We start from the raw sequence: 144,179 nt of genomic DNA, 5'->3' as shown, positions 1-144,179 counted from the left end.
GATTCAGCTTTGGTTAGCTAAAATAAAAAGATAAAAAGCCAACAGAGCGAAATAGCCAGTAACCAAGGGCGTAGCCAGCGAGGGGGTCCAAGGGGTTCGGACCCCCCAATTTTCAATTTGTTCAATTACCTTTTTTAGTAAACAATTATTATTATTTAAATAATTCAGTATTACTGATATGTACTGCTGAAAAATCGTTCTCAACAAAGAAACGGGTCAAGAACTTTTTAAGGAACAAAATGGGGTCTTATTCTCTTTCCATTACGGGAAAATATCAATTGTCTAGACCTCCCCCTCCACCCCAATTCTCTCCTGGCTACGTATTTTTCCAGTACAAACGTGTTCTCGTCTTTTATGCCAAACAAAAGGTATGACTACTATGATACCGAACTTCATCAGCTGTTTTATTTAATTTCAAAGTAGTATTTGGCATAGAACAGCTTTTCTTCGACCTAAAACCTGGCGTTGGTGATCAATTTTTTTGAGTTATATACTGTATAAATGTTTATGCACAATCTGCGTGCCGTGGTAATTATTAGTACTATGTTATAAAAACGGAAATGAAGTTAAATAAGTATTCTAATGAAAACTGCATCAGCACTATTGGCAATATTTTCAGTGTTTTTGACATGCATTTGATTATTTTACGTCTTATAAGCTAAATTGCTGATTGTATGTTTGTCCTGAATTTTCAAACAATGGAACCATTTCTTTGTTTAAAATTTGTTATCGACTATGGAAGGTTTGAAAGGATAACAGAATTTCGGACATTTACCATCGTTACAAAAGGTATAACACAACGTTTCGAGGATTGAAATCTATCCTCTTCGTCAGGTGGGGGAGGTATTTATACATACAAAAATAAAGAACAGAAAGAAGGGAAAGAAAAGGGTTCAAACACACCCAAAAGCTGCTTGGAGTCCAGTCCAGGCGTTGTCACTGCACAGGATGCAAGTCCCGAGCACAAATCACAAGTACGAGGATCACAATCACACATCATTACACCAGCACAGGCTATAGTGGGATACTAACAAGAATGTCGATGTCGGTTCTTTCATCGGCACTGCGTAGTGTCATCTGAAACAATGGGACAGAAAGGCGATGGTCAGGACGGGGAAGTGGTTAAGCCAAGCTGTTTCCGGTCCTAAGCTATGGTCGTAGGCCTTGGACCTCGTTTACTTCTTTCTATTCTTTATTTTTGTAAGTATTAATACATCCCCCAACTGACGAAGAGGGTAGATTTCAATCCTCACAACGTTGTGTTATACCTTTTGTAACCTATAACGATGGCAAATGTCCGAAATCCTGTCATCCTTTCAATGGAAACGTTTTTAGTATTTAGGCTATTATTCATTCGTATTCAAAAGATATTAAAAAGCATTTTGGAATATCGTGACCTTTTTACCTCCTATCTGATGTAGCTTATGTCATTCAATTGAAAAAATTATAAATTAATCGTTAATATTTTGAGCAAAACATAGACTAATGAAATAGTTTGTCATATTGTTTGGCATCTGATACAGTACATTATGTCAAATTAATCAACATTTCTAGACTAGAGTAGTTCGCACCAAAATAATCGGAGACAGTTGAGGCAGTGTTGCCAAATCTCCGCTGTATCAGTTGTTACCTGATGTTGAGATCGATCAGGGTGCCTTCATACACGTAAAACTGGCAACAATGTTGGGTGCGGGGTGCAGAGAGGGTATTAAATCGCAACAGCCAATGCTAAAATCAATTATTTACAAAAGTGCAATTTGTACACGAAATATATAAGAGGAGACAATTGTTCAAAGCAAAAACGCAACTTGATAATATTGAAATCTACCCAGGCAACTTTGATATTTGAAATCAGTTCGTATCTACAGCGCACGTGTGAGTGTAAACTACAGATACCTGACAATCGTGTAGATATCGTATCGTATTGACCTCCACCATAGTGAGATTTTAACTCTACATGACTTCAGAATGCTGTGTGTGCTCCCTATAAAATGTAAATAAGAAACTATAATTTTAATTTTACTGAGTTAAAGATTTTTTTCTTAATTACTTTCTACTTTACTCGCAACAAATATTTATATCAATACTAGCAGTTACCCGCAGCTTTCTTACCCAATCTGGTAGGCTTTGCGCGTGAATGAACACTTCTGGTTCGAGTGAATTATATTTCCGATGATAATGTTAACTTTGCCTTGTTGCCATGATCAAGAAAATATGGAAAAAAGTTTAGCTTTACTAACATTTAAATTTAATCTAGTCTTAGTATTCCTTCCATTGTTTATTTTGCCTTGTTGACCGATCAATAATATACATACACACAGATCTCAGTAGCCTACTTTTTCCGAAAAACAAATAAGATGGGTTTTATAACAATCTCTAATTTATACTCTGATTTAGATCGTAACTTTGTCTTTTATATTTAAGTATTTCGATATATTTACTAAAATTTACAATTAAAATACGTTTTTACTAACACTTTTAACCTTCTTATCTGGATTTTATTCTTACTCTGTGCTCAAACAGCATTGGAGAAACGGTTAAAATAAGAAGTGTTGTTACAATAAAGTGAACTGTCACACTAAAAATGTAACAAATATGAAACAGTTGTTAAATGTATTAAAAATATGGTTTCGTTGTCATAAAGCAATGTTTACACAGAACAGTTGATTTACATTTAACAGGTTCTTTCAATTAATACTTCGCAATTTTAGAGACGAAGTTGGGATTTTTCGCTACTTAAAGACTAGTGGGGCGTATCCCGGAGGGATTTTCGAAATAAGAATAGGCCCGTTTTCGGTTGAATAGTTTACGCGTGAAAGCAAAACAAACAAACAAAGGTACTTTTGCTTATATAACTCATAATATTATTAGGATTAAGAATTATTCTACAGAAACAAATTTAATCCATTGGATACACAACCAATTTCAAATGTACACTTTATGGTGTGGCGACGTAAAACGTTTTACAACTCACCATAACACTCGACAAGACTGTATTAGTTTTTTGCACCCGGCAAGATGATGGATAACGTACTAAATCATTCACTGTACATACAAGTAACCATAATAGGAATTACAGAACCATGCTGATCACATAATTTGTATAATTTATTCCGCGCTGCAAGGTTTTAATATAATATAGGCCTCGTTCTTGATCACAACAATTTTATCTGCTGTGAGTCACTGATGGCCATCTTCTCTCGGACATGCTGTAGTGTGCAGAGATCTCCTCCTGTAGACACGCTACAATCACTTGGCAAGCAGACCACCGCTCTATAGTTAGACGCACAAAACCGTGTTGGAATCCGCCTTCGAGGTGTTTTTGATGTCATTCGGTTTTATGTTTTGGGCACCGGGTTTTGTTGATGCAACCCGACCAGTCTCTTCTAAGTTCAGGACTTGTCACATGTTATATTTTGGCAAATGTGTTGTTTTCTATTGGCAGCCATACCCAAGTTTTAAGCAGTAAGAGTGTTTTGTTCAATTGGATAAGGAAGCTGAGGAAAATCCTTATTGCGCTTGATGCTAAAAGAACTTTTGCACTTGCTTCCGGAATGATAGGATTTTCAGGGTTACTCCTCCATGTTTTAGCTATCAACAGCCTTTAAAATCTACTCTAACAATCGTCCTCCGCAGTAAACTAGACCTTTTACCCCAATATCACGACATTTGCGGTTAGTGGTGTACCGCTCAAGGGACATCCATGGGTTATCCATGTGTAAGTGGCAAATCGGTTTTTGCTGTACCAAGTGTAGATCAGCTGGAAGGTACAAGTCAGCTAGAAGTGAACTCCTGAGGGAATGGTAAGAGTTAGGTTATCTCCGATGATAATATATTTATTGGTTTGTAAAGATCCAATGCAGTTTGAACACATAATATCAATGACAGAGTCATACTTCGATGAAATTAAATCTTAGACACAATTTTTTTTCTATCTGTTGTTTTTTTATTTTATTTTTTATAAAATTTGGATAAACCATATATTTTTTTATTATTAAAAACTCCCGTTTAGTCCAAACATATTTTAGTCCAAACAGATTGGATTTCAAAATTTGAATTTGCCAAGTTTTATAATTTCTTTACTGGAGAAACTTTTACTTTGGTGATTCAATTAATTCCATTTACTGGCTTGTTTATGCGGTTTGCTAGGTCCATTCTATTTGAAACTCAATGTTTAGTTTTCTACAATACATTCCACCAATATCGATATGTTGAAAGTAACTAGTATTATTAAGCGAAGTGCTGATCGACGTTATTTGATGCAATGCTCGATCAGCATTGTACTGTGTTGACTATTTGGCTGTTTAACTCATATTTTATATAATTACCAAGTACCTCGAATACATTGAAAGTTTTAGAATAGTCCAGAGCTTCAGGAAAAAAACTTGTATACAGATTAGAGATTTCCATTCTGTCCTGACCGAAGTCTTTTTCGACTTTCGACACTGTGGGCTACTTAACCTCACATATGTAACAGTCCATATTTTCAGTTACGTAATAATGTCTATTACAACACTGGTGTGGTCATGAATCCTTAAGTTGCGATTAGATAACACTTCGGCTAGCTGATAAATGTTTTAATGGCCAATACGAGGAGTTAAGAAGCGATAAGGTTATACAGTATTATAACCTGACTCTGATGGGGCCGGCCAATCTGGGATAACAAAGTCAATACAACACATAAGTTAAATACTTTCCTTCTTAACATAACGTAAACAGCTGTTTAATGGAGAAGCAAAACATACCATTCAGTTTTATAGCGTTCTGAAATGAGGTTAGCAAAATATTTTACCTAACACATTATATAAAATCTCTATACTATGGTCAGGTAGTTTATGCAACTTTCCTATCGTGTTTATAGAATCCATTACAAAACTTGTTTAGTAACTGTCTATTTTCGTCACACTACGTCAAACATCACCACCACAGGAATTTACAAAGCGTTTAAATTGCTTCTAAATCGAGATTCTTAGTAACTTGTATCAAACAAGGCAAGGGCCGATTAATAAAGGATGCAAGTTTAACCAGATATATATCACGCCTATGTGCTAGGAGTATTCGATTTTCCCTTGTTTGACAGATCGTAAAGAACTACTACTTTATCCAAAATATTGTTTTAAAATGCATCTAGCATTGTTTTCAATGCAAAAAATGTTTTATTAAACATGTATTCATTTTTGAAGGATGGTGCTCTGTAATTACGGAAAATTCCATCTTAAGAAAGCTTCGTACCCTACAATTAAAGAAGTTCTGTTTGCCTTTAAATTCAGTCAGTACTCCCTGGATCAATTTTGTGACCAATAGAAGCCTTTGGCGTTGTTCATAGTCCACTGTAATAAACTTAAAATACATAGTACGGTATGCCACGAAGATTTAGAGTAGTTAGAACCTTATTTAACAAATTGGTTACAGTACGATCAGTTGACCCATAAAGGAACGATCTTCAGGTCTAAGTTCCTAGGCTAACCGTTACTCCTTAAGGTTTTGATTTAGGTCTTTTATTATTTATATTGACGGTATGCCTAGATATAAGAATTCCTCACCTGATTCGCATAATGCTGATGGTACAAGCACAAATCATCATCTCTTTGGAAATGCTACAAGACGAAGGCTTTTGAAAAGACTCACGAGGAGGTTTCATACCAACCGGTTGTTTTCAAAAGATTCTAAAACAAACATTATTCAATTCAATGTAAATTTGACATACAGTGGTTAGTTTTAACTTTGCTGATTCTCAGGTAAAAACACGTGATTCTAAATGACAATGGTCTTGAGTTCGAAATCGAACTTGGAATACAGGTATGGTTCTCCTGTTTAATCGGTTCAATATATATTTGTCCACCGTTGCTTGTCATGATTTGTCTCCAGCAAAATTCCCAGGATTGTGTATTTCGGTTTCTTTTAGTCTTTTCTGACACGTGGAATAACTTTTGAGGGATTTTGTAGCCTCAAGCCGTCCAATGAGTATTCTTTCTACTGAAGATAACAGTTATAGGGACTGGGCGGAAAAGAAGAGTTTATGGAGCATTTTTTTGACCGGATGTCGTCCTAACACCAACTTATAAGGTTTAATCTTGCACTCTCCAATTCGTATGTTGAAGATAAAAAAAAATTCTGTGTATTCTAAACCATAGCTATAAACCATCTAATCAAGGGCTTTAAACTGGATGTTTTTAAATGCTTATTTAATTCTGTGGTCTTAAAATATTTAATTCTATTACAGATAACATTAGGATTCTATCACATTAACCCTGAAAAGATAATAGGATTTCGGACATTTGCCATCGCTATATGTTACAAAATGTATAACACAACGTTTCGACGATTGAAATCTAACCTCTTCATCAGGTGGAGAGGTAATTAATACATAAAAATAAAGAAAAGAAAGAAGAAAAGAAGGGAAATAAAAGGGTTCAAACATACCCAAAAGCTGCTTGGAGCTCAGTCCAGGTAGTTGTCATTGATTGCACAGGGAAATAAAAGAGGGCATTAACCGTTTTAAACTCTGAAACGCCAACTGATAAAGGTAAAACTTTGTCCTTGAAATAGCTCATTGGTATTGAATAGGAAATAAGTTATATTATTAAAAAAAGTATAAAAGAACTCTTAATGTATACCGTTCGAGAGGCTATTTTGCGGAATTAACCGTAAGAAGCTTTATTTTGTTTTAATGTTATTACTAGTATAGAAAACATGTCTGTTCAATTCTACTAATGATGATTGATACTTAATTATATTTAAATGGGTCCCTTTTCGTGTTTTGATCAAAAACAGTCTATTGGAAAGTCGATGATGGCCACGGGAGTATATACGGCGTCTCCATCCTTCTAATGACTATATTGACAGTTTCTGTATAAGCTACCTGCGGATTAGAACTATATCAAATTATTTGGCATTGTAGCGCTATCAACAGATCGACGCACAAAACTAGTTTTACCACACAAGATTTCTTATAATTTAGGATGCTAGTTCTATTCATGTAATGCTCAATTAGCATTGTACTGTATTCAAGATTAGGCTGTACAACCCATTTTTGATATGATTACCAAGCACCTCGAATACATTGAAAGTTTTAAAATAGACCAACCTGAAACTGTCAAAGTTAAAAACACAATCAATTTAATAGATATGCAGTAGTGTCTGTTAGAAATCCAAAGTCCAGCCCGATATCAATGTTTTTCACCGCGCTCTTTAAACTGATGTACCTGTGCTTCTATTCGTATTTTGCAGGAATCCTTGACGACCATAATTCAAAGGTATAATCTCCGAATACAGCAAATACGTAGCCAGGAAAAAGTGTTGGGGGGGGGGGGGGTTACAGACAACTGATATTTTTCCCGTAGTGGACTTTAAGTTAAGGCACCATTTTGTTCCTTAAAAAAGTTCTTGTCCCGTTTCTTTGTTGAGAACGACCTTTCAGCAGTAAATGTCAGTAATACTGAATTATTTACATAATAATAATAAATACATGTTTCCAAAATATTAATTGAAAAATTTGAAAATTTGGGGGGTGTTCGGACCCTTTGGACCCCCTCGCTGGCTACGTCCTTTGAATACAGTATAAAATAAATAGATGCAATAGTAAGCAAATACGTTCATCATACTAAACTTGGATATTCTAGTCCAAAGCGCTTTCTTATGGAATTTCATAAAAACATATAGCCGTGACTTTTCTTTCTTCCTAAATTCAGTAGTTTCGTTTACAATCAGCCAAGTATTATGTGATATAATATGAAATATCATATTATTCATTTGTCTGCAGTCATCATTGAATCAGCAACCCGCTTCCCATCTTTACTTTCCTTCCATGAGAGACAAACGTTCTGGCGATAACTTGATCAACCATGAAATGAAGGCTATTGCTATAAGATTGTTGCTAAAAACTTATAAACGTACTAGCAGTTACCCGCGGCTTTGCATTTTGTAAAACATGGACACCATGAGCACATTAAAAAAATGTAATTTCAAACAATTCTGAGATAATCGCTGGAAGACATTCCAATCTCTTGATCCATAATGATCACTTCGTTTTAAGTTTGAATGTGGGACCCTGAAGTTATAGAGTGAAACTGTTTTTTGTAAGTACTTTACCTCTGAAAGTTATCGAATTTCTATCCAATATTTCACAACACCTTATCGAATTTTGTGATACAACGATTTCAGTTGCAATTCAACTATTCAAGGTCAGTGTGGAAACATCCCAAGTCTAAAGTGAGATTAAAGTCTAAGTCCTTTAGCTTTTCATTTAACAAACTATGATGTAATAAATTATGGCAGTTTACTGCAGTTGACCCTAATAAAAACAAACCCAGATTTTTTTTAAAACTTCTGCACGTAAACGAAATTTTACAGTGTAACTGGTTTTGACAGATGAATAACAACGAACATTTATTATCACCTTTTTAAATGTATATAAATGATTACACTTTTATTCTTGACTGTAACGGTGGATTAAAACACGCTTACTATCTGCTGGTTAAGCCAAAACGGGAGTTTTCAAGACCATTGGGGTGTAGCCCAGAGGGGTTTTCGAAGTAGGAATAGGCCTATGTGTTAACCAGGGACCCTAAGAATGTCCATATGATCGGTCCAGTAGTTTATACGCGATTGAGTAACATAGAAACAAATATACAGACTGACATCATTGGATTGTTATAAAATAGTATAGATTTTGCACATTGACAGTTTTAGTTGTGTCTGATATAACTTCCAGTTTATAGGTATGTGCTCACAACCCATCGGTCCCTAACTTTACACCAGTGCAAATGCAGTGGAAGAGGATTTCCTTTGAATAAGCTATATTTTATTCCCTCTTTTCCTGACGCCTCGGCACGAAAAGTGTTTAATTTAAATATCCTCTGGCATATAAATCCATTTATCCATTAACGAATTGTTCAACCCCCAGTTCAAAGTCAGTATCAGTGCAAGGTACTCTAAGACTGATTAAGCTCTAAAAGCGCAATCAGTCCAAGGATCACGGTGAACGATCTTGTGACGATAGGCCTAGTTGTCCCGATCACAAAGACTGGGGATGGGGTGCCAAACCCGAGAGCCAAGTTATGTGCCTTGAGCTACTGAACTAATTATGGACCACGCACACAACACTGTGAGAACACTGTGTGTGAATGTAGGTGAGTGTGAAGGTGCACAAAGGTACACATACACTACTGATATATTATCGTTATCAGAATTGTTGTCGACACACAACGACAACGCTAGCCTGTGCTGCAGATAGACTGTGTGTGTGTGTGGAACTGTGTTGTGTGCGTGGTCCATATTTAGCGCACTAGCTGAAGGCACATAACTTGGCTATTCGGCCCGCATCTACCCCTCCTCTCCCTCCATCTTGGCTGTATGGACAGCGTGCACACAGACCACTGTTGCAAATAATTCCCACGCTTACCGCTGAATTGAATCTTATCTCTATCTGAAATCTGTGTTATTGCTACCCAAGTGAATGTTCTCTCAAATGGAAAAATATTGAACGATACGTAAGCGTTCCTTTTCCGTACCTATTATTTCACTGATAAAAAACTCTTTAGGGCCTACCACAGTTAAAAATGAAATTGCTTACAAATCGTTACCACAGCATGTGTGAGAATTTCCTTTATTCCCTAATCCTTATTGACAGATCCTTTACTTATATTTAAATACTTAGGATGGCTATACCGATTCTGTTCGTGGATCTTCGAAATCTCCATTTGGAGATTTTTAGTGACCAAGTCACAGACACGGGTTTTGTAAAGAGAGCAAAACGCTTGGCTCTATGCTTGGAAGTGTTAGTAAACAATATCAAATAAGAAAAACATAATGTTAATGATCACTCAATATAAATTATACATATAAATTCATAAAATTTAGGTTAGAATCAAGTCTGAGACAAATTCATGTGATTAAGGTAATCATTATCATTTAAATGTAATATGTCGAAAACATTAACATACCCAGTACATGGCAATGTTGATTTACTGTAGGAAAAAAACGTTTTACTTTATTTATTATTGCATTTTTACAATAGCGTATTATCATGGAAACGCTATGAAATTCTGAACATAGTATAGGCTCTATAACAAATAAACATAGGCTACATACATTATCTATCTGTTTCAACAAAAACGTAAGGATTAAAATATTGCACTATTATTGAAGTTAAATCAACCACACAATAAACGTCTTAAACGATTTAAAACAAAGTATTCACTTCAATACAATCCAATCAATCGGTTGTCGTTTTCATAAACAACGTTCGAACAAATAATTTTTGTTTTATTTCTAATTTTTAGGTTGCAACGAAAATATCTTTCGAAAATGTGTTTTTTATGCTTCATATTTTACATACTTATTTAAAAATCTCAGTAAGATTTAAATCCAGATTTTGAACGAGTGCGAAGGTTGTATGGAAATCAAAATGCGGCAATACATAAACGAAATCTTGTGTATACTGACCTAATTAGCTCGAGGAGGGGTAATCGCTTGATTTTGTGTTGGGAGGGGGGGTGGGAGGAGGAGTAAGCAGCAGAGTAGTATTAGCAAAAGGGTAGCGTAAAGAAATACTTTCACATAACATATAATATAGAATGTACGAACATTTTTGTAATAAAAATATATCTAAGAATATATTTAATGTTGTCGGGCGTGTAATAAAAATCAATAAATAGTGCTAAATGGGTTGGGGCGAGTATTTCTGAATGTGCGGGTGCTGGCCGCGGGGAGGGGGAGGGGGATAGCCTGGTAAGGTTGTGAAAGACGATATCGTGAAGGCCCCGAGTCAGCGCTCCTCCTAGCTTCAGTCTGCTACCGTCGCGCCCCCTGTACGCGAGTGTTTCAACTTCCTCCCGTACCGAATAAAGTGAGTACAAGTTCCAGCTCATTTTTAGGTTATGTTTGACGATAAAGCCATTTCTTCTTATTTACATTGTAAATACGAGAGTGTTAAAATCAATTACTCGTGCTTTAATACCATTTTAAAAAGCAGTATTAGACGACATAATAATACATTTACGATAGATAATATTAAAGTTAACAGTGTAAAAAATGGTTTTAAGCTAATTCGTTAACAAATACAAAAATCGCTTACAAATTCTGAAAATTTTACATTATTTCACAGTAGTGTTGGAATGCAAGTTGGAAGATTTAATATAGAGAATATGTTATAAACTAGTCTTTAAAATGTGCTTTATTAATAGAAATTTATGGATGAAGGAAACTAACTATATAGAATAAAGTGGCTATGAACAGTGTTAGGCAAGGTTTGACGTTTCAGATATACTGTAAAAATTAATATAGTCTAACAATACTTTCAAACACCAGGCTAGTAAAAAGTAAGAGATAATATTCTTTATAATATTAAATAATGTAGGCCTATCTTTAAAAAAATTAGCTTTAGTAATTAATTATAATTGCAAAGTGGTATTGGATAAAATAGCACAGGGTAATATTTTATGAATAAAATTACTATAAATAACAACTATTACTGTACATTTTTATATTATTAAATAGCGTACCGTGTGGATTATGTTCAACGAATAAAGTATTCCTGTAAGAACTCACATTAAAGTTGCGAGAATATTCTTATACATAAAAAGTACTCTATATTTTTTGAAAATGCCATATAATAAGTGTTGTTAATAAAGTGTTAACCGAGTTTTAAAATATTAGTCTACTGATATTTGACACCACAACGCCCAGCAAGTGGCGGTTTGCAAGAAGTAAACAAGGTTGTATCTGTATTGCCTACTGCGCCTTGCAGTTTTGCTGATTCGAGTGGATTGGAAAATCAAAGATTGGCAAAGACAAAAAGATAACACTAATAGTGGCAATTGACAATATTTCAGCCGTGGTTTAAAATCAGAATCGTACAGTTTATCTCGAGTACTTCTTATTATAAGTGTTTTAATCAAATGTGGATTCGTGATTGATATAAGACCTGTATTGAGAAACCAAATCTAATCGTGAAACTGTTTCACAGAATATTAAACTTATAAGACCATTATCTGGACAAAAGTGGCTTACTAGCGAACCTGGCGGAGCCTGGAAGCACTATGAGCTTCAGAAGTTCTAAAACAGAATGTCTGATTCAGAAATATAAATAGACGACTAAAACTATCGACTCAGACAATTGGGGCAGCTCTCGTCTCAAATTTTGTTTTACTGACAGTGCCAAAGAGAATTTAAATCAAGCAGTTATGTTCCACAGTATATCAGAAAAATTATATAAAATATTTGAAAGTATTAAAAACGGATTTAATTCTTTATTAAATATAAAACATAAACTGAATTTGATTGATGTAAACTATAAATTATCACCAAATAACGTCAACTAAACATTACACTTTTTAAATTATATGCATATACAACTTCAAATAAAATACAAAATTTAATGCGGAGTGTTAATACACTAAATACAACGGACCATAAGACCTGCATTTTGTTTGCTTTGAGTTTTATTTTACTTGTTTCAGAACATTAATATAGGACAAATAAATGCTGGATAGGACTTGTACCCTGTTGTCACTCCTATACAGAGTCAAATTCAAAAATATATCCAATAAAACAAATTTGCTAGTGGAAACTGGTTTGATTTTATCCAGATTTAAATCGTTTTTAAAGATTGTAACTGTCACTGCTGTCAATTATTGACACATTAAAAGAAACGTTCATTCTAACAAGATACCTAAACTACTTTTTATTCTGCTCTCGCTTACCTTTTAGTTCGGAGGTTTAAAAAAAAAAAATTTTCAGAGTCGTCAAACTAAAAAAACCCATTATTCCACTAGGGTGAGAGCGAAAAATTGAACTCATATTATATTTCCTAATTTTGAACGTTTGGTTCAGTTTAGATCAATATTCCAGTACATGCAATAACAATTAAGTTATAATTTCAAAATAAAACTTCAACAGAACAGAATATGTTTACAATTTGTCAAGTGCGGATATGACACTGGGCATGTCAGGAGTGATTGATCATGTTTATCTGAAATTGGAAAATATGAATTGTAATATTGTTTGGTTGATTACTCAGTAACACTTCTCATGCGAAAATATAACAGACGGTTTATATTTTCTAACAGACTTTGTGAATCATTTCTACTGTCAAACCCGAACATGGAAATTGTTTCTTTGTGTTATTAATACATCTCAAATATTGTTCTTAAGACTCAAATATTGTTTAAAAAATATGATTAAAATTTTTCTTTTGTCTCTCCTAATATCCTATTATAAATGAGAAAGTGTCTTTGTTTCTTTGTTTTTTTGTCACGCGTAAACTACTCAACCGATTGTACAAAAATTTTACATAGAAATTCTTGTTTTTCCTAGGATGAATATACCCAGCTAGTGGATGCTAGTGGGTTTTGCTAGCGGATATATTCTTATTTAGAGAATCCCACCTTGGCCTCTAAAGTTGTTTAATATTAATTGAATGAGCCTGTCAAATGTAATCAACTGTTCGGCGTAAACATTGTTTGATATTTTTATTTTATTTATATAAATAAACTATAAATAGTGAGTACATTTTCTAATAAGTAACCATACATTTTGACGCTGATATCAGCGATTAGGTACCTGGACTAATATGTGACCTCAAAAATGACTTAAACATAAGGACAATATTTGACTCAGAAGACTCCCATTGAAGCAGTCGACAAAAACTATGGTGGATGAAATTTTGCTGGACTGTTCTTTTCAACTAATGTACCAATTCCAGGTCTAAATGTTCTAAAATATTTTAAAACGTTTACTACAAATTTAAAGACTGATATAAAACCCTTAATTCTCTTATGACAGAAGTACATTTCTCTGATCTGTGTTATACATTTTATTGAGCGGGAAACAAAACTAAATCAACTATGGAACAAAACATACTAAGAACGTTTTCAATATCAAAGGTCATAATAATAAACTTTTTTACGTATTTTATTGATCGTGGCAACAAGTCAAACTCAAAATTGGCGTCGGAAATTCACTCGAACAGCAGTGGTCATAAACGTGCAAAGCCTACTAAATTGCGTGCAAAGTCGCGGGTAACTGCTAGCTAAAAAAAGCATTGTATTAGACGAAATTCCCCCATTGACTTTAATCCTGAAAAGTCTCCGCCACTTCTTGCAGCATGTTACGCGTCAGTAGAGAAGATTTTAGATTCTTATACAGGGGTACTTCAAGATCTAGAGACGGGTTTATATTTATATTATTAATTCGTCTATATATAGGATTCAAAACTTTTAAAATTTGAAATAGGTAGCTAAAGTAATTTTTTACGTTCACACCATTTTAAAAGGCTGATCATGCAAAGATGAATACCTCAGATTGCCCTTCAAAAGGATCGTTGTTCATTTAAAATTAGCTGTTACTCAAAGATTTTTAAAATAAGGCATCAAATTCAGCTGATAAAAATTAGGAAGATGCTGTAATTAGTTCAACTTCACTGCATTTAAACAGTTTCTGAGTGATTTGCACCCACATGATCATACAATCACTTACTCTGCCTGTTGTAGGAGGTGTTCGAATTGTTTTTTTCCCCACGACTTCTTAGCAATATACCAACCGATGATAAAACGCCGTTATTTATTGCGTATATTAAATCTGCACAGCTTCTTTCACAATACTCAGTATCTTCCTAACCTCGCGGCTTTGATATGTACACTTCATCGTTTGGATAACCTTAGAAATACCAGTCAAGTCGGTATAAATCCGGAGATCGTGCTGGTCATACTACCGTTGCTCTTCTACCGACCTATTTACCTGGGAACAAATAGTTTAAATATCATCTTATGTCTACACCGAAGTTAGGAGGTGCTCCATCTTGTTGGAACCAGCGGTTTCTGAAGTTATCACCAGCAATATTTTGCAAGGCAGGGATTGTTTGTTTCCTTACCATTAATTCAATGTTCTTTCTATAAAAGCTGGTCCTACAAATTTGATTCCAAAAATGCCCGCTCATACATTTCATTTCTGCGTTTCCGTCACTCCAATACAGGTTGTTGTGTCAATTGACAGTTCCATTCAACACGAAGGTTGCTTCATCAGTAAGTACGATGTTTGTTGGAAGATTCGGATCACTATTGATGCTGTTCATCGTAAGTTTACAAAATTCCAAAAGATTATCAAAATCGCCCTTACCTAATTCGTAAACTAGGCTAAGTAAATACAACAATTAAAATTATCTCCTATCAAAATTTTACCACATGAAAACAGCCGATTTTATGTTGAAATTTTCTAACGTAATGGAGTTATGTGTGCCTTCAGCAAATGAATGTAAGATGTCTGTGACCTTGCTCGATTTTAATGGTACTCTTCAAAACGCTCTATTGCTCTTCTACAATAGATTTTGCCAGTAAGAACTTTACAAAATTGACTTAGCTATTGAATTTGCAAGGCTTTATTCCTGCAGCCCAGTTAATAAAAATATTAAACTACCTCAGACTTGTCAGCACCCCTATGTATAAATTCTTTTGTTATCCACCTGTTAACTCTGTATACCGTATGTCAAAAAACTATAGATGTTGTGAGTAGCGAGTTAGAACACAACCGGAGTTGGGCTATAGCGGTGGAAAAGTCAACAATCAATAGCCATAATAGCACATTTCCCTTATTTGATGGAGTCTGTCTTAAGATAAATTATTGAACTATATACAGTCAATTGTTTAATTTTATTTGACAATTGTGGCGATGTGTATGTAAATACACAATATATGTTCTCAGGTTTAGGTTTAGATTTCACATCTAACATTTGTCAGTTCGTGTGGTGGTCGATTGAAAACTATAACTTTAGCTGTTTTGATGTTGTCGTCTTTCGGCTACATCTTTTGTCGAAATTGTCGGCCTACAAATTCAGTCTTTTGGTTATGCATGTAAATTATGCTTAAAAATCTATAACTGAATAGGCATATTTACAATGATTATTTTGCGAAAGACTTTTGGTAATTTTGAAATTTCGTATACCATCTGAATAGTGTGTGTATTGTACACTGATAAGACAAAACAATTGGTTCCTCTTCTGAATAAGCCAATTTATTGAGATGGTTAAAGTTCAGGCATATGGTAATTGAACAGCTCCGTCCCAAACAACTTGTATTACTATTTAAAATTCGGTTGAATGATAAGTGATTTTAAATCATAAATTACCAAACAATAATCAGCACAAAGTATAGTCAATAGTCAATTATTTATTGCGGAGGAAATATACATTGTCGAACAGGCGTCAATATTCTTCAATTTAGACACTCATACCCATCGAAGTGTTATTCAGACTTGAATTTTAACACTCTTTTTACACCAAAATAGTTTATTTCAACAACAGTGTTTTGTTCCATCAGTGATTTCTAAATTTCATGGATACGAAAAGTCATACCATCAGCACATTACACGATTCTCCGATGTGGTAATTGTGATTCAATAACATTGACATACATCAGGAAGAGAATAGGACTGAGAATGGATCCTTGAGGTATTCCATAACACGTTTAATTGAGTTGGATTTGTTATTTGGATAACTTAAGATTTGTGACACGAATAATCTAAGCCACAAGAGTGGCATATCTCTAACGCTATAGAGCTGCAACTTGTCAAGCATCGTGAAAAGGTTAACACAATCGAAGGCCTTAGATAAGTTGAGAAACACGCCGACCCTCCAACTGCTCACAATTGTATCCATAGTTCGTTCCCCCTTTTTGAGCCGAATCGGTCACTTGACAGATGATTCTATTTGCTCATAAACTGAAGAATTTACGTTAAAAAGAGTTTTTGAATATTTTGTTCAAAACTGGTAAAATGGAAATTGGTCGATAGTTATTAATGAGGTTGTGGACTCAAAGATTTAAAAAATGTGCTACGAGCATTTCTTTCTCCTCAGTTTTGACTGGAAGTATGGTTTTTTAATAGGTTTTCTCAAGTACGGGTGCCAGCACTATTGATGCTACTGGACTCTGCGTACTGGATTGCTGTTCTGAGCGTAGTTAGACCGGTATATTGCACTGGGTAGCCTTGTGCTGCGTATTGTCGTGTCGGCACGTACACATAATAACAAGCACACGCTCGTCATAAACCGACACTTTGTTTTGGTTAACCGAGCAGGCCCCAGAGCTGAAACAGCCCGCAAGAATGCAGTTAGTCACCTTAACGCAGAAGCTGTGTCAGCTCGTATAGCTTCCTCTTCCGGTGTAAATATTCAACACCTGACACAACGTCCACTTCCGCCAAACAAAGTTATTATTTAAACATGTCGCCCTATAGACCTTGTGGATTGTTATCAAATGATACGACTACACATTTGGTCAACATATTTGGAGTACTTCGACCCCAATAATTTCTGCCTGCAAATTTATACTTAAAACTACAAACATCCTTTTATAGGCTGTTTAGAATAAAAAAGTAGGCCTTATAAGTTTCGTGATTTTGTTTAGTTACTTATAATCAGACGTTCACAGATTTTTCATTTTAGAACATTTTGGTGGAAACCATAAAATACCACATTGTTGTATATTACGTTATCCCCTTTTTTGATGCGAACAATTAAAAAATGTCATTGATTGTACGGTTTAAATGAGCGGATAGGGTAAAAAACGAACGCCTGGACTAGCAGTTACCCGCGTCTTTGCACGCAATTTCGTAGGCTTTGCGCGTGTATGACACTGCAGGTTCGAGTGAATTATATTTCCGACGCCATTGCCGAGTTTGTCTACTAGTCACGATCAAGAAAATGCGTTAAAAGTGTATTTATGGGTATTGTAATTTGCTCCAGCCTTATTATTTTTGCCACATAGTAGATTTTCCCTTTTTCCCAACCAAGAAACTTTATATACAGATACATATCAGAGAAGATAGTAACTTTGTCTTTTATATCTAATTCTAAATATGTACATAAAATGTACAGTTTAAAAATACATTAACAATGACACTATTTTCGTGTTTTTTTCTACACACTGAAAAATATCTTCAATAATTTTGACCATTTAGAGATAGAATTGGTGTATTAGTTCAAAAAAGCAGACCAGCAAACTTACATCTAGTATAGTTCTTCCCGACTGCTTCAAAGGTAATCTTCGGAGTCAGATTCTAATCAACTTATACTTTAGGAAAGTTTCTTAGGTAGATAAGTACTTACCTAATCGCTGAAATCTAAAACAGGCGTCAAAACTTATGGTTACTCCGTAGAGACTTTGCATGCTATAAATGTAAAAGAAACTGAAAATAGTAGGTACATTAATTAAAGTCATGGTTGTACTGTCATTAACAATGTTTACACAACAGTTGATTACATTTGACAGGCTCTTTCAATTAATATTGAAACCAAGCTACTTTCGCATTTATAATATTATTAGGATTAGGATACGATATAAGGTCGTATCATTTGCAGTACTTAAAAACTCGAACCCTTTTTCTTTCTTCTTAAAGTTTTTTTCTAATAACGCTGGTGATGAATCTGTAACTCGAGAAAGCCGGCTGTTCAAGTCCTTATTTTTGGCCGTAGAGATGTAAGTTACGTCTCATTTTTAATATACTTATAATAATTATCTATCTAATCTCTTTTTAATTATGTTGATAATGTTGCCGACTATCCTGAAAAATCTCGAAGTTTCTTTTAATCTGTCGGTAAAATATTCAAAAACTTTACATGTAAAACTCAAAAGTATTTGGATGCCTACTAACCATGCTTTTTCATACTAACGGGACATCTTCCATAATTAATTCTACGAAAAAAACTATCAGCGTAAATTGTTTGTAAGTACTGTTTTTACAGGATAAGCCTGAAGGTCGACTCACTTAGGTTTATCCGGCTAATCATCCTTTCACTTCGTTAAGGATGTCGCGACTGTCCAAAAATATCCTAGCCAAACATGGATCTTTGCTAAGGGCCATCAGCTGTGCAAGACTGTGAATTATTTATTCCTCCCTATTCATTCTATAGCATCTAAATCGATAATAGTTAGGTGTTACATTTAGTTTCTAGTTCCAAGAGGGGTAAAATGTTTAATTCATACAAGCTTTCTGTGGGTGCTTCCAGGTTCTTTCTCAAAAACACACTTTAAATTCGTATTATTTTTTATTTAAACATTTCAAAACTTTAGCGTGGCTAGATTTGTTTTTTGTTGTCTTTTTTAATTACAAGTTGGTATATATAACATTTGTTCAGTACACTGTAATCACTATTCTGGCTTTTCCTACATATCGAAATCATATATTCATCGACAATTTAAAAAAATCAGAATAATTATTTATTACTGTGTTACCTTAACTAACTTAGAGCACAAGTTGCTAGATTGCAATTTTTGAATTTAGATGGAAAGTTGTGAAACATTCACGATGAGTAATTGGATGGTCACATGTGCTCATAGAAGAAAACAGAAAAATGTTTTAGTTACTCCATATCTTATCTGTGGAGAATTGCAATGCATCAATAAAATCTGTATACCAATATTACTCTATTCAGCTTTAATAAAAAAGACTCTTTGTTCTAGAGATAACCGAATACAAATAAAATTGAAAGAATGTAAAAAAACACTCTCAGTACAGTAAGCGGACTGGTAGTGAAACTGAAGCTCTTGGTTCAGAATAACCAGATGCTGATAAAAGCAAGAGAGTGAAGATCCAATATTGAAACAAGCATATAGTCGAAGGTAAAAGTAGATATTATTTCATGCCCAGTAGTGTGGACTGGTAGTGAAACTGAAGCTCTTGGACTTGGATTCTATATTCTGGTTAAAGCAATACAGTGAAGATCTGATATTCAGACAAGCCTATAGTCGAAGATACAATGTAGAGATAGTGTGAGTAGTGGACTGGTAGTGAAACTGAAGCTCTTGGTTGAGGATAATCATATTCTGGTTAAAGCAATACAGTGAAGATCTGATATTCAAAGGTAGAGAGCACCCTTTTGTAACCTATAACGATGGCAAATGTCCGAAATCCTGTCATCCTTTCAATGGAAACGTTTTTAGTATTTAGGCTATTATTCATTCGTATTCAAAAGATATTAAAAAGCATTTTGGAATATCGTGACGTTTTTACCTCCTATCTGATGTATGTCATTCAATTGAACAAAATTATAAATTAATCGTTAATATTTTGAGCAAAATATAGGCTATTGAAATAATTTTTTATATTGTTTGGCATCTGATACAGTGCATTATGTAAAATTAATCAACATTTCTAGACTAGAGTAGTTCGCACCAAAATAATCAGAAAACATTTGAGGCAGTGTTGCCATATCTCCGCTGTATCATCGCTGTTCTCTAATGTTGAGATTGAACAGGGTGCCTTCATACACGTAAAACTGGCAACAATGTTGGGTGCGGGGTGCAGAGAGGGTATTAAATCGCAACAGCCAGACTGCTAAATTCAATTATTTACAAAATTGCAATTTGTACACAAAATATATAAGAGGGGAAAATGTTTCAAAGCAAACCCGTAACTTGATAATATTGAAATCTACCCAGGCAACTTTGATATTTGAAATCAGTTCGTATCTACAGCGCACGTGTGAGTGTAAACTTCAGATACCTGCAATCGTGTAGATATCGTATCGTATTGACCTCCACCATAGTGAGATTTTAACTCTACATGACTTCAGAATGCTGTGTTCCCTATAAAACGTAAATAAGAAACTAAAATTTTAATTTTACTGTGTTAAAGAATTTTTAACGCAACAAATATTTATATCAATACTAGTATTTACCCGCAACTTTCTTACCCAATCTGGTAGGCTTTGCGCGTGAATGAACACTTCTGGTTCGAGTGAATTATATTTCCGACGACAATGTTAAGTTTACATTGCTGCCACAATCAAGAAAATATGACAAAAAGTTTACATTTACGGCCATTTAAATTTAATCTGGTTTCAGTATTTTTGTTCCATACTTGATTTTGTCTTGTTTCCCAATCAATAATGTATATATACACATCGATCTCAGAAGCCTACTTCTTCCAAAAGACAAATAAGATGGGTTTTACAGCAGTCTTTAAATTTATAGTCAGAGTTAGATAGTAACTTTGTCTTTTATATCAAGTATTTAATATTTACTTAAAATTTACAATTAAAAGTACGTTTTTACTAACACTTTTAACCTTCTTATCTGGATATTTTCTTACTCTGTGCTCAACAGCAGCTGGAGAAAAGATAAGATAAGAAGTGTTGTTACAATCAGTGATTTCGCATTATAAATACTAGCAAATATAAAGCAGTCGTTAAATGTATTAAAAATATGGTTCCATTGTCATAAAGCAATGTTTACACAGAACAGTTGATTACAATTAACAGGTTCTTTCAATTAATACTTCGCATCTTTAGAGACCAAGATGGGATTTTTCGCTACTTAAAGACTAGTGGGGAGTATCCCGGAGAGATTTTCGAAATAAGAATAGGCCCGTTTTCGGTTGAAAAGTTTACGCGTGAAAGCAAAACAAACAAACAAAGGTACTTTTGCTTATATAACTCATAATATTATTAGGATTAAGAATTATTCTACAGAAACAAATTTAATCCATTGGATACACAACCAATTTCAAATGTACACTTTATGGTGTGGCGACGTAAAACGTTTTACAACTCACCATAACACTCGACAAGACTGTATTAGTTTTTTGCACCCGGCAAGATGATGGATAACGTACTAAATCATTCACTGTACATACAAGTAACCATAATAGGAATTACAGAACCATGCTGATCACATAATTTGTATAATTTATTCCGCGCTGCAAGGTTTTAATATAATATAGGCCTCGTTCTTGATCACAACAATTTTATCTGCTGTGAGTCACTGATGGCCATCTTCTCTCGGACATGCTGTAGCGTGCAGAGATCTCCTCCTGTAGACACGCTACAATCACTTGGCAAGCAGACCACCGCTCTATAGTTAGACGCACAAAACCGTGTTGGAATCCGCCTTCGAGGTGTTTTTGATGTCATTCGGTTTTATGTTTTGGGCACCGGGTTTTGTTGATGCAACCCGACCAGTCTCTTCTAAGTTCAGGACTTGTCACATGTTATATTTTGGCAAATGTGTTGTTTTCTATTGGCAGCCATACCCAAGTTTTAAGCAGTAAGAGTGTTTTGTTCAATTGGATAAGGAAGCTGAGGAAAATCCTTATTGCGCTTGATGCTAAAAGAACTTTTGCACTTGCTTCCGGAATGATAGGATTTTCAGGGTTACTCATCCATGTTTTAGCTATCAACAGCCTTTAAAATCTACTCTAACAATCGTCCTCCGCAGTAAACTAGACCTTTTACCCCAATCACGACATTTGCGGTTAGTGGTGTACCGCTCAAGGGACATCCATGGATTATCCATGTGTAAGTGGCAAATCGGTTTTTGCTGTATCAAGTGTAGATCAGCTGGAAGGTACAAGTCAGCTAGAAGTGAACTCCTGAGGGAATGGTAAGAGTTAGGTTATCTCCGATGGTAATATATTTATTGGTTTGTAAAGATCCAATGCAGTTTGAACACATAATATCAATGACAGAGTCATATTTCGATGAAATTAAATCTTGGCCACAATTTTTTTTCTCTATCTGTTGTTTTTTATTTTATTTTTTTATAAAATTTGGATAAACCATATATTGTTTTATAATTAATAATTAGTCCAAACATATTTTACTCCAAATAGATTGAATTTCAAAATTTGAAATTGCCAAGTTTTATAATTTCTTTACTGGAGAAACTTTTACTTTGGTGATTCAATTAATTCTATTTACTGGTTGTTTATGCGGTTGCTAGGTCCATTCTGATTTAAAGTCAATGTTTAATTTTTTACAATACATTCCACCAATATCCTCTATCAGCATTGTATTGTGTTGACTATTTGGCTGTATTTGGCTCATATTTTATATAATTACCAAGTACCTCGAATACATTGAAAGTTTTAGAATAGACCAGAGCTTCAGGAAAAAACTTGTATACAGATTAGAGATTTCCATTCTGTCCTGACCGAAGTCTTTTTCGACTTTCGACACTGTGGGCTACTTAACCTCACATATGTAACAGTCCATATTTTCAGTTACGTAATAATGTCTATTACAACACTGGTGTGGTCATGAATCCTTAAGTTGCGATTAGATAACACTTCGGCTAGCTGATAAATGTTTTAATGGCCAATACGAGGAGTTAAGAAGCGATAAGGTTATACAGTATTATAACCTGACTCTGATGGGGCCGGCCAATCTGGGATAACAAAGTCAATACAACACATAAGTTTAAATACTTTCCTTCTTAACATAACGTAAACAGCTGTTTAATGGAGAAGCAAAACATACCATTCAGTTTTATAGCGTTCTGAAATGAGGTTAGCAAAATATTTTACTTAACACATTATATAAAATCTCTATACTATGGTCAGGTAGTTTATGCAACTTTCCTATCGTGTTTTATAGAATCCATTACAAAACTTGTTTAGTAACTGTCTATTTTCGTCACACTACGTCAAACATCACCACCACAGGAATTTACAAAGCGTTTAAATTGCTTCTAAATCGAGATTCTTAGTAACTTGTATCAAACAAGGCAAGGGCCGATTAATAAAGGATGCAAGTTTAACCAGATCTATATCACACCTATGTGCTAGGAGTATTCGATTTTCCCTTGTTTGACAGATCGTAAAGAACTACTACTTTATCCAAAATATTGTTTTAAAATGCATCTAGTCTTTTAATGCAAAAAATGTTTTATTAAACATGTATTCATTTTTGAAGGTTGGTGCTCTGTAATTACGGAAAATTCCATCTTAAGAAAGCTTCGTACCCTACAATTAAAGAAGTTCTGTTTGCCTTTAAATTCAGTCAGTACTCCCTGGATCAATTTTGTGACCAATAGAAGCCTTTGGCGTTGTTCATAGTCCACTGTAATAAACTTAAAATAAATAGTATGCCACGAAGATTTAGAGTAGTTAGAACCTTATTTAACAAATTGGTTACAGTACGATCAGTTGACCCATAAAGGAACGATCTTCAGGTCTAAGTTCCTATTAAGGCTAACCGTTACTCCTTAAGGTTTTGATTTAGGTCTTTTATTATTTATATTGACGGTATGCCTAGATATAAGAATTCCTCACCTGATTCGCATAATGCTGATGGTACAAGCACAAATCATCATCTCTTTGGAAATGCTACAAGACGAAGGCTTTTGAAAAGACTCACGAGGAGGTTTCATACCAACCGGTTGTTTCAAAAGATTCTAAAACAAACATTATTCAATTCAATGTAAATCTGACATACAGTGGTTAGTTTTAACTTTGCTGATTCTCAGGTAAAAACACGTGATTCTAAATGACAATGGTCTTGAGTTCGAAATCGAACTTGGAATACAGGTATGGTTCTCCTGTTTAATCGGTTCAATATATATTTGTCCACCGTTGCTTGTCATGATTTGTCTCCAGCAAAATTCCCAGGATTGTGTATTTCGGTTTCTTTTAGTCTTTTCTGACACGTGGAATAACTTTTGAGGGATTTTGTAGCCTCAAGCCGTCCAATGAGTATTCTTTCTACTGAAGATAACAGTTCTAGGGACTGGGCGGAAAAGAAGAGTTTATGGAGCATTTTTTTGACCGGATGTCGTCCTAACACCAACTTATAAGGTTTAATCTTGCACTCTCCAATTCGTATGTTGAAGATCAAAAAAAATTCTGTGTATTCTAAACCATAGCTATAAACCATCTAATCAAGGGCTTTAAACTGGATGTTTTTAAATGCTTATTTAATTCTGTGGTCTTAAAATATTTAATTCTATTACAGATAACATTAGGATTCTATCACATTAACCCTGAAAAGATAATAGGATTTCGGACATTTGCCATCGCTATATGTTACAAAATGTATAACACAACGTTTCGAGGATTGAAATCTAACCTCTTCATCAGGTGGAGAGGTAATTAATACATAAAAATAAAGAAAAGAAAGAAGAAAAGAAGGGAAATAAAAGGGTTCAAACATACCCAAAAGCTGCTTGGAGCTCAGTCCAGGTAGTTGTCATTGATTGCACAGGGAAAGAAAAGAGGGCATTAACCGTTTTAAACTCTGAAACGCCAACTGACAAAGGTAAAACTTTGTCCTTGAAATAGCTCATTGGTATTCAATAGGAAATAAGTTATATTATTAAAAAAAGTATAAAAGAACTCTTAATGTATACCGTTCGAGAGGCTATTTTGCGGAATTAACCGTAAGAAGCTTTATTTTGTTTTAATGTTATTACTAGTATAGAAAACATGTCTGTTCAATTCTACTAATGATGATTGATACTTAATTATATTTAAATGGGTCCCTTTTCGTGTTTTGATCAAAAACAGTCTATTGGAAAGTCGATGATGGCCACGGGAGTATATACGGCGTCTCCATCCTTCTAATGACTATATTGACAGTTTCTGTATAAGCTACCTGCGGATTAGAACTATATCAAATTATTTGGCATTGTAGCGCTATCAACAGATCGACGCACAAAACTAGTTTTACCACACAAGATTTCTTATAATTTAGGATGCTAGTTCTATTCATGTAATGCTCAATTAGCATTGTACTGTATTCAAGATTAGGCTGTACAACCCATTTTTGATATGATTACCAAGCACCTCGAATACATTGAAAGTTTTAAGATAGACCAACCTGAAACTGTCAAAGTTAAAAACACAATCAATTTAATAGATATGCAGTAGTGTCTGTTAGAAATCCAAAGTCCAGCCTGATATCAATGTTTTTCACTACGCTCTTTAAACTGATGTACCTGTGCTTCTATTCGTATTTTGCAGGAATCCTTGACGACCATAATTCAAAGGTATAATCTCCGAATACAGCAAATACGTAGCCAGGAAAAAGTGTTGGGGGGGGGGGGTTACAGACAACTGATTTTCCCGTAGTGGACTTTAAGTTAAGGCACCATTTTGTTCCTTAAACAAGTTCTTGTCCCGTTTCTTTGTTGAGAACGACCTTTCAGCAGTAAATGTCAGTAATACTGAATTATTTACATAATAATAATAAATACATGTTTCCAAAATATTAATTGAAAAATTTGAAAATTTGGGGGGTGTTCGGACCCTTTGGACCCCCTCGCTGGCTACGTCCTTTGAATACAGTATAAAATTAATAGATGCAATAGTAAGCAAATACGCGCATCATACTACATTTGGATATTCTAGTCCAAAGCGCTCTCTTATGGAATTTCATAAAAACATATAGCCGTGACTTTTCTTTCTTCCTAAATTCAGTAGTTTCGTTTACAATCAGCCAAGTATTATGTGATATAATATGAAATATCATATTATTCATTTGTCTGCAGTCATCATTGAATCAGCAACCCGCTTCTCATCTTTATTTTCCTTCCATGAGAGACAAACGTTCTGGCGATAACTTGATCAACCATGAAATGAATGCTATTGCTATAAGATTGTTGCTAAAAACTTATAAACGTACTAGCAGTTACCCGCGGCTTCGCATTTTGTAAAACATGGACACCATGAGCACATTAAAAAAATGTAATTTCAAACAATTCTGAGATAATCGCTGGAAGACATTCCAATCTCTTGATCCATAATGATCACTTCGTTTTAAGTTTGAATGTGGGACCCTGAAGTTATAGAGTGAAACTGTTTTTTGTAAGTACTTTACCTCTGAAAGTTATCGAATTTCTATCCAATATTTCACACTTTATCGAATTTTGTGATACAACGATTTCAGTTGCAATTCAACTATTCAAGGTCAGTGTGGAAACATCCCAAGTCTAAAGTGAGATTAAAGTCTAAGTCCTTTAGCTTTTCATTTAACAAACTATGATGTAATAAATTATGGCAGTTTACTGCAGTTGACCCTAATAAAAACAAACCCAGATTTTTTTTAAAACTTCTGCACGTAAACGAAATTTTACAGTGTAACTGGTTTTGACAGATGAATAACAACGAACATTTATTATCACCTTTTTAAATGTGTATAAATGATTACACTTTTATTCTTGACTGAAACAGTGGATTAAAACACGCTTACTATCTGCTGGTTAAGCCAAAACGGGAGTTTTCAAGACCATTGGGGTGTAGCCCAGAGGGGTTTTCGAAGTAGGAATAGGCCTATGTGTTAACCAGGGACCCTAAGAATGTCCATATGATCGGTCCAGTAGTTTATACGCGATTGAGTAACATAGAAACAAATATACAGACTGACATCATTGGATTGTTATAAAATAGTATAGATTTTGCACATTGACAGTTTTAGTTGTGTCTGATATAACTTCCAGTTTATAGGTATGTGCTCACAACCCATCGGTCCCTAACTTTACACCAGTGCAAATGTAGTGGAAGAGGATTTCCTTTGAATAAGCTATATTTTATTCCCTCTTTTCCTGACGCCCCGGCACGAAAAGTGTTTAATTTAAATATCCTCTGGCATATAAATCCATTTATCCATTAACGAATTGTTCAACCCCCAGTTCAAACTCAGTATCAGTGCAAGGTACTCTAGACTGATTAAGCTCTAAAAGCGCAATCAGTCCAAGGATCACGGTGAACGATCTTGTGACGATAGGCCTAGTTGTCCCGATCACAAAGACTGGGGATGGGGTGCCAAACCCGAGAGCCAAGTTATGTGCCTTGAGCTACTGAACTAATTATGGACCACGCACACAACACTGTGAGAACACTGTGTGTGAATGTAGGTGAGTGTGAAGGTGCACAAAGGTACACATACACTACTGATATATTATCGTTATCAGAATTGTTGTCGACACACAACGACAACGCTAGCCTGTGCTGCAGATAGACTGTGTGTGTGTGTGTGTGTGGAACTGTGTTGTGTGCGTGGTCCATATTTAGCGCACTAGCTGAAGGCACATAACTTGGCTATTCGGCCCGCATCTACCCCTCCTCTCCCTCCATCTAGGCTGTATGGACAGCTTGCACACAGACCACTCTTGCGATTAATTCCCACGCTTACCGTGAATTGAATCTTATCTCTATCTGCAATCTGTGTTATTGCTACCCAAAGTGAATGTTCTCCCAAATGGAAAAATATTCAACGATACGCAAGCGTTCCTTTTCCGTACCTATTATTTCACTGATAAAAAAACTCTTTAGGGCCTACCACAGTTAAAAATGAAATTGCTTACAAATCGTTACCACAGCATGTGTGAGAATTTCCTTTATTCCCTAATCCTTATTGACAGATCCTTTACTTATATTTAAATACTTAGGATGGCTATACCGATTCTGTTCGTGGATCTTCGAAATCTCCATTTGGAGATTTTTAGTGACCAAGTCACAGACACGGGTTTTGTAAAGAGAGCAAAACGCTTGGCTCTATGCTTGGAAGTGTTAGTAAACAATATCAAATAAGAAAAACATAATGTTAATGATCACTCAATATAAATTATACATATAAATTCATAAAATTTAGGTTAGAATCAAGTCTGAGACAAATTCATGTGATTAAGGTAATCATTATCATTTAAATGTAATATGTCGAAAACATTAACATCCCAGTACATGGCAATGTTGATTTACGTATGTTATTTGCTATAGGAAAAACGTTTTACTTTATTTATTATTGCATTTTTACAATAGCGAATTATCATGGAAACTCGCTGTTCTACATTAGACTTAAGTACAAACAATTCCTGAAATGCTGAACATAGTGTAGGCTCTATAACAAATAAACATAGGCTACATACATTATCTATCTGTTTCAACAAAAACGTAAGGATTAAAATATTGCACTATTATTGAAGTTAAATCAACCACACAATAAACGTCTTAAACGATTTAAAACAAAGTATTCACTTCAATACAATCCAATCAATCGGTTGTCGTTTTCATAAACAACGTTCGAACAAATAATTTTTGTTTTATTTCTAATTTTTAGGTTGCAACGAAAATATCTTTCGAAAATGTGTTTTTTATGCTTCATATTTTACATACTTATTTAAAAATCTCAGTAAGATTTAAATCCAGATTTTGAACGAGTGCGAAGGTTGTATGGAAATCAAAATGCGGCAATACATAAACGAAATCTTGTGTATACTGACCTAATTAGCTCGAGGAGGGGTAATCGCTTGATTTTGTGTATGGAGGGGGGTGGGAGGAGGAGTAACCAGCAGAGTAGTATTAGCAGAAGGGTAGCGTAAAGAAATACTTTCACATAACATATAATATAGAATGTACGAAAATTTTTGTAATAAAAATATATCTAAGAATATATTTAATGTTGTCGGGCGTGTAATAAAAATCAATAAATAGTGCTAAATGGGTTGGGGCGAGTATTTCTGAATGTGCGGGTGCTGGCCGCGGGGAGGGGGAGGGGGATAGCCTGGTAAGGTTGTGAAAGACGATATCGTGAAGGCCCCGAGTCAGCGCTCCTCCTAGCTTCAGTCTGCTACCGTCGCGCCCCCTGTACGCGAGTGTTTCAACTTCCTCCCGTACCGAATAAAGTGAGTACAAGTTCCAGCTCATTTTTAGGTTATGTTTGACGATAAAGCCATTTCTTCTTATTTACATTGTAAATACGAGAGTGTTAAAATCAATTACTCGTGCTTTAATACCATTTTAAAAAGCAGTATTAGACGACATAATAATACATTTACGATAGATAATATTAAAGTTAACAGTGTAAAAAATGGTTTTAAGCTAATTCGTTAACAAATACAAAAATCGCTTACAAATTCTGAAAATTTTACATTATTTCACAGTAGTGTTGGAATGCAAGTTGGAAGATTTAATATAGAGAATATATTATAAACTAGTCTTTAAAATGTGCTTTATTAATAGAAATTTATGGATGAAGGAAACTAACTATACAGAATAAAGTGGCTATGAACAGTGTAAGGCAAGGTTTGACGTTTCAGATATACTGTAAAATTAATATAACAATACTTTCAAACACCAGGCTAGTAAAAAGTAAGAGATAATATTCTTTATAATATTAAATAATGTAGGCCTATCTTTAAAAAAGTAGCTTTAGTAATTAATTATAATTGCAAAGTGGTATTGGATAAAATAGCACAGGGTAATATTTTATGAATAAAATTACTATAAATAACAACTATTACTGTACATTTTTATATTATTAAATAGCGTACCGTGTGGATTATGTTCAACGAATAAAGTATTCCTGTAAGAACTCACATTAAAGTTGCGAGAATATTCTTATACATAAAAAGTACTCTATGTTTTTGAAAATGCCATATAATAAGTGTTGTTAATAAAGTGTTAACCGAGTTTTAAAATATTAGTCTACTGATATTTGACACCACAACGCCCAGCAAGTGGCGGTTTGCAAGAAGTAAACAAGGTTGTATCTGTATTGCCTACTGCGCCTTGCAGTTTTGCTGATTCGAGTGGATTGGAAAATCAAAGATTGGCAAACACAAAAAGATAACACTAATAGTGGCAATTGACAATATTTCAGCCGTGGTTTAAAATCAGAATCGTACAGTTTATCTCGAGTACTTCTTATTATAAGTGTTTTAATCAAATGTGGATTCGTGATTGATATAAGACCTGTATTGAGAAACCAAATCTAATCGTGAAACTGTTTCACAGAATATTAAACTTATAAGACCATTATCTGGACAAAAGTGGCTTACTAGCGAACCTGGCGGAGCCTGGAAGCACTATGAGCTTCAGAAGTTCTAAAACAGAATGTCTGATTCAGAAATATAAATAGACGACTAAAACTATCGACTCAGACAATTGGGGCAGCTCTCGTCTCAAATGTTGTTTTACTGACAGTGCCAAACAGAATTTAAATCAAGCACTTATGTTCCACAGTATATCAGAAAAATTATATAAAATATTTGAAAGTATTAAAAACGGATTCAATTCTTTATTAAATATAAAACACAAACTGAATTTGATTGATGTAAACTATAAATTATCACCAAATAACGTCAACTAAACATTACACTTTTTAAATTATATGCATATACAACTACAAATAAAATACAAAATTTAATGCGGAGTGTTAATACAGTAAATACAACGGACCATAAGACCTGCATTTTGTTTGCTTTGAGTTTTATTTTACTTGTTTCAGAACATTTAGATAGGACAAATAAATGCTGGATCAGGACTTGTACCCTGTTGTCACTCCAATACAGAGTCAAATTCAAAAATATATCCAATAAAACAAATTTGCTCGTGGAAACGGGTTTGATTTTATCCAGATTTAAATCGTTTTTAAAGATTCTAACTGTCACTGCTGTCAGTCATTGACACATTAAAAGAAACGTTCATTCTAACAAGATACCTAAACTACTTTTTATTCTGCTCTCGCTTACCTTTTAGTTCGGAGGTTTAAAAAAAAAACAGAGTCGTCAAACTTAAAAAAACCATTATTCCACTAGAGTGAGAGCGAAAAATTGAACTCATATTTTATTTCCTAATTTTGAACGTTTGGTTCAGTTTAGATCAATATTCCAGTACATGATGCAATAACAATTAAGTTATAATTTCAAAATAAAACTTCAACAGAACAGAATATGTTTACAATTTGTCAAGTGCGGATATGACACTGGGCATGTCAGGAGTGATTGATCATGTTTATCTGAAATTGGAAAATATGAATTGTAATATTGTTTGGTTGATTACTCAGTAACACTTCTCATGCGAAAATATAACAGACGGTTTATATTTTCTAACAGACTTTGTGAATCATTTCTACTGTCAAACCCGAACATGGAAATTGTTTCTTTGTGTTATTAATACATCTCAAATATTGTTCTTAAGACTCGAATATTGTTTAAAAAATATGATTAAAATTGTTGTTTTATCTCTCCTAATATCCTATTATAAATGAGAAAGTGTCTTTGTTTCTTTGTTTTTTTGTCACGCGTAAACTACTCATCCGATTGTACAAAAATTTTACATAGAAATTCTTGTTTTTCCTAGGATGAATATACCCAGCTAGTGGATGCTAGTGGGTTTGCTAGTGGATATATTCTTATTTAGAAAATCCCACCTTGACCTCTAAAGTTGTTTAATATTAATTGAATGAGCCTGTCAAATGTAATCAACTGTTCGGCGTAAACATTGTTTGATATTTTTATTTTATTTATATAAATAAACTATAAATAGTGAGTACATTTTCTAATAAGTAACCATACATTTTGACGCTGATATCAGCAATTAGGTACCTGGACTAATGTGTAACCTCAAAACTGTCTTAAACATAAGGACAATATTTGACTCAGAAGACTCCCATTGAAGCAGTCGACAAGAAACTATGCTGGATGAAATTTTGCTGGACTGTTCTTTTGAACTAATGTACCAATTCCAGGTCTAAATGTTCTAAAATATTTTAAAACGTTTACTACAAATTTAAAGACTGATATAAAACCCTTAATTCTCTTATGACAGAAGTACATTTCTCTGATCTGTGTTATACATTTTATTGAGCGGGAAACAAAACTAAATCAACTATGGAACAAAACATACTAAGAACGATGTTAATATCAAAGGTCATAATAATAAACTTTTTTACGTATTTTATTGATCGTGGCAACAAGTCAAACTCAAAATTGGCGTCGGAAATTCCCTCGAACAGCAGTGGTCATAAACGTGCAAAGCCTACTAAATTGCGTGCAAAGTCGCGGGTAACTGCTAGCTAAAAAAAGCATTGTATTAGACGAAATTCCCCCATTGACTTTAATCCTGAAAAGTCTCCGCCACTTCTTGCAGCATGTTACGCGTCAGTAGAGAAGATTTTAGATTCTTATACAGGGGTACTTCAAGATCTAGAGACGGGTTTATATTTATATTATTAATTCGTCTATATATAGGATTCAAAAATTTTAAAATTTGAAATAGGTAGCTAAAATAATTTTTTACGTTCACACCATTTTAAAGGCTGATCAAGCAAAGACGAATACCCCAGATTGCTCTTCAATAGGATCGTTCGTTTAAAATTAGCTGTTACTCAAAGACTTTTAAAATAAGGCATAGAATTCAGCTGAAAAATGTGGAAGTTGCTGTAATTAGTTCAATTTCACTGCATTTAAAATTTTTCTGAGTGGTTTGTAACCACATGAGTATATAATCACTTACTTTACAATAAGTTGTAGGAGGTGTTCAAATTGTTTTCCCACGACTTCTTGGCAATATCCCAACCGATGACAAAACGCCGTTATGTATTGTGCCTATTAAATTGAATCTGTACAGCTTCTTTCACAATACGCAGTTTCTTCCTAACCTTGCGGGTTTTTTCTGTACACTTGATCTTTTAGATAACCTTAGAAATACCAGTCAAGTGGGTATAAATCCGGAGATCGTGCTGGTCATACTACCGTGCCTCTTCTACCGATCCATTTACCTGGGAACAAATTGTTTAAATATCATCTTATGTCTTTACCGAAGTTAGGAGGTGCTCCATCTTGTTGGAACCAGCGGTTTCTGAAGTTATCACCAGCAATATTTTGCAAGGCAGGGATTGTTTGTTTCCTTACCATTAATTCAATTTTCTTTCTATAAAAGCTGGTCCTACAAATTTGATTCCAAAAATGCCCGCTCATACATTTCATTTCTGCGTTTTCGTCACTCCAATACAGGTTGTTGTGTCAGTTGACAGTTCCATTCAACACGAAGTTTACTTCATCAGTAAGTACGATGTTTGTTGGAAGATTCGGATCCCTATTGATGCTGTTCATCGTAAGTTTACAAAATTCCAAAAGATTATCAAAATCGCCTTTGCTTAATTCGTAAACTAGCCTAAGTGGATACAACAATTCAAATTATCTTCTATCAAAATTTTACCACATGAAAACAGCCGATTTTATGTTGAAATGTTCTGACGTAATGGACGTGTGTCTTCAGCAAATGAATGTAAGAAGTCTGTGACCTTGCTCGATTTTAATGGTACTCTTCAAAACGCTGTATTGCTCTTCTACAATAGATTTTGCCAGTAAGAACTTTACAAAATTGACTTAGCAATTGAATTTGCAAGGCTTTATTCCTGCAGCCCAGTTAATAAAAATATTAAACTACCTCAGACTTGTCAGCACCCCTATGTATAAATTCTTTTGTTATCCACATGTTAACTCTGTATACCGTATGTCAAAAAACTATAGATGTTGTGAGTAGCGAGTTAGAACACAACCGGAGTTGGGCTATAGCGGTGGAAAAGTCAACAATCAATAGCCATAATAGCACATTTCCCTTATTTGATGGAGTCTGTCTTAAGATAAATTATTGAACTTTATACAGTCAATTGTTTAATTTTATTTTACAATTGTGACGATGTGTATGTAAATACACAATATATGTTCTCAGGTTTAGGTTTAGATTTCACATCTAACATTTGTCAGTTCGTGTGGTGGTCGATTGAAAACTATAACTTTAGCCTTTTTGATGTTGTCGTCTTTCGGGTACATCTTTTGTCGAAATTGTCGGCCTACAAATTCAGTCTTTTGGTTATGCATGTAAATTATGCTTAAAAATCTTTAACTGACTAGGCATATGTACAGTTGTTATTTTGCGAAAGACTTTTGGTAATTTTGAAATTTCGTATACCATCTGCATTGTGTGTGTATTGGACACTGATAAGACAAAACAATTGGTTCCTCTTCTGAATAAGGCCAATTTATTGAGATAGCCAATTAAAGTTCAGGCATATGGTAATTGAACAGCTCCGTCTCAAACAACGTTTGTTACTATTTAAAATTCGGTTGAATGACAAGTGATTTTAAATCATAAATTACCAAACAATAATCAGCACAAACTATAGTCAATAGTCAATTATTTATTGCGGAGGAAATATACATTGTCGAACAGGCGTCAATATTCTTCAATTTAGACACTCATACCCATCGAAGTTTCATTCAGACTTGAATTTTAACACTCTTTTTACACCAAAAGAGTTTATTTCAACAACAGTGTTTAGTTCCATAAGTGATTTCTAAATTTCATTGATACGAAGAGCCATACCATCAGCATATTGCACGATTCTCCGATGTGGTAATTGTGATTCAATGACATTGGCATACATCAGGAAGAGAATCGGACTGAGAATGGATCCTTGAGGTATTCCATAACACGTTTAATTGAGTTGGATTTGTTATTTGGATAACTTAAGATTTGTGACACGAATAAACTAAGCCACAAGAGTGGCATACCTCTAACGCTATAGAGCTGCAACTTGTCAAGCATCGTGAAAAGGTTAACACAATCGAAGGCCTTAGATAAGTTGAGAAACACGCCGACCCTCCAACTGCTCACAATTGTATCCATAGTTCGTTTCCCCTTTTTGAGCCGAATCGGTCACTTGACAGATGATTCTATTTTCTCATAAACTGAAGAATTCACGTTAAAAAGAGTTTTTGAATATTTTGTTCAAAACTGGTAAAATGGAGAATTGGTCGATAGTTTAGTTTATTAATCAGGGTGTGGACCCATAGGTTTCAAAATGTGCTACGAGCATTTCTTTCTCCTCAGTTTTGACTGGAAGTATGGTTTTTAAGAGGTTTTCTCAAGTGCGGGTGCCAGCACTATTGATGCTACTGGACTCTGCGTACTGGATTGCTGTTCTGAGCGTAGTTAGACCGGTATATTGCACTGCGTAGCCTTGTGCTGCGTATTGTCGTGTCGGCACGTACACATAATAACAAGCACACGCTCCTCATAAACCGACACTTTGTTTTGGTTAACCGAGCAGGCCCCAGAGCTGACACAGCCCGCAAGAATGCAGTTAGTCACCTTAACGCAGAAGCTGTGTCAGCTCGTATAGCTTCCTCTTCCGGTGTAAATATTCAACACCTGACACAACGTCCACTTCCGCCAAACAAAGTTATTATTTAAACATGTCGCCCTATAGACCTTGTGGATTGTCATCAAATGATACGACTACACATTTGGTCAACATATTTGGAGTACTTCGACCCCAATAATTTCTGCCTGCAAATTTATACTTAAAACTACAAACATCCTTTTATAGGCTGTTTAGAATAATAAAAGTAGGCCTTATAAGTTTCGTGATTTTGTTTAGTTACTTATAATCAGACTTTCACAGATTTTTCATTTTAGAACATTTTGGTGGAAACCATAAAATACCACATTGTTGTATATTACGTTATCCCCTTTTTTGATGCGAACAATTAAAAAATGTCATTGATTGTACGGTTTAAATGAGCGGATAGGGTAAAAAACGTACGCCTGGACTAGCAGTTACCCGCGTCTTTGCACGCAATTTCGTAGGCTTTGCGCGTGTATGACACTGCAGGTTCGAGTGAATTATATTTCCGACGCCATTGCCGAGTTTGTCTACTAGTCACGATCAAGAAAATGCGTTAAAAGTGTATATTTATGGGTATTGTAATTTGCTCCAGCCTTATTATTTTTGCCACATAGTAGATTTTCCCTTTTTCCCAACCAAGAAACTTTATATACAGATAAGATTAGAGATCAGAGAAGATAGTAACTTTGTCTTTTATATCTAATTCTAAATATGTACATAAAATGTACAGTTTAAAAATACATTAACAATGACACTATTTTCGTGTTTTTTTCTACATACTACTGAAAAATATCTTCAATAATTTTGACCATTTAGAGATAGAATTGGTGTATTAGTTCAAAAAAGCAGACCAGCAAACTTCCATCTAGTATAGTTCTTCCCGACTGCTTCAAAGGTAATCTTCGGAGTCAGATTCTAATCAACTTATACTTTAGGAAAGTTTCTTAGGTAGATAAGTACTTACCTAATCGCTGAAATCTAAAACAGGCGTCAAAACTTATGGTTACTCCGTAGAGACTTTGCATGCTATAAATGTAAAAGAAACTGAAAATAGTAGGTACATTAATTAAAGTCATGGTTGTACTGTCATTAACAATGTTTACACAACAGTTGATTACATTTGACAGGCTCTTTCAATTAATATTGAAACCAAGCTACTTTCGCATTTATAATATTATTAGGATTAGGATACGATATAAGGTCGTATCATTTGCAGTACTTAAAAACTCGAACCCTTTTTCTTTCTTCTTAAAGTTTTTTTCTAATAACGCTGGTGATGAATCTGTAACTCGAGAAAGCCGGCTGTTCAAGTCCTTATTTTTGGCCGTAGAGATGTAAGTTACGTCTCATTTTTAATATACTTATAATAATTATCTATCTAATCTCTTTTTAATTATGTTGATAATGCTGCCGACTATCCTGAAAAATCTCGAAGTTTCTTTTAATCTGTCGGTAAAATATTCAAAAACTTTACATGTAAAACTCAAAAGTATTTGGATGCCTACTAACCATGCTTTTTCATACTAACGGGACATCTTCCATAATTAATTCTACGAAAAAACTATCAGCGTAAATTGTTTGTAAGTACTGTTTTTACAGGATAAGCCTGAAGGTCGACTCACTTAGGTTTATCCGGCTAATCATCCTTTCACTTCGTTAAGGATGTCGCGACTGTCCAAAAATATCCTAGCCAAACATGGATCTTTGCTAAGGGCCATCAGCTGTGCAAGACTGTGAATTATTTATTCCTCCCTATTCATTCTATAGCATCTAAATCGATAATAGTTAGGTGTTACTTTTAGTTTCTAGTTCCAAGAGGGGTAAAATGTTTAATTCATACAAGCTTTCTGTGGGTGCTTCCAGGTTCTTTCTCAAAAACACACTTTAAATTCGTATTATTTTTTATTTAAACATTTCAAAACTTTAGCGTGGCTAGATTTGTTTTTTGTTGTCTTTTTTAATTACAAGTTGGTATATATAACATTTGTTCAGTACACTGTAATCACTATTCTGGCTTTTCCTACATATCGAAATCATATATTCATCGACAATTTAAAAAAATCAGAATAATTATGTATTACTGTGTTACCTTAACTAACTTAGAGCACAAGTTGCTAGATTGCAATTTTTGAATTTAGATGGAAAGTTGTGAAACATTCACGATGAGTAATTGGATGGTCACATGTGCTCATAGAAGAAAACAGAAAAATGTTTTAGTTACTCCATGTCTTATCTGTGGAGAATTGCAATGCATCAATAAAATCTGTATACCAATATTACTCTATTCAGCTTTAATAAAAAAGACTCTTTGTTCTAGAGATAACCGAATACAAATAAAATTGAAAGAATGTAAAAAAACATTCTCAGTACAGTAAGCGGACTGGTAGTGAAACTGAAGCTCTTGGTTCAGAATAACCAGATGCTGATAAAAGCAAGAGAGTGAAGATCCAATATTGAAACAAGCATATAGTCGAAGGTAAAAGGTAGATATTATTTCATGCCCAGTAGTGTCAGCAGTGGACTGGTAGTGAAACTGAAGCTCTTGGACTTGGATTCTATATTCTGGTTAAAGCAATACAGTGAAGATCTGATATTCAGACAAGCCTATAGTCGAAGATACAATGTAGAGAACACGCCTGGTAGTGTGAGTAGTGGACTGGTAGTGAAACTGAAGCTCTTGGTTGAGGATAATCATATTCTGGTTAAAGCAATACAGTGAAGATCTGATATTCAGGAAACCTATAGTTGAAGATAGAAGGTAGAAGATAGAAGGTAGACGCCCAGTAGTGTGAGTAGTGGACTGGTAGTGAAACTGAAGCTCTTGGTTGAGGATTCTCAGATGGTGGTTAAAGCAATACAGTGAAGATCTGATATTCAGACATAGTCTAAGATAGAAGGTAGAGAGCACGCCCAATAGTGTGAGTAGTGAACTGGTAGTGAAATTGAAGCTCTTGGTTGAGAATAATCAGATGGTAGTTAAAGCAAGACAGTGAAGATCCTGATATTCAGACAAGTCTATAGTCGAAGTACAAGGTAGAGCACGCCCAGTAGTGTGAGTAGTGGACTGGTAGTGAAACTGAAGCTCTTGGTTGAGGTTCTCAGATTCTGGTTAAAGCAATACAGTGAAGATCTGATATTCAGACAAGCCTATAGTCGAAGATACAATGTAGAGAGCACGCCTGGTAGTGTGAGTAGTGGACTGGTAGTGAAACTGAAGCTCTTGGTTGAGGATAATCATATTCTGGTTAAAGCAATACAGTGAAGATCTGATATTCAGAAAAGCCTATAGAAGGTAGAGAGCACGCCCAATAGTGTGAGCAGTGGACTGGTAGTGAAACTGAAGCTCTTGGTTGAGAATAATCAGATGGTGGTTAAAGCAAGACAGTGAAGATCTGATATTCAGACAAGTCTATAGTCGAAGTACAAGGTAAAGAGCACGCCCAGTAGTATGAGTAGTGGACTGGTAGCGAAAATGAAGCTCTTGGTTGAGGATTCTCAGATTCTGGTTAAAGCAAGACAGTGAAGATCTGTTATTCAGACTAGCGTATAGAAGGTAGTGAGCACGCCCAATAGTGTGAGCAGTGGACTGGTAGTGAAACTGAAGCTCTTGGTTGAGGATTCTCAGATTCTGGTTAAAGCAAGACAGTGAAGATCTGTTATTCAGACTAGCGTATAGAAGGTAGTGAGCACGCCCAATAGTGTGAGCAGTGGACTGGTAGTGAAACTGAAGCTCTTGGTTGAGAATAATCAGATGGTGGTTAAAGCAAGACAGTGAAGATCTGATATTCAGAAAAGCCTATAGTCGAAGTACAAGGTAAAGAGCACGCCCAGTAGTATGAGTTGTGGACTGGTAGTGAAACTGAAGCTCTTGGTTGAGGATAATCACAGTGATTAGTAGTCTTCGCTGGAACTGAAATCTCCAGGCCTATGGTTGTAGAGGTATTAAATGTTGGTAAGGCTAAGAAAGCTAAGAACCGTCGTAGAAGCTAGTCGAGGCCAGTAAGCCTAGAACAAATGCCAATACTGTGAGCTCTGGACTGGTAGGGTAGGTTGTGTGTAACCGGAACTCTGAGGTGGAAGGTAGTTAGATTCTGATAAGAGCAAGAGGCTGATGACCCTCTATCGGGATTAAGAGCCATTAGTACACAGAGTGAGGAATGTGGCAGGCTATCAGACGTTTGGGCCCAGGCATCAGTCAATGCTGTCATGTGTCATGGCTACAGCTAGGCTATGTGTCAGACGATATGCCTCGCTGCATTGTTGTGTCCATCGAACTGCTTTATATACTAATGTAAAAAATGTGTACTTTGAAGAACCACGTAGACGACAGAAATAACTAACCAAGGCGCTTGATCTGATGACGTTATAGACTATGAAGACTATTTCAGCCAACCTCTTATTACAGGATTTCAGTGTTCGTTTCTGGTGCACATTCTAAACACAATAAAAAGTGAAACCCGTATAACTATTCGCTTCGTTTATTTTGTTTGGAGACCACTGTAAGTAACCGACCTTGATCTTGATTTTTACGTCATCCAAATAACGTTAAGTTTCAAACTTTTCAAACACAAATTACACTCGCGTTTAGGTAGATTTCGTAATTTGGTGCACAATCTGGTCTTATAAATATATAGGTACTGTATTTCGTTTCAATATGGCGGCTGTTTAATATTTCAAAATGCATAACTCCGTAAATTATGGACTTAAAAATGGTCTGGAATGTTTGTAAAATTTCTGAAACAGCATTTTTTATAATAGACAATTTTTTATATCTCAAACAGTTTTCAAGATCTTAATCCCTCAAGAATTTTTCGATCACTAAGGGAATGATGAAAGAAATGCAAAAGGTGTAAATAACTTGCTCTTATAAACACCTTCACTAAGTTCACTACTTCGTTTCATTATGGCGGCTGTTCGAACATTCTAAAAATTCACAACTTCGTTATTTACAAACCTAGAGAAAAGATGAATGTTCTGGAATGGTTATAACAATTGTTACTACCTTTTTGTTACAAATACTGTTTTGTATCCCGGGCGTTTTCCGAGTTATTGAGAACATGTAAATCTGATGAGAACAAATAATAAGATTTCAGTCGTCACAAAATCTACCTACTTCTTCAGACTGAGCAGGAAAGACTATTAATTATGGTGGTGTTTCTTTTTAAAAACATGATTAATACGCTTTTGAATTTGTACTTTTTGTATACAGGGCGACCACAAATTACTCTATCAAAATTTACCATTCAATTTATTATATCAAAATAAATAAGTAATGTCATATAAAGTATAAGTCTACCTTACTTAGTTCACCGACTGGTCTGTCTCTATATTGTATGAAAATATTACATCTGTAAAGAGAATAAAGGAATAAAATTCAAACTTTGCAAAATGTTGGTCTAGTTAAGATTAGTTGTAAATCAACTTTTTACGAAAAATATCATATCAGGTTTCAAAATGGTAGCCATGGACTACACAATTTCAAACTGTACTCACTGAAATTTGGAGATTTTATTAAAAAATTATTAACTTATGTAGTAAATTATGGGTTACGTACCAAATTATGAGATACGAACTTACTAACAGCAAGTTTATCTCGCTACGACTAGTAGTAACGGAATAGTGAAGGGTTTTACTAACGGTGTACTAAGCAAGATAGGATTATACTTTATACAATATTTCTTACTTATTTTTATCTGACAAACGAAATTATAAAGTTTGTTAGAGTAATTTTTGGACACCCTTTATATGGACTATGAAGTTCATTAGAACGGTAAAAGATAAGGTCGTATAATGTTTTGGGGTTGAACATTGTTATTATGGCGATGAAATCAAGGTGTCTGCAAGGAAAGCCATAAGTAATTTGATCAACCATAAGAGATTCTTTGTTTGAAATTTGTTTTTGACGATGGAAGGATTGTGAAGGAAACAGGATTTTCCGGACATTTGCCATCGTTCAGTGATACAAAAAATCAGTAACACTGCCCTTCGAGATCTAACACATGTTAGGTTAGTTATTTACCCGAAGAAGAGATCAGATTGCAGATCTTGAAACGTAGTGTTACTGATTTCTTGTATCACTGAACAATGGCAAATATCGGGAAAAATCCTGTTTCCTTCATAAGAGGTTCTTTTCAGTTTGGGTAATTTTTATCGGAGCAACATAGAGTAAAACATTTTGTTAAATATTGAAATGAATTCGACCAAACATAATAATTAACTGTTAAAGTTCATTTACGTGAACTGGTTTTACTATGTATAGAATTCGTGAAAATGTTTCGTAAACATTAAAATATTGTACATATTTATTAAGAGGCTCATAGAAATCCGTACAATATTAGGTGATGTTGAAAAATAAAGATGTGATGGCCTGAATAGTCTTGTTACAATCCAAAATATAACATGTGATCCTGAGGCAGTACGTGTAATCCAGTCAGCAGACGTGACCTCTATATCACGTCCTTCTGATTATACAGACAGACTTTTCAGTGTAGTGTGTCTTCTTGTCGATACGTTCTCAATAAAACATAAATATAACGTGTCTCTGCAAAAATTTGGTAACGAAAAATAGGAAACGAGAAAAAGGTGTCATTTTCTAATCTAAATGTAAAATAAACCTTCTTTATTATAAACAATTAACAATAAAAACAGACATTTAAAACGTGTAATTTTTTTAAATTATACGCAATAAAAGTCATAAAATTATGTCATTCTTTATATCTACAACTCGTTTGCAACCTGTAGGAAATGTCACATTTTTATCTTAAATCCGTTGTTATTGTCTACTTAAAATGCCTATAATTTCACGTTTGTCAAAACTTTTTTCGCGTTCAGCTAAATTTAGCCAACCTTCCGAGCTATGAATTTACCTCGACAAAAGATGTTTTCCAACCTCAAACTCGATTGCACTACCATAGACATTAACTTGCATGGAAATCGATGTTACACGCTTTAATGGCCATTGATTATGGGCAAAACCTTTATAGAGTGACAAAATAAATCTTGCTAAACTAAAGATTAACAAAGTTATTTCAATAAGAAAGACGATTAATAGGCCCTTCCTTGTACAATATATGATGCTGCAGTAACAATAATGATTTATTGTCAATATTTTTATATCAAATTAACGTCTTCCTTGTGCGCAGCATATATTTCAAAGTTATGCTACTGTCTAGCTCTAAATTAGTACAGTTGTAATATAGACTATTAATTTTGACGATTTCTATACAATTTTATGATCTCGTCTTTGACCATGACCCTCTTGTTGCAGAACCAACCGGCACCATGGACGCGATCAAGAAGAAGATGCAGGCGATGAAGCTGGAGAAGGATAACGCGATGGATCGCGCGTTGCTGTGCGAACAGCAGGCCCGGGACGCGAACTTGCGTGCCGAGAAGGCCGAGGAGGAGGCGCGCGCGCTCCAGAAGAAGATCCAGACCATTGAGAACGACCTTGATCAGACTCAGGAACAGCTGATGCAAGTCAACGCCAAGCTCGAGGAGAAGGACAAGGCTCTGCAGAACGTGAGTGTTGCATCTTTCTTTTTTATGTTGACTTTTGAATTGTTTTGGAAACTAGAAAATAAAATTGGAAAAACGTTTGGAACTACGACGGCACACTGAAAATCATCCGCGGTTAATTATTTGTGTTATTTAAAAACTGTTATTCCATATCTAAAGCGCACTCGTTTATGTTGAAAACTCGTAAAATATCAAATGTTGTGTAAGCAACATTTCGACATGGTGTAAGCCGGAAAACTTGATGGCAGTTTTTAGAAAGCCGCTTCAGTCCAATGACTATGATCTACATGGGATATTTTACAAAACAGAGTTTGTACAATCCTTTCGTTCTGGAATGCCGAAAATCCAGATGAATCAACTTATCCAGTTTAACATACCAACAAAAGTCGAGTGACTTAGGAATATTTCAGGAGTAGAGTTGGACATTTCCAAAATCAAACGGCATTTGGAGGGTGACAGTATCAAAAATTACATTCCTATAATCGGTTGAATCTGCGAAATGAGTCAACGCGTTAAGATCATTTTTGCACGTCAATTTTTCTCATATGTTAATAACGATTAATTACGATACTTTGTCTTTCCTTAAAAAATAAAAAGAGGCTCTTCTTACAAACAAAATCCGTAATTTGTCCAAGCGAGTTGTTTTCTGTTCGAGATGCATTCTGTAGGTATTACTCTAGGATTATATGTTGCAATTGTGCCTTACTGAATTACTCGACTACATTTTTGGGGTTACATGACCACTATCGTTAATTTAACACTGAGAAGCACATTGGACGAATGTTCAGTTCGGTTGCCACTCAGCCTAGTATCCATCAAAGCCGTGCGGACTGTACAGAGACCTTCACTGTCAGCACTTGCGGTTTGTAAGCGTTGGAGGTTCGTGACCACAAGGGCGTCTATTGGCAATGAAGTTGTTGATGTTTGGTGGAGGACAGGCGTATTCACAGCGAGTGAGAACTGACTCACTCACTGACTCGTGATCCAATGGTTGCGGAAATGGAATGGAGATTTATAGACATATCATATTCTTTCACCGTATTTTCAAAATGTTTACACACCACCATTCCACTTTTGGTAAGCGCATTGTAGTGGAATAAGAGCAAAGATGCTCCACACTCACACGCTCCACTCATTACAAGTGTTATAAAGGCAACATACGGGTTTATTTTGTTCTGTTAGGACAAGAAGCTGAGAAACACTTAGTCCTTAAAGGACCTTTGCTTCCGGAGTGACAGAATCTTCTGGATGGTGGTAGAGGCTGCCTCCTTTCGAGATCCACGAGGAAGGATTTTGAGCATCAATCTCAATCATGACTCCTTGGAAGAAGAGGAGGTCAGCTCTGTACAAGGATCTCCAGTCAAAACTAAGCAGGGGTGGTACCTCCTTACGCCTAGGCTAGGAACTGCCTTTAACATTTAGGGATTCGCCGACCCCAACAGTCATTGGTCTGCCCCTGCATCTCAGTATTTGTGGTTAGTGATGTGCAGCTTGTGGACATCCAAGGGTTGCTCAGATTTAATAACACATGTGGGTTCAACTGGCAGGTATAAACCAGAATTGAACCATTCTGGGATTCCACACGTGTTTAGTACTGGAAGTGTACAGTCAGGAACCGAGAGCAAATTTGCATTGTATAAGCACACAACCTTGAGTTTTCGTGATATCGATTGAGAAATTTCTCATAAGAACCACTTAAAACCACCTGTCAGACACGTAAATAATGGTGAAATCGTCGTCAGCCAATCGCTACAGAGTTTTAAGTTATGACAGTCTCTTTGTCTAGTTGTCATGTTGTCGACAATTGGAAAAATCGAGGCTTTATATTTCTAATCCTTTTGATACCCTCCCATTTCGACCTCTGCCAAAACTAGCGCAGTTGACCACCGATTTCTTTCGTGGGAATATTCTTCTGTCGGTTCCAAGAAAAACCAGATCGTGCTCTTGTACAGTGCAAACTGGCCTTCGGCACTTGGACTAATGGAACTGTACACTCCAATGGTATACAGTACAACTGCTATAGAGGCAACGCACGTGTTCGGTGCTCGAAGGACAATCGCCAACATCTGTTGCGCGGTTATGGACATAGTGGCGTTATGTGCCAGATGCCACTTGAGTTGATCTCTCAGTTCGCCCTTCTCACAACAGTGGTCGCTCTTGGGCCGATTCTCAACTTGGTTAACAGTCGTGCGTGTGTACAATAACTGTAATGGCAGATCGGCGCCTCATGGCAGCATCACATGTGTTAATACAACACAAGAGTAGATACGGAATCCGATAGAAAACATCCTGGATTTCACTGAACGTTTTTACCGCGGTTGACAAATCGAATGACGCTTTTATATCGAAATGGGTCGTGCAAGTCACTTGGATACACTTTTTTAAATCTCATTTAAGCCTCTGCGTCAGCTATGCCGGCTTCGAAGTGCACTGGTTTTTATTTAAAATACAAAGTACATGATTGGATCTCCCCGGTACTTGAACCCGTGATCTCTCGGTTAGAGAGCCGAGACTATAACCATAAATTTTAATTTTAATAACCGTAATATTGTTGAAATCGTGAAAGTAAAACTTTGATCATCGGCTTAGTACAGTACTGTCACCACTTAACCACTCCTGAAGGCTGCTTTCTTGAAGCAGGGAGAATAAGATAACATAAATTTTTAAGATTTAAATATACGAGATTAATAATACAACAAAAACCAAATTTTAACGAACCCTACATAACAAGAATCTAAAGTATAAAGTGTATCTATTATGTATATTTAATAAGTTGTTCCTTGTGTACATTTATCATCCTAAATCTATTCTTTATCATCCTAAATATATTCTTTATCATCCTAAATCTATTCTTTATCCCTAAATCTATTCTTTATCATCCTAAATCTATTCTTTATCATCCTAAATCTATTCTTTATCATCCTAAACCTATTCTTTATCATCCTAAATATATTCTTTATCATCCTAAATCTATTCTTTATCATCCTAAATCTATTCTTTATCATCCTAAATCTATTCTTTATCATCCTAAATCTATTCTTTAGTTATATTTTTACACCATTTGGTACAGCGCAGTACAACTGTTTATAACCTCAATTTCACTAATAGTACTTTTGTTCAAAGAGCCTGCGGGCTTGTAGAAATAAGTAAAACACATACCAAACATAATTTTAAACAATTTTATTTCATGGATTTATTCATATTATTTAAGACTTTAGTCTGTCCTTTTCTTACAAGTCATACGAGTACAGCTGTGTTAATGATTCTACTGGAGGCAGTTATGTTTCTAAGTTTCTAAGACCGTATCTAAGTTTTGACAAAATATGAATGAAGTTGTACAGTTGGTAGAACCAGATCTGCTGGGCCATGGATTCATCCTTATGTCATGGATGGAATCCTGGAGAATTACGAGTCATTATTGGAATTCTGGAGTATCATTCCAGTCATTGTTTTCTTAATAATATCGCATAAAATAGGATCATGTTTATATTCTTCATTAGGCTATTGATAGGTACCTAAATTATTTCACCTATTTCATTAAATGTTTACATTTACTATGCATTAACAGTTTATAATTTATTCTTTAATACATTTATTTTTCTTTATATAAACGCCGAAAAAGTTCACATCTTTACAAATTAGTAAATATCAGGATTAAATTTGAGAAGAAAGAATAAGATTCACTCAATTATACTAACCGGATGCGCTGCTATACTAACAGAATAATTATCTTACCAAAGATACTTTACATGAGCAGCCTAATCACCGTCCAGAAATACTTGCGATTTCACGAGCATGCTGATTAAACGAATCTTAGAGATAAATCTTTTTAAATCGATTATCGCTACTTATATATTGCTATCGAGAAACGCTTTATTACTGTTTTTATCTATTGACGCAAACTGATATCTCACTTCTACGATCTGATCAGTCAGAATTAAATATTCTGTGATTACATGGTTTTAACTGGAATTATACTGTACCATAGAAATAGAAGATTAGGATATCATCTTGAAGAAATTTAATTAGCGGAGCGTTAGCAAATATTCTGGAAAATGTGTAACATTTCTGCCTGTCCTCAAGAACGAACAGCCCTTAGACTTAAAATTTTGAATTATGTGTGAATGTGTGAGCACTATTTTTATATAGGCAACATTGAGTTCGACGATGGTGCATATCATTCCGTAGGATTTGGTTGAGCGTTAGCGAATTTTTTTTAATTAGATTTATGGGTAACCATGATGGCAACGATAAGTCGCAAAAGAAATTAATTTTCAAACAAATTGAGAAGAATCATTTCCATAACAACACATATAACTATATAAAAAAGAGTTAATTTGTAGATTTTAATTTTTGCATGAAACTTGCATTTCTACGTAGGCAAGATTGAGTTTTATGGTGGTGCATGTCCATCCATGGGGTTTGACTAAGCGTCATTGAAAACACTGTTCTCTGTAAGGCTGTGTATTTATCTGCAGGAAAGGTTCCTCTACTGATTTCAGACATGTGATTCAATATCAGTTTACTTCACACCACGTGACGTGAAGTTTCACTTGGCGACTTAACCTATAAAATTAAACAGCTCATTTAGCCGGAGTAGAGGATTGCCGGAGCGTACGTGGAATTTATCAAGAAGGCAGCGCACAATTGACTGGTGACCTAATTGTGCGGCGAAGGCCGGACCGCCACTGCTTGCTTGATCACATCGCATTGTTGCTCCACTTGAACAGCTGATTCATCAGTTTACTGTTTGTTGATGTGAATCTAACCTATTTTACGCATATTAACCGATCTTTACTTCCTGTAGATTTTTCTGTAAAACTAAGCTTACTTGAAAATAAGTTGAAAACAGCATGGGGGGATGTTAAAAGACTATGAATTCGTTACATTATATTATTGATCGTGTTTCAAAGTAGATTATTAAAGATCGTAGCAAATGGTTCAATAAATAGTTCAGTTTGTGCCATTATTTACTTCATCTCACTGTGAGTAAATGTTTTTAGTTTAAAATTTCATAAATTTCAAACTGTTTTAAAGTCACAGCGTTGAAATTCTGACAGTTTTTAGTATTACAAGAACCTACATTTCGACGGGAAATAAAAAAGTCCCTGGTCCAATGACAACGTGATAAGTTTGATTTACATACCTTTAAGAGATTAGTGATAACCTAATCATTGATACAGTCGTATTTAATTTATTTTGCATACATTTTATAGGAAGAAGTCTACCTTGCTGATACAGTACGTTCGGGTTTTATCCCATAAATCATTTGTTTTACGCCAAATAGCATTCGTTGTGACTATTGTTTACATAACATGTTGTATAACGTCATCAATAGCCAAAACAAATTATATCAACCCTTAAATCATACATATATCAATTTACAACATACTACTAGGTATGTAAATTCATGAACATTGACAACAAAATTATTTACGATTTTCAGAACTACTGTATTTATTGAAAGAAGATGTAAAAAATTAGAGATTTTTCGAAATTTGTGTTTAATGTTAGAAAATGTCGTAATATTGTTTACACAGTAGTCTAAATCATTTTACGCATTACCTTAAGAATTTTTACGTCTGAAACATAACGTAACACCATTGTGAAGAAGTTGGCTAAAATGATGATTGACAAATAGTATATTTTCTAATAGTATGAATAGGATGTATAATAAACTTCCATTTGATAAGCAGTGGTTCAAGAATTCTGAGGAAACGCGGTTTTGTTTTCTTTCCAGATTCATAAAGTTTCTAGTTGGAATATTTTAATAATGGTTTTATGGATGGAAAACTCATTTGTTGCATATTACTAAAAGGAATTTTTACTTAAACACATTTTGGCCCCGTTTTCAATCGGATGGACAAACTAATTTTTACCAAAATGGTACACACGCTTTTTGTAAAATGACGTAGGCCTACACTAAGACGTACTGTATTATTACATTCAAGGTTGTCAAAACGTATTGTCTTGTACTTCAAACACTATGTCGTTAAATAAAAGTTCACGATTTAAACAAATGATCTGTAATTGATACTTTGAAAATCCATTTTTATTTTTATTTTTTCTTTAAGCGTCTTTAGGGAGAGAGATTCTTATCTCAAACACTCTAACGCGGTGTTTTCAATATTGGTGTGATATATGTGTGTGACCCCAAATCACTTCCTGGATACAAAACCACTACTTTGACAGTGGCCTCGGGAAAGACACCTTTTTGAAAACTGTTATTTCCATTCCATTTCGGGCCGTATGACTAATGGCCGTTAACCCTAACCTTCTCTCGCTCGACTTCCTGCACCACACTTCTCGGCCACTCCGTCATTATCCTGGCCGGTAAGACGCCGTCTCGCCGCCCGGTCGCCGAAGTGAAGGCTCGGGGCTCGCCTTGGCTCACTTGTGACGCCGTATATGGAGAGGTTCTGCCAGTTGTGCAAGCGGCGGCGGCCCGGCCGCGATACGGCGGGGTCGGTCCGCAGATGGTCCCCCGGCCGGGAGTCCTTGGTCCCCAGTCCATGGTCGGGTCAAGCGATCCAGTGCGGGGACCAGGAGTGATGAAGAGCGGTGAGCAGAAGGCAGGAGAAAGTCCAGACGGGAAAGAAAGCACCGGATTCCACATTCTCCCGATGACTAATACAGCTTGCACCGTAGTGCTGAAGACCTCTCCAATCTTATGTTCCCATTCTTAATGTTCTTACTGAGTTTCATTCCTTCAGTCTTAAAATCTATCACGTAGTCAGGAAAAACATTAGGGGTCAAAAGGAAATTGGGGACCTCCTCCGGAAACATTTAATTTTGCACACATTTGTTACATCTCTGAATAGGTTGTATTGACTATCGATGTTCATAATCGCGTAGGCACTGCTTTAGTAGGCCGTGCAGGATTAATAATTGAAATTGATTAGAGAAAATATGCTTTTATTGTTTGTAAAACAGTATATAGTGTACAAATCCATATTGAGATATGACAATATGTAATAAAGGTTTAAAAAAGTAAAATTCTTCTTGACTTCTGATCCATCGAATCTAGTACTTGCTCTTTTCCCGTAGTGGACAGAGAGTAAGGCAAGTGCAGTCAACCGCTCATTCCCCATTTTGCCTATAAAAAGTTCTTGGCACGTTTCAATGTCGAGAACGATCTTTCAGCAGTACATGTCAGTAATACTGAATTAGTTCAATAATAATCGTTTGACAAAATAGTAATTGAAAAAATTTAAAATTTGGGAGGGGGTCTGGACATCTTGAGTCCTTCACAGGCTACGTCCTTGGTTACACAAATCTATATCTCTTTGTACGCTAAAAACCAAATAGCTGGGGAATTTAAAAATGTAGGCTAATACACACAATTTTTAACCGCAAAATGTTTAAATCAGTCTGGGCAAACAGATGAATAAATAAACGTAAGTGTTTTACAAAACCGGAATTGTCCAAACCGACACAATATGCTAAATGTGTGTGTTCTAATTCCCTATTATCTTTATAAAGCCTCTATAGAAATAGCGTGAAATAAGAAGACATTTAAGGTCTCTGAATGTTAACATTTGAAAGATTTATGACTTTTGTTAGTGAAGGATACATTTGTTAAACAGATTTTTAATCATCTCCTTGCTTTTTCTCTCTCAAAACGAGAATTAGTAAGATATTTTACCGAAATTCACTTCAGAACGACGCTCTATAATGTGTGCCAAATCATTCAAGCCAAGAACGTGGCAAGGGAAAAAATTTGGGTGGGGGTCCAGACAACTGATATTTTCTCGTAATGGACAGAGAGTAAAGCCGCATTTTGTTCCTTAACCAGTTTCTTTGTTGAGAACGATCTTTCAGCAGTACATGTCAGTAATAATGATCGATTTACAAAAAAAATTGAAAAAAATAAAAATTTGGTAAAGGGTCCAGATTCCTTGGATCCCCTCACTGGCTATGTCCTTGATTCTAGACTGTAACACATTTTCGCTGTAGAAACTTCGGGTATTAAGAGACATATGTGTCATACTGTAAATACCCATATCTTATGGCGAATAACTATTTAAGGTTATTGTTGAAATTAAAAGATATTTTGCAATTCTCTCCAGAAAAGGTTGTATCACCGTAGTGGCAGCTGTGCCAATATACACTTGTCCTGTACTTATAGAGAGAGGATCACGACGCAGTGAGACTTGGGCGTGGCACACGTAGAACCACTTCCAGATTTGACTTAATCCTTGCACCTTTTCCAGTATTATGGATTAAAAAACGATTACTAGAGTTGAAAGTGAAGAATAAGCCAATATATGTGAAGGGCATTAAGCACTATCTTCAGCAATTGGCTTTAGAACACGACTGTTACAACTGCTTCCTTGACCGTGAAATTATTAAATCAGGATATTAATAAAAATTGTATTTGTTACGTTAAGACGCTAAGCGTCGTCATGCGTCAATACAACATCAATGATGTGTACAATGGCTGAGCGTTAGCGAAGTATATAACTCGAGGGGCTTGAACAATTTCATTTCTGTATGTCTTTTCCCGCGATCTCTCAAAAACGGACTGACCTTGAAATTTCGCATGAAGATTCATTTTTACATGGGCAACACTAAGTTCGGTAATGGTACATGTCACTCCGTGGGATTTGGCTGAGCGTTAGCGAAGTATTTCACTCGAGGGGCTTGAACAATTTCATTTCTGGCCGTCTGTTCATGCGATATCTCAAAAACGGACTGACTTTGAAATTGTTCGTTTCTACATGGGCAACACTAAGTTCGATGATGGTTCATGTCGTTTGGCTGAGCGTTAGCGAAGTATTTCACTCGAGGGGCTTGAACAATGTCATTTCTGGCCGTCTGTTCGTGCGATATCTCAAAAATAGACTGACTTTGAAATTGTTTCGTTTCTACATGGGCAACACTAAGTTCGATGATGGTTCATGTCGTTTGGCTGAGCGTTAGCGAAGTATTTCACTCGAGGGGCTTGAACAATTGTCATTTCTGGCCGTCTGTTCATGCGATATCTCAAAAACGGACTGACCTTTGAAATTGTTCGTTTCTACATGGGCAACACTAAGTTCGATGATGGTTCATGTCGTTTGGCTGAGCGTTATCGAAGTATTTCAGTCGAGGGGCTTGAACAATGTCATTTCTGTCCGTCTGTTCGTGCGATATCTCAAAAATAGACTGACCTTGAAAGTTTGCATGAAGCTTCATTTCTACATAGGCAACACTAAGTTCGATGATGGTCCATGTCGTTTGGCTGAGCGCTAGCGAATACTTTTACATTGGTCCTGTTGATAACAAGGTGTTAATACCTACTGATACTTTTAAAAGCCCACTAACGAAAGACGAATGATCCCGAAACCTAAGGAACTTATATTTCGACCTTGGCTATCGGTGTGATGACCGAGTGATCGACAGAACCGACTCACGTTACGTTGGACGCGGTCCCAATGACGTCAGCCACTCGGCCCGACACACCGGATTCCACCGCTAGTGCCCATGTTGAGTAGAAACGGCACGCGGTCGTGTAGACAATGTGTTGGTGCCGTAACCCAAGCTCTACGTCTCAATCTCCCGAATTCTTGGTCCCTACGGTGCCGGATTACAGCATTATCTAATCCGCGTTACTCATCCCAGAGTTAATCTACGGTTGCATGTCATGTTGTTAATAAGCGCTAGCATGTAGAAAGCCTTTTTGAATTCATAAAGCAACATTACAAGCAGGGACGTAGCCAGCGAGGGTGTCAAAGGGGTCCGGACCCTCCCGAAATTTTCAATTTTGTTCAATTACCGTTTAGAAAACGGTTATTATTATTTAAATAATTCAGTATTATTGACATGTACTCCTAAAAGATCGTTCTCCAAATTGAAAGATCGTTCTCGGAATTGAAACGGGTCAAAAACTTTTTAAGGAACAAAATGGGAAATGAGCGGTAGGCTGCCCTGGCCTTACTTTCTGTCCATTACGGGACGACTTGACACCCCCAAAACCTTTTCCTGGCTACGTTCTTGATTACAGGAGTATTTTCGTATTTCTTAAGAATTTATGAACACTTAGGGGCGAATTGAATTACCGATACACGTGGTCGAGTTTGCTTCGCATGCAAGCAGTAGGCGGGTTAAACCACATGAGAAAATTAATAAAACCCTCCAACAAGCACATAATTTACTAAGTTTATTAAATCACTTTGAACATTAAAATAACTTTCATTGTTACGAAATAATTAAAACAAAAGTATTAATTTACGACCGATACTTTTTCAATTAATTGTTACTTTCTTCCAAACCTACAAACGATAAGAAACCCCAATTGGTTCAAAAACGAGACTGCACGTACAAATCATGAGAATGGAATATTATAAAACAATTTCGAATTTAGATTTGTACATTTATTTTATTCCGCTATAACCTTCTTAGTTTTTATCTTTAAAATGTTTACAATTCTGCAAAAAATTAAAATTACATAAATATAAATCTGCCATTACTCAATAATTGCTTTGATATATCTTACATTTTTTAAGAATTTTAGTTACAGCAGGAACTCGGATTGCAGGTATTTCCACAGAGGACCAACCGTCGTATAATACTCAGAAAACACGTTGTAGCTAGTTGTTATGCTGAATAACGGTTAGGACTTTGTGCCTCTAAGCATATGACGTCACAATCACAACATCAGGGTAAACTTCACATTTTCCACCCACCCTGTGTTGTACGTAATACGTAATGTTGAAACGTACGAGGTCAACCCCCCCAGAATGAATTATGATTTGAAGGGTTTAGAGCACAATACAAACACAAAATTTGTCTGTACTAGGAAAATTTAGCGTTTCGTGTATTTTTTTATACAGAAAATACTAACGAATTCTGGTAACATAGCTGGAATTATTAAGAGCATAAAAAAACATATAAACGATTTTGTCATGTTAATAAATAAGAGCAAACACCATCTGATAACGATCTTTTAGGAAGAATCAACAATATTGTATAGCTTCGGACCAAAAACCAATCGGGTAGAAATAGGCACGAATATAATAGCTCGGGTTGAAACCTTACAGTTCCCTATCATTGTACAGCCCTTGAGCTTTGTTCCGGGCGAACAGTTGCTCGCCTATTATGCCGCGATATCGCGACACCCAACACGCCCAACCTGGCTCCAGTTTCCCGCGGTTTCCCCGACCACGCTTAATTAATTGAACGCTTACGTAACGCCTTTACCTCCTTGATTAAGACGCCTCAAGCGATCATTAAAAAAGATTATTTTTAAACTCAAAATTCAAAAAAATATCCTGGCTTTTAAACAAGAGGTCGAAATTATCATTAAGAAATAAGTTGTTAGTATACAAGGTGATTTTGAAACCTGTTTGGACTTATGGTATACAGCTTTGGGGTACAGCCAGTAACTCCAACATCGAAATTCTCCAACGTTTTCAGTCTAAAGTCCTTCGGAACATCCTGGAAGCTCCGTGGTATATAACTAATCAATTAATACATCAAGACACCAAAATTCCCACAGTAAAAGAGGAAATAACTCGCTACAGCAAGAAGTACCAAGACAAGCTGTATTCTCATCCGAACTACCTTGCGATGAACCTGTTGGATAATAGTGCGTCAGTTACACGTCTGAAGAGACACTCAATCCTGGACTTACCTCTTAGGTTCTAATTTCAAACTTTCTTGTTTATTTGTGTTAGCTCTATCGCTGGATAGAGTCTAACTCGTGTTAATTTATTATTTTATCTAATTTACTTATTGTTCTAAGAATGTCTGAACAGATTGTAAATAAAATTGTCAAAAAAAAAAAAAAAAAAAAAAGCGATCATTTATGTACAACCGTTACAATATGTACCAAGTGTGTACTTTTGGTAAATCAAGTAATTTGTTAGGTCATAGACAATAGTGTGTGGTGCTGTCCCATCACTGAAAGACTATTCTCTTGGAACAATAATATAGATAACCGTGTCTGAACGGTAACCAAAAACAATCTAGTTGAGCTACAATAACGAGAGTTACAGTACCATTTACCGGTTTATTTCTAGGGTGTACAGTAAAAGTGTTCCAATACTTTGGGAATTTGTTCTACACATAAAATTAAGCAAAACCTTTTTCATAAGAAGGTACGTACTTAAACCTTTAGTTTTCCGTCTATCTGTATAAAAAATTATATCTTTTGAACCAGTTAAGATAAGGTTATGAAACTTGAAAATTGTATTAACATTTGGTAGACCATTTTGAAAATAAAATATTATTAAAATAATTTGTACACGTTTTAAAATGGTGGACTTTTAAATTATTCCATCAAGATAACTCAAAACCGACTACCATCCACCGAATTTTAGAACTGCTCAGTTAAGTATAAAAGTCAAAATAGTAATTGACTAAAATTGCACACTCAAAAACAGTACACTTGTACCTACCTTTTATTTACCTAGCAGAAGTAAACAAGCTAAATTTTAATGTGACTTCCCGTTATCTAGAACGTAGCAAGGAAACATTGAGGGGGGGGAGTGCAGACAACTGATATTTTCCCGTAGTGGACAGAGATTAAGGCCCTATTTTGTTCCTTAAAAAGGTTCTTGGCCCGTTTCTTTGTTGAGAACGATCTTTCAGCAGTTCATTTCAGTAATACTGAAGTATTTAAATAATAATAATCGTTTACTAAAAAAAGTAATTGAAAAATATGAAATTTGGGTGGGGGGTTCGGACCCCATGGACCCCTCGCTGGCTACGTCCTTGTTTGCGGGAAACGTTCTAACTCAAGTATCTTATCTACACTTCTATAAACGAGAGTGATGAATTTATTACATGAAGACGGCGAACCACCTCCCCCTCCCCCCTCGTTTCACGTACAGCCCAGTATAAGAGAAGTTCTTGTAACGATAAAAATAGAATATAAATAAATGAGTCAGTCTTAAATAGTGCACCATTGTTCTCCCACCTTGTCGTTAAAATAGCTTATTGCTTCTCCTAAACGGGCAGTAAAGTGTTTCTTTTCCTTCCGCAGAGGAAGGAAAGGAAAATATTCCATCTGTCTGTAACGGGTTTTTATAAAACCATTAGCAAACAATATAGTTGCAGCTAATTGTATAATTTTCTGCTTGTTTTTCTTTCAATACGCTGTTTTACTGACGTGTTTCGATTGATTGAATCGTAGGAGGAAAGTATTAATTCAGTATTACTGAAACGTAATGCTGAAAGATCGTTCTCAACGTTGAAACGGGTCAAGAACTTTTTAAGGAACAAAATGGGGAATGAGCGGTTGACTGCACTTGCCTTACTCTCTGTCCACTACTGGAACATATCAGTTTATCCAGAGCAAGTATACTAGAAACGATGGCTTAGAAGTCAAGAAGAATTTTATTTTTGTAAAGACCCTTTTACATATTATCAATTCTCACTTTGTATTTGAATACTATGCACTGTGTTTTGCAGACAATAAAAGCATATTTGTTGTAATTACATTACCACATAAGTGTAATCAATTTCAATTATTAATCCTGTACAGCCTACTAAAGCAGTGCCTCCACAATTATGAATTTAAATCGTCAATACAACCTATTCAGAGATGTAAAAACGTTGTGAAAAAGTCATTATTTTGCTTCTTTTAATTGAAAGTTTTAAAAATTTGAATGTTTCCGGGGGAGGCCCCCAATTTTGTCTTGACCCCCCCCCCCAATATTTTCCTTGCTACATCCTTGCTCAAAGCGGCTTCAATCAACCTTCGTACCCGTATTATAAGGTGGATATAACTGACATGTAGATATCAAACGCGGAAAAGATTCCGCCTCGTTACTAATTAATTACACAATTTGAAAATGTAATTAATTAATGGCCCTCTGACCGAATAGCAAAGAAGGGATTTCTACAATTTTACGTTACATCTGTTAGTAGGTCGTTATTAATTAATCTCTCAATGCCGATTCCATTCTTTCACCTCTTATTATGTGACCTTGACACTTTTACAAAGCTCCTGCGATCGATGTACCACGTGATACAGGCATATAATTGAGCACTTTCTATCGGCGAATTACGCAGTAGAATACATATAATGTTCGTGAAATGTGTTTTATGTTTTCCTGCATATCGTACAGGATAATTCAAAACGCCAATCTTTCAAAACACTTATCAGTCATGGTGGCCGTACAGTGAATGGAATAACAGGCGGTCTGACGAAAGGGCGAAATGAACATAAATGTTTGTTCACATGGCGTCAATCTCGATGATGTGCTGACGGCAGATTGACCATGTGTGTGGTACGAAGCGCCGACATTCGTCACTTCACAGGGACGTAGCCAGCGAGGGGGTCAAGGGGGTCCGGACCCCCAAATGAAATGACATGAAATAATGATTTATTCCAGCATTTTTTACAATAAAAAGAACAAAAACTCTTTCTACGGAATAAGAACTGGCCACGTTTTACAAGTATTGTGGCCAGATTGTATAATTAAACAAATGTTTAATGTGTTCAATTACTTTTTTAGTTATCGATAATTATTATTTAAATTATTCAGTATTACTGAAATGTACTGCTGAAAGATCGTTTTCAACAAAGAAACGGGTCAAGAACTTTTTAAGGAACAAAACAGTGCCTTACTCTCTGTCCACTACGGGAAAATATCAATTTTTTGTACTCCCCCCTCCCCCAAAAAACAATCTTTTCCTTACTACGTTTTTGTACTTCAGTCAGTTTTTATTATCGTTACGTCTGCTAAATCCAAAAATTCAATATTTATCTATTCTATTTCAAATTGTAGAGGACGACCTTTTACTATTGTTGTAAAAGAGCTGATCATTTGCGAGGTTTTGCGGTATGGTTGATTTTTATTGTCAGCAAGGCTTCTGTTTTCTTCAATACTGTCAGTCAGACTGATTATCTGGGAACGATTGTTTCGTGAGGATGTACAGAAAAATGAAGAACACCAATGAGGTAAGAACGTATGTACGAAAAGATTTTGGGGAGTCAAGACGACTGATATTTTCCCGTAGTTGACAGAAAGTAAGGCTGCAGTTGCCTTGTCAAGCGTCCATTCCCCATTTTGTTCCTTAAAAGGTTTTTGACCTGTTTCAATGTTGAAAACGATCTTTCATCAGTACATGTGCCATTAATACTGAATTATTTAAATTATAATACTAGTTTGCTAAAAACGTTATTACAAAATTTAAAATTTTGGAGGAGGGGTTCCGGACCCCTTGAACCCCCTCGCTGGCTACGTCTATGCAATAAGGCATTCTACATTTTTAGAAATATTCCTTTTAGAAAAATGTATATTAAATACTAAAACTTTAATCGTGATCTCTCTTTATGTCACACAAATTAACTATTGGAATTACTATTCTTTCATGATCATTAAGCGATATTGTTGTGAATAAAACGCATAAAAATAATAAATTCGTCCTCGCACAGATCAGTGATCCGTGAGGACGAACAGAATAAGACTAATAAGGAGATCATTCTCATTAAAAAAATGTATTCATTCAATACATTTCATTCAAAAAATTCATACGTTATTCCTCAGGTAAGACAAGCATATTTCACCATATGAACATGGGTCTCCAATGCTTAGTTTCCCATCTGTCTGTCTGTATGTGTTTTTTATTTTTTTAAACATCTTAAAAAGTAATAAATTAAATTATACCAAATTTAGCTCCAATGTTTATAACAAGGCCAGTTACTGAAAAAATATAATTACACAATCTTTAGTAGTTTCTAAAATGACGGTGATTAAAATTTGTAAAAATATTTTTAAAACTAGCATTGTTTTCTCAAAATTGCAAGAATGACAGTTTCGATGTTCTCAGCGAATAGCCAACAATACAAAACTGAATAAACGGCAGCTCTCAATGTGGGTCATGTCTTGTCACAGTAAATCTGCTCTAAATCCGGTATTTATTATTCGATTTAAATAATTTTAGTGTCATTCGATTTGTAAAAAGGCTCTCTAAAACTGTTTCTTGCAATTCTTAACAAAAAATGGTAGTTTATGAGATATCCAAAGCTTATAAGTGTTAATGGCCGCCATTTTGAAAATACTAAAGATTATGTCATTAAAACTATGACGTACAACAAAGTGTTTTGAGATTTTTTCAATAATCCATAATACCGAAAAAGCGAAAAAGCGTTTTGATAAAATAATTAAGATGAGACCCCTCCCATTACGCTACGATAAAAAATAAGGGCATAAACTGCATGCAGGTAACGTTGTTCTTATGGGGAAAACCCAAGGTCAATTTACGTAGTGGAGTCGCTGTGAATAAAAGAAACAACTGCTGCGATAACAGAGATAACAGAGATAACGCGGGATAACCTCAAATGTAAAGACCACTTACGTAGAGAACGCGAAGGTTTGTTACTTTCACATTCTAGTATTTATAGCTTACATTTATGGATTCCTTTTTTACTGTCGTCAAGTCTCCATATTTTTGTAGCAGTACATAAAAGAATAGTACGCGATCAAAATAACAGTGTGTTACTACCTTTGAATAAAATCTGTAATGTTATTACATCCAAGTTGGTAGACCTGCAGAATCACTGTTTATGCAGCAGGTTTGGTGTTTCGTGTTAATGGTTGCGGTGCGGGATATAAACCAAGCCTGGACATAACTGGCACAGCGCGTACGAAAATAACCATGACTAATGATGTGAAAGGATTATCACATTACGGACATTTGCCAGCGTTATGTGCAGAATAACGGAAAACGCACTTCTTAATAACACTATATGCCACCTCATAGAGTAATACAATCTTATAACAAAGAGCTATGACTAGTGTATTTTTTTTGGAAACGGTGATGCTCATGCGATCTAGCGGTCAGAGTTTGTGATACAGACGCAAGCATAACCTTAAACAGCCAGCGGTTCTTGAAACATGTTTATCTTGTAACAAGTATTTATGTGCACAATACTTGTTATCTTTTCAGATAATCCATCACTTTAAACAAAGGACTTGTGATGTGTTATTTAAAAGACAGTGAATAAATTGCATTTAAAATTATTATTTACAAAAATATTACATTATTGGGTTTAATCATAATATTACAAACCACTGAGGATTATAATAGAAATATGAATGTTGAATTTTTACCTTTCTTTTATTGCAGTTTCTGAGTATAATTCGTTGAATACCTGAAGCTCTCTCAGACTTGAAGTCTCAGACAGCGTCAGATACCAGACGATGCAATAGAAGGAAGGTGAACTGGAGGTAAATTTAACATTCAAAGTGAATAAACTCTTCCTACCATAGCTACGTTATGAATAGAAGAAGTGTGTAGTCTTTCTCCTCCGAGATTTTACAGCAATGAGGGCGTAGTTTGTTAAATGTCTCCACCCAAAACCAAGAATCGTCTTTTTGTACCATCTCAATAATTTCTTCTATTATGTAGCTGGAACCTCCTAAAAGCTATGTTCACTATTATGTGAGATTTTGTAGAAATTTATATAGGTAACTCTAAGAAATTAACCAATTGATTTATTGAAAGATATCTACTAGAGGGGAAGTTAATTGTGCTATTTCTAATATTTCCCATATTGATTAACCTATTAACTTTCAAACAAGTTTTCTTTTTACGGAACCATTGGAAATAAATAGCACTAGCTTAATATAACGAAATGCATTAATACTACAACTGGGCCTATTTAACCTAATGACCTATTTAATAATGATCGTTATTACAATGCTGGAATGTCGCCAAACTCATCAACACACAATTCATTGTGCAGCCTACAAGATCAGAAATCATTTCAACAGCAAATCAGTCCCCCGCTGCCAACAGAAATGTGACAGTTTACAAATGCGTCTACACTAAATGTACCGACGTGTCGATGTATTAAAACGAATGCTTATGAGACTGGAACACTGCTGCGTATGCGATTTGGAAAGTCCACGTCATGAGAATTCTGAAACAGTATCGCCAGCAGTCGGTCTAAAAATACTCTCTGCTGGGGCGTGCGCCAGAAATAATCGTCTGGGCTCCGTCCAAATACGGCCTCTGGCTCCTCTTCCATCATCGAGGAAAATAGGACAGCATTACGCACCGGAAAACTCCACTACTCTTTGCCTTTTTACTAGCCATTAGGATAAATTTGCTCTCAACTCTTTGCCAGTGCTAGTTGCGCAAAGTGTTGCCATGAAGAAAGGTCGATAAAGTACAGACCAAGAGAGTTTTCCGGTAATAAGAAGTAGAATAGAATATTCTATGATATTCGTCACGAACGTAAAAATAGACTTATTAAGATGGCAGTAAACTTTTGATTGTTAAAAACACGTTGTTGAATTGGATTTAAATTGAGCGCGTTGCCCTATTGACTCTAGAGTTAGTTAGAGAAACATCCGCGAGATGTCGACACGAGGAGCGCTGGCCGTTCAACGATGTCGTCAACTTAGTTCTAACTGCAGTCGTCGGAGAGCGCAAGCGTCGCTGCCGTCTCATCCAACACCAAGATGGCAGACGAGGAGAAATAATGTGGATCGTCGTCGTGTGATGGCCGACCAAAACAAAACGACTCCTCGCAAACATGGCCAGAGAGTGCACAGGTACGGTCCACAATCGGCGAGGAGGAAGATAAGTGAACAGCAAGTGTCTAGTGCTACCAACAGTGCCACAGACGTCGTCTTGAGTGTTTCCAGTGAGAGGACTGTGATTGGTGCTGACAACAATGCATCAGCTGATCGCACACATCATGACGGTGACGTCACCGGCGAGCGGCTGGACGGCGACGGCAGCAGCTTCAGCGACAAGGAGGAACAAGATCAGGAAACCGAAGAGTTGGCGAAACTACGATGTCCGAGCGAACGAACCGAGGTTATAGCGGAGCGAGAGCAGCGACGGAGGAAGAGGCGATGTGCCGACTACCCAGGGCTGGCGTTCGGCTCTTCCATCTTCAGTTCGGACACTCTTATGAAGTTCAGCATAATTAAAAATGAGCTCCATAATATCCTTAACTCTCAACTAAAAAGGGTGAGTCTGACGTGGAAAGGTAAGAGGAGACTATTAATTGTTAAGTTCATATCCCTGCGTTCTCATAGTTAGTTGCTCTGTTTATTATCGTAAATAACAATAACTTTATCTACAATAATTGGTACTAACAAAATTAATAAAATCTAACCAGCTATCTCCTTTACGGGTGCTATTAAAAACGTAACTTAAATGTACTTTAGCGTTTAAATTTCCCGCCATCATAAATTTGTTGTGAACAATTGTGTAAATTTGAGTGCAAATAAAAAAAAGTTCTGTATACTTTGCTGACTTTGTTTGGCTTGGTCTACAAATAAGTATTGTTTGGGTGCGAAAGTCTGGTGATAAGATAATGATTAGATTATAGAGTTCGCATCGCACTTTTCGGACTTCCATTGCGCGCGCACTCAAACGGTTCCTTGTTAGAGGGGGGGGGGGGAGTGTTGATACATTCTCTAGCCCACATCCGCTGTTATTCTTGTAGGCGTTGACAGCTGTCTTATAGACGCTCTGCCTTCTTGATTGTCATAATCAAATGTTTCCTTGACACTCCTTCAAAGTGGCACCCGGCCCGACCAGCAGCTTCAATATTCTTTTGATGACTTTAATTTTTGTCTTTAGATGGTGGAATCTTCTCTAACAAAATATTATTCTTCTTTTCATTCATAAAATTTACTTGAAACAAGAAATCTACTCACTCATCTCTAAAAGTTGATATTTTTATTGCATAGCCTACAATGAATATTTTCCTAATTTACATAATTGATATTCATGCTTTGAATATGGCTAGACAACAATTTACTTCTAATGCATTTAATTTAATAGCATGTTTATTTTGAAAATAGTAATCCCAATTTTACAAATGTTTGGAATTCAGTGTAACAACTTTTTGAAAAATATTTTAAATTATACATAGCACCTGCTACTTTAAAGAATTAATGGGACTAGCATTTTTAACTTACTGTTATTACCCCATTACCACAAGTTATTGTAATATTTCCACTACCCCTACTTTAAATACTCTTTTTTTGCATAAATTTTTTGTGGTAATTATTTCAACTACATTGATTCTATATCATAACACTTTGTTATTTTAAGGGAGAGCATACTTACAAATTCTTTTTAAGTAAATTTGGACTTGACCTCAGGTATTATATCCATGACATTATGAGTAGAAAGTTCAATACTTAGGCTAAGGAAGTAGTCAAGAATAGTAAAGTACCTTTCTTGATAAAAAAATGTTGTTATTACACCCAAAGCGAGTTGCATCAATCAACTCAAAATAAGTTGCATGAACCTATTGTCATAAAAAAGTAAGATCTTATATACTACTGTCTTAAACCTGTTATAGCAATATTACTCGTCAACAACTTTTACTAAAGTAGAGTTGTAGAGAATGTGAGAAGTATTTGTTTCACTTTGTATTAGTCTCTAAAAACATTTCAGCTCAGTCCCTTGAAACATACTATATAGCAATTTCTTTTCAGATTGCAATGTTGGAATTTGTCGCAATCGGAGGAAACAAAACGAATATGTCTATTGAAAGATATTCTTAAAATGTATAGCCTACAGTTCCGATGAATGAAAAACCAGGGGAAATCATAGCTTTGTAGCATTTTCTTACACTTAGTTTAAATTAGTGGTGGGTTTGGGATCCTTAATTTTCAGTTATATGTTGTTTAAGGGCAAATAACTTTCTGACTAAGTCGTGCGAAAAGGGAACCTCCTTCATCGATACATTCTTCTCTCTTCTTACTTACATGTATAATGTCTTTACTTATCTTACAGCCTCTACCTTCAAGTTGGACAGTCCGATTACAGAGTATCAGCTCAAGTTAAGTACAAAACTATGGAGTTTGTTGAGTCAATTATTTGGTAATTATAATGAACGAGTTGTCTCCTACTTTGTAAAAGCTTTTGGTACCGTACTTTGTTATTATCCAAAGGCCACTCTGTCCCTATGTACTATTTGTTATTATAGGCTATATAACAAGGTAAATAAATAGGTACGTACTATAAATAGAAGCAGATAAAGTGAATATTCGAAAGCGCTTACGTGATCTGAGTTTGAATTTAGGAACTATCTCGAGGGATGTTTTCCTATATTTGTTTGTAGTGGCACCACCTGAAGCCTGCACTGATCGCCAGAGGCATTTCCAATTGGTACTTTCTTGACTTCAGATCATGTCCCAGATCATCCAACTTTTCAGACGTCAGATCACTTCGGACGGATCAGTGCGGGCTTCTGTGGCACCGAACCTCTTACTTTAAACGAAAAAAGACAAACATCCCTCAAGAAAGCACCCAAATTCAAGCTCCGATCACTTGAGCGCTCATAAAGATTAATTTTAATTTTGGTACTACTAGTAACATACGATAACCTAATTTAAACCTACTTATATTGCGTAATAACAAGTAGGGACGGAGTGGCCTCCGGATAATACCATAGTTTCAACAAACTTCTTATGTATTCCCCATACAATTTACTGAAAGTATCACTTTTCAGTCTTTCATAAAAAGTAACAAAAACACACACCATTAAATTTGTCCATGCTGTCTGATATGAATTATTATAAAGTGAATCTCTTCCTTAGTAGACTCAAATCTGAAATAATAACTATCCCTGAAGAGATATAGGTTCCTAATTCTCTGTTTTGTACTATAATAAATTGTGATTATCCCCAACATTTTGATTTTTAATGTTACTTTTGCATTTATATAAAATGTGAGAGCAACATTCCAAAACGGTAAAGTACCGTAGCCATTTTTACTACTTTCCATTCACTTCACGTATTGTAATTTGTTTGAAATTTAATTTATAATGGCTTAATAATTTATTAGATTGTTACCCTTAACCATCAGGTGCTTTTTAAATATGAGGTAAGTAACTTTTGTTGTCTTTGATTATTTGTGTCTAGACTAATAGGAATACGTAATTCGAAAATGGAAACACCAAAATAAATAAATGAGGAATTAACAACTTTACAATACCACAAGGTCTTGCATCATGGAAATACAAAGATTTATTGCTGATATGCCATATCAGCTATAAACTGGGCCATCACTGTGTAATGTTTGATATTTGAATCATTTTGTTCTGTTTTCTGTATACTTTCTTTATTGTTTTCTTTCTATTGTTTAGGGCTTTAACAGATAATGTGCACTTTTGTCAACAGTTGAGCACATTTTGACAATACGCTAAAACGATGACTTCTGTGCAAGCACTTTTACAGACATTTTCAATTCCAATATATTGCATGCAAACACCTTTTTGGTACGTTCTAGAATGTATAACGAATGTTGTACAGTACTCCAAAGTTGGCACAAGTATTTTATTTCAGTTTCTTAATATAGTTGGAAGAAATGAATTTCATAATTGTACAAGAGATAATAGCCATATTATATGGAACTAGCAGTTATCCTTGGCTTCACATGCAATTTCGTAGCATGTATGAGCATTTCTGGTTCGAAGGAATTATATTTTTGACGCCAATGTTTAGTGTGTTTTGTTACCACGATCTAGAAATTATGTCAAAAGGTGCATACTATTTATGGTAATTGTAATTTACTCTGGTCTTAGCGTTTTTGTGCCATAGGTTATTTTGCTCTGTTTCCCTAATCAAGAAAATATATATACACACACAGGTCTGAGAAGCCTACTTCTGTTAAAAGATGACTAAGATAAGTCTTTAAATTTATAGTAAAAGTTAGATAGTAATTTTGTATTCGATATGTGCATTACAGTACTGATCAGTCGCTGCATAGTTAGAATTTACTAAAATATACAGTTAAAAGTATAATTTTACTAAAACTTTTAATTTTTTATCCGGCTGTTATCTTACTCTGTGCTCAATAGTGGTTGCAGAAAAGGTTGAAATAAGTTGTGTTTTTACAGATACTTTCCTTGATTTAATTAAGAACAAGAGGGAAGTTAGTCACTGGTTACTTATTTGTACAGTACATACTACGTTACAGATTTGAATGATCTTTTACAAACAAATTGTTTGAAAATAAGTGTCTGTTTTCCAGATAAATTATTAGAACACTTAATTGGTTATGCAATGAAGTAGAAGTACTGTTTGGTTAATAACACTGTCCGCTATCCCAACGCTGATATCATAATGACGTCATTATTGTGTGTTGTTTTGAATTGCGTAACTATTGATAATTTTTAGACTGGAGGGAAATTTTATGCCTAGCATAACCTGATAAGCAGACATTCAAAGAAACATTGGATATAAAATATAATTTTCAACTGAAAACAACGGGCTTTTTCACCAAGAAAGCCAAGTAGATGGATAGTGAAAGGTGAATGGTGTATGTTAGTGATGTAAAAGACTAACAACAAAATGAGCTTAATGGATAGCTACTCTTGTAAATATTCTTCCTTGCCAGTCAAAGGAATCCCTTTTCACTGAAGTCATCCTCTATACTGAGCTGTGCTAGTTAAAGCCTGACCTAATTAGTCAAATCTTTTAAATATGTTTATGATTTCAAAATCACCAGGGGCGGCGTACTCAGGAATTTATTAGTGGGGGAGAGTTGTCAGAAGTTGTCCTATTACTCAGAATAAGCTATCTTTCTGGTGAAAGCCTCAATCTTTGGGCATCTCCTCTCAATAATGGCAATAAAACATATCTCACAGAGTATACCAGATGTTCACAAAACAGCAGAGAGGAACTATTGATGAGAATGTGTATTAATTTGTATAACGAGGAATGGTACTTAGCACTCGATTTCACTGTGCCTATTTGTTACTACCGCCTTAAATTGTCACGAGAATCACATTTTTTGTTAGAAATTAACACCAACTGTAAGGTGAACTGCAATAAAGTAAATCAATACATAAACACGTAACTGACTTGTGTTCATCATGTCGAGTGACATTTCAGCTGAAATCTGATGCGTATAAGCAGATTTTTATGTACCTACACCTTTCAAAGAATAATAATTTGTAGCAAAATATGGTTTATCTGAGAATGAAATAGCACATTTATGTACTTTTCGATATTTGTATAGTTTGAACGTAATTATCCATGATTAAAACCTTGTTTCCAGTCAGAGGATGATTCTAATCTTAGGTCATACAGATACACAATAGTCGTCTAGTCGATGACAGTCCTGAGTAGATAACTCTCATCAAAGTAATAAAGTAGATGATCAAGAGTCACTCTTATATAAATGAGTAGTAAACATATGCTCTTGGCAACTCGTATTTTATTTCAGACATTAACAAGTATCAGAGCCCAGAGAATCATTAGTTCAGTTCATAATATTAAGTTGTGATCAGTGTTATCATTTACAAATATTATTGCTACATGCTGAAACTGGTGGGGTGACGAGTCACTAAATTAGTCGTATACAGCAAACATGTTGTCCTTTATGGTAGCATCAGGACAGGACTTGTGTAAGGCAAGATGGTGTAGTGAGTCAGAATCACAAACATCGTGGTGCAGTTGATAGCTTTCTCTGCCACTCCATGGTCAGCCACATCTGGTTGTCTGCTACCATATATGGCCACGTTTATACCCCACAGTCTGCACTGCCAACTTCATTTAATATTACCAAATGCGTTAAATTACAAATTTTAATGGGTGTGAAAGTAGAACCATTTAATAAAAAATAATTTAACTGTTACGTTTAAGGGAATATTATAAAAAATTAATTGAAAATGACATCTATTGCGTAAATAATTACATATTTGTAATGTCTGCATCCTATTGAAACAAACATTTAGAAGGCTGTGAATATGAGCATTGTAATGTAGTCTCATGTTAGCTAACCTAAATTTCACATTCCAAACCTGGCCAACATGGGCCTGGATGAGAATAAACTGATACAACGGAATATCGAAAGACATGACAGGACAACTGTCCTTATTGTACTGACTGTATGAGTTACTTGGTAACATTTGATCTTTTGACTTCAAAATCAGTTGAGTTCCTCCTCGGACCTCGAAGAATAAACTACATACTGAGTCTCCTACAACCTTCCTATCAAGAATTATCGCATCGACAAACAATGACTTGATTTTGGGAACTGTTGGATCCTTAATAATTCATTACTAATAGGTATTGATAGTGTCCACTCGTTTTAAATATTGATTATTCCACTGATTAGGTAGAAAATAAGTAAATCATAAACAATATCTGACAGTCCAGTATTGATCTTCAAATATACCTAAAATTTCATCTACCTGCAAGATATTTTCGTAATAACAATCCAAAAGATTTAAGAATTTAAACAATTTTTTACTAAAATAAATAAGAAGAGGTAATAAAATAAATTTTTTATTCATACTTAGGAAACAATCAAAGAATAAAGTCTTAATGTAAATGTCTTTTTATGATTTTCATTATATGTGGCAATAACTCCATTGTAACTGAATGAAGGTTGTAGTCTATGCAAGCAAAATATTTATTGCAGTCATTTTATTCACCATTACACTGTAGCTTCTCTTCAGTTTTGATTTCTCTTGCGTTTCCCCAATAACCATATAAAAGTGCTACAAACATAACGTATGTTTTCTGAATATTAGTATGTGTTTTTTTTTACTGTTAGTTAAGTAGTTTTTTTTTTTACTAAACTGCTTCAAAAATCAAATACTGAATATAATTTAATTACTAGTTTAAATTCATTGATACTGGGTGTACTGAATTTAGAAAATTGTATACACGCAAATAATGTACACACTTTAAGTTTTATTTTTATATTAATAGTTGTTAAAAATTAATTAGTTTCGTTACAAAATAATAATACTAGCTCGAGACAGAAAATACTTTATTAGATTAGGATAGTGTTTTATCTCAATTGCATCAATCTGATATTGGAAAGGATCGTGAGAATTTTTAGTTGTGATTTACAGTACCAATAATTATTTTTCATTGACATTTGCATATTATTATTTACAATTAATAAAGAGGCTTTAAAGCTTAATTTAGTGTAGTCAATTTCACCTTTTTTACACGTTTAAGTGTATTAGATGAATGATGATTATTTAAATATTTTGAATTTACCGCCTGAAACGGATGTTAATTGACACCGATTTTATAGTCACATTTTATTATTTATTGGTATTTATTTTAGTTATTATCATATAGAAGAAGTGATCTTGGCTAAAATAAATCGAATTTTGTTATATTTATGGCATTACATTAATGTATTTGCACCTTCACGCAAGTGTTGGTGAAAGTTGAGTGGGACTACTTTTTGATACCACCTTGCGCGCATGGATTGTCGCAGCGGTACTACTACACTGTTCGAAGCAGCCTAGTTGGCGGAACGCAATCGGTCGGTGGTTGAGTCGAGTCGGTCGTGTCAGTTCTCCATTTTGCGTGTACCGTGTGATTCGTGTGTGAGTGTTCTGTGAAATAGTGATAACTTAGGAACTAATTGAACTTATTAATTACTTAAAATGACGACCAACATACAGCAGGGTACTATCTTAGATGTACTCAAGAAGAAAATGAGGCAGACAAAGGAGGAGATGGAGAAGTATAAAGAGGAATGTGAGGAATACCATAAGAGACTGCAGGTTGAAATCATGCGCCGGGAAGAAGTAAGTAAATTATTTCAACCCAAATTGTTATAAAAATTACACGAAATGGTACAAATTGCGTTTGTTTCATTAGTACGATGGTCTACAATCGAACAGGTGTGTGGAGCGCCCAAGTAAGTTCAGGTCTCGGTACACGCCCCAAGCAAATTTTGCCAGACAGTGTTGCCAAGTTGTAAATTCTCATCTGTTCGTTAACCTTATCGATTGAATGGAGACTGAAGCCCGTGTTTATGTTTCTGCTATTATCTGAACATCAGAAAATGTAACTTACCCAAGCATTATAATTAATTGAAAATTAAACTTTATTAAGTTACAAGGAACTAAATTTTACATTTTGGAATAGACATACACCTATTTTACTTGGTCTAACTGAGGCTTATAATAGTGTTTGAATTTCTGTCTTATGGATAAAACCAATAGGCTAAGCTAATATTTATCCAAAAATAGTTTTTATATTTCGTATTCATGTCCATAGTAGCCTGGATAAAATGGATAGACCTCTAAAAATGTATAAAACGTATTATAAGGTTAAAATTTATTGTATATATAATAACCCTGTAACATGTAACATTAACCTTGTAATCGGGATGGGAATTTACTTTACTCTTTAATTCGCCCAGCTATTCTTTTCAAAATATCTACCAAACATCCCAAGTGATTTACTGCAATTTATCTGCTAAAGTCCTAGCACTATTTTGAGTAGAGTACAATAGGCTAAGAGGACCCAGTTTCATATTGATTTGTATAATCATCGACACTTAACATTCATAGATCACATAGGAGTCTATTAATCATATGAACATGTATGTAGTCATAATAAAAATCATGTTGGAAATTTAAATAATTAATATAATATGCATTTAAATCTCGTAAATAATACAGGAGTTATAACGATCAATCAAACAATTAGAACTGGAAATGGGAAAAACTCGCAAATAATCCTACGTTTTAAACTTTGTTTCATGGTCCTCCACGAGCTTTTGTCTGTAAAAGACAATACGTTGATTATATGAAAAAGATTTTAAAGTTTATACAAGTTAGTTATTGTACACAGCTTGTGACACAAATAAAAAGCCATTGTACTTGTGAGCATTACTCAAAAATTATTTTACTTCGGTCGAATTAATATTCTTCAATATTGTTATTTAGGCCTAATACATAAAAAAGAGCTGGCAATAATTAAAATTGTAAATAACTATGATTAGGAATTTTTATTAGTTGATCGTTTATGTATTTATGATTAATAATTTGGTTCCCTGATTTAATTGTGGTGGTGGCCGCTTATTATACTGCAGCCACAATAGGATATACAACATAAAGAAGGGAAGAGTCTGCTCTTATTAAATTCGCTCCAGGATACCTTCTTCTTCTTGCCATCCCTGTTGTTTGACAGGTTAAAATTAAAATCCGACATAACTTGTGTATATGAGTAAATTGCAATCATGTTAGTTTTAAAGCTCTTGGTACACGGTTTACACGATCAAAATCATTTGCATATGGTCTGAATAGGCTACTGAGTTGTTCAATGACAACTTTTTCTTCTTGTGATGACTTTCGAATAGCAGAATGAAACAAATCTCAGCAATACTGGATCTTAGAGTTAATTGTTTCTTTCTCTTTACAACCGTGTGAGTTTTAAAGTGATCAGTGAATATTTTAATTATCACTGAGTCATGAAAGCAATCTCGTGCATACGTTTCAAATATCTGGTGTTGGCGCTTTAATGACGTTCTTTTCTTATGTCAGTGATCCAAGGTTACTTATTTACTTTAACTACTTCATATAATTTTTGTTTCTTCAGAAAATTGAATTTGCAATTGAACTGCAGACAACAATTAATTAATTTAATTTCTCAACCAGTTTTGGTTTTTAGGTTCCAATCGTAGTGATCAGTGTCTGGTTCTGACCTTGAGTTTGGGTATTATCTAGAGAAATATTTTCTTTCTCCTTCTGCAGAAGAGTTGAGTAGTGCCAAATACGTGTTGCTTAAGCCTGTGCTGATGGCCAGTGGAATTTCCAATCGGTGCTTTCCCTTACCTCAGATCAAGTTCCAAATCGTACAATGTAATCTGACATGGAAAAGTTAAATGATCTGAGATGTGATCTGAGATTAAAACCACCCCGTGCTTTTGGCAAAAAAAAGAAACATCCGTCACAATAGTACTCAAATTTAAACCCACATCATGTGAGCACTCGTAAAGGTTATCATTAATTTTTGGTATTACTCGTAACATATTTATGATAATCTAATCTAAACCTGCTTATATCGTGTAATAACAAGTAGTAGGTAGGGACAAAATGACCTCCTTCTCGCTGACATTGCTTCCTTTGGGAGCCAGAAAACAAGTACCGATCGTCATAATAACATGTAATTTTCACAGTAAGTCAAATAAAGTCTGTTCTTTCTAATAATGTAGTTTTTGGGCTAGCAATAAGAAAAACTAAAAAATAATGGCCTACAATTAATACTAAAGTACAGTCTTAATATACATGTTAAAAAATATACCTATAAAATGCAATAATACAAAGGATGGAAATATTAGTAAATGTACACAATTTGATTTATTAATGTGGACCAGTTTGTCTTTTTAATTGCAGAATACCCTCCTTGAAAGTGTTATTTTTAACAAATTTTGCGATTGAGAACTAAAAGAACTCACTATGACAATATATAACATAATACACTCGTACTCTTGTAGTTATAAAATGATAAATCTTTAGGCTTGGTGAAACAAACATTAAAGCCAAGGGCGTTTAGCTTATTGCAAGTGACAGACACCAAATTCTGAAAGTGTCCACCTAACGTCAGATTGCTGATCAATCATACATTTAGAATTTTTCTTTACGTGTATGTAATTAAGTCCTATTATACTAACACAAAGCAACATGAGCATGCTCTTCCTCCTTGCCTATATCATACATTGGAGTGCGTAGCCATGGTTATTGTAATAGTAGGTGTGGGAATGAGGTTATGTACCCCAGTGGACTTGAATGGACAGGAAACTCCACCCTTCAGTGTTGTGCGTCCGTGTCCAGTCATGCTTGTTTGGTCTCATGAAGCATTTAGAAATCCAGGATTTATTCGCTTCTATAATTGACACATCCCTTAATTATTATTTGAAGTCTGAATGTTAAATTTACTACAATACAGCTCTACTTAGAACTTCGACTGTATAAAATTGTTTGTGAACAACATGACCGTGTGCCTACTAGGTATTGCAGTTCTTGTTGACGTAAGACAAAATTCCAACTAAGAAAATGTAACATAGATGTGAATTTAACAATAACCTTTCATGTTTATACAAATCTTTAGGACTAATCAGACCGGCTCTGGTGTGTTGTCTGAAAAGTTCTACAAACCGATTAGATTGACTCCAAATTAATGAATTTGCCAAGTTTGAAGAATTTGTTACTTAGATATCTCTTCTACAATTTTTCTATTTGCACAAATAGTATGTTTAATCACATCTAAAGGAAAGTTCTTAAATTTTAGGCAAAACTTTCTTTGTTTTTATACAATTTTAATCAACACCAAGCAGTTTTTCTGAAGGAGCCTTTTGAAGGGGATTACACTTTTTTGTCATTAATATTAGTTACGGTTGAGGTAGGGGATATTTGTCAAACAATATTTCAAGAGTGATTAGTCAAGCAAGTTATTGGGTTTTCCTGTGAGTAATTCAGTCTTCAGAAACCTCAAGTTGTACATTACTTAACTTGAGCTTATCAGTTTAGCCCTGCCCTGATAAAACTATGTCGTCAAGCGTTGTCCAATTAGGCTCTACTGTAATGGTAAATGGCCTGTAATGGTTAGGGTGGGGCATTCAATATGTCTTCTCTCTGGAATATATGGTAATTTAGTCAACAATTTTAAAACCACTTTTCTTGCTCATACCGGAATTTTATTCCTTATAACTTTACTTTGATTGGTTACACTGTATTCTCTTTCTTTAAAGCCTTCGTATGAGTTTGTAATTTACAGCAATGAATACTTCCATTCTTTATTTTCCTAGTAACATAAAACAAAGGCAAATTGAATTTAGCTAACTCTCTAAGCACTAACTGGTTTAAGTAGGCTACCTTCTAAATGCTGCCATCTCGATCTGGATGGTTAATACATTGGTTCATTAATTCCATTGTAATTTCGTAAATATTTGTCATTTCAAGATACATTTGATATAGTATTACTCTCAAATAAATTCTCTATTGAAGTATGACACATTCAATATATTTTATCAATCATAAATTGATAGCTGTTACCACTATGTCAGTTGTATGTAGATCAATTGAGCGTCTGTCGTCAGTAGCCTATGTCTTTTATATAATGAAATTTATAACTTGTATCCTTTGAAGTGATGGTTGAATATCATATATAACTTATGTCTGTATACCACAAATAAGTGGGGACTATTTTGTACATAGTGGATTTTCATTTTGATTTATTAGTATGTGATTCACACAACCACTTAGAAAAACATTAAGAAAACAAAAATTTGCAGATGTTACAAAAGGTGGCCTATACAAAGATCGTATATAAACGTAACTGATTTAATTCAGTTTAAAAATAAATAGCCTAGCATAGAAGAAGAAATTTGCAAGTATCCACATGAGGTAGCATATATGGTTCAGAAACAACTGGGAAAAATATAACCAGCACATGGGGAGTTAGAATTAGTTATGGACAAATTTGGTTAATTTTTGAAAATAAACTATTAAAAATAACTCGTAAACTACCTAGCTATTATTTAAGTTATAATCTACAGTTAGCCCACCACCTTAAACAATTTCTGAACTGTAATGAAATATTGTAAGTTGTTTGTTTTCCATGAAACCATTATAAAATCAACATGTAGACACTTTTTAACCGAAGTAGACGTATCAGTCCGAGTATGTACAAATTTGTTTATCGTGACAGCAAATCAAACTCTTCTTTTGTGTGTGACAAATATTTCAAAATCAAAATAATTCCTCACACGTTAAATCTGAAATAAAGGCAGTGGCAATTTTGTTTAAAATTTAAACCTCATGACAATAAACAGTGCAATTATACGTATGGTAAAGATATCTGATTCAAAATTGCATAGGGCTCCATCATATTGTATCATGAGTGCTTTCACTAAGGTTACCACGGACATAGTATTTCTCCAGTCAGGTGTAAAATAGTTCAAGTTTTAAGGAAAATGTTAGAGCTATTCATTCAAATGTTATGGAATGTTACAAAGAGATTTGTGTATTTCATTTGCACTAGTTCAAAGCCTCAGAACAGGTCCAGTTATTGTTAAAAGGATCAGGAAATAGAAGTATTTTCCAGTGACCATAACTTATTTTCAGGAGTTTGTATTATCCGTTTAAAAATGATATGTCTATGATGTACCTGTTACTCAACAGGGGATTGCACGCAAAGCTGCTGGTATAACTGCTAGTTCTAATATTATAAATCAACAATAGGTTATACTTAAAAGCTCATAAAAATTTCCAAATTTAAATATTTTCTTGAAAAGTAAGGTCTCCGCATTGTTTGTATATAACATTTTGTTAATTTATATAATAAGTATAATTATAAATATTATATAATAAAGCAACATCATGGATTATTTTATTATTGAAATTAATTTTACTCAAACTCGGAAGTATTTAATTCCTTTTGTTGCTATTTTTTGTATACAGAATTTAATGTTTTGTTCATTGAAAATCAGAAATTTTTCCTAAAGACTGTAAAAATCAATTTAGTAGAAGACTGTCGGAAGGTGAATTGCACCAGTGTTGTGCAAGCCTGACAGTTCCAGTAGTAGGTAGTAGGCCGTAGTATCTGTATCATGAGTGCAACCTTGCCTGTCACGGTTTGATGGGTTTATCTCATCACCGGCTCAGGGCTGAGCATTATCTGTATGTAAATTAAAACTGTAACCGTTCACACCTTGTGTTAGACAATGGTGAACGAGATCAATGCCTCGGTGAAAATAAGACCAAAGAGTTACTATGAGCAACACATCAGACAAATTTCCCCACAAGCGATTTTGTCATTGATGGATACGAAATGATCACACTGTTTATTTTATTATGGAAAAAGGATTTGTATGTAAATTGGTCACAAATCAATTAATATTGTACAACCCTAAGTACGCCGCCGTATCTAAAGATAATTGTATGAAAAGTTGTTTCTGTCACAATTTTATGTACGGTAGTGTTTAGTCAGTAATTAATATTAACTTTTATCCTTTTTAAAATATTAATCAATATTATTTGCTTATGTTTTACAAATAAATATTATACAATTACATATTAAAATTATTTAAAACTAAAATCACTATAAATTTTTATATATGTCGTATGTGGAGGATTTTATCGAAAGATTCATAGCTAGTATTTTCATCACATAACCTAACATACGCATTATAAACCAACATACAATATTATTACATTGTAATGATATAATATTTTACACTTATCTTCAGAATACTTGCAAACATTGGTAGTAGACTACATGTAAATAAGTACAGTACTTGGTTTTTGTAATTTTTATAAGTACTTGCAAATGACTCAACATGTTTCGAACAGGCTGCCATAAAATATTCTTATAAACAGACTAGGAATGTCTATACAAATTTGTAATGTTTGATATTTATGTCTTGCTCATGAAACTGGTTATGAATGTTGTTAATGTCGGTCTGAGCTCCGGAAACTTTAATTAAATCCTTGTAATGTAAAAATAATTCAAACTTGTTTGTTTTGTTAAAATGTTTATGGTTTTTAGTTTTTCAGAAACCATCTGTTTCCATTAACTGTTTTGTCTTTGTATAATTGTTATTATTGATGAACATTCGTTTTATCTAAATCAAACAACTACTAGTTTGTTTTAACATAGCTTTTTTAACTTTATTTTGTAAGAAAACTGTCCGTAATCACAGAAAATCTAGCCTAACATGAATAAGTCAATTTAGAAGCATGCTTTCATTAGTCCCAAACATTTTGTTGTCGTATTTCGCTACTTAACACTATCGTATAATATAAAAGTTTTAAAAATGCTGGTAGATTAATATACAATGACAAAGTCTGCATTATACAACAAAATCAAACTGCTAACTCCGGAATATCTTTACTACACTATCAAGTCAAAATAGGCTAAAATAAAGATGAAGGATTTCTAGTAAGTAACCCTACACTTCATTTTTACCATAATTATATCATTGTGATTTTTACTTGAAATTCAAGCAAGCTTTCTTGTTTATATTGGTTGGTAGCGCCTATTTTATTCTTTTCCACCCTAGTGTTACAATTCTAATTAGTGTAAAGCCGCGTTTACACCGGAGTTAATAACACGTGTTACCAACAAAAAGTTAATAACATTTTAAAAGAGTTCAAAAATTCACTGTAACATTTGTTAATAACACGCCAAAACCCATGTTAATAACACGATTTTTGTTATCCACCGAGTGTCGGTAAAGATCAAAGGAAGGGTATAACTTTTGTTAATAACACATGTTACAGTCGCCACGGGCGTTGTAACTTTTGTTGGTAACATGACCGCGCGCACACTACCGGACTAGTTGTGAGTTTTCTCAGTTGCAAGACAGGAGTGATTGTGCGCACACCAACTTGTTGAAGTGTTTTTGGTGTACCAGACGTTATAACTGTTTTTTTATTTGTTTTTACTGTTGCACTGTTTTGTTCTCAAAATGAAAAACTTGTTAAGTGAAGCGGAATGGCCGAGGGAACGAGTTTTCAAACTTATAGATCTGTACCGCGAACAAACTGTTTTGTGGGACCCTACTTGCCGAGAATTTAAAGATAAGAATTTGAAGAACAGTGCTTGGACTGAAATAGCCCTTGCAATGAAACTGTCAAGATCGGAGGTTTCAAAGAGAGTCTAAAAAAGAGAAAAGTGGTTCCGGGGCTATCGGGAGCAAGTGGTACGCTTTTGACGCTTTGCTATTTATCCAAGACACGTAAGGTCACTGCTAGATTTTCTTGTACTGGGATTGCTTTTCTATAATTTGTGTCTTGCTTGCCAATTACATGTCCTAACATAACTATTAAATGTTCAAAGTCACTACTGGCCATGCACAAAAAGGCGGGGCGGGGGCGTTCATAAAGTTAATAACAAATGTTACACACAAACTGGTGACACTGTAACTTTTAGTTATTAACTTTAGTTACTGTAACCTTGTTAATAACTAAAAGTTACCAACTTTTTGTTATTAACTCCGGTGTAAACACGGCTTAAGCTGGTCTGGCATAAAAGCCTGCACTATAATTGCTTAGAGCCTATTTTATTCTTGTTCCACCCTAGTGTAATTCTAATTAGTGTAAGCCGCTCTGGCGTAAGAGCCTGCACTATAATTGCTTAGAAATTGACAGTTTATGATCGGTAAGAGGAGAACTCATATGGAAGTAGGCACAGACTGGGCTTTATCACTCTTCTGTTGGCTTGCCCTAGATAGGCACAATGATTGGCCTTGCAGCAATAGCAGCATCTAACTGTACTATGTCATCGCTATAAATAGTCACATCTGCTGGCTTTCATAAGTTAATCTTCCAATAACGATATCATTTTGGTTATAACTCAGCAGTAAATGATATGTTTTGTAGCATTTTTCGTCAAGAGATTCTTCTAAAGATTAGGTCTACTTAAACATTAAGATAAAAATTATGTCTTAATACAAGGTAGACAATATTAAGATATGTAAGGTGTTACATCTCACGATTTGTGTGTAAGAGGCTTTGCTGAAGTTGCATGCAAAATTTCTAGTCCGTACTATAGTTCAATTCATTGCAGCTATTCCATTGCTACGGACGGGAAAATCAGACAAATTTCTGAATCTTAAAACGTTTTCATGTGACATTATTTTGACAGATTTGAAATGTAGTTGTTTAAAACCAGTTTTATATTAGTTAGGAACAGGACAAATTTAAATAATTATCATTGTAATAAATTGTAGGTTCAAATATTCTATGTGTTAAGGTTATGTTTTGATCAGTTTAGTTTATTAGTGTGCAGTCTCTTAAAACGTAAATATACATTTTTATTGAACAAATGAGAAATCCATACTTTTTTGTTATGGACGGAATGCTTAAAAAATTTCAGACTTAGAAATCTGTGAACTTTAAATGAAAAGTTCTGAAAGGGTTTATATTGAGACACATAGAGCAATAAAAATCTTTGTTTCCCTCTAGAATCAGCTGATTGTGTATTGAAGGGCCAAAAAATAAAAATTAAAAACTGTATCTAGTAAAGGTAAATTAATTGGTAGCCTAGTTTTCATTTAGAAAAATCATGTACTTAAAATTAATTTTGAAAAAGTCTTAATTATTGTTTGTAAAGGGGCCAACTTTTTTTTGACTAAGGTGTGTGCCAAAATCCTTGTCTTCTTAGGGGCAAAAAAAAACGTTTAATACATCAAAAAGTAAGGTATATATAAAAACATCTTTTACATCTATTAGGACGTTGACTGTGATATAACTATGGTATAAAAAATTAAAAATGAATGTAGCGTACTTTCTATGCAGAAAATGCATTAAGAAAGCTGTTGCTGAAATAGTAGTTATTGTAATAAAGTTCTAGATCAAACATTGCTTATTTGCTGACTTTGTTGTGTAATGTAATGAATTTTTATCTAGAGTAATCTGCAGAAGGGTTTTGAACACACCTATGACATTGTATCCTGTATTACTGTGTGACTATTTATTCACAACCTGAATCCAAGCCAACACCTAATCCTGGTTGGAAGCAGCAGTAATCTGAGAACTCTGTGGTAGTAATCCATCATAATCTGATCAGTATTGAGACCGGTTTCTCCAATGCTGCAGTAAATTATCTTCTCTTTTTTAAGTTTTCGGTTGGCATAAATTAATGTAGCCTACTTTGTGTTATTGTGCCATTAATGGTAGAGTTAAAGGTAACATTACGGTATCATTTTTTTACTAAGTTTTATTATTTGTACACATCTTTATTGCTCTAAAAAGGTCATGAATGCAAAATTATTTTCTGTATTATATTAATATGAATTAATTTTATTTTAGCTCACTTCCTGTACAGTTCTGAAAAGTCACAGTATTTTTGCACGTTAAAATTTTTTTTGAAACTGTAGATAAAATAAGGTTTAAATTGCATTTTGCATTTAAATTGTACCATATTTATTCGTCTTCTTAAAAGGAATGTACAAATTTTCTATCAATCCTGTTATGAGCAAAGAGAAAATGCTCAGCTGATCCTTTTAGCCTGTATTAATCTCTTTAGAATATGGTGCTTCAAGCATTTGCCGTGGTGCAAAAACCAAGGCCAGATTATAATATAGGCCGGAGTGCTCCCCCTCTCCTATAGTCACTCACACTAATATCACTCACGTATGTATAACAGCTGATTAGATAAAAGTGCGCGTGAATAATCTGTTATTAGTGGTCTGCTACGTTTTTCACATATAGGTTTAAAAAGTATATGTATGTCACTTTAAAAATCGAGTTTAAAAGGAAATAAAAACAGATGAACTTGCTCTTAAAAAGGGAAAATGTTCTATAGCAAGTATGACAGTTTATTATATGCCAATAATATACTTGCGAAAAAAAGTTATTTGGAGTAGCAATGATCGATGTATTTTATGGATGAGTACGAGTAGAAATATCTTGTCGCAAGAAGTGACTCCCTTCCATCTATAATTACCTCTTCCCTCACTGCAATATCCGGTTTCCTTATTCGTCGCGTCTGCGTCTTGCATGCAATGAATCTCTCGGGTTCATCAACTGTTCAATTGTGCATTTTTATTACACGAATTGCCATTACTTGGGACTCAAAAATTAAATAACAGTAAAATTGGTTAAGGTTTTGCTGTGCACATTCTTTAATTTTATTGGGACACACTTGAATAATTGTACGAAACATAATCAATTCATCAATTCTCGACCGGTTTCATCCTCAATTTACTTTACAGGCAGATGGTTGGACAAATATAAATAGATAAGATAGTAGGAATAGCTTTATATCAGTATCATCCAACCCTCGATATATTTTCTACAGAATTCGGCTTACGTGGTTCTGTAATTGTGTACAGCAGATATGATAGATAGATAACCGTGCGTACGCTACACCGGGGACAGGAGAATCGTCACAACACAATGGCCGGGCCGCCCACCGTGACGGCGACGATGATGGTCTGTCCGTCCGCCGTCACAAATCGACCGGAAGTACCGATCCTCACCTTTACAGCCTGTAGCTGTCGCGCCCAGCCTCTTCTACATTATTAATGTGATCCCCGTTTATTATTACGTGTATCGTTTAATTCCCTTCAAATATTAAACGTGTGTAGGCTAACCATTTTCTGCAAAGATTTTCAATACTCCTGAAAAAGTGCTCTTCGTGAATTTTCTGTTATATTTTCCTATAATTTATTTAATAATTGAAATTTTAATTTTTAAATGAAAAATCATTACTGATGATGAATCCTTGCGGAACTCCAAAATAGCACTGAATTATGTTTTCCCTGATATTCATACAAACATAAAGCAGCATAAATAAACAAAAATTTGCGTATTTTACCGAACTGAAAGTTAGCTGGTGCTAACCAATCTGATGATTTCACCAACTGAAATATGCGCGATCTCTGGTGCGTTTATAACCATCTAATGTAGTACGCTGTCCCTATTAAATAACACAGATTTCGTGCAGTTGTATCACATTTTTCAAGAATAATGAATGGTCAACTAAAACCCTTTTTAAAAAACTACTCTATTTCAGACACGTGTTTCGGTATCAAACTATCAGTTTGAACTTTAATACCGAAACACGTCTGAAATAAAGTAATTAAAAAAAGGGTTTTAGTTGACCATTCATTATTCTAATGTAAAGATAACTCTGTAATGTGGAGTTAATACATTTGTCTAATTTCCAGTGCTGAACACAATTTGAGTTTTGATAAATCACGAACTTTTTGTTTGTCCACTCTCGGTAGTCGAGTAGTGTAGATGTGGCCAAAGTGTGCTATAGTTACGTGAAACTATTGATGCCGTATCGACTGCCTCATGTCTATTACAATTGTAGAGCCCCGCGGCCGGTTTTTGTCGACCGCGGTTCGACGCTCGGACTCCGCCCGCTAGTGCGTGACGACGCCCTGTGCTCTGCGTGTGAAAGCTGCCCGCCCGTCCGCCTCCACTCGCCGCCAATCGATCTGTACGTTCGCCGATGTTCTGCGTAGGTTCGTCGGTCCATTCGTTATTCCGTCTGAGCCGCTTAACGTCACACCATACTATCGCATAACCAAGTTTTACTGCATAGAGGTTTTAAATAAATATGGAATAAAATGTTTGATTATCCTTTTTATAATTCTTACAGGGTGTTCGTACGAACACCCTGTATATGTAACTACTACAATGCCGGCCCAAGTCTGTTAATCTCGTTTAGTCCATGTTTTATATGCAGAATAATTACAATAATTAAATAGAGGGAAAAATCAAAGATTAAATAGACAAAGTTGTGCGTAATAACAAGAGGAACAAATTAAAAGTGGTCAAGTTGATTATCGGTTGCTTCGTTCACTCGCTGAGCTCATAAAACTTTTTTGTCAGCATTTTCAAACTCTCTTTTATTAGTAGCTATTTTGGACATTTTTTACATGTAATGTGAATTAAATTTCTTCTAGCTTTTAAATATTATAATGAAAAGCTTTTCTTCAAGAGCAGTAAGCAGAAGGTGTAGGATTTCAGTCAATTTTTAAAAATGCATCTACCCGTTTCTTACTTAATCAAAAGAAATTAACATTTTTAGTAATTTCAAAAATACCTTGTATGTTATGTTTTCGTCGTGGTTTTCGTCAAATAATTAATAAAACCCCGTTTTTGTACAGTTTTGCAAAGAGAACCTTTATTGTACTATTCGGATAGTTGGTAAACCTGGCTGATATTTCACTGTTGATGATGATGATCAGCTGTTTACTATACTACCAGTACACTTGTACGGTATATAAGTTGTATATTACAGTTTACGTAATGGGCGTTATTGGGCACTTGAAACGTAGACACACAGAAATGTCAGTTGAATAAAGTGAGACAGAAAATGTAGCACCGGTTTGTATCTGAATTCCTAACCTTTGAATCACAGACTCTGAGACATACCAGTCCAACAATAAGTCGTAGTAGATATTGCCTTTCGTAGAAGGAGACGTCTGATACGCGTACGTAATCGAGTTGTGTCATAGATTCCGGGAATCGGCCAACTCAAGTGGTCTCGGCCGGCCGTTGATCGTGCTCAATTGTTTTAAGTTCAGTATCTTCAGCCCTTAAACCAAGTGTTATAATTTTGTGCACTGTAAATGTGTATGGAATTTTAAAGGAATCGTACAAAGTAACTATCATCATTTGCGCTCGCGCTTACTCACACTCGTGTCTTTGAACTCTCTGACCAGCCAACCGCTCACAATTACGTAAACTCAACGTTCCGTTGTTTAATTAGTAATAACCACGGCATTACTCAGTCGGACTCGGTCATGGTCCACTGCCCCGTATGGATTTAACGGACGCGGCATTGTGTTGAATAATCAACTCGTTACTCCTTCCTCGTAAAATCTGGCATTTTACGAATTTTTCTCTATCGTAGCTTTTTTGCTTTGGTGATTTCCACCCTCTCTTCTTGGCTCTCTGTTACGCGTGTCCGCACATTGAAGGGGGTGTAAGGATTAGGCAACCCCTCGGTCACGCACGCACTCTGGGGGGGGGGGGTTGTGCTCAGAATACACTGCACTTCCGGTCCTTATTCTCAGAGCTGACTCAGCCATGTGATAAATGCATATGCGAGATGCTGTAAACTATACTGTACGTTTGTTTCTCTGTGTTGGCTTTTAATAAATATTTTATTTTTATAACCCACTAAATTATGTAATCACGGCGTTTTTTGCCCTGTTCAGCGTTACGGCGAAGGAACAAACTTTAAAGTATCGTTTACTTGCTCTGTAGCATATAATATGATGCTTTGTGGGTGCTCGTCGGAACTGAATTGGACGGTATTCCCGCGAAAGAAGCTATGAAGGACGCTGACCCATTCAAGTAGCCCCTGGAAGGTTAGGTTAGGTAGGAGGACGGGCGGGCGGTGTTGCCAGATTCCACTCTGGCTGCCTTGAAGTCCTGGCAAAACCACAAGACACCCTGTCACTCTGCCAGGCCGGCTGCGGAGTAGGCGTTTCTTGTCCCCTGCCGACGCTGCAGTGTTTTTGAGAGGACGTACGCTTTTTTTCGTATGCACGTGCTTTGACTACGTAACTGTCTATTTGGGTATTCCTGCCACACAATCCCCATATGAATGCGAGACATTTTCTGTCCCAAGCCCATACAGTCACAGATTGCAATAATTTCAATTGTGTCCCACTTGTTTTAAGTCTCGAAAATATGTTCAACTTGTACGCACCATACTTAGTTCAACGTCGTGTTAAAGGTTTAATGTAGAACCTGTGTTAGCTCGTAATACACTATGTTAATTTTCAGTCTATTAGGCTAGTGTTCGTCATAAGTGGAATGGGACAGTACCAATCGCGCGTACAGACAAGAGTCTGTTGTAGACGTCGCCACGCGTGGCATGACTGCATGTGAGTCACCGGCAATATTGACTCACGACTGTCGCCACCGATCGCTCAGCATTGTGTTCCGCTACATTATCTTGTGTTCCACTTATGGCGCTTACTTACGTGTTGTCTTAACGCCGTTGTGGATTCTCAAAACGTAGATTGTTGCTCATAACAAGGACCAGTCCACATTTCAGTGACATTAAAACGATACAAACTAATCTGCAATTTATTATTCCATTGGAATAAATGTCTTTTATTGGTTTAATTTTTTTGGAGTTCATATCTAACATCTTCCTTGAGTAAATCTGTTGAAGTGAGAACTTCTAATAGAAATATACAAATAAAAACAATACAATTGATAAGTACAATTATCTAGCACAATACTTAAACTATCAAATACGTAAGCGTACTACGACAAAGTAAGGGAGTTTCTTGATTACTAAGAACTATTTGAATGTTGACAGATTAATTGTGTAGTACAGCCAAGAAAGCGGGCCAACAACATCTATGTGAAATGAGGAAAGGTTGTAGACGAAATGTATTAATCTTTGTTGGACAGATTTGGTGAGCGGAATAATGGTAGGTTTCAGCGTTGAAATTGCGTCTGCGATTATTTGACGAAAGTGTTATCTGCCGCAATTTACATCAAATTTTCTGTGGAAAGTGAAATGAGGACGTTCCTTATTTACGTCTTGCCTGGCAGTCCACCAACGATGGTGGAGAATAGATAACGATTAGGTAGAAAAATGTACAACGATTAGGTTTAGCTACCTTTTCTAATGTACAATTAGCTATTTCAGTTTTAGTCGGACTAGCAATGTGTGCAGTTACTATTTGACACCAGTGATAAAATGTTTCCAATTAACTGTTGGGAGAGTAGGGTACGATAAGCGGACCCGGTTTTTTTTATATCGAAGAATGTAATCATCGATACCTAATATTCACATCTCAAATCCTAGACTATCAATCGATATAAAAGTATCTATAGTCCGCAATAACTAACACATGTTTTAAATTAAAATGTGAATTTAATATTAACGGTGATGAAACAAATTATTATAACCGAAATTAGGAAAACTGAAGACGACCATATTTGCTCCTCTCACAGTTAGATTTGTTTCTTTCCTACAAATTTCACATAATGGGTTTTTCGGTACGAGTCCTACATGTTGAAGCCACGAAAAACATTTCTTATCATCTTTCAAAGCAATGTCGTGTAGTTTACTTAAGTTGACTGCCATTTTTATTATAATCAAATGTTACGTATGTAAAATTGAAATATTACCCTACGTGTATTATTTGAAAGTGTTCACAGCTGTTGATATAGATTATTTAAGTTAATTGTTCAAAATAATTGATTAGTATCGATTGATTATATCCATGGTTATGATTAAGTAATATCGTTTGCCAATTTCGATATAAAAAACCGGGTCCGCTTATCGTACCCTAGCCCTGTTGAATTTCACAGTAATTTTAGTTTCTTAGAATTCTTCTACATCTCGTGGTATGATTTAATAGTTCGCAATTAATATTGTTCAGCGAATGTTTTCACAATGCGGTATTGTATGTACTGTGCAAGTGGAACCGTAATGTATAGCCTGCATTGGATTGCGTTCGTGAAATAAAAATAACCTGAAAAACTTCTTTGTTGCGTGCATTACGGATTCACTGGGAAGTCATAAATACAATCTCGACTGCCAGTGAACCTCGATCGGATGGTGTAGTTTGAGTTTATTTCACAAGGAGAATGGAGAGTTAACCGATACAAAGAGGACATTCATTGTCCGATGGCCTGAATCAATAACAACATTCCATAGTCCGCTTGGATTGTCCGATAAAAGGCTCTCTCTCCCTCTGACGCGGAGACGGTTCGTTCTGCACGTAGTGGCTACATGGTGTAGTAGAACACCAGTTGCAGCTGCGCTAGTGAAACATAACCTCAATCTGCATCCGAGACGGGCGACGCGATATGTATGAGAGAGAAACTTTAGTTTGTTGAACGTTTGTATTACTGTATCGGCGTGTTATTGTACACCTGCCAATACCAAAGTAATAATGATTATGAAATAAATTATTATCATGTTACTACATACGTATAGTTTTGTAGTTGATGGCAGAAGTACTATGTATTTTGTACGAGCATTGGTATTTACGAAACGAGCCGTCCACTTATTGTATTCAGTATAGCCAATCTAATTTGTATTAATGATATAGCCTATGTGTATAGTCAGTTACAGAGCGTATTTAAACGCCAGTATGGGCATAACGGTGAGGCCCAGGTACTTTCTCTGAATAGTTGATGGTGAAAGCGAGCCGGGGTGGACGCTGTATAAATAAGTAGTTCTCACTTGTGACTAATGTCCCCCTTCCCCCTCCCACCACCATTACGGCTAGCCCATCGTTCTGGCCAAGTGCAGGGCTCTGGACAAGGAATACTAACAAAGTAAACGTAGTGAAAAATCTTTACAGATACAAATTGTATAAATGTCCAAAAGTTTAAAATACCAACAGTTCAGCACATTCATTACAAATTCCTAAATATATTTCAGTATAACAACGTGTTACATGCTGTTGAATTGTCATAATCTTGTTTCTACTAAAAATTCACGGTGGATCAGTATCCACAGAGGAATTCTTTGTTTTAAAAATGTACTCGTTACTTCTTGTGCACAATTGTGTATATATATATATATATATATATATATATATATATATATATATATATATATATATATATATTTTCATTAAGTTGTATGAATGGCAATAGCCTTATTTAATTTTAATAAACATTGAATCACAAAAAGTACTTGCTCCGCCGGGAGTCGAACCCGGATCTCTCACTTGCCGGGTGAATGTGCTACCATTACACCACAGAGCGCTTACTTTTTCTGATTCAATTATTTTGTATTTGGCCGTATCTGTCACACATGTGTTTAAATAAGCAAACTAACATATGATCGGAAGACCAAATACCTGTCAAACGACTTTTATTTTCATTAAATTGTATGAATGGCAATAGCCTTATTTAATTTTAATAAAAATAAGTTTATTAAAATTAAATAAGGCTATTGCCATTCATACAATTTAATGAAAATAAAAGTCGTTTGACAGGTATTTGGTCTTCCGATCATATGTTTAGTTTGCTTATTTAAACACATGTGTGACAGATACGGCCAAATACAAAATAATTGAATCAGAAAAAGTAAGCGCTCTGTGGTGTAATGGTAGCACATTCACCCGGCAAGTGAGAGATCCGGTTCGACTCCCGGCGGAGCAAGTACTTTTTTGTGATTCAATGTTTTATTAAAATTATATATATATATATATATATATATATATATATATATATATATATATATATATATATATATAAATACTTCTGTACTTTTCATTTTACTATGGATGCGGATAAAAGATAGCGTGATTCCATCGGTAATCATGGAATCGTTGCACATCTCTTAGCACCTGTGTTATTTGAATAAAGTGCGGTCAACGATGTGGGGTGGGGGGTTTCTATATTTGTTGGTGGATCTTCATTAGAGTTTTTGTTTTTTGTTGGATTCCTAATACTTGTGTAAACAATGAAAACTGCGAATGTAATATATTGAATCGTGTAGTAGATGACGGGATAGAAAATAGTTCATGAAAATAAGATTCAAAATTCAGTAAAGTGCTGATATTGGTTCTTAAATAGAAGCATTCTTGCACAAACGCCTGCCTAATTAACAGTGAACGTACAAACCCCTGGAGACATTTGAGAACATAGGGACGAGATTAGAGGCTATTAACAGTTCGTAACGAGGGTTAACGAGCTGGGAGAGGGCAGTCAACGATGAGGGACAACGGTACTGTACAATATGGCAGTTAAGATTAGTACACGATAACGTGACTAAATCTTAAGAGCCTTCTTCCGTGTTCACGAGTGCTGTTACACGCTTTATCAAAATATATACTAGTATCACGTGCACATTACGTGTCCTTTTAAATAATCATATTTGAGTAAAAGTGTGTATCTTTTCCCACTCATATTATATCGAAGTTTCTTTAGATAAAACAATTATACTTCTTTCAGCGAGTGAACAACTCATTCCGAAACTAAAAGCCAGCACGGAAATCGTACGGTACTATGGATTTCTAAACGATTTCTAGTTCGAGTAATCGAAAACTCCTGGTTATATTGTCGATTAACATTATCATTGGAGTTACTGTTCGAGTTGCAACAAAACAGCCTCCTATACAGCGATAATGTAAAGTTTATTTATATGTCGCTATTCCACTGACTGATAGTTGCCAGGCAGACGTGGTATAGCGGGTCGGATGTGGTGATTATCGTCAGTTGGTAGTTTCGCACATAAAGGCCGTGGCTCGGGGCGGGGCGGGGTGTTCTGTTGTAACACTTCCGTACGCACTACAGTGTACACACCAGACGCCCTTCTGGGTGGGGATGTTCAAGGCTAGCAACGCTCCACATATCAGCGATAATGAGACTGCGGCCGTACCGCGTCTGATAGCGCAAACCTCGCCACTAATTGGACGGAGCTTGCGGAAAGGAATTCGGTTGTTCTAAAATTAGCGCGTTTTACTGAATTCACCATTTCCTGGGCGAGGGACTCGCTCATCAGAGAAATCAAGGGATAGAATCGTACTGCAGGAAGGATATTGTGGTTTAATATTTTTAACTCTTAAGTTGAAGAAACCACAGCGATATATCTCTTCCTTGTGACTAAACCAGCAATATATGTCTTCCTTTTGACTAAAAAATCTTGAGTACGGAGAGCCATTCTAATGAAGAATTTATCAAATTTGTAATGTCACGTCGATTATCTAATTGAAGAATTCTGTAGTCTAATTAATTATCCATTGTGTTTGCACACTGTAATATGGATGTCAAACTGAGCGGTACTTCGGTATCTGGAGACCACTATTTGTGGAAGTTTTTCGTACTGCGACGATCGGTTCTTGTCTCCTCCCCCCCCCCACCTCCAAGGTAGCGTTGTCGGCGAAAAGAAGGCTACTCTGTCGCTAGGAACTATTTGTTATTAGGCTATATAATTAGGTATAGATTTGTTTATGATGAATATGTTACTAGTAGTACCAAAGTTAAAGATACTAACTTTAACGAGCGCTAACGTGATCTGAAGTTGAATTTGGGTACTATCTCGAGGGATGTTTTTCTTTTTTCGCCAGAAGTGCGGGATGGCACCGGGCACTGATGGCAAGGGAAATTTCCGATCGGTACTTTTCCAACCTCAAATCACGTCCTCGCACTTGTGGCGAAGAAGAAAAAAAAACATGGTTACATGGAGTTCTTAATGTTATTTACTGTATCTTGGTAGTGTCCCAGTGTCTGACCAGTGTTGTGTTCTGTGCAGGCCGAGAGTGAGGTGGCAGCCCTGAACCGTCGTATCCAGCTGCTGGAGGAGGACCTGGAGAGGTCAGAAGAGCGTCTGGCCACCGCCACCGCCAAGCTGGCCGAGGCTAGCCAGGCCGCCGACGAGTCGGAGCGGTGAGTACCTACCCTCATCTTGTTGGTGTCTGCACAGGCGATAATGTGGATACTGTCCCACACAACGAGGTTGCGGAAAAACTTTATTGATGTTCATTACAGGGATTGTGTTCATGACTCATGTTGGCAGATGGAGTCTTTCACACAAACTTGCTGTTTGTTGCTGTATTCTGAAAAGATAGACATAGCCTGATTGCTCAAGGAGGATTTTTTTCTTTTAATAAAATCCGTTATTCAATGTAATTTTGAAAAGCAATATTTAATTTATTCCAAGATGGACTAAAACCAGTTAAACTAATTTATTACACTTAGTATTTCACACAGGTCCAGTTCTTGGTGAATGTCAATGGGGAATTCCTTTTTTGGCACTTAAAAATATAGATTTTCGTTTTGGATACAAATTAGTTATTTCAGTCAATGAGTCTAATATTATTGATTTTAAATAACCAATTATATAATGTCAGTGTAACGTCCGTTCAGCTAAAACAAACAACTGGATAAGTAAAGTCCAGTCTTAGCTTCAGGGCCGTATTCAGCTTTGGCGGGCCTGGAAAAGATATTCAGCTGGGCCCCATCATGTCTGAGGACCGCCACCCGCCACAAGTGCGGCGGGGCAGCCTGGGCCCCGGTAAAATTGTCCAAAAAGACGGTGTGAGTACAGGCCTGCCCAACATATTTCTAAAATGGTTCATCGAACTTGGGCAGAAGCTCAGTACATTAGGTTGATTAAGGGTTTCTTTATAGGTCCACTTGTCATCGGATATTTCTAAATTTGTGTGAAAATAGTGAATCTACTAGTGTAGAGAGAACACACTAAACTAGTAGATAGTTGTAAAGAACAAAAAATTAGTCAGATAACACAGCAAATTCTTGTTAACATGATCATTTTTGTATCCGTTGAGTTACTTTAAAAAATCTTTTATGTCATTTATAGTCAGCTGTATCCAAGACAAGTCTGCTAATATTTCAAACTCAACCTTTTACACATCTAAATAATGGAGGAGGAAGTGATATTAATAAATATTATCTCTCAAAATTTTAAAGATCTCCAAAAATAAAATACTGGTTTTAATTTACTATGTAGGCCTGTAAAATGATTTATTCTTTAAATTTGTTTGTGGTGTGTCATATTTAGGTTATATAATTTGTTTCGTTAATTTTTTTGTTTTAATATGGACTCATATCTTAATATATATATATATATATATATATATATATATATATATATATATATATGAAAATTTATTATTTATAGATTGTGGAGGTTCCTGGTTGATTTTACATGTGTGAAATGATTTATTATGTTAATTAAATGTTGTCCTGTAAAAATATGAACTGAGTCTCAGTATCGCCAACTAAGGTATAGTAGAGTGTTGTTGTATGTGTGGCTTAATCGTACACACAAATCATGAAGACCTGAAATAACAGTTTTATACACAGTAACAGAAGACACAACTAACAAAGCTGTAACACACATAACGGAATGAATGTTAGTGTCCACATGCCTTCTATGGCCTCATGTCAAGGTCAGACCGTCTCGGTCTAAACATTCTTGCTTTTTTATTTTCTCTCAGAGATTGATAGCATGCAACTTGTATCGGGTTGACCTTGGAGCTAATGATATTCTGTCCTCTAGCAATGTTGCTAATTCCAACAATTTACATATCTAATCCCTCCATTTTTGTTAATTTTTATGTTCTTATTTTTATTTTTGCAAGTTGTTTTGTGAGTTTAACTGATTTAAGCTAATTTTATGGTTTTTCATATTAAAATTCATGATGAGATTTCAATATCATGTTGGTAGTTTAATTGTTCAATAAATTTACACCTAACTCAATTGAATGGGTAAACACTAACAGCATTGTTTTTGACAGCTCTCTTTACCATCATCGTATTTTGATATAATTGAAATATACTATCAATTACGGCTCAAAACCTTGTTGATAAGTGTAGTATGTATTTTGATTTAGTTCTGAATTTGTAGTAACTTTTTACAAATAAACAAACGAGAATCGGTTTTTAATTCACAGCTTTTTTTTATTCTGATTGAATTACCATTAATTATGAAGATGTCAGATGTCACTGTTTGTGTTTGGTCCTCTCACTATCATAATTTTTAAACTTTGTTGTGCTCACAGTATTATGGTATTAAAAAAAATGCTACATTTACTTAAAGGGTGAAGTAAATAAAAATTAGTGCTTGCTCCATTATATTGATTTTTAAGCAATTATTTAGTTTCAAGTTAATAAAAATGTAAGTGCTTTCAAAGGATAAAGGATACTTGCTTCATATTTCCCGGACCCTGTAGGTTTTGGTTCAGATTCATGTGTTTCATAACAACTACATTGCTGTAGTAATTGCTTCATATTTGTGAATTCTGGCGTAGGTCAGACCTCATTTCAGTTGGCACCATTGGGATGTTCATATATATTTGTGAGCATTGACACAACACTGATTAATGTGTTTCACGGTTTGAGGAAGAACGTGTTATTTTTTAACTGCTAAGTTTTATCCTTGAAAGTAATAAAAACAATAAGAAGCTTTGAGACAAAAAAAATGGAAATTTACATGCTGAGGCTAATCCAAGGTTGTAAGTTGGAGTGGTTGAAGGTGTTGCCGACCAAGATTTTATTTGGAAGTGATTATGACAATATTAGAATTTTTTTACTTTTCGACAAGTTTTAATGGGTGTTCTTGAAAAAGACAAACAAAGACTGCTCTGATCACACAGCTCTTTTCCAGAGTAGCCTACCATCAGGACATACAGTTTCATTACTGGAAAAAAATTGTCAAAAAGTGATTTGAGCGTTTGGCTATTTCAAAATAGTCTTATTGGGCAATTTAGCCTTACAAGCGTATCCTATCGCGTAGTTTGGGGAGAGTTTCAGGAGTCCATAAAAGTAAAGTAATTACTACTATGTAGTTGATGGTAAGGAAGTAACAACCACCATCTGTTCCGGATGGTCTTTAGTAGTTATTACTACCAGGTTACATAGTAACAGCATTTTTTTATTCATTAAAAAAATGCTATTACATTGTAGTAGTTGCTACGACTATTTACTTATTTTTATTTACTTCACCCATTCAGTATCTTCCAAAGTAAAAGAAATTACTTCTGATAAAGGTTTACAATTGGTAGAACTAGCAAACTGTGTTGTGTGCCCAGTAAGAAAGCCTCATACATTGTATATTTACTTCCCCAAACAAAAAATTTCTGTGGAACCTAGGTTTGTTTAGCTCTTACTGTCTTGAATCAGTTATTATATAAAACATACAAATACAATGTGACATGATGCCTTATAAATTTTCCAGTTTGAAAAATTAAAAAACCACTTAATTTGTAATAATCCACATTTTAAAATTTTCAATTGATCTTTAATTTGAATTTTTGTCTCATCAAGCCTTTAAAATGAGATGTTTACTAGTTCATTATCTTATAAAGTTAAAAAGGACTATTTTTGAATCTTATCAAAAGTTGTTTACCTGTTTCACGTTTTGGAACCTGAGAGTATAAGAAATTTTCTATATCTGCATTGAAAACAATTTTTTTTAGTACCTATGGTGAATTTTCAGTTTTATTTTATTAAATTAAATCAAATTTTTTTATTTTATTAAATTAAATAAAAAATTTTTTATTTTGTTAAATAAAAATTAATTTTGTTAAATAAAATTAAATTTGTTTGTGTACATTTCATTCGAAAATATTTTGGGCAGCATAATTTTTGTAAGCAAAATCTGTTCGGTGATAAAATTTTGTTGTGTAAGGCTAATTAAATGTCAGTTGTAAAAATGAGTTAACATTTTCATTAAGAACAGTGGTTGAATCTTTTTTAACAATGGTACCATCAATATACATACACCAAGAACATACACGTATACGTATTCTGTTGCCTGAGAATTTAATTCAAGAAACTGTACAGTATACATACATGTGTAGTGATTTCATTTTATATCTTTACACATAACCCTTCAAACGCCAAAGACATAATATCTATTGTACAGTACGCATGAACATTGATTGATGCTAGATGAACAAATTTGACAGATCAGTTATATCGATTGAACAATTATCGTTATAGACGAATAATGCAAACAGAAATAGTTTAATCATCACCTTTTTAAATATAATTTGTCGGTTTGAAGAAAGAGAAAGATGGTAAAGGGATGCTTTGTGAGTGTGAGTGTGACTAGTGCTGATGTGTGTGTGTGTCAAGGATACGCAAAGCGCTGGAGAACCGAACCAACATGGAGGATGACCGAGTGTCTATCCTGGAGGCACAGTTGGCTCAGGCCAAGATGATCGCAGAGGACTCCGACAAGAAATACGAGGAGGTAGGTTATCCCCCAAGTTAGTTGTGATCAGGTTGTCACTCATACGCTCTATTTCAAACAATTTTTTACCTGGTTTTATATTTTCCCATTGATGTTCTTTGGGTTGAAAGATCTAGATGATTAATAGTTGTTCTAAGCGAGTTGTATCTGAATCTTGAAAATTTATTGAATATCGATATTGATTAAATTTCTAGGCCGTATGCTGTTTATATTAATCGAAATGCAAAGTACATTGTCAGAAATTTGGTGGTAGACAAAGCAGAGTTTTCTATTAAGTAAAAAATCTGTTTTGTTTAACTAAATTATGAATACATGCAGTATTTAGTAAGAATCATTGATCTCACTGCATTAAGAGGTGGTTAAAAAGACCAGTTATTTGTTCCACAACATTATGCATATGTCGGTCTGTCTACCTGTCGTACTAGAAGCTCTTGCCCTCTACACTTCAGTGTGATTAGCTTTACATTTCGGAGTCTTTAGTTCTACCTGTGATTTCCTCAGATCAATTTTAATCGTCTCAGAATTTTTCCATTGAAATTTCAGATTTTATTGTAGTCTATTAAATATATATATATATATATATATATATATATATATATATATATATATATATATACCTATCAAACATCTCACAATCTAGAAAACAAACATGCCACTATTTGATAGTAACAGGGCTTAAATGGTATATTCGAGTAGAGTATCAAAGGAAGTGTATTGTGGGTCGGAATAGATCTTAGGTTCTCGGAAATCCACAGTATGTTCCTAAAAGAATCAATTCATTGGAAAATACAAAACTAAATGTTTATTTAGTACTATGGTAAAGTAAAGTGAACTAACTATTTTCCATTGCCAGTTGTCATTGTGTGGTTTCCGCTAAAAACTGGTGTTAAGACAGAGTTTTTGTTGGTTACATAGAACATTTGTTTAAATTGTGTAGCCTGTGACTAGAGCTATTTCTACTATACAGTGGGTCTCACAACTGCTCTCTAACACTCTCTCGGACCTCTTTATTCTGTTTGATATGACCCTAGCGCAGGCTGGGCCAAAGAGGGTTGGGAATATAAAGAGGGTTGGGTGACCTTTTTCATTAATAATGTCATTCTCGTGTAAGAGTGATAACTTGTTCACAGTCATACATAGCCTATCCTCTTAGTGTAAGGTCACCTAACGTTTTACAGGTACAGGCATGGTGAGAACGTGTTCTGCTGTGAAACTTTCCCGAGTCACTCTGTCCCTGAATTGGGACAAGGTTGGCGAGGTATGCAGTGCCGTGTGTTGCAGGTTATGTTGTTAACGTTGACTTGTATTCTTATCAGAGCGCGTAAGGTGCTTGAAAACCGCAGCTTGGCAGATGAAGAGCGAATGGACGCTTTGGAGAACCAGCTGAAGGAGGCCCGATTCCTGGCTGAGGAGGCTGATAAGAAATATGATGAGGTGAACAATGATACTGAGCCGCCTGCGTAGCGAACGCAGTGTTGTTGCCTTGGTGCCGCAGGCTAGTGATATGTTGTGATTCACTAACACCAAATATGTACAGCTATGTAGTCCCCCCTGGTTATGGTCTGAGTGATCCCCCCCTCCTGTCTTACAGCGTACAGCACTGTGGTGGTCAGGGAGGTCTGATGTCAGTTGGAGAATGGTTGTATACTTGTGGGTATTATGGTGATCTGAGATAAAAAAAATACCAGCTATCTTATCTTAGTCAGGGTTGAGTTTTATTGTTTTATAACTTTCATACATGCATAATTCATGTAATGTTAAAGCATAATAGAAAGTTAGCCTTGTTTGTAAAATCGATTTATGGTTTTAACTCCTATTAACAATGATGTTTGATACGATATTCAGTTGCTGTTAATTCAATTTTTGATCAATAGGCTTAGAGACAATGTGCAGGTTTCCTGGTTTGTTATTTATTTAGTAAGTGTTGAGATAGTAAAAGTAATTTATACTTTTTAGTTTTTACCTTCACTCTTATAATGCTTAAAAAACAACTGTAGTAATAATAATGACATTATATTAGTGTTTAGTGAATTAAAAGCTCAAAAATACTACAACATCTTTACCGATGTTTATGTTGACACTTTTTATTTTACAATAAGTCTATAGTTATTGCAAGCAAATTTCAACTCTATATGCTCTTTCAAAGCAAATTAAAAATGCAAGATTGAATTGTTAGCAAAAGTTGGTAGAGAACTTAATAGATTTTTTGACAATACTGTATTTTTTATTGTACAACAAACCTTATATGTATAAAATTGCAAAACAGTAGTGGATATAATAACTTAGTGGAAAGGGAATTGCTTATGTTTCTTTGTATCTTTCTGTTAAAATATTTGGGATGAACATACTTATCTAATTATTATTAATTTGATAACAAAACTTGCAATTGACAGTGATTGTAAATCATTTTGTAAATAAGGTAACAAGCTGCTCTGTTAAGTGTAAAGATTTAAACATATATATCATGTATTTTAATAAACAGCTAAGGAAATCACTAACAGACAATAAAGCTTCTAATCAAACTTTAACTTCCTATCGGTGCCTTTGTATGTGAACCATTATTATACGTTAAGTAATGGTGGGTAGTCAATGAATCTAGATGTACAGTGACAGTATAAGTTTAGTACAGTAGTAAGTTGTAGGTTGTACTAATGAAGAATTATTGTTTGCTATTTATTTGTATGTACATTCCTTGACCTTGTATAACACTAAGAGTGGTAGTCTCTACCAACGCACCAGTCTTCTTCACTGCGCTTCGGTCCACATGCTATATACTCATAATGTTATTTTGTTTTAACAAGATTGTATTTAGATTTGATTCAATAAAATTTGTAATATGTTCATGCGTGTTTAGTGTTTCTCCCTGATATTTTTAAGTGGTGGATAAAAAAAAATTTATAGAGAAATAATTGTTGGTACTTAGTAAACTATATTCATTTGGAATTCATCCAAATATGAAATTATTTAAAAATATAATTGTACACAGTTGCAAACTGATTTGAAATAGGTATTTTACTAATTACAAGCATAAAACTATTCTACAATAACTTGGTTTTTTGAACAGCCTTAATTACTTCCCAGTCAGTAACTCAATGTGATGATGAAACTAAGTTTATGTACAAGACTTTATGTACATAAAATGTATAAATTATATATTTTCTAAAGTATAACTTAACAAATTGATTTGAATTTTTACAATTTGAAACATTAATTAGGTTGAATAAATTCAATTTAAAAATAAATATACAGTTTAGTATGTTTTTGCATTTTAAAATACATTCATTTTGAATCTCTTTATATAAGAGATCCATAAGTTTATGGATATATCAAGAATAAAATATTTTATTCTTTTACATCTAAGGTTAATGTTTCAAAGTAACAGTAGACTATTTAAATACAGTAAACCTAGCATACTTTTGCTATGAATATCTACAAACATTAAAATTTTAAAACAAGGTTTTTGTTTTATTTTGTTTTTTACATTTAAAAGTTGGCAAATATTTATTCCAAACTTACTGAATTAATTAATTAAACCAGTTCACAAAACCAAGTTATACAATATTTTGGAAAGACAATCAATAAACCTACTTAGTTGAGAATCATAAAAATTTGAAAAGGAGTAATATACTTCACTAATAATATATTTAAAATTAAAACCAATCATTTGGTGATATATATGTTTATGCCTGCTACTTCAAGTGAATTGTCCATTGTACTAGAAGAATACGAGAGCTGTTGAGATAGTAATGTATAAGTTTTGAAGTAAAAAATGAACAAAGTGACAAGAAATACTAATATACATTTTGAAGGAAGGCTACATTCTTAAAAGGCTGTTTACCAGTGTGACTGCCGATCATACTGTAACACTTTGAAACACTATGTCATTGTAGCATGACACAAGTTTATAAATTCAAACTGAAGAAATTCACCAACTGAGATTTTAACGAGTCGTTAACACTAGCTTAAAGTTTTGTGTCTTTATCGAGGTGCTGTGTTGCGACTGAAGTCTTCATTGCTGGAAAGAGGATGAAGTCATTTAGTGATAGATCTGGCAGGGCTGTATAGAGCATGATCAACATCCAACAAAAACCATCTAAGAAATGTTGGGTACGATTGGCTGTGTAGGACGTGCACTGTCATGAGGACACATAGCTGTTCAAGCTGTTTGTTTTGTATCAACCACTGAAAATTAACCAGAATCGTACCCTTATCGTCCCAAACAGTTGTCATGGTATTTTTGATGACGGAGTTTAGAGATATTTTCTTATTATGAGAGTACATATGTCCCCGTTCTATAGACAGCATTTTCGTCTCCCAATTAACAGATTTCATCATCTGGGCTTCATCACTGGTTACAGTATGATAGAGACTTCACCACCGGTTACACTACGATAGGGACTTCATCACCGGTTACAGTACGATAGGGACTTCATCACTGATTACAGTACAATAGAGACTTCACCACCAGTTACAGTACGATAGAGACTTCATCACCGGTTACAGTACGATAGAGACTTCACCACCAGTTACAGTACGATAGGGACTTCATCACTGATTGCAGTACAATAGAGACTTCACCACCGGTTACAGTACAATAGAGACTTCACCACCAGTTACAGTACGATAGGGACTTCATCACCGGTTACAGTACGATAGGGACTTCAGCACCAGTTACAATACAATAGAGAAGTTCATTACCATAGTCTTATCGTAACAAGGAAATTCAGAGATGCAGCAAGCCTTTGTTTTTCTGTTTTCTTCTGTAAGAATTTTTGAAACTCACCTGACAGAAAATTTGTGGCCACCAGGATTTCTCTGTAACAATGTTGTATGAACTCATTTTCATGAAATTTAGGGGTTATGTTCTTAAAGGCAAATACTTTTTGTGTAATAGCAATTTTCACTAATGTTTTCATTGATTTTCGTCAACAAGTTTTAAGTAACGGGCTTAGACCCGACCACTGAGTTGTCATCATGAACATTGGTACGGCCATTTTTTAAATCAGTACACTTCTCTGCTTCATTATTCTTTCACTCATTATTGCATTCCCATAAACATCGTGGTGTTGGTGATAATTTCAATTGGATTGTAGTGTATTGGAAAAAACCTTATCTTTGAAAACACTTCGCAAGTGACAGGATTTTCTATTGCACACACTTGTTAACTAGTCTCAGTGAGAAAAGTAGCAGAGAAAGTAGAGACAGACCACCTGCTACTACAACTTGATGCATATTGAGTGTAGGAATCTTGTTGCCTTAATATGGTGGCTCAGAGCCTGTCACTGCATAACTAGTCCAGGTGTTACTTCCGGAACTAGCAAATACCTGGTAACTTTCTGAAGAACTTTATAAATTAAACATGGCAGCAAGTACGGAACTAGCGAATATCTGTTACTTTCTGAAGAACCCTATAAATTAAACATGGCAGTAACTACAGAGAAGCCTAATTGTATATATCAAGTTAAATTTATGTTCACCATAGTGCGTGTTCAAATGTATTATTGAGAATTTGCATTCTTATTAAGCACTTCACCAGAATTAGTAGAAAATGTTATTTAAGAAATGACATTAAACCAACTCAGTTTATCAATGGCGTGAACAAAATCGAATTTTAAGCTTATAGAGTTGCTGATTTGGAAACGGTAATATCTTGTAAATATATTTAACCCATTAAAGCCCAAAACTTTTTTTTCTCAAAATACTTTATTCACTATAAAAAATCAATTATTCCTTATCTAATTTACACTAATATGACAAAAAAAATATTTATTTTAAACATTTTGGTACTTTTTTAACATGGGTCGTTAACGACCCGTTGGGAGTAAGGCCTTAGTAAAACACAATAAAATGTATATAGTGGAAACTTTATTTACAAACACATTTGAAAGGCATGTTAATTACACAAATGATTAATCTTTGTGGAAATCTGCAAAACAGGTATCATGCAGTGGGACCTCACATTGTTTGCACGCTTTTACAGTTTTATTTTTACATACAACACACCTTCTTCTACTCTGACCTGTCACTATCAGATGACCTCCATGGTCACTACGGAGTGGGTTTGAAGGTCTCTTCAGTGCTCTTGTAGGGCCAGTTGCCTTAGGAGCGCGTCCAAATTTTTGAAGTAAAGCCTGGACCACACTTCTTGGGAAACTGAGACTGTCCAAAGTAACTCCTTGAGAGCGAGCCAGAAACTAAGAGTTGCTCATCACAACATCAAAAAGAGAGAGAATGATTGGGATATACCACCGTTTTCCAAGAACGCCTATTCTGTAGTTCGATATATTATTGTCCATTAGATCGACACCTCCCATATTCCTGTTGTATTGCGCAATAAGATATGGCTGAGGAATGGAAACTTTCTTTCTTTCTGTCACTGAATATCTGAATATCTCACACTGAAGGGATACCTCTCTTCTGAACTCTAAGTCTCCTTTTTCCCAGTTTCGAACGGGGTTCATCTTTTTATTGGGTGCAGGCTTTTCCCGGCTTACTCCCCCCTTTTCAAATTTAGACCCTTCATGTGTGGCATTCGAAACGGGTTTCCTCTTTCCAGTAGCTTTAGAATATGTAGATATTAGTAAATTATTACCTCTGTCTTCAACGCGTATGTCACTAAGATCACCACGTTGATCACATAAATCACCTGGTGTATCTTCAACGTTTTCAATTCTTTCTAATCGAATGTCTGCCTCGGCTTGGAGCTGACAACGGCACACTCGGTCTGGGTCATTAGAATCTTCCTCTCCAGATTCTTCATCTGTGATATTGTGAGGGTCATCATTGTCGGGAGGACTTATATAGATATCACCTGCGGTGTATTCTGATGCAGTGTCTTCCAAGGCTTCTAAGATCTCAGCTAGCGTAAGCGGACTGTCGATCATGAAATAACCCAAAAGTAAAAAACAAAATTAAACATTTTCTGTTGAAAAAGCAGATAACATAAATTTTAATATTGTTTTATGTATAATGTGTATACATATTGATTTCAATTTACCACCGTGCGCTTTTTACTTACAAACTTGAAAAAAGATTCAATGCTAGGTTTGAGGTTAGGCCTATGCTTTGGGCTTGGTCCCAACGGGTTGTTTTCGACCCACTAATAGTTTGTCATGTAATAGTAAAAAGTCAGTAAGTTTCGTGAATCTCACTAATAAACATTTTGTTTACTACATATATTGATAGTAATATTCACTTATTAGATATATTTTAAAAGGACATGGTATATATAAAACTAACGTGTGAAGTGGAGCAGACATGATGTATTGTCCAACTCTCAATATATCAGATTGCGATTAGTAGTAAGGGTGGGGGAAGAGGCCCCAAACCTTTTCTCAAGGTCAATAGACTAGTACACTCTCAGATAAAAACATCACAGACGGAATAGTACGCTTTACTACAAAATGGTTTACACATATTTAGATGGGTCGAAAATGACCCGTTGGGCTTTAATGGGTTAAGGATTAGTTTTTCTATTGTCACCTCAAAGAACAAGGGAGATATTGTCTTGCAAGAAGTGTAGTTGTAGGTTGCAAGTTTCACAAGTAGCGGAGGAAGTGGAACGACCTACAGACGCTTGTCTTGTGTCCCACACATCACATTGAGTAGACCTGTTGTAGTGTATTGCGTAATGGCCAGGCTTCATGACAGATTGACTCTTGCTTGTGATGAATAAAAGCCTGTACTGTGATGTTTTTCTATGCGAAAGATAAAATATTTTCTACCCTATCAATAGAAAACTATTTACCTGAATCGTTAAATTGACTATTGACAGAATTAAAAATTCTACATGTTTATCACAAATTTTTCATTAAATTTAACTTTTACTGTTAAAGAAATTTGAGTAAGGGTCAGCACAGACAACATGAATTTGACAAAAGTTTGGTAGTACAAATTATGATGTTTATTAGGATTCATTTTTCTCAGCCAAGAATCGACAACGTCATAATTTATTGTTAATTGTTATTATAGGGTTTGTTTCAATACTTGATCCAAATCATACACATATATTCATGTCCACTTTTGATTTGAAGCAATATGTCAAAATTAAAAGTGTTTATTTTTGTAATTAGAGAATTGTTTTCAAGAAAGTGTACAGTATGAGTTAAATGACTTAAAATATAAAAGAAGAGAACAGTTAAGTAACATGTTTAAGGTTATGTAAAGAAATAACCATTCATGGTAAAATTGTTTTTGTTGATTACCTTATTCTTCTTTGAAATTATTATATTAGTGACTCCAACTGGGGACTTTTTTGAAAAAAATGTATAAAATTTAAAAAGTTAAGTAAAGTGTGATTATTTTGGTATGCTTAACCCTTTGAGTCCCACACATTTTGCTTGCTGCGTGAACGACAGAGAGTTACATCTAGTAGTAAAGGAAGAGTCGAACAAAAATTATTTGTTTTGACGTTGTTGTAAAAATGATCATATTGTTTTTATTATTTATTAATGGAAATGCATACTTTTTGTTTGTTTGTTATAACACTCTTTACAAGTAAACAATATTAATTTTGAAATATCTAGCTATGAAATATTGTGTAATGTAACCATCAATTTTTTACAAGTTTACAACTAGTCCAAAAATTGGTCCAGTAAAAAATTCTCCACTTATAAAAAACAGATTTCTTGTAAAATCAAACACTTATCTCTAAAAAATAAAATTTGTATACTTATTTTTCAAGGCGCTTGCAATGTGCACATCCATCTGAATGTTGTAAAATTTATCTTGTTTATTGAATCTTGTTTTCTATTATCTCGTTTATTCTCAAACTAATAAATTGTTAATGCACTATGTCAAGGTTTTTCTGAAAAAAATTAATTCTTTCTAATAACAAAAATAACTAACTTTAACAGTTCAGACTACTTTTTTTAACTTGTTGTATTTGAGACGGTTTCCTAGCGGGCTTTTCTCGCAAATTTTAGCTGCGAGATTCTAGTGGGAAATTGGCTTTCTTGTCAACATTCCTGATGAACTACCAGTCTAGACAGTTGGACTTAAAGGGTTAACTCTAATTATTACTGTGAAACCACAAATAATCTTTATCCATCTAGCAGTTAAATTTGGTTTGCCGAGTTGTAATTTTTAAATATTTTACAGTTGTAGGATAGTATATTACAATCTCAAAACACTTTTCTACAAAAAAACCTAATTTTCCTTATGTAAGTAACATCCAAATACGTCACAGTAAAGAAAACCCAGACTTTATTCAGCTGACATTAGCCTGTTAAATATGAAGAAATAAAACTACATTCTCTCATAGTTATGACTTAGTCAGAATAATTCAAGAAGTGGTCGTAAGATAGAACTACATGATGTGGTTTTGCTTTATATGGGTGTCAAACCATGTTGAGGGGTTAACATTCCAGTAGTAATAATATTGAAGGAGTGTGTTTAATAAATTGAGAAATTAATATTATTATTTGTAGAAGGAAACATACTGCCCATTATTATAATGTAGGAACTATTGTAAGGGGAATATTATCAATTTAACCCTTCCCACGGGGAATTTATCTTTCAATTTTGACTCATAACGCATAATTAACTTTAAAATTTTTTTTACATTTTACCAACTCTAATTTTTTTTTTAGCTAGTGGTGGCTATTAGGAATAAAAAAATAATACAGTATCACAAAATAATCAGACCCCTATAATTTTTAACAAATTTTCAAATTTTACAAAAAATCGTCAGTATTCGCCATTGCATAGAACTATATAGGCCTATAACGACACAACAAATAAAGTAATAACAAAATAAAAAGATAATATAATGCTAAATACAACAGGAACACGAACAGTAAATAAGGAAATATACAGCGTTAAAAACTAAAATATGCCGTGCCGGGATATATCCGTTTACCGCGTAATGGTTCGCCGCAGACTGAGGCTAAATCACGCCACGAGGGACAAAGCCACGCCCTCCCACCACTGCGACGCGCCAATGAGGTTCAAACTGTAACATCTGCTTTTCGGAACAAGTATTCAACACTCCCTTGAACTCTAGCGGATTCCACGGCAACTACAATTTATTAAATAACACAAAATAGACTTTGAAGGATATATCCGTTTACCGTGTTTCGGTCAAAATTAGGCCTAACGGATATATCCGTTTGCCGCGTGGGAAGGGTTAACAGATATGGTTCCAATTTTGTACATTCAACTCTCAACAAATATTTAAACTTAGGTACCTATTTGATAATCAAATGGTTTCCTATGTGTTTCAGTAGTCTCAGAGGGCGTAAACAACAAAATAAAAATATCTGTTGTTGTTATTCTTTACACTTATTGAATATATTCCAAATCCAAATAAACAAGGTGCAAACACTCAATTTAAATCGCAACTGATTATTTGAAATTATCATATTTTTTAGTACAGTATTCTTTTTATAAACTTAATTCTTTATTTTGTGACTGATTAGAAGAGGTATTGAAGCTCATGCAAGAGTATAAATAAGTCCGTACATTTCCTGTTATAATTTTAAATAACAAAACTAAAATCAAGAGCTTTGGATTATTTTTATTTCACAACTTGGTGTTGAATTTTTTATTACTGTTAATTTTAAATACATAAAGTTGTATTAATACGTTGTTTTGAATAATAAATAATTTAATTGTTAAACAAACAAATAAAATGTATATGTTTAAAATAATGTCTTAAAGAGGCCACACTATTGAGCTACAGGCCACGTATGTGTGGCTCCACTTTCAACATGAGGTGAAGTTTAAAGCCGTATAATAGAAATTCGCCTCAAAGCGATAATTGGTCCATTCATTTTTTACAAGTCATTAGCTTTGAGTCACATACAAAGTTGGAAGGGAGCAAGGAAAAACTCGTTCAAAAGATTTTCAAATTGCGACCATATCTTGTCTTGTGACCCATTGAGTAAAATAACCCAAGTAACAAAATGTAAAAATCGTCCATTTTGCTCGCCTGGGGTAGGGTACGATAAGCGGTCTTTTATATCGAAATTGGCAAACGATACTACTTAATCATAGCCATCGATATAATCAATCAATACTGATTAATTATTTTGAACTATTAACAAATAATCTATATCAACAGCTGTAAACACTCTAAAATAATACACATAGGATAATATTTCAATTTTACATAAGTAATTCTGGTTATTAAAAATGGCAGTCAATCTTAGAAAACTACATGCCGTTGCTTTTTCGTGGCTTCAACGTGTGTTGGACTCGTACCGAAAAACCCATTATGTGAAATTTGTGGGAAAGAAACAACTGTAACTGTGAGAGGAAAAATATGATAATAATTTGTTTGATCACTGTAAAATTAAATTCATATTTTAATTAAAAATATATGATTGTTATTGAGGACTATAGGTACTTTTATATCGATTGATAGTGTAGGATTTGAGATTCGAATATTAGGTATCGATGACTATATTCTTTGATATAAAAAACCGGGTCCGCTTATCGTACCCTACCCCTCGCTTGTACACCAATTGATAGTTCTGTAAAATTTGAAATTCTGTATTTTGGTTTAATTAATAACAGCCCTATTCCAAAATGTAAGTCTTTAAATTAAAATTAAATACTTTTGAAAATATCGTGGATGATTTTATAAATTTAAATTCAATTAATTAAAATATGAAATTTTTTTAATTCATGAAAAAATTATCTTTTCCAGCTGCTTATTTTCAAAATTCAATTTACGGAATAAAATATTCGACTATTTTTTATTTGCAAAAGATAAACTTTAATGTATTGGACTTTTAATTCAGTTGTAATAGTGATAGGTCACAACATGGGGATACTATTTCAAAATGTTCCTCTCTGTTTTGAGAAAAAGGGTAAAAGTCAACAAGTACTTCTAAAGATTTGAATTAATAGGACTCAAAGCCAGGGATTGTTACCAGTTGTTAGGAGATTCAGAAGTCTTGCCTTGAAAACTATCTTCTAGGATTCAGAAGTCTTGCCTTGAAAACTATCTTCTAGGGTGTAATGATTGAAAGAACATATATAAGTACACATATAGAATGTTCTCTACTGGTTGACAAAGATTGCAGTGCAATAAAACAAGGATTATATTTATTTTCTCGACAAACCAATTTAAAAATTTACAATTTTCTGCTAATTTATATAGAGATAAAATCAAAGTATTAAAAAAAAAAAAAAAAAAAAAAAAAAAAAAAAAAAAACAATGAACTAAGTGTATTGTGTTCTTTAATTTAATGGGTTATAATTTGGAGATAGCCATTTAAAACTTGAGTTGAGCTGATCTGTCTCTTCCGTTTTGGAAAAAGAGGCAGGAGGAAATATATTTTCTTATAGTTAAACTCAAATAGACCAATACACACCCTCTAAAGCTTTAGATTATCTGGATAACTCAAAACATTTAGAGATGAGGTTGATTTCTTAACACAGGATTTACTTTACACTATTTGATTGCTTTTTCTTTGACATAAGTAAAAAAATCAATTTCATGCAGACATATGCTGTTACTATAATATTGAATGTAACCAAGATTATGCACACTGGTCTGGTTCTGTTGTTACTCATTATTGAGTGTAACCAAGAGGTCAATACTTGCACTCTGTTATCTGTTATTACTCAGTATTGAGTGTAACCAAGAGGTCAATACTTGCACACTGTTATCTGTTATTACTCAGTATTGAGTGTAACCAAGAGGTCAATACTTGCACACTGTTATCTGTTATTACTCAGTATTGAGTGTAACCAAGAGGTCAATACTTGCACACTGTTATCTGTTATTACTCAGTATTGAGTGTAACCAAGAGTTGAATACTTTCACACTGTTATCTGCTGTTACTTATTGAGTGTAACCAAGAGGTTAATACTTGCACACTGTTATCTGTTATTACTCAGTATTGAGTGTAACCAAGAGGTCAATACTTGCACACTGTTATCTGTTATTACTCAGTATTGAGTGTAACCAAGAGGTCAATACTTGCACACTGTTATCTGTTATTACTCAGTATTGAGTGTAACCAAGAGTTGAATACTTTCACACTGTTATCTGCTGTTACTTATTGAGTGTAACCAAGAGGTTAATACTTGCACTCTATTATCTGTTATTACTCAGTATTGAGTGTAACCAAGAGGTCAATACTTGCACACTGTTATCTGTTATTATTCATTATTGAGTGTAACCAAGCGGTCAATACTTTCACACTGTTATCTGTTATTACTCAGTATTGAGTGTAACCAAGAGTTGAATACTTTCACACTGTTATCTGCTGTTACTTATTGAGTGTAACCAAGAGGTCAATACTTGCACACTGTTATCTGTTATTACTCAGTATTGAGTGTAACCAAGAGGTCAATACTTGCACACTGTTATCTGTTATTACTCAGTATTGAGTGTAACCAAGAGTTGAATACTTTCACACTGTTATCTGCTGTTACTTATTGAGTGTAACCAAGAGGTTAATACTTGCACACTGTTATCTGTTATTACTCAGTATTGAGTGTAACCAAGAGGTCAATACTTGCACACTGTTATCTGTTATTACTCAGTATTGAGTGTAACCAAGAGGTTAATACTTGCACTCTATTATCTGTTATTACTCATTATTGAGTGTAACCAAGAGTTAGATACTTGCACTCTATTATCTGTTATTACTCATTATTGAGTGTAACCAAGAGGTTAATACTTGCACTCTATTATCTGTTATTACTCATTATTGAGTGTAACCAAGAGGTTAATACTTGCACTCTATTATCTGTTATTACTCATTATTGAGTGTAACCAAGAGGTCAATACTTTCACACTGTTATCTGTTATTACTCATTATTGAGTGTAACCAAGAGGTCAATACTTTCACACTGTTATCTGTTATTACTCATTATTGAGTGTAACCAAGAGGTCAATATTTTAACACTGGCATCTGTTATTACTCATTATTGAGTGTAACCATGAGGTCAATACTTGCACACTGTTATCTGTTATTACTCATTATTGAGTGTAACCAAGAGGTCAGATACTTGCACTCTATTATCTGTTATTACTCATTATTGAGTGTAACCAAGAGGTCAATATTTTAACACTGGCATCTGTTATTACTCATTATTGAGTGTAACCATGAGGTCAATACTTGCACACTGTTATCTGTTATTACTCATCTTCGTGTAACCAATAGGTCAGTACTTTAATGCTGGTATTTATTATTACTCATTTTGAGTGTAACCAAGAAGTCAGTGCTTTCAGACAGGCATTATTTGATAGTTATGTTATAAAACCTTAATAGTGGTGGTGATTATAAATTATAATATTTTCAAAAATTGTATTTTAGAGTGAAACAATAAAATGTGAAATAGTCATACATTTTTTTAAATATTACATATAATATATAATAATTCGAACTAAATGTGAATTTATTGGTAATTTTGTACAACTTGATAAAATTAAATTGAGTAAACAGCAATGGAATGAGTAATATTTTTATAGGAATAATTCTTTCTATGTGCTATTGGGAGATAGAGTAATAGAAATATAGAAAGGAATTGATCTGCTGAAAGTTTTAGCAGCATATATCACCTGACAGAGGACAAGAAAAATACAATCACTTAAACACATACGAGAGATTAATGTTCCTTGTAAACACCTGAGGTACAGTACATCAATCCATGACAGCTTATATACTAATTTCATCTACCAGACAATGGAAAACAATATCAAGAAAATTCAATTTGAAAATTCGCTTTCATAGGCTTAATAATTTATTTTAGTACCTAGTAACCAAAGCAATCTACAAATGCTTAGATGGAAGCTGTTCTCTACTTGAATGGTTTCAAATTGAATCGGTCGACTGGTTACAATTGACTTCAAGAGGTCCCTAATCACTCACTATCTTAACTTAACCTCTTAACTATTATATGAAAAAGTTCAATGACTATTCGTTCGAATCCCTAACATTCGCAAAATATACATGCCTTTCATAAATAAAAGATGATGGAAAATAATTCAAACACACCTGGAAACAGTATACGAGTTCAATTAAATAACTTTCCTCAACTTAAGCTCTGAATGTGTCTTATATCAAATATTCTAATATGGTTAGCAGAAATGCTCTTATGTCATCTAAACCTGTGTCTACACAGGCTTGGGGTCATAAAGATATTGGGTACTTGTCATTGTAGCTGCGGAAAAGATGCTAAAAGCAGATTTTTATAACTAATATAGTTGGCAATACAGATATGGAGATAGTGACAGAAAGTAGTAGCATTTTTCTGAGCTAATTCTTCTCAAACCAAGCTTCCTGAAGTATTCATCAAAGTGGTTGTATTGACCCTTAAGAAAACTCAGAAAACCCCCTCCCCCAGCCTGTTCCTGTCGAACTTCGGCCTTAGTTTCCTAGTATTTTTTTGGAATGTCTTAGCCTCAGATTACTGTCCAAAGGCTTTTTGATTAGTGGTTTTCAATTACCCTGAGTTTTCGTTTGAAGAATGTAATGCTGAGCCTGCATTCTGGTTCAGGTCTTTGTTAGAGGTGTGGAGATTCCTTTTATGGCTAGTCAGCTACTTTGTTCCCTCCAGCTCGTGCAAACCATGATAACCAGAGCAGGGGAATTTTTTTCCCATCTCACATCGTCGAGGATCTTTTTATAGTTTCATACCATATAATAATTGCTAGAGGAGAACCCAACTTAGTTTGTGATCATCTATTGCTCTTTGTCTATTGGAAAAATGCTCTTTCTAGATTCTTGTATTTTTATTTCAAGTTAAAACTGTACACATCTTTCTATGTTTCCCGTATCTGCCTGAAAAATAATTTGTGATTCCCAATGATTTTTAGTATTTTGGTCTGTAGGCAATATATTTTTGCTTTAGAACCTTTATCGTTTTGGACTCTAATGATATGCTCCTTTTGTGAGTTTGATATATAATTGAATATATATCCCCCCTCCCCCCCCCCCCCCATTACACCTTAGTGCCCAATTCTATACGGTAGTTTCTTTTTAAATTCTATGTCCTTGTAATAGAGGATCTAGGAGATTTAGTCACAGACAGATATTTAGGAGGTGTTCATCTAGTGGAGGTTTGGTTTCACTGATTATATTTCTTCAAATTACCCAGATTTTGCCATTCCTATTAATGTTCCATTCAAGCAGAAATCCACCTTTAATTGTGAAGGCGAAGAAGGGTTCTACTGGAACCGCAATGGTTGCTGTCTAGAGAAATCTAATGACTACACATGTTGATCTTTACCTGTGTCTTCCTTGTCTTGTGCTTTTGTTGTATCTTATATTACTAGCACAGGTAATGGCGCATATATATGTGATACTTGATATCATTATCATTTTATTCATCCTCTTTATTATCTTTGAGTTGTATCCACATATTATCCCAACAAGCATCTTCCAGATCATCAGGGATGAAGTGGCTTTCTTAGTAATTTCCTCGATTTGTCAGCTGCTCCATGTGGGATTCTTGTCAATTACTATTTCAGGTATTGCTGCACCTGATTTTTATTCTAGGATTTTTCAATCCAAATTTGTGGTTTTTGGATTCAGTTTCCTCTTCTTGCTGAATGCCACTAATATGGTGGTTAGTCCCAGTATAGATCACTATTTCCCCTGTAGAGCAATCCACTCTGTATAAGATCTCTTGGTGTACACTTTGAATCTGCCTCTAGCTATGATGGTGATATCTGTAGAGCCAAAAAGGGTGATTCCATTTTGGATAATTTACAATTAGTTCATCCACAGCAAGGATGACAGTACCCTTCCTTGGGGACAGACCCTTGTAATTACCAGCTGGAGGGTTAAAGGTGTTTCCTCCCAGGTGAACCTCAACTTTTCTTGTAGACAGCACCCTTTGATTTCATCATTTGCACCTGTTATCCTGGAAGGTGTATATCAGTATTTCTTTGTTTTTAATTCTCTTTACTATAATCCTAATGATATAAAATAGGTATTTTCTGGTTTCAAGAATCCCATACCTGTGTTTAATTGTTGTGACAAACCTTTTCGAGCCACTTTAGAGTGTTTAGAGAAACAACATGTGATTTGAGTAGGCATGTTTCTTAGTTGCCCTCTTTTGGTATTACAGGTCTACCTCACTAATGAGTTTGACAGTCAGAGCTTGAAATTGGCATATTTCATAAACACCAGTCAAATAGTTAACTTTTTCTGCAAAAACTTGGACATTTTACCTAATGGCAAAATAGTTAAACAAGGATCTTACTGGCATAATCAGTTTTATGCCCCTAGAAAAAGGGATCCTTGAAATGCCCAGACTCTCAAGGACCTATGTGGAATATACGAGGGGGTACCAAAAAAAAAACCGGAATTATTTTATAAAAATTATATATTATCAAATTTTTTACAATACGACCTTATCTCCTTCAAAATAATCTCCATTACAACTAATACACTTGTCCCAACAGTATTTCCATTGATCAAAACATTTTTTGTAGTCATCTTTAGAAATGGCTGCAAGCTCGAGCTTCGTTTTTTTCTTAACCTCTTCAACGCTGTCAAATCGTTGACCTTTCAAGCCTCTTTTCATGTGTGGAAATAAAAAAAAGTCGCATGGAGCGAGGTCAGGCGAGTAAGGTGCGTGGGGCAGCGGAACCATGCCGTTTTTGGCTAAAAACTGCCTAACTGAGATGGCTGTGTGTGCCGGTGCGTTGTCGTGGTGGAAGAACCAGTCTCCAGTCTGCCACAAATCGGGTCTTTTCTGGCGAACACTGTTGCGCAATCTTCTTAAAATCTCCAAATAAAATGTTTGGTTGACAGTCTGACCTGGAGGAAAAAACTCAGAATGAACAATGCCTTTAGCATCAAAAAAGCAAATCAACATGGTTTTGATGTTTGATTTGACTTGCCGACATTTTTTTGGACGAGGTGAAGATGGCGACTTCCATTGGCTTGACTGTTGCTTCGTTTCTGGGTCATAACCATAGCACCATGACTCATCACCAGTAATTAATTACCTTTTCCAGAAAATCGGGATCATTTTCGAGATGTTCTTTCAGAAGGCGGCAAGTTTCAACTCGATGTGCCTTTTGATGGTCAGTCAGAAGTCGAGGAACAAATTTGGCAGCAACCCTTTTCAGTCCTAAATCTCCTGTTAAAATTCGCTGAACCGAGCTCCAAGTTAACCCACTACTCTCTGATAGTTCCTCAATTGTCTGTCGACGGTCGGTGAGCACAAGTTCACGAATTTTCTCAACATTTTCGTCCGTTCGAGAGGTTGATGGACGTCCAGAACGAGGTTTGTGTTCAATCGACATGTCGCCATTTTTAAATCGAGCGAACCACTCGTAGACCTGAGTTTTCCCCATAGCATCATCTTTGTAAGCTGTATTCAACATTAAAATAGTTTCTGCAGCATTTTTACCAAGTAAAAAAACAAAATTTCACAGCTGCACGTTGTTCACTTAAACTTGCCATGACAAAAAACGAAACAAGAACAAAACAGGGTTAGCGAAAACAGTCACTACGAACGAACAGAATGCACTAGGACAACGGAACTGGGGTCACTGAGCTCGCAATGGGTTGCGTGACACACGCCTAGCGGCAGGAATGTGTACTACACGCTGCCGGCTGCCAGCAATACAATTCCGGTTACTTTTGGGTACCCCCTCGTACAAATAGATTACGTATGGTCAAAGCTACATCCAGTCAGTCATTTTCAAAAACTGAGAGAGGGACTTGTATAATTAGTGGATTGGAAATTAAGGCAAGAATGTCTTTGTGAAGAGTTTTTGTGAGGTAATTTTTGTCTTCATCTTAACAGTGGTTAAAGGGTTAATATCATAAAGTCTTTAGAACAATTTTCTACTTTTTTTAGTTTTGTCAAAAGTTGTTGAAAATAAGTGTAGGTGCTATGAATGCCATCCAAATAAACGTATCTGTTTACTATTATACACATTTAATATTTTAGAGAAAGAATATATCTAAATCTGTACACTCAAGAGACCTGAAATAGTCTTACTCCTTGTGGAAGATTTAAATGGCTGTAAAGATATACAGTAAAAACCTAGTATCCGTCATATCCTCTCTTATTAATTAAAATTAACCCTTTGAGTGCTGCAGCAATTTCTCAAGTTTGTATGCCATAAATGTTGGGCTGTTTTTGTTAATTTTCAAATGTTTGGGGGAAGAGTTTCATTTTTTTGCAATAACATGGGGAATAAGATACATTGCCTATCACGATTGTCGTTGTGGTGAATTAAAAGACTGATGTTTAAACCAAATTTGCACATAACAGTTTTTTTAAGATTTTCATACAGTGCTTTTACAAGACTGCTGCCATTCCATTGTTATGTAGTAATATTCTTTTAACTCGTTGTTTTAAATTTAAATTCACAAGGGTGGTAATAAACAAGTTAAAAATTGTCTTACAAATCTTATCTTTTGACAACAAACAGAACAACAACTAATAAGTTTTAGCGTCAAAGGAATTTATTTAGTGTTGTTATGCAATAAATTGTATAACAATTTTTACTTTAAATCTTAGTAAAAACAACATACCAAAAGCACAACATTTTAGACATGTAAGTAACAATACTAGGCTCTGTACACCCTTTATTAGATGATTACATCATGTTTTGAAAGAAAACGTCATTTGTCACACATAATGACACAATCATTCACTGAGTCACTGACCAAAGATAAAGAACAATGCAAAACTCTCATATAGTGGTAATTTGAAATATATCAAATATGAAGTGTTTCAGTTAGATGACTGGAATAACACACTACATATTATTAAATATATTTTTAAAATTGTCAAAATAGTCGACACTGGCACTTTATGTAGTTTTTGTACCATCAGAATTGTCATCACTGCTTACTCAAAGGGTTAATAAATTCTTGTTATTAGGCTCACATTTCATTCAAGTCTGAAGACTGTGCACAAAAGCACTATAAAGCACTGTGCACTATACAGAAAATTGTGTATGGCCATGACAAAACTTATTAATTGTGTGTAATATGTAAATTATAAGTTTATTTTTCTAAACTTTCGTATAAGACAAATGTTTTACATTCCAATCAATATTTATCGAACTTGTATATAAAAATAAATCACTTATAAAGTTACTATTGCATGTACGAGTGCCGAGTCTTTCTGGATTGGCTCTGTCAATAATGATGAATATAAATAGTGTACACTGTTGAAGGCCTATATTATTCAATTACTTAAATCACAATAATAATATGATCATAAATCAGGTAATTGTTGAAAAGTGAACATGCATAACATCGACTGAGTGAAGTGATCGTAAATGGATATCCCACTAAGAATTATTAGCAAATCTCAAATAGTAACCAATATTAAAAAGCTCTTCGTTGTAATTAGCCTCTTCTACTGTTCTCTATTTGAATCTGATTTACAAATCATACTTCAAAGATTGAAGTTCTATGTTGTCAGTTGAGTCTGGGATGGTTATTACTCTATTTGAACAGCTTATAAACTGACAACTATTGTAATGTGACATCGTGTTTTTGGAAACTAAACCAGAATGACATGTTTATCAGCAGTATTTATGTCAAAGAATGCACCGTTCTGTATATATATACATATGCTGATCATAACGGCCATAAATTGTGACTCTATTAACCAGGTGTACAGCAAACATTCTTTTGAATGTTCTCTTCTGATTCGATTCCTGGTGGTGAATCACCTTCTGTTTGTTCACTTAAAACAATGATGTAGGTGCAAATATTTACTATAAGCAATAAAAAATGGCAGCCAGATCTGATAGAGAATGACACAGTGTTTGTCATTAAAGAATTAATAATCTAACAAGGAAAACTGGTTAAATTATTAAAATAAGTGCAGATTTTGTCATTAAAGAATTAATAATCTAACAAGGAAAACTGGTTAAATTATTAAAGAATTAATAATCTAACAAGGAAAACTAGTTAAATTATTAAAATAAGTGCAGAGAACAATGTTTGTCATTAAAGAATTAATAATCTAACAAGGAAAACTAGTTAAATTATTAAAATAAGTGCAGAGAACAATGTTTGTCATTAAAGAATTAATAATCTAACAAGGAAAATTGGTTAAATTATTAAAATAAGTGCAGATAACACAATGTTTCCAGTGCAACAGTATAACGGAATGTCGCTGGTTGTAATAAACTGGCTTCTCCGTTCACCAGTATGGAGTATTTACCAACAAGATGCACGTCGTTGGCATAGAAAGCTCAACACAAGTTAGCTGCAGTTGCATAAACATGCCGCCTCAATTGATTCCACCGCCAAATGTGAATTGAGGAGTGTTATTCGTTATCTGCAAGCAGAAGGGAAAATGCAGCACAAACCATGTGTGCCACGTTTACAGTGAATACTTCATGGAGATAGTTTACGTGCAGCTCAGCGCAAACTAGCTACTTGAACTGAGCAGTGACAAATGTTGTAGCGGAAAAGATGCAAGATTGACTGCTGTGCACACCGCAGACCTACTATGTATCTGGCCACCATAGCGTGGATCGGAGGTTGAAAAAAAATGCGTACAAGTGTGGCCATGGATCTCTATCGAAGAGTCCACAAATTCAGTTACCAAAGAAATCGATTACTCAATTTACTAGAGGCTTAATTGACTTAAATTAACATTGGTGTTAAAATCATGTTTCCAACAGTAAAAATTCTTTTGAAACTTTTATGTGAGGAAAAATAACTTAGATAGGGAATATACAAATATTTAGTTTATAGAGAAGATAAGTTACAGGTCAAAGTTCAACTCACTTTATTTGTTTGCTATTATAGTAAGTTGATAATAAAAGTAACTAAACACAGTTTTTCAGCTACTCTATCTAGATGCTGCTAGGACCAATATTCAATATTATAGGGGTACCCTCCACTAGATTATTTTGTGGGGAGAGTATTCCAGGGGATAAAAGAGTTTATCTATTGTTAAGAATAAAAAACTGTAAAAACGATTAAGAATATGTGTACAAATGTCAGTTAAAATATTGTTATAATTTTGAGTAGTTTTCAGTTGTGTCTGACTGAACATACCTATAATGTCAAACACAATTATGGAAGAAATGGATCCTCCATTTCCTTCCTTTTGTACAGCACTTTTCAGTATGTGTCACCAAATAGCATTACGTTCTTTATACACTTGTATATGATGTATACATTATTTGGTATATGTATCTTGTTTGTTTTTCTTAGATCCATCTTTTTATTTGTTTAAGCCCAGTTATTATGAAGGAAACAGGATTTTTCCGGACATTTGCCATTGTTCAGTGAAACAAGAAATCAGTAACACTACGTTTCGAGATCTGCAATCTGATCTCTTCTTCAGGTAAAGAACTAACCTAATACATAATTACAAACTAGGTTAAAATAAACAAATCTTACCAAAGCGTTGTGGCACGCCTTAGTCAGGAATCGCAACCTACATGTTGTTTGTCATATTCACTAACTCTATAAACATGCACTTAATAAAAAACTATACAAAACACTAATCATTAAAACCGAACTACGGAATACAGGTCACAATACGTCTTCACTCGTCTACTAACCACCTACGACAGTTAGTGAATATGACAAACAACATGTAGGTTGCGATTCCTGACTAAGGCGTGCCACAACGCTTTGGTAAGATTTGTTTATTTTAACCTAGTTTGTAATTATGTATTAGGTTAGTTCTTTACCTGAAGAAGAGATCAGATTGCAGATCTCGAAACGTAGTGTTACTGATTTCTTGTTTCACTGAACGATGGCAAATGTCCGGAAAAATCCTGTTTCCTTCACAGTCCTTCCATCGTCAAAAATAACCCAGTTATTAGTTGTTACAACAATAAAATATATTGTGATAAGGCAGAGAGAGACGCTTTGAAGACTTGAAGACTTCAGGAAGCGTATGGTGTCTGTCTATTATAAAACTAACAAGTATGGTTTTATCAGAAAGAAGAATATTAAGAAATAAAAATCTCCACAAGTACCAAAGGAACGAACTAAGACTGCTGAAGCCTCGAAGCTATAATCTCGGCATTGTGAATAAGAAGTTGTTTTATGTTTCTAACTAATACTATTTTTGTATTGAAGTACAACAAAGTTTATACTTTTATTTAATTTATATTGTATGTATAATATATTAGTATTTTATTGTGACTTAAGTGTCAATTCTGTTTAGTAAAAGCTTTGTCTTAGTTGGCCTTTTGGAAACAGTGAAAAATTAAAAATCAAGGAAATTCAAATACCAACTCATTTAAGACCCTCCATTACTACTATAAAAAATTATAAATGAGTGTATTTAGTGGTTTATTGTTCTTGTAGAATCTTCACTGTATAATGTTGTTACAATAGAGTGTGTACATTATTTATTATCAAGATAACAGTAAAATCATTATTACATTGTATATTAACAGTTAGTAATGTTTAATATCGGCTATTCTTAGAAATGTTTAACACGTTCACGATGACGTGTACCTCATCTGGTACACTCCATCTTTCACAACTACTAACTGTCGTGTACCTGGATACACACTGGGCTTTCGTAAAGCGCGTCGTGCGCCCGATAGTTTACACATTGCTATGCATTTCCTTATTGCGTTTTTATGTCTTTGTAATTGATTCTACACTTAAATAAATACCTCAGACTGTTGTGTACCCCATCGGGTGTATGATTGCTTAACTTTGATTTAAATTAGTTAGGGCCTAATTAGTGCCTTCTGAGAAACATTACAATAAGATATTGAAATAATTTTTTTAGCAAAATTGCAAAGCCTATGTACTTTTCTTGCTATACTTAAGACATTTCACGTAATTACGGTTTTTTGCCAGTATTATTAAAAAAATTTACGGCATATAAAAAAGTCTGGAAATAATCCGTCGTCGTGAATGTGTTAACCATTGTGTGCTTGATGAGCAACAATGTGTAAGTTACGTTATACGAATGTGACTGGTATTTATTTACACTTTATTGTAAGACCTGACCACCACAATTCTTGCTTAATGTCTGCTTCATCGCAGAGGGTTAGTTGTTTGGCTCTGGTTCAGTACACTGCAGATCTCTCTCTGGTCGGACGGGTCGGCAAGTTTCTGTAAATAACTGTCTGTCTGTGTCTTGGCTTCTTTCTCCGCTGGGTCTTCTCCTCGATTTGTTCTTCGAGAAGGTAGCCATTCTCGTTGGACACCTCCATCAAAGCCAGTTAGCCGAGTGAAATTAGCTAGTTCCGTCCCGGCGAGTGTTCACCGCTTCCTTCTAGTGTTCAAGTCAACTAACGCTAGTAGTCGTAGGGAGAGTGTACATTGCATGAAATTTTGTAGAATATCGATGTTCACTAGTTGCGAACTAAACAAAAGTGTTAGTTTTGTGTGATATTAACTTTTTTTTTTAAATCTGTTCGTTTTTAATTTACGAGATTGAAAGATAATCTTTTTTGTGTGATATTAACTTTTTAAAAATCTGTGCGTTTTTAATTTACCAGATTGAAAGATAATCTTTTTTGTTCGATCAAATAACAAAATGTATTTTTGTGCACCCTACATTGATGTGCCTTATTAACAATGTGTTTTACAATTAATGTAATTTAATTTCATAAGTTTTTGCGTTTCTTGGTAGTTACTGAATAAATAGTTATATTTTACTTTGCTTTCCCGGAATACATATTATTTTAAATTGAATCAGTAATTATGTTTCAGTGTTCAATTTTTTAAATAAAACGTTTTTTATTTTAGAAAAGTTACGATCTATACGTAAAAGTTGTGTCAAGTTTAAAATTATTTTCAAAGTAAATTTGTTAAATAAAGGTCATATCGTTTTTAAGAGTGTAAGCTCGTGATCATTGAGAGGAGGTTAGGTGTAGTTGGATGTAGGATCTGGCCTGTCTGTGTGTTGTCTGAACCTGTTGTCTGTGGCTAGGTCGCCCGTAAGTTGGCAATGGTGGAAGCTGACTTGGAGCGTGCGGAAGAGCGTGCTGAGTCCGGAGAATCGTAAGCTTTGTGATTTTTCTGTGTTTGGTTTGCAGCATTGTCGTCCACTCGGCTGTAACTAGACGTGCTTTTCACTGTCTGCTAGTGTACAAGAACTTACAACCACTACTACTGACAAATCTTGTTTTTCAGAAATGAATGCATTTAATAAATAATCCTTTAATGTGATTATCTGGTAATAATGTTAAATCATAACAGCAATAATAATTTATTTCTAGTAATTCTATCATTCATAAAATAATACTTTTTTAAAATTTTTTACTACACATTAAGTGGTTATTTCTTTTTTTCACTAGTGGTTGTAACTTCTTGAAATGTTTTTCTTGTTTAATTTTATTTTGTTTGCATGAATTACTACATGGGCGACTTCAAATCGCACATTTATGAATGACTAGTCTTTATTTACTACACTATCACATTGTTCTGTTGCACAGTTTTTTGGTTGTGTGTTCTTAAATATTGTTTTCAATACTTGTTTGTTTTTGAATTTGATTCGTAAAGACTAGAGTTCTTAACAAGATTGCATGGTGTTTTTGGTTGAAGCAAGTTCTGCCCAACACAACCAGGAGACTTGCACAGTAGTCGTATTCTAGTGTTTAGTGTTTAGTGTGTGTGTGGCATTAAACGCATGGCTGGTGATGTAATGCAGGTGGCACGCAAACTCGTAATGATGGAGCAGGACTTGGAGCGAGCGGAAGAACGGGCGGAACACAGTGACTCGTAAGTCCACCTTCGCTTTGCATGATTTGACATGAAGTCGCAGTTTGTTGCATCTCAAAGTTATGTAAAGTAATTTTTTAAGCTTGTTAAGAATAAGCTGTTAGTTTTGTAAATATCTACAGCACAATTCAATATAAAGTGGTTTTTCACATTGACAAAACCTTGTTAAGTTTTCTCTAAGAAAACTATTTAAAATACATATGCAATAATGAGTACATAAAGTTTAAATACAGTTTTGTAATTAATTTCTAGAAATTGGAAGTTTTTTGAATGATTTTAGATAGATGGTTTGCTATTATTTATTTTGGTAATTATACCAAAATTAAATTTGTTATACAATTCCAATTGATGTTGAGATTTTGAAAGAAATATCTGTATGGAAATACTAATACTAAAATTAAAAACCTATCGCTCATTATCGTTTCATACTGAATCTTTATTGTAATCTAAAACAAAGTATTTGTGTAATTGGCTTTAATGAACTCCTAACACGTCTGGATGATATTTTTTAAATTTTATCTGAACAGGCTAAATCTAATGTGCAGTTATTTTAGTTTATTTTGTTCTAAAGTAAATATTTATTTGCATAATTGACTATACTCTACGGTATTCATCGTTTTAACCCAGTTTTGTTGGACTTTCACAGAAAGATCGTAGAGCTGGAGGAGGAGCTGCGCGTGGTGGGCAACAACCTCAAGTCCCTGGAGGTCTCAGAAGAAAAGGTATTTCAATTTGTACTTAGCTGCTGTACTATCCACATTTTAGGTTGTATTTCTTTTCGATATATATTCTTCAACATCTTTTCACAACCCTTGTTGAATTGATCGTACCATTAAAAACTTATACACTTGAGATAAAAATCATATTTTTGATGTTTGCTCAATTTTCAAATTATGCATTTTTTTGCTATAATTCTATATAGTAACCACTCACTTAGAATTCCTCAAATTAAACTGAACAATATGGTGGTGTGTACACTTCATATGTTTGATGCTCAAAATATTTGTAACTTATAGTTAATCAATTTTAGTTTTAAATTGTGTTTACTACTACATTTTTCATTTTTATTTTCAACACTTTTCAAACTAGTTTTTAGAAAAATATTGTACAATGATTATTGTTGGCAGTACTGACCACAACCTAAGAATACTGTTTCAGTAACTCGCTATTTATATTCATTGGTCACCATATATTTTTATATACTTGTATGTTTATTAGCATAACTTTGTGTTTTTATATATTTGCCAAATTAAATTATTATTAGAAAGAGCATAGAAATCTGATTGAGAAAATGTTTATTAGTCCTAATTTTATTCACTTAGCATTTGCAATGTACTGTATTTATTGAAAACCAATTGACTTTAAGAAAAGTTATTGGTGTGATAACAAATAATATTTGATTTGTATGAAAAAATTAAACTTAATTTATTTTATTCAAGTAATTCAAGAGCAAAATCTGTATTACTGTACTCTGGGTTTAAATTGAAAGATTGCGCACTTAAAAATAAACAGAATGTTTTGTTTTGACATTTTAAAGAAATTAGAAAAAACTAATTTGTGAAAAAGTAACATTTTCAGGTGATATTAAAGTAGTTTGCCTTGAACGTTCTCGTGATTTGGAATTAATTAGTTCCAACCAAATTCTTCAGATGTTTTTAATGTGGTTTAATTTTATAACTCAATCGGTAAAAGATTATTAATATGCTGTGAAAAGTCCTTTTTATTAGAGATGATTTGATGGCTAGTAAAAAAATGGTTTAGTTTTTCAGTAAAAATTACCTAACATTTTAAGGAATTCTCTCCAATTGTGTCTTGAAAGCCCTCAAATCGTCTCGTGTGCAGATGTTTTTTTTGTGAACTCGATAATGAACATTTACTTGTTAATCAGGCCAACCAGCGTGAGGAGGAGTACAAGAACCAGATCAAGACCCTGACCACCCGTCTGAAGGAGGTACCTTGTGCCCCCGCTCCCGCATGATCTCACCCCGCCTCCTTGCCCTCACCTTGCCCCCGCCCCGCCACCACCTCTAGTGTGTTATCTTGTTTGTTGTTGTTGTTGTACTAACGCTCTCTGTCTACCCAAGGCCACTCAGAGGGAGGAGACGTTCGAGGAGCAAGTGAAAGCCTTGTCCAACCAACTCAAAGAGGTATGACTCCTACCTGAATTCATGTGATGCTGTGGGCAGTGTCTTCGTCCGTCTGTTTCCGTCCATCTCACTTCTCACTGTGGCTTCTCATTGTCTTCGCTATGGTTGTGAAAAGCGATCATTGTAAGGCATCCCACCTAGCGAGTCAGCAAAGAGCTTGCTTTTTCCGTCTTGTCGCTTAATGAAGCTTATACAAGCTTATACATTCAATAATGTATTACAAAGATCGTTATACACAATAACAATTAAGTTCAGTACAGTGGGTATTTGTATTTTCTTCACTGTTATAAATATTTGTATAAAATATCGTAAAATCTGGCCAGCTTTTATACGATTTATCACAGTACGTACTATTATATAGAGAAAACGTGTGAACTAAATATCTACCTCTTTCTCAAATATCTTTTAAACAACATTAACTCATTTGCTGTGATGAACGCACATTGATAAGTATTTCGGCTACCCTAAAGTTGGTACATGAAACCTGTTGCGTTGGAAGTGTAAAACTTGTCTAGTGTTTGTTACATACATTGTTATTGGAAAAATGTATTCAATATTCATTTTAGACATAAGAGGGGGAATTGCTTTACAGTTTTTGCTACACAAAAACTGCCATTCCACACTCAGAACCTTGTACAGATTTTCCTACCCAGCATTATATTGAGTGTTTACGAACGCGAAGACACTGCCCCCAAGCGATTCCAGGAAGTGCTGCGCTCGTGCTCACGGTGGTCATCGGTGCATGGTGGATGGTCGGTGTATTTGTGTACTTCTTGTTTGATGCCTGTCTATAAAATGATTTATCTGTTTCCAAGGCCACTGCTTCCCACGAGCAAATCGAGGAAAATATTCGTATTCTATCTGATAAGCTCAGCGAAGTAAGTATACAAAACTCGTGCTTTCAAAAGTTAATCTTACGAACTAATGTTACAGCAGGCATCAGCTTGGTGTTAAAACTCAAAAGTTTAGTTTACTGCAAAACTTAAATAACTGCTGCATTAATATAAGCGATTACTTTCTTTGTGCATTTTGGAAATTTGGGTAAAAATATAATACTTGGGCTTCAATCTTGTGGAAATCTGTAAATGAGTTATAGGTGTTTCAGAAAATGAAAACAGGAGGTACACGAATACAAGTTTCAGGGTGGTATGGCTCATTACTTTCCAGTTTATTTTTCAACTCTTGAGTGCCAAAGTGTAAGTTATCTGCCACTATTTTCAATTTAAGGTTTTTAAAATTTTCTTGATCTTGAATTCTTGAAAAATCTTGAAGAATCTTGAAAAAATGTGTTTTAAATTTGGATAATTTGGAAAGTTAATGTTATAAATCTTATTTAATGATACTCGGTTTATATAAGAATTTAATGTACGTTATGTGCAGGTACTTTCCCAATAACGCAGAATAAAATATTTGGCTTTTTCTGCTTTTTAAAAATTCCTGTTTTTTGTCTGATAACATCTCTATGAAATAACTTAGCCCCGAAGACAAATTTGTACTTACTCCCAAGGCTTCAATGTAGTATTTGGTCTTGGCCTCAACAACTTGCTATGGCCATTGCAACTATAAAACATACAGGAAGTTGTCATATACAACTGTGGCAATTCCTTGTCATTCCTGTTAAGTAACAAACATTTGGCACTCAATGGGTGGTTTCAGCTATTTCTGTTAAGTTCATTGTCTTGTCTCATTACTGTATAGAACATTGTTTGCATCATAGGATTCATTCAATATGTACAGTGTAAAAAACGTACATGTTAGTATAATCACTTAAGTATTAAGGTCTGATATGTGGCAATAAATCAACAACCTTATAAGTTTATAACAAAGTTTTTATCTAACGTTTAAAATTTTTCAATATTTTTTCAACAAGTTTCCATTTTTAATTTATTGTTTGTTATGAGTTTCAAATTCAGTATTACCAGTCTACAAATGCTTCTTTCACCTTGTTTTTATGTGGTGAATCACTTGTGACGGAAATATTCTGTTAGGTAGTGTAACGTGTTACAATCGCTTTGGGCCATACGGTTAACCTGTTCCTTCCTAGAAAATCTGATGATTTTGAATGCCAGACTGGAGGTCTTGCATTATTATGCAGCAACAAATGTTCAAATGGTAGAAGGCTACATTGTATTACATGACAAAATTTAGTCAGTAAAGCACAATAAGTAGCTGAATTCATGCATAAACTCGACTAACGAGATTTGATGTCTATTCTTATACACTATTGTCATAACCTTGTGTGTTGAGATTGCTTGGCCTTAACTTTGTTTGACTGGTCTTATGACATTTAGACCCTGGGGTAATTTGAAAAATCCACATCTCGTTCTCTGTGACAATCTTCTCTAAAGGTCTGTCATCTTCCTTGTGATGAAGATTTTTTTAAATAAAGAGCACATGTCATTCTTTTCATTTAGTGTTGCTCAGTATTCTGACTGACAACCCAACACGAGCACAATTTGTGAAATTGCAAATTTTCAGGAACAATGTTTTTGTAAAGCTGTTCTGCTCACATTGGGAAATTCCTTCCTGACCAAATCTCTGTTGGCCAATGATGGTCAGTCTGATTGCAGTTTATAATGCTGTCACCCATCACATTAGGCTTTACTTATCTTGTGACGGTTTTTCTGGTCAAATGCGTCTTGTCGAATTTCCTGGTCAAATCACAAATATTTTCTGTATGCAGTATAGGGGTTATTGTGGAAATTGAATTATACTCCACAAATATGAGTTCAAACTATAACATCACTGATCTTGTACATATAGAGCTGATGTTTTTAAAACAAATTATCTACCATTTATAATATTTAACCGAAAGATACCTTATCAAATAATAAAATTTATAATTGATACACAATGTTTGCTTATGATGCTTTTACACTAATACTTTTTTAAATGACTACCAATCTAAATGCTACTGAATGATTCGGGACTTCTAAAGGGACAATAACTTGTTTTGCGTTATAAGAATTCTGCTTTTGCGTCAAAGTAAATTTAGTATAACACATTAATATATGTTTCTTATAAATTAATTGATAAGATTTACATCAGCCTATCCTGAACAGTGTGTTTTCTCTACAAAACATTTTCATTTCATTACATTATATATTTATTTTAATGTTCGTTGCATGAATGGAGAGTTTTTTAAAGTTACGGTGTTTGAACAGGAAAACTGATAGAGAAGTATTGATTAAAATAATTATTGCTATTACCAAAAAAATACTATGATAATTAGAAATTGTTCTTAAGATTCAGTTTTCATTGTTAGTTTATGAACATAAAAATAATTATTATTATAAGAATTTCATAATACCCAGGCCCGTATTTTATTATGTGCTCACATAAAAAGCGTCAAAATTTAATTTCTTGTATTTGTTTAAATATATTTGCAAACCTCAAATAATTATAATTTTATGTTGTATTACTCATGTGTCATATTGTCTTAATGAGGGCAGTGCTACATAACCTACAATGATTTGTGTATATTAACATATATTGTTCTGGAGAGAATACGCCACCATGCAGTCTACCACTCTAAGACTCTCGGATGAAAAACTTTAAATAACCGAGTTTGAACATACTACTAGTTTGAACTAACTAGTAAGGCTAGAATGAAATCGTTAAATTTTAGCGTATTTATTTCTGCGATTAGACATATAAAGCAAATCATTTACAAACAATAACTTCCTACTTTTCTTATAATTAAACTTCAACAATGAAAATTCTTATTTCGGCGAAGATTTGTGAACTGATTGTTATAAAAGGTAGTTAGTTACAAGTGTAATATTTTTAAGTATGTAGTTTACAAATTTTTGGTTGGGGTTACAAATTTGGCATTGGTCACATTATGAAGGTCTTAAAAGTCATTATTTTGGGCGTGTAATTTTGTAAACCTCTATTCAAAAATAACACCAGTTCATTGAACAAATTTTGTTGAAATGGTCCTTCATGTATGAGGTGTAAATTAATATGTATGTTATTGTATATTACTGTACGTGGCTTTCTGGTAAAAGAGGGGGGGGGTGAAAGACTGATGGCACAGGGACACACAATTAATTAATAAATACGGGCATGGTAATAAGTAATAGTTGGTTTGCTTTTTTTTTTAACTGTCAATGAAGTCTTAAGTGAAATAAGTTAGTAATATGTTGCTATTTTTCTGATTCTTGGGAGTTGGATACAAACACCATAACTTTATTGAACTAAATTTAAATACTTTATCAATATCTAACAATTCTTTTGTAAGTTAAATAAAGTGTTATGAACTACCTGGAGGTAATGGTTAGTAACAAAGCAGTGGACTTGTGGGATATCACAACAGATCTAACGCCAGTACGTAAGTGATACTTGCGTGTATCGTTCTTTGTTCAAGTGTTGCTTTTAATCCAAAAGTTAGTTAGACCACGCTTATACTTCCATGATTTTTTTTATCTGCTTGGTGATTATTCCTGCTTTCAATACTTGCTTCAGATATATTGATTCTCTTGTGGCCCCGTATGTTGTACATAGCTTTTGACCCTTTGCATGTCAGATATTAGTGTAGGATTAAATAAATATATTATTTTGAAATGATCTAGTCCTTGAGTTTTATATTGTTGCATTTAGTTTGTGTTAGTATTTTGATTCCTTTAAATTTTTGTTTCTGTTAATACTTGTAGTGTATGAATAAGTTTTCTATGAAATTAACACTACCTTTAAATGTAGTTTTATTAGTGTCAATGTTCTATTAGAATAAATTATTTGTTTATTTTCAATACATCAAATTTTTATACAAAATAGTATTTTTCAACATTAAATCAATGTTATTGTTTGTGTAAATACATATTATAAAACCCAAGTTTTTAAATAAAAAAAATATTTTCAATTTTCTGTGGTTTCAAAATAGTTTTTAATAACCGAGTTCTCACAGCATTTACAGTTATTTATCATGTTTATATTTTGCAATACTCTGCAAATACCCTTAGCAATACTGTATGTAAATAACATTCTTGACTATTATCCCTGATTGATCGGATTTGGAGTTTAGTGAGTTAGTGTCATACGTGTTGGTGCACAACTAACTCTGCTGATTTGTGTAGGCTGAGGCACGTGCTGAGTTCGCTGAGAGATCCGTCCAGAAGTTGCAGAAGGAGGTCGACAGGCTCGAGGGTATGTTTTTTGAAAATTGTACTATTGTTGCAACAAATTTTCAATTTCGGACAACATTTTCAAAATATTTCTTCATTTTTATAAATTTTTTATCACGCATTACATTTTTATTTTTTGTTCAGTTTAAAATTAATTCACTTTCATAAAATTCTTCAACTGCCAGTTTACATTGTAATTTTATTTTTTATAACTAATTGTGTAAAATGTTATATAGTTAATTAATGAATTATAAAAATGTTGTATTTAGATTTGTTTCTTTAAAGATCTGATCATTTTAAATTAATCTTTATGCAGTCCAAAATTAATTGACTTTCTTAAAATTCCTCAACTGTCAGTTAACATTCTATTTACATTTTTTATGGATGATTTTGTAAAATGTTAAAATACAGTAATGAATTAATTATTAAAATGTTGTGTTTAGATTTGTTTCTTTAAAGAGTTTTTCATCTTCAATACGATTTACTCTTGTTTAGAAATTAGAAATTAGATTTTAGCTGTTAAATATTTTGTTGTATTTTTGTTAGTTGTGATAAATTGTTCTTGCATTGTATTGCAATACGTGGCCGAGTGAGTACGGTCACTTCATTAAAAGTTTTCGCCGTAGTTTGGCTAACTGACTACTGTTTCACTAATTTTCAATGTCACTAATTACAAACCCGTATGTCTACTAAAAACTTGGAAACACCAGTTTTAATTTTGTTTTATTTTCGTTTAGTTTTATGTTTTATTTTTACCTGTGTTGTTTGATTTGTTTTGGCTTGAGCATGGATTTGTTTTTATTGTGTAGACGACTTGGTCACCGAGAAAGAGAAGAACAAATTGCTGCAAGAGGAGATGGAAGCGACTCTCCATGACATTCAGAACATGTAACAGAACATACACCCCCCACTCCCTCCCCACCCTCGCTAGATGGGCTCAGTTAACGCACTCTCACACATTTGCACTCCCCATCAACCCTGATGTAATTCGTCTCACTCGGGGTTAATTATTGTTCAAAATAACAATCTTTATACCGTATTAATTCAAACATATTACAGAAAATTGTCTTTGAACGCAATAGCATTTAAAATTGATTCTCGTCAACATTTTCAAGGGTAAACTGTGCAAATATATTTTTCAATTTTTACGAGGTAATTTCGATTGAGAATTTATGTATTAAAACTAAAACATAATGCCAATTTTTTGTATTATTTAAAATTATATAATACTATCTCACGATGATAAAACAAGATGATAATCTTTTATAATAATTTCTGAATAAACGAGTTTTATATTAATTTAATTTTTGAACAATGGTTTAGTTGTAAAGTAATTATTAGAGCAAAATAAACTTTTAGATGTCTTCATAAAATTCCTAAAAAATTAAATAATCTATTTAGATTTACCAAAACTTGTACTCGACAAAAGCGAACTAATCGAAATAACTTATTCAATTGAATTTAGGTTTACAATGATAATTTAAAGAAAGTTGTTTGTTTACCTCGATTATTTCCAGTTGAAAAGTGAGACTGTAGGTGGGGTTTGGTGATGGTATAACCTCTACATTCGGGGTTGTTGGGGCCTTGGGCTTCCCACTCAAGGAGGTATCTCCTTACATTCCGTGTATATAAATCTAGCAAATATTATTGTTTAAAAAATTACGTCATTGTTGTTTTTTGCTCATTGTTAAATAAGCTATGAAGTCGTGCCTTTCATATTGAATATGTGTATTGTTACTATATTGTTGTATAATTCTTTTTATTGTATGTTTGCTTATTAACGGATAAAGATTGTAGCGATTTAATTTATTAAATAAATGTAATACATGGGTCAAAGTGCTTGTTTTCCATATAATGCTTGGACGCTTTCATTATTAAAAGCTTTGCTGAACATAATTGATGCCGTAATAAATAAAAATTAATACTCAGGTAATATAAGTAATGTGCAATAAAACGTCTAGAGAAGGAATTAAGTTTTATGCATAACGTAGAAATAACTTAGAACACTGGTTGTTTTTATGTACGTCTACCGTTTTACAAATATGACTGAAAATTCAATAAATGTTATGCTTACGCTGTATGTTGCGAAACTCCACTCCTGTATTTATAGGGTTGTATTTTTTATGTTCGTGGCTATTTAGCTTTCAGATATTTTCTAGAAACCTCAGGTTAATACATTTTGTCGTAAGTTATAATGAGATGTTTAAATAAGCAAATAATGAACACAGCTGTTCTTAAATAAGTGTAGGTTTGACAATTATAGGTTACACAATTCCTTTCACCTTGCACAATCACATACAGCTTGCTAGGGCCTGTACATACATGCGTACAGACACGTCCAGTCTCGTGCGCACATGTTGCTTCTACTCAGCATGCACTGCATGGTAATATTTGTTTCACTTATACGTAGCTCATAATTTTACTATATTGTTGTTTTATTTGATAATTTTTATTTCATTTTCTAATTTTAACATTATTACAGTTTTGTTTGATGTAAACTTACACGTTCAATGAGTTTTTAAAACCAGTTTTAGTTTAGTATTTATAACAAGTAGTTTTGTTGTTGCCTATTTTTGTTTAGAGAGCATAGCTATGTTTTAAAAATAAATTTTGTTACTAATTAACTTTTGCGTTTGAGGTTTACTCTTCTTCTACTACTTGTGCGTAGAGTTGTTTGTGAAGAAGAGGTCTACATCAGTAAAATTTGTGTCTTCATTAGCGTCATCTTCGTAGGATTGTTGACAGTTCATGAAGGAATGTGTGACAATAAACCCTCTGAATTCCAAGTGATGATATAGTGTGATGGAACAGCATCAGATAACAGTATCATCAGTTCTGGGACTAGGGGACTTCTGTAGAATGTTGATTATACAACTCGTTTTTGAAGCCAAAGTTCAAATTCCAAATAAACACTCCAATTTATGTAGTAGAGAGTAAATAATGTTGTCATCATTATCAATGGTTCTCGAACTCGGAAAATCTTGGTCTCTCTTAATATATCTGTAGTTGATATATACGTATGTAAATTTTGTAAAGGTTTGGTGACCCTCATCATAATTTCTTAGATATATTTGGAGGTCTGCAAGTAGAGAATATTCAAGGGCTTGTAAACAATCAACTTGCTTCTGGACATCACTCGACAGTTCTAATTATTTTTGAGTGTCTAGAGTTACAAAGACTGTAAATGACAATGTGATGGAGCTCTGTGGGGAGGAAGATCACACTGTTGTCGTGTGAGTGTGAATTTGTGATATTTAAGAACTGCCAGGTTGGGCTACCAGATCAAAATCTCTCGCAGCTGCCTCATAAGCTATAATTCTGCACTGTATACCCATTATCTAAGATTGTTCAGTGTTCCGTTGTCATCAACAAAGTTCCAACATGCAGTTCTCACTCGTGTTCGACACCAGTGTGGATTCATTTATCAACAAAAGAGCTTTGTTTATTTCAGGTTGTCACTTGTTCAAAAAGTGGAAGAATTTTTTCAACTTTCTGTACAGGTAGTGAGTATATTTTTCTAGGTGTCCATGTAATGTTGCAGGTTCTTCAGGAATTATTTGAAATCTTCTGCGTAGTTAAACACAATTTTCAATCTTATATATTTGTTTAGTTATCTTAACTGCATGAGCTGGAGAGTCTCGAAATTCACCTTGATCATTCGAACCTTTCTTCCTGTAGTGTTCATATTTTTTACTTTGCGTCTTGTGAACTTCAAAGAAAGGCATGCAGAGGCTGAAAATGCGTCAAGAAAAATCTGTAGGTAATTGTTTTTCATAAATAATACTGAAGTTCTGGGTAAGTCAGGAAGTTGTCAGTTCATCACCTCTCTCATCAACCATTTGTTTTGTTTAACTGATCACAATAAATCAAAGTTATGCTCTCTTCTTTCTTGAAATGAAACTGAAAACTCTACAGATAGGAGCAGTGCAGACTGACGGCACTGTGTTTGAACGTAACACTTCTAACGTACTGTATCGTTATCGTGTCGTCACCACACCGCTGGCATGTGCTGTAATCTTGCTCTTCTCTTGCAGATGAGTTGGTGGTTGAGAAGGAGAGATACCGTGTCATCGGAGATGGATTGGACTTGGCCTTTGTAGAGTTATACGGATACTAATCAACTGTAGCGTGTGCCATCACTCTCACATTCACCTTTAGATTAACCGTCTGCTTTCATTGTTTTCCGCTTATATTATTTGGCTGTAAATGTATCTCGTGGAATAGTTGCGTTAATTCCCACACTACACTCGGCTCGAGTTTTTAAAATTGAAAACTAATTATTGGAACAAAGTTAAAAATTCTCATACGAATCGGTTATTGTTAGCACATGAATTTCTATTGTAACGATAACAATATGCAGAGTATATAAACGCAGAAAATATTGTTACGATGTTGTTACAATGCACTCCAGCCAAACCGAGTGGCTCAATCAGTGCAGTCGGATAGTGCAGAGTGGTTGGGAATTAACAGCGAGATTTTTTAAAGTAATTTGATCGTTGCAATTTATTGAAGAGGTTTATTATGTTTGCAAATTCTTCATATTTATTTATTTGTATATTTTCTGATATATTAGTCTAGTGTTACTTTTTTATTCTCGTTACAGAATTGTAAATAAATAAGCTAATTTTCATCTCTTGCCTAATCGTGTTTTTATTTATTCTGTCATTAACGTTAACATCTTTCCGCCTGGAAGTATTGTTGTGAAATTGGCAATAAATCGTACTCAACTCGACTAACAATTTCGGTGAACGTAGGGATCCTACACTAGCATGAACGTCACTTAGTCTTTTAATTTCAATTGTTAGTTTATCTAAGATTATTTTTAGTTTTTAGTATGTGATGTTTTGTTTTATTTTTTATTTGAATGTTTTAAGTAGTTGGCTCCTGTAACTTGCTTACTCTAATGTATTAGGGGCTATTCATGTGCAAAGAGAATCAGAAGCAATCACGCTGTGTACAGAACTACTTAGGTTCCTTTAAGTATCTTATATTATAATTTTAAAATTTATACTTAATATAAAGGTGAATAAAACTGCCACCAACGTACTTGTTTTGTTTTCTTTACCGTTACCGTATTCTCTTAGTTAAGTTTTCAAGGCTGAACATTCTATAAACTTTAAAAGTTTAAAATTGTCCGTTATTTACGTTTTTTCCATATAAAAGGAGTGTAATCGTGCTTTATTGGATTGCCTGCCAAATTAGCACTATCTGGTTATAGAACGTAACAGATGTTGATGTTGTGGCTGAAAATGTTGATGTGCCTTAGATGTTGTGTTGTAGTGCTTACAGCTTGGAATGAGCTTATTATAATAATAAATGCACAATAAAAAGTGCTCTTAGTGAAATTAGGTCGGAAATCAGAAGTTTTGGAAATCTGTTTTTGAATAACTCACTCTGTTATTTTTGTAATCCCAGAATTTCATAATCTGAATCAGTTTATCATCGTGTTGTTTTTTCAACAGTTATAATTTTCGCACATTATTTTTTAACATTAGTTTTAACATTGAGCCTCTCAATTAATAAAAAAAGTGATGTAAAGAAAAGAGTTAAGAGGAGTTACGGATGTTATATTAAATCGTAAAGTAAACCGCAAGTTAGTATTACTCAAAAAGAATGTTACTTCTTTTTTTATTCTTGAAGACTGAAAATGTATTAAAATAATTGAAAATAGGTTTTCAGAACGGTTTATATACACAGACATTTTACTGTGTTCACCAGCATAGAAAATAAATATTTACACAGATACTAATGGTACCAAGTTAAGAGTATGTTATTGTCACAAACTTTTAAGTTTTGTGAAAGGTTCTATATTTTTGCTGTTTAAAAGATGGCTGTAGTGAAATGACCTTAGTTTTTTTTCCCCTTAAGGACTGTGTTTTCACCTCAATTCTTTCAAGGCTTTATTTTTGGTTTTATAGATATAAGGGATGCCTCATTTTAAAGATTACCGAAACTCAGTATTAACATTTTTTATACTTTTCAAATATTTAGGTGATAGAGTACACAAAAGTTTGCAAATATTTTCTGAATAAACAATACAAATATGAAAAAACTAAAACTGTTTGGAGGTGTATTATATTTTATAAACGAGACATCTGTCATAATTTTTTTAAAATAAAGATTAAAAAAAGGTTTTTAAGGTTTAACATTGTTCTTATGGGAATAAAGTCAAGATGGTCACCAATACAGCCGGCTTTTAACCATAATATTTATGGTAACAGAACACTATTTAGTACTTTTTAAATTTGAATGAAAGCAATGTTTTTTATCAATCTCCCATGTAAACATGCTATTCTATCTAGACCTTACACGGATTATTGAATCGTGTATGTTTTCGTATAGGATTTCATTAGTACCCTCATTAATAGTTATTATATTAGTGTTGTAATTATATCATTTATATTAATGATGCTTTTTCAAACGGTTCTACAATATTGGTTTTGAAATCCACTGCACGTTTTAAAACAACAGTTTTCATCTTCAAATAGTCAAGTTATTGAAAATGCTCCCACAATGCGATTGTTGAAAAATAAAATAACATCCGAGACGGACAATGGAGATTACACAATACAGTAAATTCCCACTGATCATTTACCCGCAGTCCTGAGCATATGGTTGGAACAAAAAGGTTATTATCATATTACCGGGTTATTATACGTAGAAATATAAAAATTTTATTGCTTGGAATAAAAAATAGAATTTTGGCACTGTTATATGCTACAAAATTGATAACACGTTTCAAGGATTGAAATCTATCCCCTTCATCAGGGAGGATTGTTATTAATACATAGCAAATAAAGAAAAAAAAAAAAAAAAAAAAAAAAAAAAAAGGAAAGAGCCGAAAGCTGCTGACAGGAAAAAGAGTAACTCTTCCGCTCAGGCAACCATGAGCATAGACTGACGGAAAGATTGTCATGGTTGTGATTACATATGAGATCATGTTCTTCTTCTTCTATGGGGCGGCCTATTACCATGCACTTAAGGTTCAAGGGCCTTTTGCACACCCCGGAAGCGCACCATGAGGCCTATCAGTCTATGATTTCAGCAGTTCCATAAACCCCGAAAACAACCTATCAGGTCCTCCTGGGGAAATTCACCATCCTTGTTCAAACTGCCAAAAATGGCATACCGCTCTCTTTCCTATTATAGGACAATCAAAGTTATTGTTTTTTAATTTATTTCGTAATGTGCATGTCAATGTCATATTTTTATGTAAATTTTGAACTACAATTGTGGAGTTAAAATTCTCCGTTTAGACCATGTGAAGATTAAACTGTTGTTTTCAAAGAATGCAGAGGCTACATTACCAATTTTTGGCAATTCTGAACCTGTTAAATTACACTTAGTTCTCCCATTTTAGTTTCTCTATTACAAAAAGTACGAGTTTAAGTAAATATCAATACTGTATCTGTATTTACCTGTGGGAAGCTGATGGCTGCAAAATCTAAAAAGATCTGACGTCGACAAGTACCATCGACCTGTTTGATAAGATCCTCGCACAGGCCAGTGGCCCATGTGGATGAGCAGAATAAGGCTTGTTTGTCGTGGTATATTTGTATGTAGGTCTTGTATGATACTAGTTAGAGAACTGTATCTATCAAACAAATTAGTCTGAGTATAACTAAGAATCGTATAACATTATCAAAAGATTAGACTATAGGTTTGAAAAGGGATTCTATTTGTTTCCCAGGTTAAATTCAAATCATTTCACTTCTATTTGAATGATTAATGAATAGTAATTCTTTCATTTTCGCAAGTTGTGTGTTTCTTAAAAAGAGTCAAATTCTAAATTAACTTTTTGATTAATTAGTTTTTGTGAATAAACTCAACATGAAATCAGTCTTATTATATCATACGGGTATACAAATGTTACAATTTTACATTTTATTTTCTGGCTGCTTATTCTATCTCGATATGGTAACTATTAAATTTTTTCATTCAGTAAATAGAGTTATTTAGATAACACGGTTTCCTTTTGTGCATACATCCCGAACTTTTTTAGTATTTGTAAAATATTTTTAAAGTGGACTTATAGATTAGTGTAAGGATTAAAAAAAAGTTGAATTGTGAAGACAGAAGCAACTCAAGTGCTCAAAAAGTATAAACAGCTTAGATGACTGATGGGCTAATGCAGCAAACTGTGGTGTTTAAGATGGTATTGTGATTCAAATATAAGTTTGATATGTTCTCTAAAGAATGTTTTGCAATGAAATACACATAGGATCATAACTGCACAGCTACTGAAAAAAGTAGACGACGACAAACAACTGAAATAACAGTTGGACACTGGCGTTTCTGAACGTACAGTCTTACGTTTTTTTTATCTATATGATTCAAATGGAATCCATTACATGACTTTGGAAAAGAATATTATTTTCTGAATGTGTTCTTCAGAGTTCTATAGTCGTCAACCCAGAACTCAGTGTTTTTTTTGTGTGATTATCCATAAAAACCAACACAAAAGTCACTAGTTTTTCGAACATCTACATAAAGTATTTGCATGTTTTATTGGGATTCATAACAGGTTGTATTGGGACTAAAGGGGCTAATGTAACAAACTTAAATATGTTGAATTTTGTGAGCTTAGATTAGCATTTATGTGAATCTAATTAGTGATCAATATAACTTTTATGTGGTTTGTTCTCGTTAAATGTTTACCGTCACAAAAATTACTAATTAATCGTGAAAGAATTTTCAGTGTATAGTTTGCAAAGTAGAATGCAGACAACAATAGACGTGTAGACTTTTTTTAGCTTTTGTTTCATTGTCGACATAACCTAACCCAACTGACGATTGAATCATTACTGGTGCCATTGACAATGTTGCCGTTGTCACAGATGAATGGGTACATGAGAAGGAGAGGTACAAGGTGATCGCTGACGACCTGGACGAGGCGCTTACCGAGATGGTTGGCTAACTTTCAACGCCTTTCATTATCATTTTATCAATTGGAGGCTCAGACTCACATCAAAAATAACCTCAAATTATTGCTAAATATATTTTTACACGCAACAATCCGATTCTAAGGCAAAAATAAAGGTTATTATTTACTGAGTTTTTATTTTGTTTTTCCTTTTGTTTTGTTTTATTTTAGTTCTGTTTTTGTTTAGTTTTATTATGAGTTTGTTGATTTGTGCTATTTTTATTATTTGTCTCTCAGACTTGTTTTTACTCCCATTTCAATCAATCTAAGTTAGGTTTTTCAGTTATTTTCATTTGTTTAATTTTAGTTCTGGTTTTGTTTAGTTATATATTATGTATTGCTTTTTTATTATTTGTAGAATTGATTATATACATATATTCTACAAGTCTTCATTTATTCTAATAATGAGTTTTTATTTAACTTTTGTTATTTTTGTTTAAACAATCTAGCTAGTGCAACACATTTTTTTTTTCCTTATTGGTGAAAGGATAATATGATTACAACAGATATTTGCCATCTTTTCGTTAAAAAAGCAGATTAACACGTTTACTGCTGACATGGAAATTCATTATTGTGCAAATGCTGAAATATTTTATTTTATTTTTTGATGTTTATTATTTCTTAATTTATTATGTACATGTTCACGAAATGTTTTTATTCAAAAATTAGCAATTATAATGTAAAAAAATAATAAATGACGCCATTTGGCGTCATCAGCATATGGCATCTGGTTTTGATGGGATATGCTGATGACGGCCAAGTGGCGTCGTTCTTGTTTTTACGAAACTAACTCGAATTATAATATAAGTATTGATAAATGTATTGGGTACTTACCTTGTATCCATAGTTTTTATTCTTTACAAAAATATAATATTCACAACAAGTTTATATTTACACTATATACATTGACACTTTTATACTTTTACTTGTGGTGATTTATAAAACAGTCACCCAGACATAGGCCAGGTTTACTGTCGCACGCCTCACCATTGATATATTGTGTCTTTACGAATACCTTTACTGTAACACATTACACAACGTTTTCGTAGCCTTCTTCCTTTATATCCCATTAGGAGCTTTGTCGGTTGGTGTTCGGAAAATATTTGGCATATTACGGGGCAACGGCTGGTTGTCTGCGGCATTCAAAAGATTCCTTATTATGTCAAGTCTGAATGTCAACAATGTCATTTTTATCTCCAATATTGTTTTGACGAAACAGTAAAAAAGTATTCAAAACTGCCATTTGTAAAATGTGCACAAATACCTTTTTGTACCAGCGGATTGTTTTTTTCTTTCTGCTGGATAATAACTAAGCATCTGATCCTGCCTATCTGTGCCTGCTCATATACTTGTTGTATTCTATTATTGGAAGAGGCTTTTGTTTTTCTACTCCTCGTTTATTCACTGACACGTTCATCTCATTTTCAAATTGGCTGGATATATATAGAACGTTTTCTCTTATCCTTCCATTTTCCAACTACAACTCCTTCATGATATTTTGCACATGTTTCACCCTTCTTGAGTTTAGCTTGGACAACTTCTACTGGATTTTGTTTGCCTATCTACACGCAGAGTCCCTGTTATGTACGTTCTTTTGTTGTAACAACTGTTTAGTCAAATTGACACTGTTATAAAAATTTATCTGCATAAACTGAATGGCCTGCGTTCAGCACGTTCTCTTAGTAGATGCAGTACTACTTTTTTCAGTGTGTCCCACACCACCTAAACTTATCCAAAGCTCCAGAATATAATACAGAAACTTCATTGTAAGTCCATTAGGTTCACAAAGAAGATAAAACTTTATAACCGTATTTGTGTTTTTTGTTTTTTTATATATTGTCTAAAGACTAGGCGACCACGCCACAGGATCATCGACTCATCAATGGACCAGTTCTCTTTTTGGTGCATAAATGTTAAGCATTTTGTTATTGAAATGGTCTATCAGGGGCCTAACTTTCTTTAGTCGATCAGTACTATCTTGATCTACTTTGGCAAAGTGAAGGCAACGTAAAATACCCATAAACCGATCACGTGACATGTGTTTCCCAAAACAAGTTTGGAACAGTTCATCTCTTTTCCAATAACTCTCTAGTCTTGGGCATTTTTACTATTCCTGTATGTAGAAAGAGGCCCAAAAATACCTTTAGCTCTTGGATATTTAGGTCTCGCCAGTAACTCATGCGTGAGTGTTGTACATGGGAACTAGAAAGAAATACTTCTTCTGCGTATATATTAGTTTCCCTAACAATTGATTGCAGCATAACGTAATCTAAAATTAATGTCAAATAATCCATAGGCTTATTATTACCCGGTATTGGAAACCTTAAGACCAGTAGGTTGGTTAAATATAAAAGTTTTTCAAAGCAGGATTGTCATTCCATACTAACTGAGGTAAATCAGCTCTTCTCCTACCTTGTGTAGTTTTGGACTGCACTGGCAATGGCAATGGGGAGCAACCGTAGCTGGAACAGTAGGTGATGGAAGCATCTGAACTGATCCATCCTGTTCATCTTCCTGGGTGTCATTACCACAGCTATCTAAATCCCAATCACTTTCCCCGGGAATATAACTGTCACCACTACTCAGTGCTTCAGATTCCGTGTCAGAATTCAACTCGTGGTCAATTTCACTTATTGTCATATCTTGGGTTTCACGAGAGGTACTCGGCATATTATAACTCATTATAACATATATTTATTTTACACACTGATAATTTAAACTCAAAACGAACACTTAAACTAATAAGTATAACTTATTACATGAGTAATCACTCTGAAAAACAACCACTTACTGACTGATAAGACAGGATAATATGGCTACAAGTTTTTTTGGCTTGCAAAAAGGTGGGAGTGACGCCAACTGGCGTCATCAGCATACAAGGCACGTTCCGTGTGACGCCAACTGGCGTCATCAGCATTGAACGTGTTAATGGCAGTTAATCCCTAACATATTCAAGCCCAGGTCTATTTCGGGATTTAGCACCCGAAATCTGAAACTTAGTTTCTTAGTCGATTGTATTCATTTAGCATCATAATTACGGAATATAATCACTTTTATTATATAAAAAGTTTTCTGATGCCTCCATGGCGTCATTAGTACTAACAGTGTTGACATGCAACATACTTATGTACCATATATAAAAAAAAAAAATGGTAGTGATACGTGAGAAAATAGTGGGATTCCGAATCAGTTAATGGTCATAGAAATGTGAGAGACTGCCAGGAATCGAGTCAACAGCTGAGTTCAAGTTGTAAACATTAAAAAATAATCCATACTTTGAAAATTTATTTCCAGAAACCAAGGTCGATTTAGTATTCTTAGACATATAAATAAACATTTAATATAGCAATAATCAAGATTTAATTTATAATAGTAAAACAATCCTACTATGTGTTAATCCTGTCAGTATAATACATTCAATATTTTCTGGTTATCGATGTATTTCAAGGACTACTTGTAAAGTGTTGGACTTGCATGAAGAAAAACAATGATTATGTTTTACAATACTCTAAAATCAGTTGTCCAAGCAGGCTCTTTACAATAAATAATCTTATCTGTGTGAAATTGTACGCAAGTGGATAGTGCAACAGTATTTAAGAATATTGTAACAACATCTCTATTTTGCCACTATCACCAATATGAGTTTTTTGTTTCATTCGTTTCAAAAATCAATAGACTAATTTGCATAGTTATAAACATAGAAGACTAAGAGGTAGAAAATAAAAAAGTTATCATTTAAAGTTATAAATTCTGAAGAGCACAAATTATACATCAAAGAGATAAATGAAAATTAATAAAGTCCTCAATAATATAAAAAATTTTTTGTGAATGTGTCGTAAATTTGGGAAAGGTGTAATTAATTCTGTTTTTTATGATCAGATACAGTAAGCAGAGTTGATTTAGTTTGATAATTCTACTTTATTTATTCTTCAGTTTAAATAAATATGTTGCATACATAATAATCACTGGTATAACAGGTTTCAAACTTTGTATAGGTACTGCTTCAGATAACAGTATGAATTTTTCTCTTGACTGATCACTAAGAAATACGATATTTTATGATCAGTATGTATGATGTTTGAAACATGATCATAGAAAATAACAACTAAGAGTATAACAATCAAAACGAAAACTCAAAAGGAAGAGCAAGTATGAAGCTTGAATACACATAGTTTGTCATATGTTAATGAAGAAGGAACTAAACTGACGTTGAGACAGGGATATCATCATTTGAATTATCTGAAAAAGAGAAATTGGGCAATTCCCCAGAATTTTTGGATTGCTGTTGATTTTCTACCCTTCCTATGCACATTGATGTCTGGCCTTAGTTTTATTGAAGAAATTAATTGCTGAAATGTGGGTTATACTTTACAAAAATTCCTAAAAATGGTAACAAATTGCTGCTTCATTTTGTATTTCACATCTTCAAGTATAGCCTCATAGAAATCTCCTGTAACTTAAGTTGAGTTCAAATGGACAAATGAATAATAACCACATAAGAATCGTCAATTAACAAAATACTTGACGTTCAACCACTACTAGTGCAACTTGGATGTGATACAAGTTTTAACCGACTTGCAGGAACATCATCAGTAAGAAAGAGCATCCGGTTGATTTTTTTTTTTTCAATAGCATTAACAAAGGCGAAAATGGTTTTCAATTGAACTTGAAAGATATACTTTGTTTTTGCCATAATTATGTTGTGCTCAATTTGTTACATTGATGACAAGGATTTGAATGTAGATAATTGTCAAAAACCCTTTGCAAGACTACATTATAATGAGGTGTTCTTCTTCAATGTTTAATTTCTAAGTTGTTTTCATAAAAGGGATTTAAAACTTCAGTCGATTAAGGCTTACTAATTCAACAGACAGAACTGAACCATCAATAAGTTAGGATTTTAAATTGGAATACTTAACCAGAAATAACTGATAGACAAGAACTATCTGGTATGTTTATTAAACTCCAGGAACGTCATATCACCACTGGTTCTGATGTAAAGTTGGCTCTTCCAAAGACAAAGAGTCCTTGAAGAATTAACTTTATACCAACAGTTGAATAACATGAATGAAGCTGGCTTGTCTGTATACACTAGAAATATATTAATAAAAACAATTCTTTGATAGTGTCAAATGTTCTTTAATAAGAGAAAACCTGCCGAAAACATCCCCTACGTTAACAATAACAGTCCTGTTATAAATGGACTTAAAGAGTAAAATGTGCAAACCCTTAAACATTGATTATCAGCCATGATGTGAGACACAGTGCATCTGAAATGCAGCACATTCTATTAACATATTCACAAGGCTTCTACAGGGTAAAAACAAGATCTACAACTTTGCTCTTAACTGTTGTGGTTCAGTCATAGGTAGAGCTTGAAATTTAAAAAAAATAGGTATTTGTAAACGTCAACAAATTTATAACTTTTCACCAATATATTTTGGGATTTGTACCATATCTCAATTTACAAGTAAAGGTGTACTGAAGTGTTTATGAATTAAAAAACTTATCATCGTCAATAGCTAAAGTAGGGTCTATTTGAATTCGTTTGATGGATATTCAGTTTAAAATAGGTTATATTCAAGTGAAAGTGAGATTGGTCGTAAAAAATTGTAATTGGCATAATTATCTATTTATTAAAAAGTGTTAACTAATTTTGTTTTGCCACTGAAGAAATTGAAGTCATTGATACGTTCATGATGATAGCGTTTATCCTGATTTTTTTTTATTTGCTGTCGAATTTTTCATTAATAATGGCAAAAAAACCGTTATCAGTTTTTTAATGTCTAAGTATAACGAGAAATGTATGTAAGCTTCGCAATTTTGCATACAAATTTTTATTTCATTATGTTTACCTTGTACCCCAAGGGGTACTTAAACAAATTAATTTACCTTAAAAATTAACCATTTTGTGCCCGACAAGGTATACGATAGTCTGAGGTATTTATTTAAGTTGGGGATGAAATTTAACAAACTACCAAGACAGGCAAACAATAAAAACGCAATAAGGAAATGCATAGCAACGTGTACTCCATCGGGCGCACGACACATTCTTTGCAAGCCCAGTGTGTACCCCATTGGGTACACATGGCAGTTAGTTGTGATAGATCGTCGTGAACATGTTAACAAGATCATCAAATGTACTGTTTTGTATTGAGGATGATAAAGAAACTTCCTCAAAGAAGGTTGTTATATCAAAGACTAATCGCTAGATACAGGATATTTGATGTCAGCATTTTATTTTAGTATAGATAGTTTTAGTTGTTTATATATTGCAATTCATGAACAAGTAAAATACAAACATCGTTCCTAAAATATCAGAAGTAAAAAATACTTAAAACTATATAAGAAGGGCAGTCATTGATATTTAGTATCTGAAAAATAATGTCTGAAAAAAGCAAGCAAGCATTTTCAAAGCATTGGTTCCATCATACTATATTTAGAGTACCTATCTGGGATTTGCTCTGCAGTATAAAAATGTTAACACACATGTATTTTGAACAGTTTAGATAATGCAATGTTAAGCATTCTAGAAAATTTGCTTATCCTCGTATTAAAATATGCATTACGTTCAACTCTTTTCTTTATTAGAATCTAAAAATACAATTAAAGTTGTGTACATTACTAAAAATATAAAGAAATGCATTAAAGATTATACTAAATATCTTGAGTAGATGAATAAATGATATTATAGTAACAGTAGAATTTGTACAACCCGTGGCATTATTTTTGTCTCATGATATAAAATAAAAATAGGTTTTGACTATTGAGAGAGAGAGAGAATTGTGTGTGGGTTTCTTTCAAAGTATATTTTTTTATTTTCAGTCTTTCTCATACAGCAAAAAGATGCCTTGTATTTTGGACATTAAAAATATCCTAAAATTTTAGTAAGTTTGCTGAAATTAAAAAAATATACATCAGCACATTTCCATGAACACATTTTTATAGCTGTTATAAAGTACAAAGAGGGTGTAATTTTCCAGGTTTCTCAAAAAGTACTCCAGAAAACGGTGTGTAGTGGTTTAAGAAGGTTATAAATCAAGTGGCAATCTAAATTTTTGCAATATTCTGGTTTTGAAGAACCATTTTTTTTTTTTTTTTTACTTTTCTTTACTCTTTCTATATGTTACATACAAGATTAGCGAAAACAATACGATAAGCAACGCATAAGTTATAATTGTAGAACAATATTTTTACAAGTCAGTTTGCTCTGTCAGTGAATTTGAAGTACTAAAAAATGTTGGGTTATTTATTGATTGTAACAGAAAAATATAGGTAAAAAAGAAGACAGCAATTTTCACTGATTTTGTTTCTGTATAGTGTATGAAAGATTATTATTGTATTATATACAGAAAGAACAAATGGCTTTATTCCATTATCTGGTATATTAAGAGTCTGTACAAAAAAATTGCTAAAAGTTTTTCCTAATATGGTGATTTTTTACCATTTTTAGTCGCTAATCCCCACAAGTAAAATGACATTTTTTATCTAAGGGTATTCAGGTCTTTGAAGCAAAATCTCAAGGAAACGTATTTGTTAATTTTGACTTCTTTAAACTATTAAAAGTAAAAGTCCTTATCCGTCAATATTGCAGCAGCTATACTTCTTTATAACAAGCCCTAACCGAAGGTTAACAACTTTTGCTTCCTAATAAAAAGTAAGCAAGCCTGAATGATCAATCTTCGCTTTCGCTTCTGCTGAAAAAGAACCGACTTACACAGTGGTGAGTTGTACTTTTGTTGCCATTGATTTTCTTCTGACACAGATGAGTTGGTACATGAGAAGGAGAAGTACAAGTACATCTGCGACGACCTGGACCAGACATTCTCCGAGTTGGTCGGTTAAGTATGGAGGCCGGCTCAGCAGATTCACCTTATTCCAAAACTGTCTAGGATAATGCCGACACATAAATAACCTCAGAAGTTAAAAAATTTTATTTTTACAGACCAAATACGGCAAGATCGATTTTTATTATTAACATGTTAATGGTTATTTAAATATATATTATTTATTTGATTGAGTTTTATTTTTATTTCCCTGCGTTTTTTATTTTAAGTTAATTGTATGATTTAATGTATATTGATCAAAACCAATTTTGCGTGTTGGAATAATACCAATATTGGTTCTTTAAATCATTTATAATTTAGTTTTTTTGAAGTCTTGGGTTGTTTTAAAATTGTTATTCCTAAGTTCTAATAAATATTGCGTTGATTACATTAATCCGAATAAAACGCTTTAAATTCATTATCACTTTAAATTAATTAATTCTTTGTACTCATAAAACTATAGTTTTGTTCATTGCATCAATACGAGGCTTTGTTATCTTGTT

The 144,179-nt window shown here is 34.2% G+C and overlaps 1 protein-coding gene across 32 annotated transcripts; it reads left to right on the top strand.

Moving 5' to 3' along the window:
* The first annotated feature begins 29,228 nt into the window (after positions 1-29,228).
* On the top strand, positions 29,229-143,866 carry LOC124365721 (tropomyosin Per a 7.0102). Of its 32 annotated transcripts, none has more exons than XM_046821694.1 (9): positions 29,229-29,387; positions 42,948-43,201; positions 89,584-89,717; positions 93,933-94,050; positions 119,587-119,657; positions 120,304-120,379; positions 121,742-121,804; positions 126,880-126,949; positions 130,962-131,973. In XM_046821694.1, exons 2-9 carry the CDS (start codon positions 42,962-42,964, stop codon positions 131,042-131,044), a joined length of 855 nt encoding a protein of 284 aa, XP_046677650.1. In that variant the 5' UTR covers positions 29,229-29,387; positions 42,948-42,961; the 3' UTR covers positions 131,045-131,973. The 32 variants fall into 32 exon arrangements, with proteins under 32 accessions (XP_046677650.1, XP_046677652.1, XP_046677651.1 ...); XM_046821696.1 differs by lacking the exon at positions 130,962-131,973 and adding an exon at positions 127,737-127,819; XM_046821695.1 differs by lacking the exons at positions 119,587-119,657; positions 130,962-131,973 and adding exons at positions 118,867-118,937; positions 127,737-127,819.
* Positions 143,867-144,179: the final 313 nt, after the last annotated feature.

This window comes from Homalodisca vitripennis, chromosome 7, assembly GCF_021130785.1.
Source record: "Homalodisca vitripennis isolate AUS2020 chromosome 7, UT_GWSS_2.1, whole genome shotgun sequence".
NCBI lineage: Eukaryota > Metazoa > Arthropoda > Insecta > Hemiptera > Cicadellidae > Homalodisca > Homalodisca vitripennis.
The sequence above is the reverse complement of the archived record's forward strand: the minus strand, read 5'-3'. Positions and strand labels throughout refer to the sequence as shown.

Excerpts from the sequence above, each read along its gene's own strand:
- LOC124365721 (XM_046821672.1), top strand. The coding sequence starts at position 61,496 with ATGTCGACACGAGGAGCGCTGGCCGTTCAACGATGTCGTCAACTTAGT. Across the intron at positions 120,380-121,545 it reads TGGAGGTCTCAGAAGAAAAG|GCCAACCAGCGTGAGGAGGA; the intron begins GTATTTCAATTT and ends CTTGTTAATCAG. Across the intron at positions 126,950-127,736 it reads GGAGGTCGACAGGCTCGAGG|ACGACTTGGTCACCGAGAAA; the intron begins GTATGTTTTTTG and ends TTTATTGTGTAG.